Below are 120,990 nucleotides of genomic sequence, written 5' to 3' on the forward strand. Positions count from 1 at the left end.
AATATATATATATATATATATACATAAATATAATATATATATATATATATACATAAATATAATATATATATATATATATACATAAATATAATATATATATATATATATATATATATACATAAATATAATATATATATATATATATATACATAAATATAATATATATATATATATATATACATAAATATAATATATATATATATATATATATACATAAATATAATATATATATATATATATATATACATAAATATAATATATATATATATATATATATATACATAAATATAATATATATATATATATATATATATACATAAATATAATATATATATATATATATATACATAAATATAATATATATATATATATATACATAAATATAATATATATATATATATATATACATAAATATAATATATATATATATATATACATAAATATAATATATATATATATATATATACATAAATATAATATATATATATATATATACATAAATATAATATATATATATATATATATACATAAATATAATATATATATATATATATACATAAATATAATATATATATATATATATATACATAAATATAATATATATATATATATATATACATAAATATAATATATATATATATATATATACATAAATATAATATATATATATATATATATACATAAATATAATATATATATATATATATATACATAAATATAATATATATATATATATATATACATAAATATAATATATATATATATATATATACATAAATATAATATATATATATATATATACATAAATATAATATATATATATATATATATACATAAATATAATATATATATATATATATATACATAAATATAATATATATATATATATATATACATAAATATAATATATATATATATATATATACATAAATATAATATATATATATATATATATATACATAAATATAATATATATATATATATATATACATAAATATAATATATATATATATATATATACATAAATATAATATATATATATATATATACATAAATATAATATATATATATATATATATATACATAAATATAATATATATATATATATATACATAAATATAATATATATATATATATATATACATAAATATAATATATATATATATATATACATAAATATAATATATATATATATATATACATAAATATAATATATATATATATATATATACATAAATATAATATATATATATATATATATACATAAATATAATATATATATATATATATATACATAAATATAATATATATATATATATATATATATATACATAAATATAATATATATATATATATATATACATAAATATAATATATATATATATATATATACATAAATATAATATATATATATATATACATAAATATAATATATATATATATACATACATAAATATAATATATATATATATATATACATAAATATAATATATATATATATACATACATAAATATAATATATATATATATACATAAATATAATATATAAATATATACATAAATATATGTATATGAGATATGAGATATCTGGGGGGGGTAATAAGGCATATCTGGGGAGGACGGAGTGACATATGGGGGTATAAGGCATATACGGTATATAAGGCATATGTGGGGAGGGCAGCGTGGCATGTCTGGGAGGCAGTGTGGCATGTCTGGGGAGGATGGAGTGGTGTATCAGGGGGTATAAGGCGTATAGGGAACAGTGGCATATGTGGGGGGTAGAGTGGAGTGGCATATATGGGAGGCAGCGTGGCATATGTGGGAGGCAGCGTGGCATATGTGGGAGGCAGCGTGAAGCTGTATATGTGGGAGGCAGCGTGGAGTGGCATATGTGGGGGGCAGCGTGGCATATGTGGGAGGCAGCGTGGCATATGTGGGAGGCAGCGTGGAGTGGAATATGTGGGAGGCAGCGTGGAGTGGCCTATGTGGGAGGCAGCGTGGAGTGGCATATGTGGGAGGCAGCGTGGAGTGGCGATTAATCGAAAAAATAATCGGCCAACTTATCGATTATGAAAATAATCGTTAGTTGCAGCCCTACGATAAATAATATATATATATATATATATATATATATATACATACATAAATATAATATATACCGTATTTATCGGCGTATAACACTCACTTTTTTAACTAAAATATGAAGCTGAAACCCTACCTGCGTGTTAAATCCTAGAGCCAGTGGCGGAACTACCGGGGTCGCAGAGGTCGCAACTGCGACCGGGCCCTGGAGTTCTGCCAGTCAGGGGGCAACTCTCCGCTCGGCAACTCTCGGGCCCCCCTGACTGACAGAAATCCAGGAGTCCTCTGCTGGCGGCGGCCGCCGCCGCCTGCTTCAGCGCTTCAACTCCTGTGTTGGAAGCGTGAGGCGTTTGTCTCGGGTGCCGGCGCTTCACGCTGGGCGCCGGCATATGACGTCAGACTCCGGCGCTCAGCAGTGAAGCGCCGGCACCCGAGACAAACGCCTCACGCTTCCAACACAGGAGTTGAAGGTAAGTGACTGGGGGGGGGGGTTTAGGGAGAGAGAGGGGAGATCCTGAGAAGGGGGGTTAGGGAATGAGAGAGGAGATCCTGAGAAGGGGGGTTAGGGAGGAAGAGGGGAGATCCTGAGAAGGGGGGTTAGGGAGGGGAGATCCTGAGAAGGGGGGTTAGGGAGGGGAGATCCTGAGAAGGGGGGTTAGGGAGTGTGTGTTTGTGTGTGTGTCTGAGTGTGTGTGTCTGAGTGTGTGTGTCTTACTGTGTCTTAGCGTGTGTCTTACTGTGTGTGTGTGTGTGGTTTCCCAGATAGCAGTGATTCTGATGAAGTTTTTTTGTTCAAAGAGGTGCTTTTTCTTTCATATTTGCCTTATAAGTGGTATAAATGTTATAATGTAATAAATATTATTCCAACATTAAGTTCATAGCTTCCAAGTTAAAATTATTTTTTCTTACTCAAATTTCCTTGTTAAAATGGGGTTGCGAGTTATACACCAGTGCGTGTTATACGCCGATAAATACGGTATATAGATACATAAATATAATATAATATATATATAAATATAATATATATAATATATATATAAATATAATATATATAATATATATATATATATATATATATATATATATAATATACCGTATTTGCTCGATTATAAGACAAGGTTTTTTTCAGAGCAAATGCTCTGAAAAATACCCCTCGTCTTCTAATCAGACCTCAAATAGAGGTCTGATTAGGAGACTAAGATCCAGATCCCCCGCACCGCTGCAGGGGACCTGGATCCTCCTGTCTCACCTGACCCCCCCCCCCCCCATCATACACACACTTACCAGTGCTTCCTGCTGTATTGCCGGGGCAGCGGGTTGACGTCTAGACAACGTCCGCTGCAGCCGGAAGGAGGTGTGGCTAGCAGCGGGGGTTGTCTGCGTCCTTCGCGTAGACCTTCCCCGACTGTCAGAGACCAGGGTTCCCCGCACCGGTGCGGGGAACTCTGATCTCTGACAGCCGGGGAAAGTATACGCGACGGACGCATACAAACCCCCGCTGCCAACTCCACCTCCTTGCGGCTGCAGCGGAAGGCGACGTCAACCCGCTGCCCCGGCTGGAAGCACCGGTAAGAGAGGGGAGAGGGGGGTGAGAGGGGGGGAAGTGGGGGAGAGAGAGAGAGAGAGTGTGTGTGTGTGTGTGTTAGTTAAATGGGGGTATAAGGTGTGTGTGTGTGTTAAATGGGGGCATAGGGCATTTCTGGAGTGGCGTTAAGGGGGCATTTAATAGAGCACTCTGCCTCCTGAAATGCCTTATACCTCCCTATATGCCATTCTGCCCCATAATATGCCTTTTAACCCCCTAAATGCCAGAGTGGCATATAGGGGTATAAGGCATTTCTGGAGGCAGAGTGCTCTATACAATGCCTTTTAACTCCCTTAATGCCACTCTGCCTCCTGAAATGCCTTATACCTCCCTATATGCCACTCTGCCACATAATATGCATTTTAACCCCCTAAATGCCAGAATGGGATATAGGGGTATAAAGCATTTCTGGAGGCAGAGTGGCACATAGGGGGTCAAAAGACATACCATGGGGCACAGTGGCATATAGAGGGTTAAAAGGCATATCATGGGCCACAGTGCCATATTGGGGTGGCAAGCCTGGGGGCAGATGTGCGTAACTGGGGGACAGGTTGGAAAATACAAGAAATAAAAACAAAAAAAATATTTTTCTCAATCATAGCTTTTATTAAAAAAAATAGTTTACATGAATTAACATTTACTGGTAAAACTTTTTTCCTTTGGGGTCGTCTTATATTCAGGCTTTTTCTTTTTTTCTTAAGTTAATATTCAGATTTTGGGGGGTCGTCTTATAATCAAGCAAATACAGTAATATATATATATATAATATAATATATAATATATATATATATATATATATATATATAATATAATATATATATATAATATAATATATATATATATTTTTTTCTTTCTTAATATACAACCCCAGTTTCTTAAATATAATATAATATATATATATATATATATATATAATATACAATATACATTTCCAAATAAAGTATTCCGGTGTTTATTCAGCATCCGTGTGACGGAAGGGGGGGGGTGAAGATTACATTTATGGTATAAAGGACTGTAATTGCACTTTTTGGCCAGCAGATGACACAGATTAGCTAAAATACATTTTTGTACAGAAATTTTACAGAAGGCATAAAAATAGCTCTTTAAGACATGAAGGGCAGAGGCATCCCCGACGGGCAATCAGACGGGAAAAGAAGTCCCAACAAAAAGACCGTCTTCCCGACCAAACGCGCCTCAACTGAACTCACCTTTTAAGTCCTGATTCCTGACGTTTCTTAACTATTTGCTGTAAAGAGGTGGCAGGAGAAGACTTTTTGTCCAAAGCATAGATTGTTTAATAACAGCTGGTAACAAATTATTATCTTTTACTCATATAGAGCCAACAATTCCCATGGCGCTTCTTTAAGTCCCTACATTCAAATGGACAGAACGATAGAGGGTCCCGCTCTCCCAGCGAGACCCTCTAGGGATCCTTGAGACTGCACAGAATGCCAAGAATCGCCAAGAACAACATTATAACATCATCACCATCACAAAAAATCAACAGAAATCTCGTTTTCTCGTTGAAGGTTTTTATTCTTTCAAAATGTTTCCCGGTTTAGACAGCGAACCGTAATCACGACGCAAAACGTCCGTTTGTAGCGAGCGGGATTATACGCCGGCCTTCCTTAAACATGCCGCATAGAATTCTCAATAAATATAGCTACAGCCGCCCGAGGAAATGTACAAATCTCAGGCAAAAAAATATTATGTTTACAAATTCTATATACAATAAAAACAAAAAAAACAAACAAAATGTAAACATTCATATCACAAAATTCAACGGTAAGAACCAACAGAGAAGGGGGCGAGGAACGAAGGCGTGGATGTTACATTTATATAGATTAAGTGTTAAAATTAAGTGTGCTTTAAAATAATGTGCTGGGAAATTCAAAATTAATGAATTAAAAAAGAAACCGCAAAGTTTTTAGTGGCCTTAAAAAAAAAGATGGTTCACCCTTTGTGTGCCAGAGGGGGGGTAACTGTTTTTGCCCCGGAACACCCAGGGGTAATGGACAGGCAGAAACCGTCAAAGAAACGTTACCGTAGATACCTAGAGAGACGCAGGAACCGTGAACACTGATGAGGACGCTCTATTCGTAGAAGAGACTGATTTTTCTTTTTTTTTTTCAAAAAAAAAAAAAGGGGGGTGTTGGAGGAGGTCGAGGCACGTGAAACGGGGGGGGGGAATCTAGAGAAATGTTCGTACGTAAATAGTCAAAGTACCAAGCGACCGGCCGCAGAGAAGCCCCTGTTTGACACGGCGGAAGTGACATCATCAACACCAATTCCGAAAAAAAACAATTGCTGATGAGAACTCGGCTGCCACCCTGTAAATGAGCTCCATGGGGGGTTCCAGGCCCAGTCTATCCTCCGGTGGGGGGGGGATCCAGGCCCGTTCGGTCCTCTGTGGGGGGATCCAGGCCGGTTCTATCCTCCGATGGGGGGTTCCGTGCTCGTTCTATCCTCCGTGGGGAGGTTCCGTGCCCGTTCTATCCTCCATGGGGTGGGGTTTGCCGGGCCCGTTCTATCCTCCGTGGAGGGGGGGTGCCGGGCCCGTTCTATCCTCCGTGGAGGGGGGGTGCCGGGCCCGTTCTATCCTCCGTGGAGGGGGGGTGCCGGGCCCGTTCTATCCTCCGTGGAGGGGGGGTGCCGGGCCCGTTCTATCCTCCGTGGAGGGGGGGTGCCGGGCCCGTTCTATCCTCCGTGGAGGGGGGGTGGCGTTTCCGTTCCATCCTCCGTGGAGGGGGGGTGGCGGGCCCGTTCCATCCTCCGTGGAGGGGGGGTGGCGGGCCCGTTCCATCCTCCGTGGAGGGGGGGGTGGCGGGCCCGTTCCATCCTCCGTGGAGGGGGGTGCCGGGCCCGTTCTATCCTCCGTGGAGGGGGGTGCTGGGCCCATTACATATCCTTGGCAGGCGAGGTACAGGTTCTCCGTGCCCGCTAGCTCACCCGCTGCGTCGAAGCCTTACCCGGCATTGGAGGAGGAGAAGGGCGAGTGTTGTTGTTGCTACGGCCAGTGGAAGGGATCGGTTTTGTTACTCGACAAACGGTTGCGACTTGATTTCCGCCGCCTCTGACTGGGGGCAATAAGCGGGTCGGGTGCAGAGAGGGGACTCGTAGAAGCAGGTTTCCGAGGTCGGTGTCGGCGGCAGCAGCAGTTATAACGAGCTCTGTCAGCTCCAGGAGATCCGGAGAGCCCCTCTCATCTCTGGTCCCTCTTGATAGCAAAGTATTTATGGTGAAGCATGTTTTTGGTTGTTTGGTGGTTTTTTTTTTCTCCTTTTGTTTTTGGGTTTTTTTAGGTTTTTTTGTTTAGGGTTTTTTGTTTTTCCTCCATTTTTAGCAGAACACCCGTGTTGAATAGTTCAAGTCCCTTCGCGAGCTCCTATATGTTCAAACGCTTAAAGGAAGGAGGCCTGGAGGAGATGGGGGACGGGGACCTAAAACTCCTGGCGGGTCATACCCGTTCACTGCCCTACAGCGGAAAAAAAAAAAAGAAAAACTTTATTTATAAGAACATCACGTACACACAAAACATTCAACGCAACCATTTAGGGGCCAGAATTTCAGATCCGTTTCACACGCAGACCCTGGAGGGCAGCCGCACACGACACCGGCTTTTACCACGCACTATTAACCCTTTTTGCGGCAAAATGCTAGGAATAAACCTCATAAGGTCACTCTCAGTAACCAGAACCAGGAGGAATCATTTTCACAAAGTACGAGAATCAGATGAGAGACGCGGCTCCTTGTCGGCCATTTATAAACCTGGAAAATGCCGCTAATGACACTGACAAGGGGGGAGGCGACATGCGCAGACGCGTGTCATTAACAGCGTGCAAGCGGAGGGACTGTGCTGTGAAGCACAGGGTAGTGGGGCTTTCACTGCCAACATCACAAACAGCTGGATTAGTGTGTGGGGGTACGGGCAAGAAAAACCACCCCGCTCCCCCCAGCTTTACCCAGGGGCACCCAGATCTGACGCACAGAGATATACGTCTGCCCCGTGTGATTAAAGGGTTACAGGGGAAAAGCTGCGCGGACTCCTAGCCAATAAGAAGTAGACCGCTGGGCCCCCGGGTGCCACAGCCTGGCCTCACCTCAAAATCCTATTAAATGGCCGAGGCGGTAAGAGGATAACGTAGAGGAGATGAGGACCTGCTATACGTTTTATACGATGACATCAGCTATACGTTTCATACGATGACATCATAGGACTGCCCCTTTTGCTTTAATTACAAACGCAGCATGTTTTGGTCTCTGCTTTTTGAAGGGCGCCCAGATTCGATCTGATTTCCACAAAACATACGGTGCATTTAGAAGACAATCTCATAAGGCTTACTAGCTATCCCTGCCCTGAAGAGCTTACAATCTACACAGCCCATCCTCTCTTGTCACTTCCTGTCATTGTGGGTTATATCAGGAGGATCCAGGGTTACTCTGGGATTAGTCGGGGGACAAAACGCCCTCCCCGCCAGCCGGCCATAACACTGATGTAAAGACATACCCTTTCCTAAAACTGAGTGTAAGCTCCTCGGCTTTCTGTCTCGTCTAGAGGACACATTAAAGGACTTGGAAAGAGTCCTAAGGACTGCTTCAGGAACGTCATGGCCTCTTGCCTGTAACAATCTACTATACAGAGATATACATAATATACAGATATAAGATTCAACGGGAAACGACACAGAAACGAAAACCTTAACCGGCAAGCAGAACAGCCCCGGCAGACAGAGCGCCACCCGCAGACAGACCAGCCCCAGGGGGCCAAAATGTCACAGGCTTAAAGTAATGCCAATGCGGCCAAGACCAAGCACCATACTGGGGGGGGGAAACATTGGCTAGTTCAACGCCTAATGTGGCCAGTGACGGAAAAACAAGCTACAAGACGTCCTCTAAAACAGTGGACCTGGCAACGACCTCAGCGGCCCTCAAACCGACCTTCACCATGCAGTTAGTCCAGCTGGTAAAAGTGGGGTTAATTTACGGCACCCAAAAGCTTAAAAAACACCAGCATGCAGCCTTATCGCTAAAGTACAATTACCCATAAATAACGTGGGGAAAATGACTTTTTCCTGCCTGGGTGGAGGAAAGAAAAAAAGAACACAGAATTATTTCAGAATTATTATTAAGTATTTGCCGCCGAGACGCTTTCTGGCTTTTATTTTTTGTTGGTTTGTGCTCCTCAGCAAGACCAGATACACAGGCGGGATATGACACCGGGAAGAGTTAAAACAGGGGGCAGGACTGACACAAAATGCTACATATATTATTATTTTATTATTAATATTATTTTATTATTTTATTATTATTAATATTATTTTATTTTATTATTAATATAAATTTATCATTAGGAAAAGGTATGTTGTGTTAAGTTGTTATAAACCGCGATAAGGTTAAGTTTCACAAAGTTTTTTGGGGGGAAAGCTTTGCATGCAGAGATTCTGCTAAATGCGTAACATGTTATGGAGACCATGCGCGACCGACACGAGGAGGGTTCTGAAAGCGGATCAGACAAGCGCTGCGTACATTCCAGCAGACGGGGGGCAGCTTGCGGCGGGAGGTACGGAGCCTCGATCCCCCCGCCGCTCCCGGCTTCTGAACCTACCCTTTGTCGAAGAAGGACGTGTGCCCGGGGTGGACGTATTTGGCGGCACCGTTGTTCAGGACGCCGGGGCTGTTCAGGTTCGAGGGCATGTAGGATTTCCGCGAGGCCTGGTCCTTCGCAAAGTTCCTGCAGGCGGCCAGTTTGGATTCCAAGGCCTGAGCAGAAGAGAAGAAACCACCGATTATAAGCCGCCCTGTACATGAAAGAGCCTTACGAGCCCTTAACGGAGCAGTTCCAATGGCAAATCCCCTAACAAGTATATATATATATATATATATAATATATATAATGTAAGGAAGTCAGGCAGTAGATGAGCGGAACAGCCTTCCAGCAGATGAGGCTTTTACTGCGTAGGAATTTAAACATGAATGAGATAAACATAAAGCATCCTGTATCTACGGCGAGACCAACGCCATTCGCTATGAGGAGTAAAAATGGAAGCAGCCTGGGTTAGCGGGTAAGAAAGATACGTACCCCGACTTTTCTCAACAGGTCCCCCACGATGTTTAGCGCGGATATCCTGGCAGACGGTGTGAGCGGCGAGCTTCCCAGACCGTTGGGGATGCCTGAAAACACAGAATCGTTTAACCTCCCGACAAACTCTAGCAGAACAGGGGGCTGCCGGGGAGGGGGGTGATTCGTCCGGTGATTCTCGCCCACCGTTTTCACTTCAATTGGGAATGAACTCCACGTGTGATGGGGAATCGATTATAACTGTACAGCGCTACGGAATCTGCCGGCGCTATATAACTAAACGGAACGTAATAGATTATATTTCCACAAACCACGGCAGGTCCAATTTACAGAAGCCAAAGAGCCCCCACACTGAAGCCCCCTCTTTGACATGGACCTTTCAGCCAGGTCCCCGACATACACCGACACACGCAAGGTCTGCGACACAAAAGCCACGACTACCTTTGGGGGAAGTAAAGCCGTTTTCTGACATTTTGCCCACGGGGGTGGCAGGCAGGGAGAGCGAGGCCTGCACGGCAGAGTCCATTTTCTCGCAGTCCAGAGTGGGGGAGCTGGGGGCAGACTTTCTTGTCCCATCCGTCTGTCTCTCTCGTACAGCCAATTCCTGCCTTAAATCTGCAAAATAAACATTTTCTATTTACTCCCAAACCCCAGGTATTTGTAGGGTATCGGCGCGCGCACGTACGCACAGCACATGCAATGAGGTTCCGGCTTGCTGAGAGTAATGGGAGTAATCGTACCGGCGGCTGAACTCTAAATGACTCGAAAAGGCTAACACTCTAAAGTTGGCGTATTTGGGGGGGGGGGGTGGACACCCCGAGGGTGCGTGCGGGGAATCTCGGCGGCAGCGATCGGCACTCTACCTCGAGCCTCATCCTTCAGTCTTTGCACGGAGACCAGCAGAGACTCCTTCTCGTCCAGTTCGCTTTCGAGGAAGGCGTTCCTTTCGATCGCCTGATTCAACCGCTGCTCGAAATCCTCCAGAGACACGATCGTCGCCCTGGATACAAAAACAACAACGCTTCAGCCGACAATTTACATTTTTAAAAATGAAGAACGCGTGGAAAGATGTTTGCGAGATGAGGGGCCGTTCAGTGCCCTGAACCGAGAATGAAATAAAATCCATATAAATAATGAGATAGCCTAAAACATAGAGAACACTGAAAAAAAATATAGTTTATGATTTGGGCGAAAACCAGTTAAGTTGCCCAAATAAAATCAAGAATGACATTTAAACATTCCTCCGGCGAGGATAGAGTTAAAGAACAGCACATTGCTATGTATTCAGGTGTCTGGGTACGTCTGAGCGAATCCTGTCCATAGGCGAACACCAAAAGTACATAAACAACGGAAAAAAGCTCCTTCCCAGCTACACCCGGTGTTCAGGAAGCCGGACGCTCAAAGGAAAGGACCTATAAAGCAGGGCAGAGTATCGGCAGCGCGGGGAACGGTTAAGGCGTTGCGGAAGGCGCGCTGCTTAGTAGAAATGTGAACGTGTGCAGCGGAAGCGATCGGCAGACTCCGCAGCCCGCCGGCGACCGCGCGTCGGGACTCACCGCTTGGCTCGCTCCAGGTCGTCGTTGGCCTGTTCGAGCTCCCGCACGTACTTGTGCAGCTGGTCCTTAATGCTCCGGGCTCGGGCCAGCTCGTCCTCCAGGAGCGACACCTGCTTGTAGCTCTGTGAATACTGGTGCTCAAGCTTCTCCTAAGACGGGGAGAAAGGATACGGGGCGTCACGTAAAGCCACCCGGTGGGGAATTTACCGGGTCGGCGATCCGCTGAGAGCGCTCGGTACCTTTAAGGTCTCCACGTCGTATTTAAGTCTTTGGTTGTCGGCTACCAGGTCTCGGTTCCTCTGCTCGGCCTGGACCAGTTGGGTTTCCAGCTCGGCTTCCAGCTCTCGGCTTCCCTCTTGAAATTCCTCCAGCTCCTCGCGAGCTTCTTGGCAACTTTAAGGGATAGAGACGGAGAACTCACTCAACGACCCAACGATGCGGGGGGATACTTACACGGGGCGGAATAATTAAAATTCTGCTGTAAGCGGCAACGCTCTTCACGATGCTTCTAGACTGCATGTGGGCCGACCATGGCAGATACAAACATGGCCGCCATACCGTGCCTCCAAGAGAGCCTAAAATGCTCCGTGCCAGGCCACCTGGGGTAATTAACATGACCACCAGAGAAAACAGGGGGAATATAACCTTTTATTTCTGCATTTTTATCCCCAGCCAAAAGCGGCCCCTGTCACAGATCTGCGGGACGACAGGTCGGCTTTAACCCTTTCAGACACAGAAAGGACAATACACCTCTCTGGCATGGAAAAGGTTAAAGGAAGTTGCTGATAATTACATTTTGAATAATTTCTTGGGGTATTTTGTGCTCATATTTCCCTGTCCCAGCAAAATCCATCGGAAATAAAAACTCCAACAAAATAAAACAAACAAAAAACCCGAACGAACGAACGAACGAACCTTTGCTTTAATTTCTGACAGAGCTCCTTCCAGTAAGCGATTTCTTCTTTAGGGCTCAGAAATTCCGGAACGTCTTCATTGTCCATGTCTGAAAAGATCTGCGGAGAAGAACGGAGAAGAAGACGTCACATCCAGCGGCAGCCAAAAACACGCCAATTCCAGGATTTTACTAATTATAACAAATATTATATCCAATATATATATATTTTATTATACTACATCCATGTCGTGGGCCATAAAGAAAGTTAGGAGCCAGATCTAAAAATCTAGGAGTAGCCCTGGGGGGGTTCATAGAAATTCTATAAAGAAACAAAAGGCAAAAATGATTAATTTTATGAAATTTCAGGCAAATTATACCCGCTTCTCGTTGCTCAAAACGTAATGCGATCTGACAACTGAGAAACGTTTGCCGGCTTCAGAGGGCGGACGCGAGGGCTTCGACAAGTGTTTTATTAGGTCACTAACACTTCGGAAACGTCCGTGGATCCCGTACGTCACACGGAAAACTTTCCCCGGCGATAGGGCTCCGCTGACTCGACGAGGCGCTGGAAGGACTCCTCCTTCCCGTCTCGGGATGACATCAGCCAAATGGCATTCCGGAAAGAAAGTAAACCCGGAGTGACTTCATCCGAGGACTCGCTGAGAACAGCGGCACGACAGTCACAAGTTCGCTTACCCTAGCAATAGAAACTGCCTCTAACTCCCATCACTCGCAGCCAGATGCGCTCGCGCACGAGAGCACCAGCATTTCGTTTTTTCTCCCTAAAATGACACCAGCCCCGATTGTTTGCCCGGCGAGGTTCAGGGTTAGCGTGAAATACCATCGTCTGTTTTGTCTTCAAGGGCCGAGGAATTCTCAGGCGGGGGGGGGGGTTAGGGGGCTGGTGGGAATTGCTCCCATTGTGAAATGAGATACAGATAGGGAGCCGGCCCCCGAGAGCCACAAGAAGCGCGGGAAGAGATCCGGGCTTAGAGAGCCTAAAAAAAGCTTAAATGAATAAAAATACAGGCGACTCCAAGAAACGGAGCCCTAATATAAAGGGGGGGGCCGATACACGCTAACAGAACACGGAGCACAAACGCGGAGCGGCAGGCTTTCTGCCGACATTCAGAAGACCCCCCGTCCATGCCCACCTCATGGTCCCCCCCGGGCAGTTCTCTGTCCCCACGCGGGGTTAACCCCGAACTGGAAAACAAAGGGCTCCTTTCCTATGGCATTTTAGCATCAATGACCCCCTTTGTGGAAGCGCTTAGCGGAGGAGGGCCGTTACAGGGCGACGATGTTTGGGAGACCCTCGAGCCCTGAGGGGGCCACCAGAGTCTGCGTCTGTAACACGGGGAGGAATAACGAGTAGGTGGCTAACAAGTGAAACAGTGACTGATCACTTACAGCCAGGTGGTTATCCGTGATCGCTGAGCGCTCCTTCCTGCTGATCTCTCGTTAGCGGCCCAATAAACCCAAAAAGGAGCTAAAAAAGGGACGAAGCCACAGAAGTCTCCTCCGGGAAGCAGCCGCCTCGCAGCCGGGACTCTCTGACTGACAGCGAAAGCATTAGAAAGTTATTCATAAAAGGGGCCGATATCATAAGATGTCGGGGGCCGACGGCAAACGTCCAGAAAGTTATAAATACAAAATCTTGTGATTCCGATAAAAGTTTCCTGATATCATGAGATGTAATGGCCCCCGAGGGGCCTTTATGAATGGGGGATTATTAAGGGGTATAGGCGTAGGGGGGGCTCTCAGCGTGACGACCTCCACCACCAGGGCGGTGACTCCGACAATCAGCCGATCATCCTGCAGACGGGAACGTTACAGGAGACAAGGATGATGCTCTCTGCCCTCCCGACACCCTAAAAAATTCCCGCCCGGGGGTAATCGCCCCGTCCTACCAACCGCCCCCCCCTCGCATACTCGAGCCGCCAACTCGGAGAACGGCACTCAAGCTTATTAACACTTTAATCACCAACCGGTCTAAGAACGCAAACAGCAGCCTGTGGTGTACGGTGGCCTGCGAGGATTCACACCGTTTATGCTTTTGCCTTTTTTATTTGACACCCCCCCACCAACTGCCTGAAACCCCCCTCTGGCTATAACCGTCCGCTTGTAATTGGATACCGCAGCAAACGCACCACCCGACAGCCCCAGGACTCGGAGCAAGTCTCGGGACTCCCAGGGTTTGTTGCGTTTTGATTTTGGTTGCAAAACGAGAGATTGAAGCGTTTACAAATAAATAAAAGGAGCCGCCGCTGGAAATGTTACGTTTCATTTCTAGGAATACAAATAAAGCGCGCTGGACGCGGGTCACGGGGAGGAAGAGGCCTCAAACGTCCTCCGGTCAGATTGCCAAGGGGGGAGAGATGATTAAAGGAGCCCTCTGTGTAAACAGCATTTGCCGCGGCTCGGCTTCCTCCGGGTAACGGCAGTCGCTGTGAGATCACCGCCCCCCCCCGGCCCTGCAGCAACGGGGAGACCTGTGTCATAAAATGAAACATCGGGTGCCGTCCAGGGGGACCGAGGTGGGGCCGGAACCAGAAACCAGTTCCACGACGTTGCAAACACACTTTAACCCTTCGTGCAGGGAGGTGTTAACTCCCGGCTTATACCCGTTACATAACAGCAACCGGTGGGAATCCCCCGCCACCCCGGGAGCCCAGTAACCGTTCATTTAACCCATTCCTGGCTACCAACTTATTAACCCCTGCGAGTTCGTACCCCGCCGCAAACGAACAACTAAACCTTTAAACATTCGAGGAATTCCGCGTCTGGAGACGTCCAGCCCGAGCCCCGCAGAGAAGCCGGACGGCGAGGGCCGCTTTACGGCACGGCAGGAAAACCGGCTCCTAACGACAAAGCGGAGACGCGAGAGGCATCCCAGGAAAGAGAGCGGCTCGCAGCGGACGGACGGCCACAACTCATCCAATCCTCACACATTAAACATCATACATGTTACAGCATGTAACAACGCAAACGAGACAGCGACACGCGAGACGGTCCCAGGGACAGGGAGCCAGCAAAGAGACCGCAACACACGAGACGGTCCCGGGTCAGCAACACGCGAGACGTACGGTCCCGGGGACGGTCAGCAAAGAGACAGAGACACGCAAGACAGTCCCAGGGACAGCCAGGAAAGAAACTGCATCACGTGAGACGGCGGGGAAGACAGCAAAGAGACAGCAGCACGCGAGACGGTCCCAGGGACAGCCAGCAAAGAGACAGCAACAAACGAGACGGTCCCGGGGACGGCCAGCAAAGAGACAGTGACACGCGAGACGGTCCCAGGGACAGGGAGCCAGCAAAGAGACCACAACACACGAGACGGTCCCGGGGACGGTCAGCAAAGAGACAGAGACACGCAAGACGGTCCCAGGGACAGCCAGGAAAGAGACGGCATCACGTGAGACGGCGGGGAAGACAGCAAAGAGACAGCAACACGCGAGACGGTCCCAGGGACAGCCAGCAAAGAGACAGCAACAAATGAGACGGTCCCAGGGACGGCCAGCAAAGAGACAGCGACACGCGAGACGGTCCCAGAGACAGCCAGCAAAGGGACAGCAACACACAAGACGGCGGGGAAGCCAGCAAAGAGACAGCAACACATGAGACGGTCCCGGGGACGGCGGGGAAACAGCAAAGAAACAGCGACACGAGAGACTGTCACAGGGACAGCCAGCAAAGAGACAGCAACATGCGAGACGGCCCCGGGGACAAAGTTTGTGATCTACAAAGAGACAGCGAAAAGAATCTCTGAGATCTTCAGAGAACCAGACAAGAAGCGAAGCCCCTAATGCAGGTTCCAGGGTGGGCCGGAATCCCCCCCTGTCGATTTGGGGCAGATCTCGGCGCTCACCTACCACGGTATGCCGGCTCACGAGAAACACTCCTCCCCGGCGCCTGCAAGGAAGGGACTATCCGACGTGTCAGCTTACAGCCAAGGCCACAGACACAACACAGGCCGTGAGTGATGTGGGGAACGGCCAATCAGAGAAGAGGCTTGAATTCCCCTATCCACAGCCAGCCAATAGCATGTGGCAGAGGGTGGCACATAGGTGACAGTTGTCCCTCATTTCCTGACAATTCCTAAACACAGAAAGCTGATGGGGGGAATAGAGGGGGGGCAATACAGGGGGGGCAATAGGGCAGGTGACCCGGGTAGTTCTAGAATACCAGGAGAGCTTTAACCCTTTCACTGCAAGTGGGGGGCAAGGATTCTCAGGCTGCTCGCAAAGCAAACAAGGACCCCAACCAGCAGACCCCGATGTCTCGGAGGATGTGGCATCAATGCCAACGGAATGGCGGCCAACAAGCAGTGGGGCTCCTGGCGGAATTCTGACCCGATCACCCTCAGCCAGCAGTCATGAGACGTTTGAGGTTAAAGTTCAACCGCAATAATCACCATTCCGGGTATCGGCTCAGATTCGGGGTCACCTTGGAGGAACCCCCAGACTCTGGCGCTGTCAGAGACGATTGTGATATCACAAGCAATCCTGGCGAAAAGTTCGAGAGGGGGTCTTATCACCATAGCAACTGATTGAATGGCACAGACAGCAGGACAATGCTTTTGGTTGCTATAGTGATATAATAAGACCACCTTTGACATTTTGGATCAGAGGTTCTATGTTAACGCCTCAGCAAATCTAACCATGGAACATGGCTCTCTCTCATAAGAAGTGCATACATGACGGCCGTCACCAGGCAGTAGTGTAAATCACCATAGCAACCAGAGGACTATCATCCAAGTGCTAACACTTTGCCCCTGCGCTGGTCGTTATACCGTACATTATATAAACATGCGCCGCCCAACTGCACAACCACACAAGTCTCCAAAATCTCAGGACACCCCGATCTCTCAGATACCCCATAACCTTATTTCCCAATACCCCGGCCCCTGCATGCCGTATGACAGCCCCTCACAGTGCGCCTCTCCACCTATGGAAGCTTTACTAGTGCTCATCACACCGTCTGAAAGCTTTCCCGGTGCCCTTCTCTCCCGGTGACAGCTACCCACCGTGCCCTTCTCTCCCCGTGACAGCTACCCACCAGTGTCCTTCTCTCCCGGTGACAGCTACCCACCGGTGCCCTTCTCTCCCGGTGACAGCTACCCACCGGTGCCCTTCTCTCCCAGTGACAGCTAACCACTGGTGCCCTTCTCTCCCAGTGACAGCTACCCACCGGTGTCCTTCTCTCCCGGGGACAGCTACCCACCGGTGCCCTTCTCTCCCCGTGACAGCTACCCACCGGTGCCCTTCTCTCCCCGTGACAGCTACCCACCGGTGCCCTTCTCTCCCAGTGGCTACAACCCCTGGTGCCCTTCTCTCCCAGTGACAACTACCCACCGGTGCCCTTCTCTCCCCGTGACACCTACCCACCGGTGCCCTTCTCTCCCCGTGACAGCTACCCACCGGTGCCCTTCTCTCCCCGTGACAGCTACCCACCGGTGCCCTTCTCTCCTCGTGACCGCTACCCACCAGTGCCCTTCTCTCCCAGTGACACCTACCCCCGGTGCCCTTCTCTCCCAGTGACAGCCACACGGGTGCCCTTCTCTCCCAGAGTGACAGCTACCCCCCAGCACCTTCCTCGCCCGGTGACAGGGCTTTCCCCAGGGCCCCTCTCGCCCAGCGACGGCCCTCGTTTCCCAGCCCCTTCTCTCCCAGTCACAGTTACCCCGGTGCCCTACTTTCCCGGTGACAGCCACCATCCCCGGAGGCTTTCCCTGCCCACAGGCCCGCTCTCCCGCTCTCCCGGTTCTCACCTGCCGCCCGGCAGCCGTTTCTCCTTCTCTCGACTGACTCTTTCCGGCCGACAAGCAGCGTCTGACGTCACACCCAGGCGTGGTCTCAAAAGTGACGCGAGCTGTGAAGCGCGTGCTCGCCCAGGGGAGGTTACGTGATTAACACCTTCCTGGCCGGAGCATATTAATACAGCTACATGTAATCCCTGCACATTAACATATATGACAGTTACATGTAATCCAAGCACATTAACATACATGACAGTGACATATTATCCCTACACATTAACATACATGACAGTTACATGTAATCCAAGCACATTAACATACATGACAGTGACATATTATCCCTACACATTAACATACATGACAGTTACATGTAATCCAAGCACATTAACATACATGACAGTTACATGTAATCCAGGCAATTTAACATACATGACAGTGACATGTTATCCCTACACATTAACATACATGACAGTTACATGTAATCCTGCACATTAACATACATGACAGTTACATGCTATCCCTACACATTAACATACAGGAGCCGTATGTCTATCCCATGCATGTTTAATACCCTCACTGTATTACCCCTCTACCACCTCTGCTGGGAGGCTGTTCCACTTATCTACCACCCTCTCAGTAAAGTAAAAACCATCAAAAAATGGATTAAATATTGCAACGCGTCTGTTCGGTTAAAAAGAAAAGATGGTTGAAAGGACTGGCAACTAACCTGTTAATTGTCCCCAGTCCTGACGGAGGACAGACACCCAAAACCTGCCCTCAAACCTCAGAAGCCGGTGACGGAGCAGCGAGGATTTATTTTTGAGGAAGAGACTCAAGTTCCTCTGAATCGCAGGAAACGGGACAGGAAGGATGTGAAACATTATTATTATTTTTTTTTTTACTTTTTTTTGTCTTTCTTCAATAGATTCTCCTTCCTCTGCCTGTAATCCACACCCTGTACTTGTTACTTTTTTATTCTATTTTTTGGGGATGATCGCATTTCCTTTTTTTAATGTTTGGGGTATTTATTCCTCGAGGGCGCCGAGCGCGCATGTAATTAAAACAATTACATTTATATCTAAAAATATTATATTAATACATTTATATAATATATGAGAATATCAATAAAATACAAATTAGATATATCTAAAAATATTCATATTATATAAATTATCTAAAAATATATATATATAAAAATATTCATATTATATCAATAAAATAAAAATTAGATATATCTAAAAATATTCATATTATATAAATTATCTAAAATTATATATATCTAAAAATATTCATATTATATCAATAAAATAAAAATTAGATATATCTAAAAATATTCATTTTATATAAATTATCTAAAATTATATATATCTAAAAATATTCATCTTATATAAATTATCTAAAATTATATATATATATAAACCTTTGTATTATCTATAAGAATATATGTGCATATTTCATATTAATATTATATCCATAAAATAAAAATTGTATATAAAATTGTATATAAAATATTCATATAGAAATTATATAATAATCATATATATAAATATAATAATAATAATAATAATAATATACATATATATTATTATTATTATTATTATTCTTGTTATTATATTAATCTATATTAATATTTATATTATATATGAGAATATATGTGCATATTTAATATTTATATTCTATCCATAAAATAAAAATGATATATCTAAAAATATTTAAATAATAGAAAATAAATAAAAATAATTTATATATTTATATATAAATATTTTTTAGTTTCATCAAGCGAGTCACAAAATGATGGGGGTTCCTGGCCTCTGCCCCCAGCCTCCCGACGCATTTTGCTGCATGGCTTTTAACAGAAAAATGGACATAATGGGAAAATGAAAATGTATTTATGGGGGGATTTACTGTTAACCCCTTAAATATGTAGTTAAGAGGGCACTTTAGGGGGCAGCCACTTCCATACTTACCAAATGGCACTAGTGCTTCGAACGTCATCCCATTGTACAACGCTGCGGTATATGATGGCGCTATAAAAAGAAAATATAATAATTTCTTCTTAAAAAAAACGAAGTATTTATTACAGGGAAATATCGGATATCTCTATTCCGGTCACGTCATCGGCAGACATGCGCGTTTACTCTAAATTTAGTCTGTTACCTGAGGATAAATAGAGATATTTTAACAGCGTAAGAAAACCTGTTCGGGCCAAAAAATTGTGGCAAAAAATAAAGGTCGCTTTCCGGAAGGAATCTGAAGAACGTGACTCACGGGGAAGAGGCCGCCGTAAAAATAGCAGGAGGATTCGCAGAATAATCATTTTTTACGTTGTTAAAAAAAAACAATGGAATTTCCAAATAGAAAGTGTGAGATTTGGGCAGTTTTGGGAGTTTACGTAATATTATGATCATTTTTTTGTGGCTGTAATGGCTTTTACCGATAGACCCTCGGGAGTTAAGCAGATCTGACGCTCGGAAACGTTATGACATCAGCAGGAGTGAACGTGACATCATGATATGTAATGTTACCATATATGGTAAACGCTGGGACTTCTGTACAGGTAAAGTCGTCCTGGCCGACTGTGTGAACGGGAACCCTGGATAAACCCCCCCTTGGGGTAACTGACACCCCAGGACAATGTTTTTTCCCACGGCCGGTCTTTTACCCAGAAGCCTTTCCTTCCCCAGTCTGTTCTCAGGGCAGCAAAACAAAAGCGTGAGATAAAAGCCCCCATTCATCCCGAACCCGGGGTCTTTCTACGGGACAGGCTGACGGGGGGAGAACTCCACAGCGCTCACCCACTTAGCATCTCCGCCAGACAGCAGTCTCTGATCCGTCTAAGAATATAGTGCAAGACCCCCCAAAAATCATCGGGAAATGAATAAAATATGAAATAAATAAATTAAAAAAAAATTACGGGTTTATTTAAAAATCCTCCGCCCCGTTGCCCTTTGTTACCCAAATATTTGGAATGGGGATAATGATTAATGAATGAATAATAATTGTAGAATCAATCAGAGGTCACGACCTCCAAGGCAAATACTGGCGAAGACGATGGTGGAGATTCCTTCGGTTTCGGGTTCCACGGAGGCGAAGAGGTTTCCCGTTAGCTGGTCTCGGCCTTGGGGGGCAACAGCGTCCTTAATGCCCCCTTGAATCCATCCCCCCCCCAGCTGTTGAATGTCCATTTCAAACTAAAGGAACAGAAAAGTCTTTATTATTATGATTTATTCATTTATGTAGCGCCATCGTATTCCGTAGCGCTGTACAGGACATAAGAAGTAGTACATGACGATTTGGGCCCTGCTCAGAAGGAGCTTACAATCTAGAGGGCGTCAGGGTCTGATAATGTTCTGTTTTTTGGAATGAACCCAAAATGCCTTAAAATTCTCCATAATAACAATTTTTTTATTAGCGGAAGCCATTTTTTTTGCTTTTTTTTTGGGAATATGTAAACCGAAGAGGAGGAAGAACCCCTACGGGGGGGGATGGGGGGGCTCTAATCAGACGTCTCATTACGGAATTTAGGAAGCGCGTTAAGTATTATAATTCCAGACACACCAGCTGCCTTCTTGGAAACCATCCCCCCCCCCGCACCCCATCCTGCCTATGGTCCGTGTTTCCATGGAAACTACAGAGATATCCTGAATTGCTTTTTTTTTGTGTCGCCGTGTGAAACAATTCTCACATTCCAGGAACGAAGCCGTCACATCGTATCAATGAAATCTGATTTTGCATAATATTTTAAAATATTCAGTGTAAAAAAAAAAAAAAAGGCAAAGACAAAACTTTGGGGGATTTGCATTTTTTGTTTAGCTCTGATAAATTAAAATATTGAATTGGAGACGTCACATGCAGCGAAGGAGTTGAATGCAATTTATTTTAAATGGCGAGCCAAATGTATGAAATTTATGAAAAAAATTTATTAAAATAATAATAATAAAAATAATAATAACAATACTACTACTACTATTTTTATTATTATATTATTATTACTATATTATTATTATTTTTATTATTATTACTATATTATTATTACTTTTATTATTATTATCACTATATTATTCTTACTATATTATTATGTATTATTATTATATTATTATTATTATTACTATATTATTATGTATTATTATTATATTATTACTATATTATTATTATGTATTATTATTATATTATTATTATTACTATATTATTATGTATTATTATTATATTATTATTATTACTATATTATTATGTATTATTATTATACTATTACTATATTATTATTATGTATTATTATTATATTATTATTATTATTTTGTATTATTATTATATTATTATTATTATGTATTATTACTATATTATTATTATTATGTATTATTACTATATTATTATTATTACTTTTATTATTTTTTTCAGTAGTCAAATTATTTTATATAATAAAAAAATGCGTTCTATAAAACAAAGTGATACATTTTTGCAACAAAATAATGCGATGTTCTAAAATAATATTTTACCCTCAAACTGTTTGTAACAATATTGCCTGTATATAATTATAGCTCATTTCTTGGATACAGTTTAACCTGTTCAGTGCCGGGACGGTGTCGCCCATTCCTCTGATACTTAAAGAGTTAAAGTCTGTGCCGAGCAGATCATGTCCCCAGAAGAAGTGGCCGCAGAATGAAAAGTGGGTTCACGTGCGGAATGTGTCGGCTGAACTGTCTTTTGGAAATGGTAATAACTGTAATTAGATTGTCTGCAGCCCTCTCTGTGCAATAAATTTTCACCCAAAAGAGTCTCCATTTGCGTTTTTTTTTTCCAAAAAATGTAAAATTTCAGGATTCACAACATTCACCAACCTGGTAGAATATCACCCGGAGAATCTCCCCCAGTCACCCCTAATTTTCCTGATAATATGCCCATTCACCCTGTTAGTCTACCCGTGATATATGATGTCATACCTCTCATGGGTCTGGAACCAATCACAAGTCAATAAATCCCACCATAGATCGCAATGCAGAAAAATGATATGAAAATATATATTGCTCTTTATTCATTAACTGGGAGAAACTAAATAAATTGGTTTTCTAGCTAATTTTTCCATTACAATTTATTGCACTGCTATTCAATTACCTGTGATGGATTTATCAGAGGCTTAGATGGAAGAGCATGGTAGATAAGTGGAACAACCTCCCAGCAGAGGTGGTAGAGGGTAATACAGTGAGGGTATTACACATGCATGAGATAGGCATATGGCTCCTGAATCTAAGACGAGGCCAACGACTGATTAAGGTTTGAGTCATTACAGCAGGAGAAACTGGCGACTAGCCGGGGGCCGGATGGGGCCGATCTGCGGGCAGGTTCTAGGTTTCTTTCTCCAGAGTTGAATTCAGGCCATAAAACAGATAATTACAATTTTTAACATGAAAACATCTGGTGGGGGGGGGGCGAGCGACACATTCTATAAAGGTTGATAATGTTGCGTTCAGTTACTGCCACCTGGTGGACATCCTGTGTAAGTGCAACTTAGAGACTACATTCTAAACTGCTCTAGAATGGGGGGGGGGGTCCAAAATGAACACTAATTTTTCTTATCATCTTTTTTTGAAGTATCCTCATTTTTTCCCCTTCTTCCAAATGCAAGACTAACATTAATGCAGCCGTCAACATTCTGGGGCCCACTGGGGGCCATTAACGTGACAAGGGGTCTTATTATAAAAACAGATAAAATAATCATAAAACCATCAAAGCCACCAAAAAACTGCTGCTTTCTGGACCGTTCCATTGGTTGCTATGGCAATAAGTCCACTTTTAGCATTACCGCTCACTTGGGATGGGGCTAGAACCCAGTGCCGTCTAATGTTACCGCTGTTCTAGTTCCCCTCTTCATTTTCTTACTAAATTAAGACCAAAAAGACAGATATCCTGCAATCTGACCCAGGAAGGTGGCTATGAGTGCTTCTAGGTCATGAGAGAGAGGGTGATAGATCAGTGGAACAGCCTCCCAGCAGAAGTGGTAGAGGCAGGGGATAGGCAAAGAAGACCTCCTACTAAATTATGTGACAGTACTTTTGCCAGAATTGACCGGCAATAACACAAGGAAGAAGGAATTTGACCTTAAATCATAAAGTCTGGAATAATCCCAGTCCGACCAGTTTCAGAAGCCGGTTACCAGTCTCCGCATACTGAAGCTTTTATTAGAGCTTTTTTGGCTGAAGGAGACATCTGCATGAATGGCCCCCGGCCAAGCGCCCGATTAAGTCCAGCTTCAGGGTGGGTGAGCCGGACCCGATCGATTAAGGGGTATCTTAGGTGGGGAGCCGGGGTTCTTCCAGAAGATTTGCTACAATTACATTGGTATTGGGCTAGAGTGCTAGCCTTCAAAACTAGCGTGTAACCAAAGCTACGTGACCAGCCGAGGACCTCACAAGCATCCTGCAGACCAGCGGCAAGGGTTTATGTATTTGTGAAAATAATCATTCTTTTTATTCATTGGTTTACATACCGCCATCATATTCTGCAGCGCTGTACAATGGGTACGAGACCTTACAATCCAGAGGATATTCTGGCTGAGCCTTCTGGGGGTTGTAGTTCATTACAGCTGCTTGGGGTCGGCTTCTGAAGGCACCAGGGGCTTGAGATCCGAGCAGCAGGAGCTGCAGCCTGCCGTGACCTCCACCAACTGCCCAGCGTCCTCGCCATGACTTCAGAGGCAAATTCTAAACACAGATAAAAGGGTTTTATTAGGAAAATATTCAGAGCTCGGTGTTTAGTAAACACGTTCTCCACTTCGCTGGCCGTGTGCGTAACGGGCAGAGATTTCATATCATTTCCAGGAATTCTCCGGTCCTCTCACCTCATCTTAGCAGCCACTGCCTCCTGCCGCCTCCAATCAGAAGGGGAGTATTTTCAGGAGTTACCCAATCCCTGTTTTGCCCTCTGAATTTGTTGGGGAACCAACTGTTGCCTTGGTGGAACTTGACTTCTCGATGTCTTCGGCCGGTGAGTCAATCGACCCTCAATGGAGTTCCAGACTCTGCTGTTTGCCTGTGAGATCATCGACGTCTGCCTTACACATTTATAAAGGGCCATTGGAACACAGGAGTGATGGGAGTGATAAAGGGTCATTGGAACACAGGAGTGATGGGAGTGATAAAGGGCCATTGGGACACAGGAGCGATGGGAGTGATGAAGGGTCATTGGAACACAGGAGTGATGAGAGTGATAAAGGGCCATTGGAACACAGGAGCGATGGGAGTGATAAAGGGTCATTGGAACACAGGAGTGATGGGAGTGATAAAGGGCCATTGGAACACAGGAGTGATGGGAGTGATAAAGGGCCATTGGAACACAGGAGTGATGGGAGTGATAAAGGGCCATTGGAACACAGGAGTGATGAGAGTGATAAAGGGCCATTGGAACACAGGAGTGATAGGAGTGATGGGAGTGATAAAGGGCCATTGGAACACAGGAGTGATGGGAGTGATAAAGGGCCATTGGAACACACACATATGTATATATAGAGCCGTGGTTATTGAGCCGTTGCTCAGGCCACACACCCCTCTTTTCGATTTTATTACAATGTAACAAATAAAAATGATGTAACAATGTTATCAGCGCGGAGTTATCTCTCGTTCCATCTGCTGTGTAACCAAACGTAAGAGCTGTTTGCTGATTGGATCCGCACGATATAAAAATAACTAGATCTGTTATTTTGGGTCTTTCAGAGATTAATAATCACAAATAGTTCGACCGGTTTATTGCGGTTTCCATCGAAGGCCGTCCTCGGGTGTCCGATACCTTCTTACATCACCTCCAATCACAGCGCTGCAATGTTCCACTGTCTCTTCCCCATCTTGCCACCCTCGATTTGCCCTCTCTGCTACATTTTGTCACCCGGTCCCTTTCTCTGTCCATCCTTCTGCCCCTGTTCCCCTCCCTTTAACCCCTTCCAATCTCCAGTCTTTCTGTAAAAACTCAAACCTTAATCAGTCGTTGATATCACCCTCACTGTAATACCCTCTACCGCTTCTGCTGGGAGGCTGTTCCATTTATCTACCACCCTCTCGGTAAAGTAAAAAGCATGCATTTAAGAAGCATGTAGAGATGGGTACCTCTCTTATTAATAAATCTTACTATTACAATGTATGCCATTAAAGGTAACAACTTCTCCACGACAATGATGCATATTCTTTAATAAATGACTCCATAAAACATTCACATCCAAATGATGTGATTTTAGTTTTCAAGTCAGACCTGGATCTAGATATATGTTTTAAAACATATATGTATAGCAGATCTAACCCCCCCCAGATACACAAATATATATAAAATATAATATAGAAATATAATATATAGATAGAAAGATGAGTTATATAATACACAACTTATATAATACGGTAGATAGATAAGATATATATAATAGATAGAAATATGTAATAGATAGATACTATATAATACATAGATAGATAACTTATATAATAATATATATATAATAATAAGATAATATATATAATAGATAATATATAATACATGGATAGATAGATATGTATCTATTAGATATATAGTAGATAGCTAATATATATAACAGATAAATAATATATAGATAAATAATATATATATATATTAGATAGATATATATATATATAATAATTAGATAGATATTTATAATATATAGATAGATATAATAGATAATATATATAATAGATAGATGATAGATAGATAGATAATATATAACAGATCAATATATAATAGATAGATAATATATATAATAGATAATATATAATGGATAATATATATAATAGATATAATAGATAGATAATATATAATAGAATAGATAAAATGTATAATACTGTTAATGCTGTTAATGCTGTAAGGGTTAATCTAATAGATTTCCCATTCATGTGTCATACATGAGGGAAGGTGTCCTCCAGGCTCACGTGGAGGAGGTGAGTGAGCTATTGTTGGGTTGTCTAACCAGAAGGGCCGAGAACACCTCCTTTACCGAGGAGGAGAGGTGTGGCAATGAAACTGACAAAACCCCGAGCAGAAGGGCAGACATCTCCAGTTCTGGGCGCATCTTCAGGCTGTCTGCTGCCGGAACCCGGAACGATGTCCCAGTCCGTCCACAGGTAAGCATCCAGTCGCCACTTATTCAGCATGTGCCGGAATTCCGGCTGTTGTGAGTCTTCTGGGCTTTTATGCGCACAACAGCTGGAATCCAGGGGTAGTTTCAACCAACGAAGTGGGCCAACCATTGGAATGATCCCGGAGCAGAACCATTCCACAAGTTGCCGCAGCGACTGCACCACTAAACATAACCCCTGTGTCGTCTAACCCAAATATAACTTTTTCTATCATCATTTCTAACACCTCTTCTGGGAGGCCGCTGCGTAAAGAAATACTTGTCTCAGATTCTTTGTGTCCTCATGATCATCTGGCACGCCTCTCTTTGAACTGTACTATTAGCTTTCCTTAAATTAGGAGTTTCTTGGGAAATGTCCATGTTCTCTCGTCTCCTCGCCCTCCTCCTAGTTGGGACAAGCAGACCAAGCTGACCGCGTCCTGCTCATAGCGGAATGATGTCCCACTGGAATCCAATCCAATTCAGTGTTGGTTGCGATATATCATTGAGTCCGTGTGATACGTTCTACAGATGGAGAGATATAAACTATATTTCCCACTGTGCTCTGTTAGGCGCTCCTGGCCAACCGGTCTGTGATCATATTCCAAAACGCGTTGCCATTTCCATCTGGTTTTATGATTTATGGTGCTCAGCTTAATTTTTGATGAAAATATTACATATCCCCCTATTGCGAGGTTCCGTTCAGAATCTAGAGTTTCTGGTTTGTTTGGGACTCTAGAACCCTTGAGCCAATGGCCACACGCGATTTTCTTGAAGGACCTTCATGGTTGAGAAGTCCATAGACCTCACTAGAACCTCTTCAAATTAGTAGGGTTGAGATGTCCACGACGATTTAAGACCCACCACCTTCCAGAACAATCTGGATCAAGTATCTTTCGGGAATTGTCCCTTCACTGGTAACATCGTAGCTTTTGTTCCATGCGTTGCATGAAGTTAGAGCTCCAGCTGTGGTTGTATCTCTGCTCCTGGGCTTCACCGTCCTGGGTCAACATTATTCTTTACTAATCCCTTTCCGGAATGAATTAGCCTGGATTCTTGGTGTAGCTAAGGATTACGACTTGTTGACTTGGGTGTGTTGTTTTGGTTCACTTGACATAGATCTCCTCTGGAAATCAGCCAGTTTATCTTGTAAAACCGTCTGACGTCTTCTAGATAAAGAGATATTTCTATTATCTGGATGAAGATACCCCATGCGTGGAAAACCCGCAAGGGTCCTTTATAAGTCTAAACACCTGGGTTCTAGAAATGTAAATGAAGCCGCATTGTATTGTGTCGGCTCTCACATGTGCTTTCTTTAACCCTTTCCTATGCTATGTAGTCAGTCTGATGCCCTGTATAATGTATAGTTAAATCAGTGAGCCGGCCCCCTGTATAATGTATAGTTATATCAGTGAGACGCTGTGTATACTTTCAGTATATATTTTTTTCCCCGGGGTTATTTGTACGTCATACATTCTCACAGGAGACAACTGCTTAGGTGACGCGTCCCTTTTAGGTTAAACTTTGCCAAGGCTAATTTTTGGCGTTTGGCGAGCCGTCCCTCCCTGTCCCTCCCTCTATGGAAATATCCGTAACGACATTCCCGAGTCTATCCGGAGCAGCAGCCCATCCCGCCGCTGGGTGTCTGTGTGTAGCGCCAGGCGGTTGTAAGCTCCTTGGCCGCACTTTACTTTCCGCGTCACAGACAATGATTGGCCGCTCGCCACGTTACGGGCGACGTACCTGCATACTAGAACAGCCACGTTACCCCACAGCTGGCGAGTGAGGACATGGACGAGTCCCGCGCTCCTTGCCAAATCCAGCCGCCGGACAGACCCATGAAAGAGGTTTTGATAAGAACGGCCGACGGCATTCAAGGACAAGTCAACCAAACGCGACACGGAACCGACCAAAAAAACCAAACCTCTGCTTTCTAATTTATATGTATTTCTTCATTTTCAGGCTAACCTGACGGAGCTGAAAGATCATTAGAGACTGTTGGCTCTTCTGCGCAGCAACGAGTAAGTCGCCGTCCGACTGTCGGCAAAAAACTAATTCATTATTTAGGAGGGGGGGGGGAAAACCAACCAAGAATCTCGATTTGGCTGCTGAGAATAGGATTTGGGTTAAAATGTTATTTAGTGTTGATGGAAATGATTTACAAGAAGAAGGAGGTCCTCCTGGTAGCTGCTGTGCGAAGGGCAAATCCTTACCGGGTCTAAACACTGTAGGACACAAATAGGGGGGCAAGGTTGAGGGTGTATTCACTGCCAACCCCATCGTCGGGAGACGAGCTAGAAGATTCCACTTACGTCTGCCGGGCCGGCTACTTGATCTTCCCCACTGGGGAGGACCTATTCCTAGTGGCACCTTGGCTATTGTTCTTGAGATGGGAAAATTAGCATAACAATTAGTTTTTTAGCCTTAAGCCATCTGCCTTCTCCCTCCTTCCTCTTATAAAGACTAATAGAAGGAGAGAAGTGTCTCAAAACACATGAATGGGATAATCATGAAGATCCTGAAAACAGGAAGTAAAGATGGCTGCTCCCATGATCTATACATTAGTTGGCTTCCAAGACGTATATATATGTCGCATGTCCCTCGATCTACCTGAATATTATCCTTGTGCATAATTATTTTTGGTGACTTTACAAACAGTCTTGACGATTCTTTCGATTATCGACTCTTTTTTTTCCCCCAGAAGGTTGTCAGAGGTGGTGGCCATGTCTGAAGAAGACACCAACAAGGAAAGTCCGCCGAATGAGTGTCCCGTCTGCTATGAGCGGCTCCAAGCCCCTTCTATTTCAGAGAGGAGGCTGAGCTGCGGTCATTCCTTCTGCCACGATTGTCTGGTGAAGTATCTTCTCACCGCCAAAAAGGAAGGGACCATAAAAAAGAACATAATATGTCCTCTCTGCCGCTATGTGACGTTCCTCAGCAAGAGAGGACTCATTTTGCCTCCAAATCCTGGAGAACTTCACCAGATCTTGGAAGTTCCTCTTAGTCCGTCATGCCCAAGGCATTCCATTGACCTTGGGACACCAGACACATTGGTGATCTCCACCTCGGGGATACCCGAGGCCAACAATCATCAGGACCTTCCCACGTGCACGTGTCACGTGGACCCCGAGGGGATGAGCCACTCTTGCGGCTCTCAGATCTTTATTATCAGCGAGCAAGGGCAACCGTTGGACGCTGAGGAGGTGGTCACTCCTCAAACAGTTCATCATATGGACGCCAGGGTCAGCTGTTGCCGATCACCCTCGTTAGTAATTATCCTCTTATTGATATTCCTGGTGGCCGTCCTAGCTGCTGTTCTTCCATGGATATTATTGGGTAGAAAGACTTGACCAGGACTGGTCCGATGGCCAAAAAAAGGAGCAACAGGTCTTGTTGTTTTGATGTCTTCCCAATAAACTAACAATCGAGGGAGATTCATTCACAAAAAATATCCCTCTCAGGGATGTCTTCAAGCTTTGGCTATCCTACGCTAGATGCCTCCACGCTTTGGAACCCTTGGCACATCTCACAGCGCGGTATCTGACCTCGATAACCCTCGGCTTGACTCATTGGATGGAGATATTTTGTATTAATACTATAAAAATGTATTTTTTCTTATGTTTATTGAGCCACTTTTCATTACATGAGCGAGCATTAAGGTGGAGAGTATGAAGTTGAACCATACAACACGGAAGGAGATAGAACTTTGGAGGCGACCAGAGATGAATGAATATAAAGTAAAAATATATACATAAAAAAACATGAAGGAATCAAAACTGTGAAAAGTATAAATGTATTGGTTAATTTTTTGTTGTTAAGTTGTTACAATAAAGAACCTTTCATGAGCGATGATTCCATTTGATGGCAAAGATAGCAGGTTTGGGACAAGGGTGGTGTAGATGCATCAAAATGCATTGTTTTCAATGGGTTTAGGGACCGCCCATGGTCCTTAAGGGGTTAATTTATGTTCGGCGGGACAGAAGCCAAAGTTATTGGGTAATTATGCAGATCTCTTGGGTAAGTGTGTTCTTGTTCAACGAGACAACATGATTTAAGCTTACAGGTACCCTATCGTGGACAAAAATATTTTGGTGTTCCGTACCTTTAAATACAGAATGATGTCATCGTTAAAGGGACAGTAATCTTTAAATATAAGTATAGGGTAAGACGCGAAGAAGAGACGCGAAGAAGAGAAGCGTTATTTATTTTTTTTCTAACAAAAAAAAAGGAATTATTGAACAAACGTATAGGAATTTCTTTTCTAGGATAATTTTTTCATTTTTAGTATAATTTAATAATGCAATTTGGGAGATTATAGTGGGAAAAAAAGGAGATACAGTTATTATCTGAAATAAGTTGCGCAATAATGCTTTTTTAGTTTATTTTAGAATGGGTAATAAAAACATTAGATGTTACGTTTTGACCTTTTTCCGGAGGTTTTGTTGACAATATTATTATTTTAGAAACATTTTTGTGTTGAGAATACACACTTAAAAAAAAAAATCACCCTTGAGATATTTTTTGGGTGTAATTTCATTGGTATTTTGGGTGTGTTTGCCTTTAACACAGCGCAATAATTTATGGAATGTTGCATAAGTATTAGGTTTAAAAAATAAATAAATACTATACATATATCGTAGATTTTATTAATATATATATATTTGCATATCTTTTCATGTACTAAAAATATAACATGGAATTAAAAAATTAAGAAAAATCTGATTGTGCGTAATATTTGAAAGCCAGAAAATCTATAAAGTGGTATCTCTGGCGAGACCTCATCGAGAGTAGTGGGTACAGTGCTGGAGACCCCGGAAGGGTAAAGATATTCTGGAGCGAGTTCAGAGGAGGTGAACGGAGTGAAGAGAGTGAGAGGTGATGGCAGAGAGACATTTAAATATATAAAGGGATTTAACAAAGTACAGGAGGGGAGTTTATTTCAAAGGAGGAACAAGAGACCGGAATTTAACACTAGAGGGTCAGAGGCTGAGATGGAATGGAAGGAGGTTTTACTTTACTGAGAGGGTGGTAGATACGTGGAACAGCCTCCCAGCAGATGCGGTAGAGGCTAATGCAGCCAGGGGATTTAAACATATATGGGATAGGCATTTAAATAGGAAAGCAGTGGCTTTGATGCCATCGACTGACCCAGATTGCACTGCAAGGAATGCACAAGCCGGGACAGGCTATACTTAGTGAATAAATTACTGCGAGAACAGGTTATTATTAAATGCAAAGAAATACTCATTTTCCAAATGCCGCGTTGGGTAGTAATTACAGCATTTCCAGAAGGTGACTCTGTTTCATTCTATGTTGTAACAATCCTCACCGTTTAATTACATTTAATTTTATTTATAGAGCAGATTCTGCCGCACGGAATATTCCCAGAATTATTTATATGTTTATGTGCTCTGATGCTATTGCGGCAATAGAATTCCGTCATTGATCCATTTAAAGGGACAGTATCACCGAGTATCTATGGTTAAGGCAGTTTTGCATCAGGTGAGCTAGCTGCAGAGTGTCACACTTTTTTTTTGAGATGGCTGCAGAGTGTCGCGCTTTTTTACGTAAGCTGGCTGCAGAGTGTCACACTTTTTTATGTGACCTGGCTGCAGAGTATTGCACTTTTATGTGAACTGGCTGCAGAGTGTCGCACTTTTTTAGGTGACCTGGCTGCAGAGTATTGCACTTTTATATGAGTTGGCAGGAGAACAGTAACAGAGTTAAGGGTAAAGATACACTTTTAAGCAGGATTCCAGCATATACATTAATGCTCTAAATAAATCAAAACAAATAAACCTGGGAAAAATTGCAGCTCTGCAGATCTTATTAAATAAATGAGGATTTCTTTTGGAACTTACATGCCAAAAAATATGGAACGCTTCACGAATTTGCGTGTCATCCTTGCGCAGGGGCCATGCTAATCTTCTCTGTATCGTTCCAATTTTAGTATATGTGCTGCCGAAGCAAGCACAAACTCTCTACGCACTCAATCGGTATATATACTCCACAAAGCGATAAACATTAAGGTTGTGGCTACCACAAAATTTTAGAAACATCCCAGACTATATCCCCTTCACCCAAAAACCTCCTACTCTAGTTTAAGGTGATTCCTGTCAATCTATTAAACTGAAATCTGTCATATATTGCGCACAACACGTAATAGAGTGATTTATGCAAATTAAAAGCCTGGTTGCAAGGCACTGTGGGAGCCTTTACCGCCTCAATAAACAGAGCGCGCTCCCGTGGTCACATGGTCACGTGTTCCCAGACGTGCATAGAAAGGGTTGTAACCACGGACATCACGGTTATGTGAGCACTTTCTATCCGTGCAGCAGAGTGGCGCAGCGGAAGCGTGCTGGGCCCATAACCCAGAGGTCGATGGATCGAAACCATCCTCTGCTAAGTGTTTTGTTATTCCATTTTAAAAATATTTTTAGTATATTTTACTTCGCAATAAATATATAGATAAAGAAATAGAGTGTATTTATACATTTTTATGGTAAATACCGTTTTATATAGTGCTCTATCGGCAAACCTCTAAAGAGTTCATCCCCATGTTATGGTGAGGCAGCACCATGCTAAATTTCTGTAATTTTAAAATTCGATTGTCTATTGAGATTATTTTTGATATTATCATTATATTCATTTTGCTTTTTTTTTTTTTATCAAAGAGCACCAGAAATTGGCCAGCATTTCAATGCTTTGCTCTGTCTTATAAAGAGTTAACGTTCTTTCAACATATAGAGACTTCCGCAGATACAGTGTGACATTTCCAGCTCCCCACGAGCGGTTCCATGGTGTAATGGTTAGCACTCTGGACTCTGAATCCAGCGATCCGAGTTCAAATCTCGGTGGAACCTAAGCTTTTTCTTCCCCTCCTTAAATTATTAATTTAAACTTATTCATCATTACTGTTACCAAAACATTTCACAATAGTTTACCACCACAATGCCCTTCCACAATAAAATACGTTTTATTTCTACATACTTAATAAGTAGGCCTCTATTCTGATGAAAACACGTTTTATTTAATATGAAGTATTTTTGCTAATCAATCAAATAATGAATATTAAAATTAAGTATGGTTGTCACATGAAACAAAAAAGTATAAGAAACCACCCAGTATAAGAATGCTTGATAATATCCAAGGAAACAATTCCAATAATCACAAGGAGTTAAAATAACATATGATAATAATTACATTTGTAGGACTTCTATAAACATCTGTTTACATCGTGTAGAAAATCCACCCCTGGGGGTATTATATTTTTGCCAGCTCTAGCAAAACAGAACAGTTTTAGGCAAAAACGCCAACATTCATATAAAATCTAAAGATAGTATATTGAACAACATATAATAACAAGGTCAGACTCCACATATACACAGACCATGAAGCCCAAACACACTCAATTCAGATTGCCAACGCATTTTACATGGTTTGGCTGTGTGAATCTGGAATTGTAGATTGTTTTACATAACATACAGGTAATAACAGGATGATATGATACATAAACCTAACATATACATATTGAAAAGTAAAACTGAGCTGGGTGCCGGGGTAAAAAAAGCACTTTCAGATCAATTTAATAATTGTTTTAAAATATTATCACAAGTGGGTTATGACCAGTGAAATTTCCTTATTTATCAGCTGGTTCCATGGTGTAATGGTTAGCACTCTGGACTTTGAATCCAGCGATCCGAGTTCAAATCTCGGTGGAACCTTCAGAGTTTTTTACTAATTCTCACAAATATTATGACTCCAGCTCTGCATGGAACATTGTATTTCTATGCCTATTTTAATCCATGCACATAAAACCAACATATTAAAAATATATATTTAATGTGCATTAAAAGGTTTGGGAGTCTGCGGGGGATTTGTGGTTGGGTAGATTTGAATTTTGCCCCCTTGACATTATGAATAAAATAAATAATAAAGTATATTTCAATGGGCCAGTGTCTCTTTTGTATATTCACCTGCTTAATTCTCTTTTTAACTCACCCCCCAAAAAAATATTGTGGATAAACATGGTTTTAGGTCCTTTGCTCATTTCAATAAACACTAGGTTATAGAATAGTAATTTAGAATTTGATGGAAGAGAAGAATAACCTGATCAGTTTTTTGGTTTCTAATCCAACTCCCTATGAACGAAACGCGTTGGGCACATTAGTGTTTGTTTATAATATATATATATTTTTTAAAATAGCATTTTAAAGTAAATAGTTTTAACCTTAAAATTTGAAACAATTTTTTTTTTTAGATGAGGAGAAAGAATCAAATTGGTAGAACTTGTATTTAAGATTTTTAATAGAGAAAAATGTCATCATACAAGAAATACGTAAATTTAAAACGATGAAGTAAAATAATTTTAGGTAGTCACATATAGGTATTTTGTGCTCAGACTATACATTTTCTATGGTTTTATCCCAAAATCGTTCAGCATACTAAGGGATGCTGGGCCATTAAAATATCACTTCCCATAATCCTCTACTTTTTTCCTTCTCAGATTGACGAGAAAAAAAAAATATTTAAAAAGAACGAGGTCAGGTTTTTTGTTGTTGTTGTTTTTTTTAATATATGCAAACACATGATATATGGACAAAGTTACAATTCTGTTAACAAAAATCGACACAATGAGTATCACATCTGCACCTAGTATGTTTTTTGAATTTTTTTTTTTCTTTTTATGCTAAGTTAGCAGCACATTGTCGTAACTTAGTAAAGAATATGTTTCCAGGAATCAACATGCTGTGGCCTCTGACAGCTTTAAGGAAGCATAAGGGTTAAATAATACAGAACCAGCAGCCAAAGATTACTTAAAACCACAAATGAAATAAAACAAATAACTACAGATTTCCCAAGAGCAGATAAAACAAAAAGACATTTTTTTTTATAAATAAGAAAATCCATGCATGCATTTACCCTAAGGGTGATGCTAGGACAGCAGGACTGTGCCCTAGTACCAAGACACTCGGGACACATGCAGAAGGATCTTGAAGCAGTTATGTAGAGCACCATTTATTCTATAGGTAATTGAATGGACGTTAAATAAACCCTGCGACTCTCAGACCAGAGTTCATGTTAATTTAGGTTTTTTTTTTGCTTGGATCATGCATGGCCGATTTAACCCATTCTCTGCTATTTACAGGAATGGACTGGTGGTGAAAAGTGGCCCTGGCACTTTACACGACTGACGGCTGATATGCACGTGGCCATGTGCTAGACACACGGGGCCACACAATACACTCTTACATTGGCTGCCGAGACCAGTTTTACAGAGTGCGGCCCTCAAAAGGACTGGATGAGCCAGATGAGAGGCGCCATAGTAAGCGGGTGGCATACAGGGCACTGTGCCTGACGGCCAGCCCCGACCTGGCTGGGTATACCGAATATACTTCCAGCAAAGGGTTTCTAGCAGCATATTGTTAATATTTTCATATGATCATTCACTCATTCCAGTTGCGCTTCCCGCTCAGTAGAAGACTTTCCCCAACCAGATATTAAAATAGACGCGGCCAACGCAACTTTAACATCACTCAAGCTGGTTAAGGTTGCGTCATCCTAGAAGCAATCCCGCAACATTTCAACGCTGCCAACAACACGGTGGTACAGGACGGCCGAAGATTGTTAAGAAATCCCGAGTGGGAGACGGTACCCGCACCATTGCATAGAAAGGTCCTAATGTTGAGTATGTGGTCGATGTACCGTCACCACTTCATATCCAGTTTAGCTCCGGTATGCGTGGCAGGAACATATTTGGTGTGTAGCGTGTCCCTGGATTTCTGAGACTCGGCTCCCTCCAGCCAGCTCGTGTACAGCTCCTGAACCTGCGGGTTACTTTCAGGGCTCCGCACCGGGACGCGAGTGAAGACTTCTTCCATCTCATGCAGCAGGGCTCGCTCAGGTTTTCCATCTACGGTCTGAGCCTGACCTTTTCCATTCAAACAGCCTGATAGCGGTGAAAGAAAACAATAACCAGCCTGCAGGGAGCTACTATAACTACCACAATGTTATTTACCAAGCTCAGACTGGGAGTAGTATGCGTGTGTGAGTGTGTATGTGGGACTAAAAGTGTAGCTCTAAGCGAACACCAACTGTATTGAGGTCCATGGAACAAAGCTCAGGAGACATTTGGCAAAAAAATAAATAAAAACAAGTTTCTCCCTAACTTGGGGTAATTCACAATAAAATCCCCATTTCTATTCTTGGGAACCCAAAAAGGGCAAGACAACTACTTCTCAAACACAATCTTTAGTATATCAAACATGATGTATTTTATCATTCAGATGTGCATTTTTAAAAGAATTTAAGATTCTAAAAAAAACCCCCCAAAATTCTTACCTCCCGGACACGCAAGGACCTCCACGAAATGGTAATGAAACTTCCCCTTGCGCAGTTTGAGGACCATGTTCTGAATGTTCCGGAAGCCGTAAGCAGCCGCAAAACGTAACACAGTTTCCCCGTCTTTTTCGAGGCAAACCTCTTGGAAGTCCTTGTTCCTGAGTAACCCAAGAAAATAAAAAAAAATTTGAATACAGATCACATCGGAATCCCATGTCAGCCCACACAGGAAGCTATAGCCCAACTTCCTGTTCTCTCCATGCGTTGTTTTAGCAGACCCTCCATGAGCCTCTAGCGGTAGAGATTGTTCTCAGGTCCCTCTGTAAAGCTATTATCACAAATATCTCCGGGCGAGGCAGCCATTTATTTTAAACCATGCGATGGGGCAACAAGATGGCGGCTCCCCCACACAGGGATGTGACCTTTTTATAATCCGGGGATTTCTCGCCCCGTTCCCATGAAGTTTGTTCACTCACTTTAAGGTTTTGTATGTTATCTCCTTTACATCCATGTCGAACAGCTCCTTGGCTGCATGCCTGAATACGTGTGCCAGGTACCCGTCGGAGCTGGTGCCCTCATGGCGAACGAACTGACAGGAAGTTCCACCAAACCTACGCAGGAAGCAAAGACGGAGCTTGATTCCAGAACATCGCGGGAGACAGACGGCCTACGGCATGAATCAATCAGCTGATCGACACACGACACAAAGAATGACAGTGACATCCGTGACACCAGCGCTCAAGGTGATACAATCACATGGGCCTTTTTTTTTTTTTTTTTAACCCATTGACAGCCTGAGGGGGTTAAAAAAAGGCCCATGTGATTGTATCAATACATCGCTCTATCCTCCGTTGCGGAGGTAACGGGTAGAGGATTCAACCTGTGCTTATTAGGCTAGTATTCCATTAGCTTTTTTGGTATAAATAGACATAAAAAGCATAAAGAAAGGTAAAAAGCAAAAAAACAAACATTAAACGTGTTTGCTCTTTGGTGGTCTGGCTTCCACGTGGCTAGGATTCGGCACATTGACTATGTTTAGGGTATAAATGCAGGCACCGGGGGTACTTACTGGTAATGAGCCCCGAAACTCTCTTTCTATAATATAAAAGTAATAATACAAATAATAAAACATAGAAGAGAGCCCCCTCTACAGAAATGGTTTGCCCCATAAATTCCCGCAGCAAACACCCTGCGATTTAGCAGTTGAACCGGTCCGCGCATGTTTGGAATTCCTGCTGCTTTCACTGAGCAGATTAACGTGGAGGCTGCGAGTATTTTCCATAGCAGCAAAATCCCCTTCAGCCTGAACTTTACTAAAATATCTCACGAACCAGACGCAGCCAGACCTCCCCAAGAGGGTTTCTACCATCAGTACCCCCAAAGGATGAAAAGGCACCCCAAAACACGCAAGCCGCTCACGAACATGTTACATGTGCCTGTGGGAATCACTCACACATTTTCCAAGGGGGATTCTTCTACCTCCTTCACAGATGTATTCTGCTGCTCCATAATCTGGATGACCTCTCCTAAAACATGGAAAGCAAATTAATAACGTTCCTCAAGAATGCAGCGACTTCAGCTCCCAAATCGTCCGCCCAGAGCCCGTCGGGAGGCGGATGGTGCTCCTAATCAGGAAGAGGTGTACGAAAAGGCGGCAGATGATCCTCAGAAGCTCAACGTATCAGATATCGCTTTGTCTCTACTCTTGGGGAAAGTCAAAGGAAGCCAATGTGTCATTTTATGATGTCATAACTCAGGTACCAAAGTCTCTACAGAGCAGGGTGCTCAAAATGTATTGTAACACGGGATACCTCATGGCATTGCTTTGCTCTATGGTTCATTTAAGAAGCTATAAAAAGGTACCCACCTGACGTCAACACGCAGTCCACATCACGGCACTTATAAAGAGCGGTATAATAATCTTCTCTCAAGGCTTCCATCTTTCTGTCGTAGCAGGGGGCCACCGTCAAGTGGAATATTTTATCAGGAGATAAATTCTGGTTATAAAAAATAAAAAAAGGGCTATTCAGATTTTCAAACATTTAAAGGCAGATGGAATACTAATTCTCAGCATCACCAATGAACACTCACAGACATTTGACCTCTTGACTGTTTTCTAAGGGGGAACCAGTTTTCTGGTGCACGCTTTACTTCCTGTTACTTGTCATGTCAACTTCCTGCTCACAAATACTTCAAAAGCTAAGCCAAAACCAAGCAGGGATTTTATATGTTTTTCTATTTAAGGAGTAACCCCCGGGAGAAGTCCAGACCATGATTATTTCTTATCAGATTTTTTACTCTTGTGTTCTTTTACGTTGGCCGACGGCTACATGTTTCCCCCGACTAACCTTGTGGGACGCAAAGTATCCTTTGACCAGAGATCCCATTATTTGTTGAGGGGACTTGGCCGTGCAGATGTGAGGAGTCACTGAATCTCCTAAAACCCTCTCTGCGTATTGCACCCAACCTGGGAGAAATAAAATAAAATACAAAAAAAAAAAAAAATTATAATTAAAAAAATTTGTTTTTAAAAAAATAATAAAATAAAATGATGGATGGAGTCACAACAAAAGTCACAGCAGGTTACAGAAGCAACGACAGGGAAAAGGAACATTTTCACGAGGAATAACCGCCTGCACCTCCATACCGCGATCAGAATAAACAGACGTAATTAGTATTCAAATGGCTAAAGGGGAGATTCCTTAACGCATTTGAGTACAGAATAAATATTGGGAGCGAGTCATATAAGTTACACAATAAATAGAAAAAAAAAATGAACTTATCAGCCTTGCGCATTCACTACAGAAGAGTGCATTAAAAGGGCTTTGGTTTAAGAGCTTACAATCTAAACCCCCCACGTTGTTTTTCTGGAGCTCTCACAGCTGCCGGTGCCAGCAGATTTCAGCTGTGTCACTATTTGCTCAGGAATGGGACTCTCCAAGCCCGGTCTCACATGACGTTTATAGCGGTAAATGTACACACAATGAAAGCAGAATCTAGCTCACATCGGCAGTTTGGCTGCCCGGGAACGAGCGGCCGCGGCTCCGACAACAACATATTCCAGAGCCAAGTTTCACAATGCGAAATGTCATACTGTACCCTATGACCCAGAGTGCCCATTCCAAGCAAAAAAAACATAACAAAACATAAAAACATCAACGTAACGAGTACAATGTGTACCTCACCGGCACCTAACGTAAAGACGCTTAGGGTCAGATCTGTCGTTTTACCCCAACAGGAGAAACTTTCTTATAGAGCCAAAACTTCATGGTCTAACCAGTGTCCTCTCCTCGTGTCATATAAATAAAACTACAGCCTACAGTTCCCCGGTGATAAAAATAAAAAAAAATAGTTTTTATTGATTTAATAATGTTGGATAAGATATAGGTAACCGGATTGATGGGAACGCGGTGGGTCTTTCTAGTTTGAGAGCTTAATAAGTTGGTGGCTAAAAAGTCTACTAATAACCAACCACTGATTGGAAGGCAGTCTGGAAATAAACATTTTCCCCGTCAGGTTTCCTTAATCCAAACAGAGACCCCCCCCAAAACGCAAACCCCCAAAACACAAACAACCCCCCCCCAATCCTGCCCCAGTGCCACAGGTTGCCGGTGTGTACACAGCCAAACCTTTATTCCATGTCAAACCTGCCAACCCCCAACAATTAGTTACGGCCATAAACCATTGGCAGAAACACCTAATTAACAACGCATGTCAAAGCTTTCCGAGGCACTTGGACAATGAAGTCGCTGAACCCGTATATTTTTGCCAAGGCTGCGGACAATTAAAAAGGACGATGAATAACAAAAAACAATTTCTTATCACGCAACGTGTTTCTCATTTTACGTCTTTTTTCAATATTTACTTATTTTTGTATGACCGACATGGACATAGTAGTAAAAAAAACCCAAAAATACATGTAACCCAATCAGGTCATGGAGAACATAGAGAACGTCTCACCTGGACATGCAGAAGCGAACATGGGAAAGGCGTGTTCGTCATGCGTCTGACGTCTAAACCGCTGTATGAAATCCCTCTGAGTTTCCAAGATGCTGAAATCTGCGGCAATTGTGGTATCTAGAACATGATGGACGCCTGAGGACGGGGGGGGGGGGAGAAATATTGAGAGAGTTACATTTCCTTTAGTATCTGAATTTATAATTGAGGACTTGGAGTCATGAAAGACCCAATCAGCAGTGACCATCCAAGTTTACTGGTTAGAAGGTCATGAAACATCTAGAACATTTGCGTTGAGTTCAATAAAGCAGAGTTCCAGGTGGACATCTCACTTTATGGACCATTGACTTCACTTATGGCCTGTGTTACATTTTATGTATCTGACCTCTAGGATGAGCTTTAGATACCAATTCATAGAGTTCCATTAGGATCTCGAACAGAGAATATGGACTACAGATGTTCTACTTTGTAAAGCTGGCCACCGGAGTGATCAGTTAATGAGTTCCAGGTCTTCATCATAGTAATGGTGGGACAGAGAACGGACAAGAAGATGGAAACCGAGCCGTGGTCTGCAACTTCACAGAAAACAAAGTCATTTCAGAGACCGGCCTCAAGGCAGAGGTGACTAATGCCATCTAGAAATTAATTCAGCGTGGTTTTGGAGATTTAATCCTTTCATAGGCTTACCGAGGCTCTTTAGGAAACCGCAAAGCTTCCTGGACGCTTCACAGACAGACAGTCGGAACTTCACAGCGAAGTAAGGCACGGACTGCGGACTTACGGACGCTACCACCAGCCTGTGCAGCGACGTGTCGCATTTCTGTGGGGATAAAACGAGTTAGCGGAAGGGTCTCCACCCAGGGGTTTCTGTCTTTTAAAGGAGAAGAACTCAGCATTTCTTGCCTTATTAAGATTTAATATCCGGAAAAGCTCCTTCTGGTTCTGGGCGAAGATTTGAGCCCCTTCTTCCGATGTTACGCAGTTTCCGCACGCCAGGCAATCGCTCAGAAAGATCCGCGTTTCAGCCAGACGGTGGAACTCACTTTTCTGGTTGAGAAGATAAGGAGATGTTCCATCAGTTCTGCCGACTATCGCTACTAAACAACACTAGAAGGACCAAACCACGAGCAGATACAATCATGTCACAGTTTCAGTCAAGATTGATCTATTCTTGCCGGTAGGGGCTTGAAACAAAAATAGACACGTAGGTTGGATGTCCATGTTGCCATTGCAGCAGAAAAAAACCTAAATGTTCCTGTGAGTTTAATTCATGAAAAAAAATATTAAAATGACCGGGAATGGATGAAAACCCTACAATAGATTTACTTTAAGGCATCTTATATGTAAATAAAGAGAACCACTTTCAGGACAACTTAGAAGAAACAGAGCTAAGGAGGTCTACCAGGAAGATCAGACGATCAGGGTCGTTATATGGATGACCCTCTTCCTTAAATGTATCTTTCACCCATTGTACCCAACGCCCCACACACTGGATTCTGCAGTCCCACAGAAATAAATAGCTGTAGACCTCAGATGTTCCACAATCAGCTGATATGACCGTCTACCATTCTGCCGAGACACAGGGTTATATCTGAAGCGATGTCTCCAGCTTCCAAGGGCTGGGGGAGCAGCAAGGCTTGGTCATGGGTGGCAAGCTCAGATAAGTCAGGGATGGGTGTGTGTCCTAGAAGAACACACGGAAGGTCACAGATAAGGGGGCAATCAATGGACTAAGTCAATCCAACTCTCACCTCCTCTCCTTCGGCAAAGGCGGCCGACAACGGGTCGGAAACCTCAGGATCCTCATTCTTCTTCTTCTTTTTACTGCATTCCTGGGGAAAGAAGCAAGTTAGGGAAAGCGCTTAACCACGCAACCACTTCTCTACCATCCAGAACAGCTTTTAGGCTCTAGGAACTCTCTTTCTCCAACTGATATTCACCAAATTGTCAAAAGTTCCTGATTTTTGTTTAAAACCCAACACAGATCAAAGACAGCAGAAGGGACCAGCCATTACTTTACAGAAGACCCATCCTTACCCCTGAGTGCTCTGGAATGTTTTTCTTCCAGCTCTGGAATCCAATGGGTTAAAATTTAGCATCCAGTAGGATGGAGACAGAACGTTTCTGCATAATTTATGCAATTGCTTCTAGACCAATAGTATATATATATATATATATATATATATATACACATACACCGATACTATATAGTTCAATTTATTAAATACGGGGAATATTTATTGTAGAAAATGTAGCTATAAACTAAAAGGGCATAAAATTAATTAACCTACGGATAATAATAATAATATATTTAAACAAAAATGGCAGAGAATTAATTAAAAAACAGCAATTCTGAGAAAAGGCTTTTAACAATTGTTGCCATTCTAGAATCTTAAAGTATTTCCAAGAGTTAAAGAAAACTTGTGAGTCTTGACCTAAAACCCAGATATTTGCAACAGAGTTTCACATCTGTAAAAAAAGACTGACTCCTGCATTCAAAACAAATATTTTTTATTTAAAAACACATTAAAACAAACAAATATATCCACACGATACGTTTTATTTGCTGTCGAAAAATATTTTGTTGTCCAACCAGCCTGCATTCGAACCTTTTATAAAATACTTCTATTTCTAAGTTAAAATACAATCATAACCTAAAACTAGAGGATCTGGGACTTCGATGTATTGTATGGAGGTTTTACTTTACTGGGAGGGTGGTGGATAAGTGGAACAGCTTCCCAGCAGAGGTGGTAGAGGGTAATACAGTGAGGGGATTAAACATGCATGGGATAGACATACGGCTCCTGAATCTAAGACGAGACCAACGACTGATTAAGGTTTGAGTCTTTACAGCAGGAGAAACGGGCGACTAGACGGGGGCCAAATGGGGCCGATCTGCCGGCAGGTTAAATGTAACGTTGGTTAAACATCACACCGCGTCGTACAGAGCTTTTATTACACACAATAAACTAAAAGCGCCTCCCCTGGGTTTATAAATTACAAAAATGATCAAAAATCATCGAAACAGGCGATAAAAATAAGCAATCTTGTTGGTAAATTCAGCATAAACTTCTAGAAGGGGCATATCAAAGCTGTGAGTGCGGGAAAGGGTTAACCGGTCTCACTCAATGAATAATCCCCAAAATGAGCTCGATACATACGGTTTTGGTGCAGTTTTCGCACTTCATGGTGGCGGCTGGGCCCGGGGTCGCCTCCGTCCCCTCTCTGTTGCCCCAGGGAGGTTATTTCGGTGGGGATCAGACTGAAACACTTCCCCCTGTGCTGTCAGCTCGGCCTTTGTTACACTATCTGCCTCTCCCCCTCCTCTTTCTGCCCCAGCCTGCTGGCCAATGGGAGGCGGAGGAGGCAGGGCGCTGCGCTCCAACCCAGCTGCTTTAACTTCCACTCCATGCATGACTTACACAACACGTCACGTGACACAGCTTTAAAGCCACAGCACACACGCACATTCCACTTCACTCATACCTCCCCTGTGTCCCTGTTTACTTTGGCCAGTCCCTCTTTGAGCCTCAAACCTCGCCACAACTCTCTCCTTCTCAGATGTCTCTCTTTTCTAGGAATGCTTGCTGAGTATGAGTACCGTAGAGCCCTAAAAGTGAGCTGACCCCGGATTTTAAGCAAAACTCAGAGACATATTGTTTCCATGCAATTAGCTCTGTAACATATTAGCGGCAGCTCGGACCCATCTAGACTCAAACCTTAATCAGTGGTTGGTCTCGTCTTAGATTCAGGAGCCACATGCCCATCCCGTGCATGTTTAATACCCTTACTGTATTACCCTCTACCACTTCTGCTGGGAAGCTTTTCCACTTATCTACCACCCTCAGTGAAATGTGACCGACTTTAGCATGCGACCCATCCTAGCTTCACGTTATTGCCACATAAAGTGCGACCCCTGGCGGTCAGATGTTGCAGTGCAAGATGCGCCTGGGTGAGTCATCCACTATCCCAGCATGCCTTTGGCTTTTTGTCTCTATGATCAGGAAGTACAGCCCCTCAGTCTAGGCAGACCATAGAGAAGAGGCAGGTATGTATCTATGTATCTGTGTTTGTGTGTGCGCGCGGTTGTGTTTGTGTGTGCGCATGAATGTCTTGCCACCTGACAGCCTGGGCTGGAATAACAGAGTCAGAAACATTGTGACTGTTGGGATAGAAGTTACTTTTGTTCCAAATTCCATTGATGTTTTCTGTATCAGTTCTTGAAAAGAAGAGGCGACCTCATCCGACTCTTATCTGTTGTTGATGAATGAAAACCAGATAATGTAACAACCGATCGAAAGTACGGCTAGAGTCCTGAAACGGATACATTTTAACGGCCGTACATCTGGGGAGATTAAACTGGATCTAAAGGTCTAGGTGAAACCAGAAAAAAATAGAATAATTTGTACAGTAATGACGATTATGCTTCTAGAAAGATAAACCGCGTTCCATTTTTAAGGGATGAACACTTTAATCTGGAATGATGAGGTCTCTAAAACGTGTTAATTGTTACACGTAGCGTATTCCAGTTCGATGCTTCCCCTTTTTCAATTTCACAATAGGCTCGCCCATTAACCCTCGCCCGGTTTACAAAAGATTGCATTATCTTTGTGATCCATTGCGCAACCCGCTGCAGCCCCCCTCTCCGCAGTGGGCAATTTCATTACTCCTAAGAGACTTTTGTGGTGCTATAAGGGGTTAATAGTAGTGAAGAACCCAAACATACAAAATTGAAATGATACACGAGTCCTTGATTTTTCTTTAATTGTCCCCTCTTTCTCTTATTTACCACGTTCTTCCTCGTGTTTCTTCTACGTTCTTCCATGTTACTTTTTTTCTAGCTTTTCTCCTCATCGAACTACTTTCTTCACCCCTCTCCTGTTTTCTGTTCCTACCTCCAGCTGTATCTCCCCCTGAGGTCTATTCAGAAATGTTTTAAGGTGAATCGAGTTGACTCCATCTATTCTCTAATCTCGAATGTCAACTAGAGCACAGTTCGGGCTGACTTGACTCAATTCAACTTGACTGCCAACTCAAGAAATCCCTTTAGAACCAAGCTGGTCATAGAGTTGAGTTCCAAACAGCTCGATTCCATATGAGTGGGCAAGTTGACCTAGAACCCAAACCCAACAAGACTCCCAAGCTCAAGAACAAACTCAACTACCGACTCAAGAAACCCAAGTCAACTTTGAGACTCAGTGATCGTTTCGACGGCTACTCAACCCAACTCAAGACTCTGTGGGACTCGACTTTTTGTGAATAGACGAGTATTGTATTAGTATTGCCTCAAAGCTTCTGTTTTTCTCTCAGCTCCAGATCCATCATGTATATGCAAGTGGAGAATCGGACGGGGACCCTTTTGCACTTAAAAAGGAGTCCGAGCATACGCTCCTGGTCTCTCCTAGTTGGTGAGTTATCCTATCATTTCTGTATCATTGGATTTTTAAATTAAAAACCTGCCGTTTTATGTGTTTTTTTTGTCCTATATTTAAATTGAATTCTCTCTTGTAGGCATCGGGTCTGTAGGTTTGGCTGCAGCTTATTTTAGCACGGGTAAGGTTCCTTTAAACTTACTTTCGTTCCAGAACAGGGACACTTTATAACGACGATAATCATAAAAAATGGCCAACTCGTTTTGGATATTTTGAACAAAATGACTCCTGCAACCCAAATAATTTGTCCTCCTCTACAAAAGACATATAGGAAAGGCACTTATCTGCTAAATGTTGCCAAAGGGCCTCGTGGAAGCTTAAAATTGTATCACATCAGCAACGTTCGATCGTTGTCATGTGTTTGGTGCAAAAAAAAGAGGAATCGAAACAGTATTCGTTTCCTGCGCTCACGGCACATTCTAGAATTCTAGAATTACTGAAAAGTAAAAACTGTACTTTTTCTGGAGCTCTCTCTGTAGTAAAAAAAAAAAAATAATAATAATAATAATAAAAAATAATAATAATAAAAAAAATATAATCCACCAGCTGATCGAGCTTTTACTTTACCCGTTTTTTGTCAGATACTTGGGCGTGGAAGCTGTTCTATGTGGCCGGCTGTGTATTTGTCGCTATACAGAACATGGAGGATTGGGAGGTAAAAGCTCTTGCTTGCGTATTCTATACAGATGCACTTTGGAACGACTGGGTGAGGGAGAAGAAGTCTTCTCCATGGGTCCATCGCTGGACATGCATACATGGTTTTGGATGGGGGGGGTCTGGTATGACATCATATCCCATGTAAACCAAGGGTTTAGGCACAAGTTCTTGGGATGAGGGCCCCCCAGGGATCTTACATGGGTCATTATGCCTTTGTGTTGTAACCTGATGGTTCCCCCCTCTCCTTCCCGCTCCAGGAAGCCATATTCGATAAAAAGTCGGGGAAGCTCATTCTGAAAACATTCAACGTGTATAAAAAGTTACTTACATTATGGAGAGGAGGTCAGGAGCAAGGTAAGGAGGAAGATTCCTATAGGCTGTGCCCGGAACACAATATATTTTAATTAAGATTGAAGAGATTTGTGACCGGTGGGTCATTCATAAAGAGCAATTGAGCCGTGAGGAAGGTTAAGACGGAATCCGGCGCGGCGTCCATTAGTTTTCTTTCTTTTTATAGTTGTGGTGAGTCTCAGTGAGATCCGAGCTGTGAACGTGGAGGAGGAAAAAGTCCGATATTTTGGAAAGGGATATCTGATCATTCTGCGATTTGCCACTGGGATCTCACACCCGCTGACGCAGAGCGCCGTGCTGGGAGGCAGGAGGTAAGGGAGCCGACGTCCATTTATTGCCGACGTCCCAGGGCTGCCATGTGAGCATCGTCCGATTCTCCCTTCTGAACTCTCTTCCAGCGACGTAGAAGCTGTGGCCAAACTGCTGACGACGTTCCTGGAGCTGGACCTAGCAGAACTGAGAACATTGGCCGCGGAGGAGAGCAGCGACAGCGAGGGCAGCCTGGACAAAGATGAAGAGTAAGAGGTCCCAACACGATGGGGAACACCAGTCCATTCCACCAGTCCATTCCAGCACACGACCAATGCATTCTCGCAACTCTAACCCGGTTCCTGATAACCATAAGGACACCGATTTTCTTACGCAGCGTCCCAGTGACATCACAAGTCCTTGTGACTCCTTTCATCTACATTCCTGACACCAAAGACGAGCGAGACGTCTTAAAGGCAGCTTAGCATTGTGATCCGGTTAAGCCCTCTCAATGAAACCGAAGAACATCCCCCTGTTTTACACACAACACAAGTTTTCTTTATTAAGTAGCAAAATCCAAAATACTACTTTTTCCCAAAACACAAAATATTCAAATGATTCAAATATTCAAGTTATTCTGCAAAACACGGAAAACATAGACCTGGCCTCGGAGGAGAGACGATCATGATGGCATCGTTTCGATCCTACCAAAGACCAGATCTGACCAAGCGCCATGGCTCCGGGATCCTTTTGAAGAACGATACACGTTTGCCAACAGCCCTCAGAATATTCAAAATTCAGAATTCTATGGAATTTTAACCTTTCTTTTTTCCCCCTTTTCTCTTTACTTTTGTATTATTGTGAGCCTTATTGCTGGATTGGTGGGGGGGGGGTCTGTATGGTACTTGAAGCTCCATGTGCATCCAGCGCATCTCCCTGGTACTATAATAATAATATATACTGGTACTTTGCCAATAACCCTGTGCTTTTATATACGCTGAGCGGTACAATATTTATTTCAGCCCAAAAAGCAAATATTTGGGGAAATATGCTTTCTTTTTTTTTTTGCAGGATCCTTGGTCGTTAATGAATACGCAACGTATGAGTGCGGATATCTCTTCGTTACTTCGTTTTTAAGTCATAATATTTATTAAGCTTAATTACACTGTAGGTGTATTTATCTTAGTGTTATATATACGGGGCCTTATTATAAAATATTAGATGCAGGTGACCAGTGCCTTCTCTCGGTAGAATGATTTAAAACGGTTACACATTCTAGGTTGAATTAACCTAAATTGTCATTTTTCAACCACATTTTCCCAGAAAAGTATAAGTAAAAGATATTTCTAAGGAATGAGATCATAAGCAAGGGGTCACAGGTAGCAGCCCCCTGCGCTTCCACCTGAATAGTGCGTTCAGCAAACAGAATATACATTCCCATTGATATAAAAATCTGAAGATGTAGTTAAATAGTACTACTTGCGTCCCGAAGTATCCAAACTGTAACCTACCAAATGTTTTTATGTATATTTATAACTTGCTTCACTATTTGTATTACTTGAAACAATGCACACAAGTGGTGTAGCTGTGGCTTTTTAATGTTCTTGTGGTTTTATACAGTGAATAAAGTATTATACAATGCCTGCTTTGTTCCCTGTTGTATACTCACGTTGTTATTGTCCGTCCCGATCGTTTTAGATTTGCTTTGCCCTCTCCGGCACTTTTTCTTCCTCTTTGTAACAAAATTATTACGGTGGAATCAGATCACGAATACACTTCAAGCAAGCTTTTGGTTGTCATAATGTTTTTTAGTCATTTAGTCCCCCAAAAAATAACATTATTACAGGAGACAGAAAATCAAAGTATTGTATTTTTTAACTATAAAGTAGATTGGACTTTTAAAACCAAACTCTTGGGTCAAAATAAATACTTTTGGAAGTAAGACATTCACTTAGAAGAGGGAAAAAAAAGACAGGATGCTCCAGGCAGCCTTCCGGATGTCCAAACACAACAAATTCTGTATTTCATTGATGGGTCTTGCTAGAACCCTTCAAATTATCTGAAGAAAGAGAGAAGCCCTACTGTTCCTCCTCTTTCTTCAGTCCTCCTTTTCCTCCACTTTCTTCAGTCCTCCTGTTCCTCCTCTTTCTTCAGCCCTACTGCTCCTCCTCTTTCTTCAGTCCTCCTGTTGCTCCTCTTTCTTCAGTCCTCCTGTTCCTCCTCTTTCTTCAGTCCTCCTGTTGCCCGTCTTTTCTTCAGATTATTTGAAGAGGAGGAGGAACAGCAAGACTTCTCCTAAAGTAAAAATCCACAGTTTTGTTGAAGAAGTAGGTACTCAGGACATCACCAATACTGCCTGATGCTTTGGGAAAATCCTATGTTGGTGGAAGTGACGATTGTCCAATAAAATTGTGGATTTATACTTCGGGAGAAGTCCTCTTAAGGCTCTCCGCAGGTCTTTCTGATTAAAAAGCGAGTGTTATATTGGAGGAAATAATCTAATCTCTCGGTTATGTTCAAGGAGGACTCGGGGGCAGCAGTCTTATGTTAGGTTCTCCAACGCAGAGTTCAGGTCGCTGACCAGTTCGCGGAGTTTCATGAAGCATGGCAGGACATTCTCTTCCATCCATTCCTCCGCAGCGTTTGGGGGATATACCTGAAGCAACGCTTTGTGGAGTTCTTCCAAAACTGGTGTCCATCTCGACACGAGGCTGGGGAAAAGTAACAAATGAAATAGACTGAATTCAACTTAACGATGGCTGCGTTGCAACATACTATCTTCTTTAAAAGTGTTATAGAACGAGGCGGCAAAGTAACTTCTTTGTAAAGATTTCATAATGTGTCTCACGATTACGGTTATAACCACCTGAGTGCCTCTGGCTGGATCTGCTGCACCATAATAGGATGGATCATTTTCCTTTTCCTGTGATAGGGACTGAACCAGCCTGTGAGGATCCTAAAATCCCAAACAGAGGGAGACTTGGGTACGAGATTCCATCAACACGACATTCTATAAACACTGTATTTATTACTAATTATTTACACACAAGTTCAGATACGGCTACAAACATTCAAGGTTTAAATAGTATAGATTTGTGGGCCTTATACCACTAAAAACTCTTTGATTATGAAGCGGTGGTGCCAATAAAGAAACATTCTATAGTGTCCCTTCCACCGCCGTTGGTACTGACCTGTGGCCCTCCAGAAACTCCTTCACCGATGGCTTCAAGAAAAAATAGATTTGTGTCACGAGTCCAAAAACCTCACTGCCAGGAAAATTACCGGAGAGATCGCTGTTACGATAGAAAAACTCTTGTTAATGACCATTGAAGCTTTATAAATATAAAAAAAGTCTTTCCCCGCTGCTTCAGCCTTCCGCAGCTAGGTCCATGGATAACGAAACCACAGCAACGCTCAGATCAACTGAAAAAGCTATATTTCCCAGTGGTTTAGTAATACGCTTGGTTTCTCAACAGTGGACATCTCTCAATTCCAAGTAAATGTATCCTGAATGTCTTTAGCTGTCAGCGTTCTAAAGTGGAACACTGTGTGTCTTGTGTAGCCACTACAAGTCTGCCTTACTTAACTTGCCCCAAACATACGGACAATTGGGAAGCACCCAGCACGAGGTCATTGAATATGAGAAGGTCACCTTGCAAAGCTTTCGATATCCAACTCTGACATTCCCAGGATGCTCTTCACCCAAGCGATCGCCTGCTCAGAACAAGAACCTGAGTTGGGAGACAAACAAGATTAGAAGATGGATATTCACAAGGGGGATCCCTGATCTATTCCAATAAAGGGCAAGAAAGGGATAAGGAACCACCATATTTGTTTTGGAATGCAGGGACACTGCCCAGAAGACACCAAACCACAATCGATGGAACGTGTCTTACGTGCTACGGCGTCTATCAGAGGGGAAATCAATTCCTGTTAAAATGAACACGGACAAATGTCATTACCGTTCTTCAGAGTCTGCAGACACACGGCAAGGGACGGGATTCCCACCGGCAGAAGCTCGCACAGCACAGAGAAGTGGTCGTACCTGCAAGGTGGAAAGAACAGACGGGTCCGCAGGCATTGGCGATGTATTTGGCCAAGATAGTTAGTATTAAACATTATTTTGTATGATAGAGTGCAGAATACACTGCGAGGTCAGTTACACCTGGGGAGGAGGGATCACTTGGGACTTCTCTTACCTCTGCCATCCCGTCAGTGCTATCCCTTGCAGGGCTCCATACGGCACTGCCGCTGCCACTTGTAGCCATCGCCTGTGGTTCTCCAGGTGATGCCCGATATGGGTCAGCTGCTGGTTGGCCCCCGTGGCTCCTTTAAATGCACTGGCCAACCAAACCTTGTGAAAGCCACATTGCCTGTATTTCTCCACAAGAGCGACTACGAGAACGAAAGGATGGGTTAAAGTCCTCAAATCTCGACGGTTACATTTTCCGCTCAAAACGGTCAAACTGACGTACTTCTGTTTTCGACATCCAGGTTCGAGGTGTAGTCCCAGATCATTGGCTGCAGCAGAGACGGCACTCCAGAATCTGAAAGTTACAGCTTTTATTAAATAAAGGATGCTTGAATTGCCAAAGATCCCATCCCCCGATGTGTCTCCAACGATCAAATAACAGATATACATTTTTATATTTTAGGAATGGAAACACATTTCTAAGTTCACTAAAGTGGTTCAACTTTACCACCTGTCAGGGTGTGGACACTGGCTCCACGAAACATATCATCCCATGCGATAGGTGTGACGCCCGTGAATGTGGACGTTATATACGTAGCCACGGCCTTCAGGTGGGACAGGAAGAGCTCTTCCATTGTAAGGGATCCATTGGAAAGTTTCAGTTTGGATTCCTCGCCCTCACCAAGGAAATAGACCTATAGACGGGAGGAGGGAACATGACTACTCACAGCCGACAACACACGTGCTATTAACCGCACCGAAGGTTTTACAGTAATTAGGGAAATGCGTGGGTCAACCGAGTCATGTCTGCCGCTTCCTCCTCATACCTCATCGGAGCCGATATGGAGCCACTGGACGTCTGGATGAAGTTCCATCACCTGTCGGATCATGGCTTGGATCAAGTGCCGAGATTCTGCTTTGTGAGGGTTCAAGCTGTTTGGGTAAATCTGGACCTCTCTCAGGTGAGAGAACTTGCTGTGCTTCAGGACGAACTGGAGATGAGAGAAACCCCCAAACTTAGCGTAGACATCAACCCACCGAGACCACTCGAAGGCGCTCTGTACAAACCCTTCACCTACCTCCATGTGTCCAAATGTCTGCACCAGCGGAATGACTTCCAAATTGTGCAGCTCAGCCAACCTCAGTATCTCTCTGATCTCCTGAGGGCTGGGAGGGGAACGGGGAGATTTCATTATCAAGCTTCCCATCCGAGCAAAAAGTTATAGACAGAGCTAAAGTTAATGGATTATTATCTTATAATGAACAGGAATGGAAGATAGAACTTTGTATCTTTTTGACATAAATCAGTCTTTACACAGAAACATCCCTCTTGTTGTTAATATTTTTTTTTTTCCAATTCTCCGTTTATTGAAAAAGTAACAGTACATAAGTAGGTGAACAGTGCATCAAGCAGCGAGACACAATTGTACACGTCGGGCGAGCGTTACACTAGAGGGTACCAGTTCGCAAAGGCACGTCGGGCGGCAAATATACGCCAAACATGACAAAGGACAAAATAAAACCATACACAGTGAGCATAATATCAGAGGCACAATGTCACAGGATATGGCGGCAAAGAAGCTTGTACCGGAGAGTTGTAGAGATAAAACAAGCAAGAAAATAAGAAAACAAAAACAATAACAGCAACAATTACAATACCGCACGTGAAAGTTGTTAATATTTTTAACCCTGCGAGTTTGGCAAGACCAAATATCATAGTATCAGACCAGGCGTTACCTGTATGCATGTGCAGCCCTGAGAGGGAGCAGCTCCCCGAAATATGGAAAGGTATCTTCATATTCTATGAGCAAACCATTTGCTCCGAGAGCAGAGAACAGAGGAAAAACCTAGAGGACAGACACGGTCAAGAATAAGGCAAATTAAATATGAGTATTTGCATAGGAGACCCCCAAAAGGACTAAGAAAACTCTGGGCTTTCGCCCCCAGTCAATCCACTTCCATGTCCCACTGATGTTCCCTCGCCTCCAGCGTGCTACTATGTTACAAGAAGACAATGAGCGGCTCTGAAGGTTCTAGAGTGCAGGAATGCTTGGGATAAATTATCGTCCAGCTGGTGGACTGGTTCTAAAGCATTGCGTCCAGATCCCTCGAGGAAAGCGGCTTTCCATATTACGAAGTTGGACCACTGCCGTCACTCTCAGTGTTACCTCTGCCAGATAAGCCACTTTTGGCGGGGCTCCCTTTAGATCCAGATGAACCAAAGTCAGATCAAAATTCACTTTTTTGGTTTCTGACGACTCGCCGCCGTCTACGGGGAACTTCTGCCTACAGTTGGATAAGAAAGCATTTTATCAATGACGTTTATTCTATATATTCTTATGGTGACCGTAAGCAGCACGCTGTCTGCAGGAGCTGATCTACTTTTCCTATCTCTCTCTCCACATGAAGGTGTCATTTTAATAAGCGGCAGTCCGACGGCCGGCGACCGGACCGCCTGTCGTAATATGACCTGCGCTGACACTAGTACCGGCAACTAGACATCCTCACCGCTCGCGTTGTTGGTCCTTACTGGGAATAGAATGTGTAACTGGGAGAAGTGGGCGCAATGGGACGTGTGGATGTTTATTTAACCTCTGCTATACTGGAATGTGCGTACAAATACATACGATTGCACTTTATGAGTGTAAATGGTTATACTGGGAACTAGAAGAGGGATACTGGAACCTCTAGCAGTCATGCGGTGCTGGGGACGCGAAGCTCACTGCATGCAGTTGTGGTTTGGAATGGATTTACCAGGGGGGTGTACTGGTTATAATGGGAAGTATACACAGGGGACATAGCATGCAACATGAGGGGCCTAGGAGAATTTAAAACGATACTGGTTTATACTGGCCCGCTGTAGGAGTCCAACACACGTACTGGGACTGTACTGGGACATAGGGGGTGAACTGAACACAGGGGACTGAGCTCTGCTCTCACCCATCCATGCCGCCGGCTGCTCCGCCCTCGATTGCTTCTGCCTGACAGAGGCCTGAGCCAATGCGCGAAGCCCACGTGTGAGCCCTGAGCGAGGAGAACTCGTCACCATGGCAACCAAGCACCGACGGCGGACCCGAGCACCGGGAGAGGCCGGGGATGGTGGACCCAGGCCGGGGGATAAGGCCGGGTGAGAACAGGGAGTGAGGGGGAGATCGGGAGGGTTCACAGAGGTGACGGGGCAGATAAGAGTACATGGGGGTAATGCAATGCCCAGGGCTGGGGTGATGCTGGACACATAGGGCATCGCTGGGGTGAGTGAATGAAGAAGAACAGCCATTGGGGGTAAATGAATGAAATTAGGAGGTAGCAGGAGGCTTGTGATGGAATTAAAGCCCCTATCAATCATCCCACGTGCTTTACCCCATTGAAAAAATCACCAATAAAGATTTAGCAGCAAAATAGATTTTTTTGCCCCAAATTATATGATGTATCTTTTTTAAGAATGTTAGATGCGCAAACTGGCTTTTACCAATATTGCTCCATCATTCTGTCCGGCGCTCGATGCGTCGTTTCTATGGGACGAAGCCCCCTAAGCGTGTTTTAGGTGGTTACATGTTGGATTGCTGTCTAACTGGGCTTTTATCCAATCCAGCTTGCGGTCTGGCTGTGGTTATGGAGCCCGTTGGGTAAAAGGCATAAAAGCGCCAGCCCACCATACCAACGAGACGGGCCGAACGGGGCAGATAACGTACAAAACTCAACTTTTTTATTGTTTTCCCCTCCACAGCATTAAAAAGAAGCGGAGCCAGGGCACGCCATGGAGACAGATCCTCGTCCAGAGTTCCCTGTGCCTTGTCGCGGGGCTCGTAGCCGGATTCTTTGCATGGGGTTACCTGCGCGGCGATGGTTCCGCGACGGAGGTCTTAGCGGCACAAAGCGAGACGCTGAATCGGCGGTTCTTCCAGGTTCCCTGCTCTGAAGATTACAATAACCACAAGAGGTTTCCAGGTAATGCTTGAACATCATACTAGCCAACTGTCTCGTGACAACAAACGGGCTCCTTTAAGCAACCAATAGCAAGTTTCTTGGCTTGCGGAGCAGGTCTGCGCGAGGAGCTCCCTTTTGATCACATCTTGAGGGCGACTTTCATCCGTTGAATCCTCGTTGTCGAGCTGAGTGACAGGAGGCACGGAAATAAATCCCCCGATACTTTGAAATTGTCCCAAAAGGCTGCCAGCACGGCATTGTAATGGTTAATAGTCATGGCAGAACTTTAATCAGCGCGTTTGTTAATCCCCCTGTGCACGGCTCCTCTTATTCCTGATTCCTCCGTGTCTCCAGCTGTTTAAAAACACTTAAAATTGTTCTCTTGTAGTTCATCTCCACCCCCTCCGACATTAAGTCACATGGAGTTCTCATAATCAGCAGGACTGGCTCCTGAGTATCGGGGTGATTGATACCGAAATAAGAGGCCTCGCTGGGAACGTTGAGAGGATTGACGTGTTTGAGAGCCTATGTACAATGTCAAAAGAACCTGAGAGAAGGTGGAGGTGGGGTAATCATCTCGCCATTGTACGCTTCTCTAAAAGCCGGGTAAACCGTTACCTAAACTGCCCCAAGAGGGCCTTGTGGGGTATAAAAAATGACCAATAAAGTGTATTGCACAGAAAAAAAAGAATATGCGTGTGACATTGGAACGCCACCTGAAATGCTAATGAATTATTTTCTTCTGAAATTTGCATACACGGCTGCGTGATGATGTCATAGCCATCTTTCATTTGCATACACGGCTGCATGATGATGTCATAGCCTTTGCAGTGACAACCACCTTTTTTTTTTTTCCATTTAGTATCAGTGAGTTTCGGGTCATCCGTTTCTGGATAAAGCCGATTAGGAGTCAAGGAACCCGACTCTCTGCCATTTCGTGTTGTAATTGACACGTTTTATATTCTTGTTTATATAGTCGGAATATATAATTAAAAAAAAATCCCATTTGTTTTGCATAAATTACCCATAAAACGGTTATTAATCTGCCAGCGTTTCTGGAGACAGATCAGTAACAAATCATTATTCTTTTGGGAAATGTTAAGAAAAAAAAATGAATTTTTAACATTCTCAGCCCGGTTCCGACCTCGGTGACTTTCAAACATTCCATTATAAATGTTCAAAAGTTTGAGGTCACTTAGAAGTGTCTGTTTTCTAAAGGAACGCACATTTTGTCCGTTAAAATAACCTGAAAAGGATCAGAAATCCAGCGCAGACGGGGTTTCTGCTGTAAATGACTAATGTAGCTGGAAACGGCTGATTTTTAATGGAATCTCATAGACGCTCATCACTCCTTGTCACTCTCATCACTCCTGTGTTCCTATGGCAGGTTGTGTTAGCTGATCCAAGATCGGGTTTAAAAGGCTCATTGATGGTTCCTCATCAGGTAGAATTGCAGGACAGTTTGTCCCGAGGTCCTAGGGTGGGAATAAGTTATCACATGGGAGAATAGGAATTTAAATGGACATATTTTTGGATACGAGTGGAACTGATGATCAAAGGATCACTCTGGGAGATCTTATTAGTGGACAGGGAGCTCTCGGATCTTCATCATGGGGTAATATTCCAAACCATCCGGGCGTTCATGGAAAGCCGTCGGAGGCTCAGCTGCCGGTATGAATGCTCGTAATTCTAATTCTTCTTGCATTATTTTCCTCCCCTCTCGCCTTTCATTGTCACGCAGTGAAGAGCACACCTGTGCCACCGCAGACAAGCGGCTAAAGCGGAGGAGCCGCCGAACTGGAAGAGTGTCACCCCACATCCTTCGGGGAAGATCTAATGAGCTCTTCAGATAAGAGGCAGATGTATGGGAGTTAATGGGAATAATGGCTTTATCTGCCATCTGTAGAAAAGCGGCTCTGCTCCCCCCCAGGTGCCTTTGTGCAGAGGCTGGATATGGCCCTTGTGAGGTCCCGTACAGCCTTGCACGTTGCACACCTGTTCCAAGGAGAATGTTGCGCAGATGTTTTTGGGGCCAAATATCGCAATTTTGTCTCAATATGTACCGTTTATACTTTCGGAAGTATGCGTCTAAGCACATGTAATAGACGGTCGCAGCTAGGTGATGCTCCACTAGGTGGCGCAGTTGCAGCATTTGTAGAAAACCCTGCAGTGCTGGAACTCTGCAGATCATCGCGTCTGTAACCCTTTCAGTGTGATTTGTTCAGAAGGTGTTTAAAACAAACATGTTTGCATATATAAAATGCTTCATTATGACATCAGGAAATCCTATTTCCAAATAAAACGCGCACCACGGCAGTGGCCCGAAATCTGACGCTTTACTGAGATCGGCGTCTACACATCACACCCTCCGTCCCGGCAGACGATAAATGACAATGATAAAGGATCAAAAGGGCTTTTGTGAGAGGGGATATAGAATTGGCTCCGGATAACTTAAAGGGGTTAGACCTGTGGATACTATAGGGTTCAAGTAGAGATCTAGGAGGAACGGGATAGAGAACGAGGAGGTTGTGGAACCCGGCGAATACCTGGAAAATCAGCCAAGAACTGGATAAAAGGGAGCTACGGAGACAGTGCATTTTTAATTATATACGGTTAAAACAGAGTAAGTAGCAGCGTCAGAGCTGATTCTTCTCTTCTGTGTGAATGGCCAAACTTTATAATTCAATTATATGTAACGATTGATTGCTGCGGCCTTAAGAGGCTCAAGTGACCCAGATAATGTTCCGAATGGCGAACGTACCAAGTGTTCTAGATCATATGATACCAAACATCTGCTCCTCGGAATTAACCATTTAGTGACTTTCATAGCCAAGTCAGGCTTGCTGCGGCTTATCGAGAGAAAAAAAAAGAAACACTTTTGTCGCTCAGAGGTCTTTACAATTATTCAACCAAAGCATTTTTAAAGAGAACGCTAAAAGAGTCCTTAGAGTAACGTATCAGACGGTTCATATGTCAGCGAAACCCAGAAAACATATTCTAAGCTGTGAATTAGCACACACGACAAATCTTCCCTATCAAACATTCGGGATTTCTTTACGTCCTCGTTATGACATAGAGCAATATGTGTTTGCTTTATAAATCAAGAATATTGGTAATATTATTCATCACGCGGGGAGCGAGGCAGAGCTGCGTAGTGGGACAGCAGCCTCGCCAGAACAGCTGCCGGAGGCATATGTACTACATTAGTCAATTTGATCCAGAAAACGTTCGCCTTTGGCATGGCAAGAAGGAGAGGGAGATTGCAGAAATAATTATTTTGCAGCAGGATAAGACGCTTGCGTGGATTCTTCACACTGCTAAGGCAATACCAAGTTTGCTTTTTAGATTGTAAGCTCAGTGGGAGAAGCGTCGGATTGCCGTCTGCACCTGTTGGGTTCCATAAACCCAACAGGTACGATGGTTTGCTTTACATATACATATAATATATAAAAAAAGAAAACTAAGTGCACTTAATATACACATACATTCACACACATAAGCATACATTCACACACACATACATTCACACACACATACATTCACACACACATTAATCCGCAGCATAATGTTGGAAATTACTATTGTAGATGGAAATGGCTGGTTGTTAATGGAATCTCTTATAGGCGTGCGGAGGCCCTTTATCACTCCCATCACTCCTGTGTTCCAATGGCACGTTGAGATCGCTGATCAAAGCTTCGGTTTAAAAGGCTAATGTAACGTTTTTTGCAATTATGTTACAGGGAGAAATGTCCTTGTTTTCCATTAAAGCGCTAAGTGACCCCAAGCCGTTAAACGGTAGTGGAATAAAAGCATTGAAAAACAGTAATTTGCAGAACCCCCCCCCCGCTAGAACCGAGAGTAGAAAAACAGCAAATTCCACCTGTTTTTCTCACTAAGAATGATCTAGCGAGCCCGTGGGTTTAGCGGCGCTGCGCAGAGACGTACGAGCGCCCTTTATCAGCAGTCACGTTGGGCGCGATGGGAAAGTGTCAGACAAGCAGAAACGCAGCCGCCGTATCTGCCGATCGGTGTCCCTCCGGACCGCCGTCTGCGAAGCCGGGGAATCAAAGGGCCGGCAAAAAATAATCATTTCACCCGTTATCCGCTGTATGCGCCCCGCAGGGATCTCGCTTCTCCCCATCTCAACGTTCTTGGCAAACGGCACAAAGATCTCGTGCCGGCTTCAAATTAATTACAGCTGCTTGGATTTAATGGGAATTTTCATCCCGTCCCACCGGGTGGTCATTAACCTTTAATATTCCGCAAAAGCCCCAGCCCCCCCCAGGTCACGGCTGTGGAATGTGTTGCGTGTTTAGGACAGGCAACGGTTAAATACGATACCATCAGTTTTTGGATCCCTCTGTATTCTGTATCATCCTCTTCCCACCCACATACCGTTTCTAAAAATGTATATTTTCAAGAAATGGATAAATGCCAGAAAAGCGAAATTATGCCAAGATGTAAAAGCTTAGGAGAGAAATAGGATCCTTGTGGCGTCCCCCGGGGAGTTTTTTTCTGTTTTCCTTTTATAAGATTGAATTTGGGGTTATTTTCATCTATTATAAGTCTTCATAACCAATCGCGCTGGATTTCTTCCCGTTACGGCCGCGGCTGACTCTAGTTATTGAATAATTGTTTTCAAAGCTCATTCATTTTCTTTTTCAGGCTGCACTCCAAGGACATGCGGCCGAGCGGTGACCGATTCTGTTATAACACTCCAGGAGGCAGAGAAGATGCTAAGGTAGGTGAACGCCTGCCTACGATACCCGCCTCTAACATAGAAGCTGCGCCGTTCGGCCCCATTTAGTCGTTGGTCTCGTCTTAGATTCAGGAGTCGTATGTCTATCCCATGCATGTTTAATACCCTCACTGTATTACCCTCTACCGCCTCTGCTGGGAGGCCATTCCACTCATCTACCACCCTCTCAGTAAAGTAAACCTTCCTTCCATCCCATCTCAGCCTCTGACCCTCTAATGTTAGATTCCGGCCTCTTGTTGTAACTTTTCTCCTCCCGTTCTGTGTTAAATCACTTTGTGTATTTAAATGTCCCTCTCATCACCTCTGCCTCGCTTCACTCCTCCAAGCCGGACATATTCAGATCCGTTAGTCTTTCCCGATAATTTTTATTCTGCAAAGCTGTACAAATAATGTGAAATAACGTTAACGATGAGTCCTTGTCTCTGTACATAGCACCAGTACGTATCGTTTTGATTTCTATTGCCCCGGAGACCTGGCTTTTAAATCCAGGCAGAGGTTTCGTGTTTGATTGACATCTGATTGTAATATTGTTTTCTAAAGAGACGCTCTGGCTAATTGTTTGTCTTTAGTGCGATCCAGAAGGCTGTTTGCTAATTACGCATTCTCTTGCAGAATAGCTGAAGCCGGTTTCTCCCTAGGAGGCTCTGAAGGAGGGGTAAGTACGGCAGATTAGCGCCCTGCGAGTCTTGCACTGGTGGCAGAAACAGGATACTTTTTGTATTCCTGTTGCCATGGACACCAATTGACACAACGTGGGGTTCGGGATTGCCTCCTCTTTGGAGGTGGTCTTTTTTCGCTAATTTGAACCCGATGTATTTTACCTCCTAGAGTTGTTACTTTAAAGCGGTCGGGTTTCATTTGAAATAAAACATTTTACAGTAAAGTATCCTCCATAAACCCAATTACTTGTGTTTACAGAATAAAGTAATCAATATGTGGTGTTGGAAGTCCACCTGCCAGCGCCGGCAGCCGTCTTAACTCACATCACATCTTTATGAGTATTTGCGCTCCAACCTTTTTTGGTAAAGAAAGTGGTAAAGAGGGGGAAATCGTTATTTATGCACATGCCAATTAACATATATTGTTAAGAAATGAAGCTGTCCCAAGGAGGCGTCTGAAGGTCTTTCTGAAGGTCCTGGTGGATTTATTGGATTCTTCTACACTATAAATAACCGGCGTTCCTCGAATGCCCTGGACGGTTTCCGTACTTCCCGATCCAGGGATTTTTAATTAACGTGGTCTTAGACACTGATCACACCGCATCATGGAACAAAACTCTGGGTAAACGCACTCGCTCGGAACGGAGGCTTTGAAAAGTCCTGCGCAGAATAATAACGCCCGCTAATATACACGCTACACGTCAGATAACATTTATAGCATGTGTGCTATGCTATAACATTGCGGTGGTGGTCGGCTGGATCCTTCCCCTCTTGCCCCATATGCAGGTTCACGTTGTTGTCAGTGCCGTCGCAGCACTTTAGAAAGCCCCGTCGGATGATTGAGTGTCGGTGCAGCTGATCAGAGGGAGGGGTTATATGGAGTCATGGGAGGGGTTATATGGAGTAATGGGAGGGGTTACAGGGAGGGGTATATGGAGTAATTAGGGGTTATAGGGAGGGGTACATGGAGTAATAGGAGGGGTTATAGAGAGGGGTATATGGAGTAAAATGGATGTCATAGGGAGGGTTATATGGAGTAATAGGATGGGTTATAGGAAGGGGTATATGGAGTAATAAGGGGGTTATAGGAAACAAATACTTGGAGTATTTTTTTTCCTCCAAATGTCTGACCCTGACACCAAGATTTTTGTTCCACATTTCGCTCAAAACAACAGCATTTCTGAGCTCTTTGGGCCGCACTTCCTTCCTGCACCGGCTCCGTTCCCCTGGCGCAGATGGCCGTTCGTGCGCGCGTCAGATTTTCCCTTAATTTCATTTCTTTCGGTAACACTTCTGTTCCCGCTTCCGTCTCGCTCCCTGCCGAGGCTTTGCAGAAACCCCTGGCTAACTTCTGAGATGGAAAAGATTTAACCAGCTGTGAAATTTTCTCCTTTCGTTTTCCAGCCTCCCCGCTCTGATTAGCAAATGGAAGTGTTTCCCCGCTGAGCCCGAAGAGTTTAGTCTGTTCCGTTAAAGATTTCTCTGTTGTTACTCCGTAACCCCGTTGCTTCTTTCCGTCAAACCTCACTCCTGGACCTGGAGCCGGTGTAAATGCTCATTTTGGGGTTTTTTTTTCTCTCTTTTATTTTATTTTTAGACCTTTCAACTCAAAATAGTAATTTCCTCTATAAATTTACAGTTATTAAGGCAAACAACTGCCTCGAGGCTGGATGCTGCACAGTTAGAACAAGAATATCCAAAAAAAAACACAATGTACCAAAGTTTCCGTCTCCGGGGCAGAAAACACAAAGCTCACCCGTAGCTGGGTATGTTTCGGCACCTGGTGCAATGGAGACCTGCTGTGATTGCATCTAATATTTGGAGAATATATTTATTTAGAAGAGATTCTCCTTTTCTTAGTAGCCAGAGAAAGCTGCTCTTTGGGCGTTCACGATACTCAAAACACGAGCGCACAGAACCAAAAGGAGCACTTTTAAAAATGGTATTTTTTTAAAAAACAAAAAGAGGGTCCTCAGTATTCCTCCTCAAATTTATGGCAAAATAGGAGCTTTTAGTAGAGAGATATTTCTTTATTTTTTGGTGCATGGATTTCTTTTGTTATTTCCATTTTAATTGTAAAATTAGAGGCTTTTACTGCAAATAACCACTTATGAAACATGTTCAGCTGTTCCCTTTTATTTCGCATAATTCACAGATGCTGAACGTCGGATATTTCGGGCTGCATTATATTCTTTATCTCGTTCAGGTTTACTTTGTGAGGCTGCCCAGCATCGTCTTTTTTGTCGGTGACCGTCACATGAAATACCAGTCGGCGCTGTAATGAAGAATGAGGAAAATAACAGGTTTTCTTTTCTTTCTCCCTCCGGCAGGCATCGATTCTGGATCTGCACTCCGGAGCACTGTCCATGGGGAAGCATTTTGTAAACATGTACAGGTGAGAGACCGATTATCTCAACAAAGATTTTCTGTTTGTAAACAAAATATTACCTTGCGGTATATTAAATTAGAATCATGCAGTATGATGTCATAGCCCAATGTTCTGCTTCAATACATCACATGGTGGCCACCTCTAACCAATGAAGGTGTCCCCGCTTTGAACACCTGGAATATTGGGCGTTTCTGCCTTCCGCCCGGGTATCCAATTGCTTTCCCAACTCCCTGGCCACTCAAAGTATAGGTTCTTCACACCGCTGAGTGATTTATCACCAATTATGCCGCGTAATAGCCTATTTAATGCATGTCATGGAGTCCCGGAAGATGAATTGTGCTGTTCCCTTAGAAAATGGTATTTCTAACTATCAAAATCATTCATTTTCTGATTACCAAAACAGACTCACTTTTACTCCCCCGTGTCTCTCGGTTTCTGACCGGCCGCATTATCTTAGGCGCAGTTCTGTTCTCGTTGTCTATGTCCAGGGTTATCTGAATAGCCCTTTTTTCCTAGAATGTGCTGGAATGGGGATTTCATTCGCTGTTTTTCTATAAACGTATTTGCATTTAACCTCTAGCACCAACAATCTCGGAACATGCCCTTCTTATCGTTTCCGCAGGTATTTTGGACCAAAAGTCAGAGATATCTTGACCGAGGATGATTTACGGCTCTACCGGTAACATTTTGCTTCCAATTTGAATATTGTAGTGTGTTCTCTGTATGAGAAATTATCAGAGATGAATTTATATTCAGAGCTCATCCTTCCAGTTACTAAAGACCAGTTACTATGTATCATAATTAATCTGTAATTAAAAAAAAAAATCCCCAAATGCAGAACCTTATATTTCCATGTTGAACCTCATCGCCTAGTTATCAGCTCAGCAGACCAGTGTGTTCTCCCGGCACAGAAACATTATATATTTTTTAATTTATTACAATAGCTGTTTAAATGCCCTATTCAAGGTTGATCTTATTTAAATTTATTTAAAAAATCAGACAAATAACAGACTCTTGACGTAGTCCACTTTTTTTTGTCCGAGTGGAAATTGTTCCTTTTATGACAGCCTTCTTTATGTCTTTTTTTTTTTTGTGTAACAGCCGCCCGATCGGCGTCTTTGAATACAAATCGTTGCCCTTTGAAATGAAATCTTTCAAACGCGTTAAAACTCGAAATGGTCGCACCGGCAGCTCGATGAGAAGCCGCGAGAGCCTCCATATTCATTCGGAGTGATTGTAACGTCCTTTCCATTAATCAATAACGTCTGGACTTCAGGCAAATCGTCGGAAAAAGATTAGGCGGAAATTAATATATTTTTTTAATCGGATAACATAAATTGTACGTTTTGTTCCCAAAAATCTATTTCTAGCATTTAGTAACATTTATATTTGTGATGGAAATTTGAGATTCGTTCCTAAATAAAACCCAATAGCTGGTGCTTATTCTAGCTGTTGATGTCGAACCCAACTGCAACCCCCCCCCCCCGTGGCACTGACGTTAAGGGAATTAATCACCATATTTCACAGTAAATTCATCCACCGTCTTCATCGCCTACAGACTGATTTTCTTTAGTTCATAAGTCTTTGGTTAATGACCTTTTAAGTTGAAGAGCTTTCAACAAATAGCTTTTGGTTTTCAAACATTGTTTCCTTATTTCAGTTACATTCTATCTCTTTAGCATTCCATGAAGAGTTTCTGTACTCGGGGTAGTCGACGTCCAACGTCGGTTTCAGGAGATCAGAGCGCCCTGTGATGTTACTTTTCCTTTACTAGGACACGGATACAAATACTTTTTTGATTATTACGGGCAAAGCGTATCCTTTTCACCGTCCGCTCGGTTTGTATCCATGTCGTGGTAAAGGAAGACGAGGAGGGTTGGAGCTTCTGTTGGTTAATGTGTCCTCTTTAATACAAGGTATTATTTTCGGTATTTTCCTTGTAAAGAATAATAGAACGTGCTGTCCTCAGACAGCTCTCCTTTATTTGAGGACATTCTTGATAACGTCCCAAAGGAAACCCCATGGAGTCATTCTAGAAAGGTCCATCTCGGGAAGCCAGCTGTGAAGCCATCTGCAGGACTTCACGCCACCGACGCATGGCTTTTCTTGTACGTTACTTCGGAGATGAGCTTTTCTTCTTAGCGGTAATCTATGTCTTGCCAGCGGGGTCTTAACTCAGCCTGCTGGGGTTGTTCTTCTCTGATCAAGGTACAATTGATCGACAAGAACATTTAGGAATCCGTCGAGGCTACAGATCATTGCACGATGGGGTACCAGAGGTCGCCTGTCCATCTGAGTTATTGTACAGCTATAACACAGCCTTACAGCACTAAATAAGTCCTTTATTTTATCTGCCGTTGCTATCAGACCCTCATAATATGTAATGGAAGCCAACATATTTAACCCCTAGCGTGACCTGATAATGTTAGATTTGGGTTCAACCAGCCTAGGGTAGAACTCGCAAATAACTTAAATACTACTAGTTGATATCTACATAGATTTTCTCTATTTTTAGGAAAATTAAACCATAAGTATGTTGATTGTATTGAATTACAAAGCGTGCGTTCAAAGGGTTAATCAGCCTTTGCCGTCGTTAAATTACCCAAAGACTTTTCTATTGACTGAGAGGCATTTGTATTAACTCGCTCTCGAGACTCCTTTAAACGTTATAAACCGTCTATTGCGCCGTAATTACCGTTCAAGCAACTAACCCGTTTAAAAGCTCAATTCCCGTTTAATTAAGTCAATTAGCACCCTGGATTTTGAGTGTTCGGCCATGTTAAGCCGCCGGCGGGGCGCACGTTGATTAACTAGATTAATCACTCGCCTAGTTTAAAGGAAGAAAAAAAGATAACCAGCGTCCTAACGGGCTCGAGATATAAACATTGGCCGAAACGAGGAGAAAAAAAGGCATTCTGGTACAAAATTCACGCGGTTAGCAAGTAGCATAAAGAAGGTCCATCGCACGAGAGGGACTAAGTGCTCTGCTCGCGCGTGGATTTACAGTCTGGACTGGAGAAGGTGGAGAGGAGATAAAGAAAATAGAAATTTGGTAGCAATTGAGGCCATAAGGAGGGATTTTAGTGTCCCTAAAGGACGCCGAGAACCGGACGGAATTACGGCGCCGGGGGCTTGGAGCGGCGTTATGATAAAATATTTCTTAAGCAAAGGATTCTACAAATTACAAGCCGGGAGCGCGTTTCAGATTAAGTGCGAAGGATCGTGCTCGGAATTACTTAAGGAACCAATATTTAAGTGGCCGGGAAGCGCTGTCATTGAGAACACCGTGTTCTACGCAGGAAAGTTCTTACTTTTACTAAAAATAACGCCATTTTTTAGGCAATTATACTGAAAGTACGGGTTTCGGAGCAAACGAGACAAGTCCTGTGGACAGTATAGGCCTGGTGCTTATGGTTTGTCCCAGGAACCTTATAGTCTAATAGAATGAAGAAGACGCTATCCCAAGGAGCTGGCAGCCTCGTTCTATACCCCTAGATTGTTCCGGTCCTGGAAACGGACAACCTAATGGTCTAATGATACAATGTGAGGTCTCATCGGATGGCCTGGAGGCTCCATGTGCAATGGGGCATCTCTAATAAGCCTACAATTATGTTTCATCAATGACGTACAGACCAAGCAGGGAATAAGGAGACCTCACATTGATGATGGAAGAAGTGGTTAGATTTATTGTTTGTCTCTCGTCCATTCCCCCGATTCTCACTTATTTCTGTTCACTCTGCAGGGAGGTGAGGCTGAGGATCCAGGAGGAGATCGCCAGGACCTTCGGCATTAACGCAACTTCTCTGTACCTGACCAAGCCCACCTTCTTCTCCCGCATGAACAGCTCCGAAGCCAAGACTGCGCATGACGAGTACTGGCACCCCCACGTCGATAAGGTGAGAAGCGCTTCCCCAACCCCCCCCACGCATACATTTCAATATATTTGCGGGCTAAGGACGGTGACGATGCTCTCTGATAATTAATTTGGAATTTAAGCAAGGGCTGGTGGGAAAGAAACAGATTAACGAGAGAGGAGGCAGCTCCTTGCCCGTGTGTTTGGCGAGTATAACGCGGTCCTGCGGGGAAAAATAATTGAAACTTCTCCCCAGGCATATTTCTCCAGGGGGGGTCCCGTAGATTCACCCAGTAATGGAGGGCATAGGTGAGCGCCTCCGTGATGGAAAGCAGTGTACACAGAGCCACCGGTTAATTATTTTTTGTCTTCCCCGGCCTTCTAACAAAGTGCGGCTGTCAGATCGCTTAAGCTGTTGACTTTTGCTAGTTAGCGGAGTCTAGAGGCAGATATGTCGCCGAGGGAGTTTGCCCTCTAATTATTGCCCCATGACCTCATGTGTCTGTGTATGAGTATACTGTCCAGCCTCATCACCCTGACCATCTGTAATTCCTAATGCCTTCAGATTAAAGGATAGCTGCCGAGCGGCAGAAAAAAAAAAGACACTTTTTAAAAAATAAATAAAAAAAATACTGGTTCCCCAACAACAAGTGGCGCTATAGCCATCGATTTTTGGGAGATTAATCACTTTCTTAGCTGTTTAGCTGCCGCCTGCCCACCTTAGAAGAACAATTTGTGGGACTGTGCAATTAGATTTTTCTAGATACCGTACTTTTGACCCAAACCTATAGATTTTTGAAGCGCGCATTGAAACCCAGCAAACCCAGGTTTAATCAGTCATGTGAAGAAGACACGCGGACACGGGACAGGCCGGCTGTTAAAGCGTGTAAATATATAAGGAAGGCAGTAAACCATTACTCAGTGTCAGAGCCGGCTCTGAAACGCCGCGCGCGAGGGGGGGATCGGTGGCGATTAAATAAATACCAGCTCTTTCCCTGCAACCGTAATCACGACAGAAAGCTCCCCCCGGAGCTACAACGAGCCTTAAAGCTTCCCAGCGGACCTGACTTCCCCACCGCACGGTAAATAAACACTGACAATTCTCTTTGTTTTGGTCGATCTGTTCTGTGAATGTTACTGCCCCCCCCCCAGGGAGCGGTGAAGGAGGGGGGATCAAGAACTTCTAGGGAATGTCAGGCCCCTCGTGTCCGACTTGCCATTTATTATCTTTTTTTTCTTCTTTGGATTCAGGGCATTTATAGAAATAAAATGTTGACTGGACATAAAACATCGCTGGACATTTTCGATAAAAGTCATAAAAAAAGTTAAATAATTCAACACAAAACGCGACTATATTTTAGCATTTTGGAAAGTGCTAAAGAATTTTTTGCGATTTAAAACCCGATATTATAAGGAAAAATAAATGATCAAAAAAAAAACTACACTTGTAAAATACCCCAACACCTGGCTTTTTTTTCCTATTTTTTTTTTTTAGTTTGTTTAGAATTTTAGACACATTATTAATTATTTTAATTATTTTTTTTCCTGTTCATTATTCGGACGGAGGCTCAAAGTTAGATGGCACCTGCGCACCGGTTGCTCGGGACGTTAAGGGTTTCTGGTTGGAGGTTTGAACGTTCATGGTGGCTCGGTGCCATCGAACGCCGGCTGTGTTGGCTCGCCCGCCACGTGTTGGACTGCCAGCCCATCTGGTCCGACCAGGTCCCTTCCGGCTCTGGCATCTCTCTGCACCGGGGAGCGTACGGTGCCAGCCAACGCTAATGTGCGCTCTTCAGACAGTCATCTGCTTAAACTGCTTTGGTGGAAATCCATAAACCGCAGACCCTTTAGAAGATTATCCTGGACACCGAGGCCTGTCTGCCCGGAGCCGAATGTTTATATTCCTGCTAGAAACCAGTCAAAATAACGAAGAGCCTCAAGAGGGATCAGATGAACGTCCAACCCAAAACTTCCTTGCCCTGGAATCGGCAGGAGATACGAGAAATCACTAGTTCATTATTTCAGTAGCAGAAATAAAATACACGCATGTGGAAAACCGAACGACTGTTCCTTTCAGCGAGCGCCAAGGAGGAAAGGAATATTTATTTTAATCCCTGAAATCCAGCCCGTGTGTCGGAGGACGGGAGGAATGGCACGGAAGGCACATGCGCCTAGGGCTTTCTATACGCTGTCTTGGTCTATATCTGCCTGTAACTCGTAGCCGCTGCCGCGATGGCATGAAAGAGAATCTTAATCTGATTTAATCAGAGAATTTCGCCCTGAAATTTTAATCTTGGATTGACATAAAATGTTAACCTTTTAGAATGTAGGATATAGGAGCAGACTACAGGTTGTATCTGTTAACGCATGAAGGACGATCATTACATTTCCACATATCTTTACTATATTGTGGCCAAAGAGGGCCGACGAGCAGCCCCTGTGTGCTTTGCTTCTTTGGTCACGTCTCATTAGCAGAGTGGATACAAAGTGTCGGGCAGCTAGTAACGCACCTGGCCAGAAAAGGCTAGTTCAGCCCGTGTGTCGGTATTGATACGGGCTTCCTCGTTTTTAAGAGCCGAAGTCTCCTATGTTCCATCGGAAGTGACCCATAGGTGGTCATTTTAAAGTTGAAGATGTAACTCTTAACCTCCTATAAACCGGAAAGAATTGGTTTTTCTTGGGTGTTTATATGGAACGGTGTATAAGGGTGTGTAACGGTGTATAAGGGTGTGTAACAGGGTGTTATGGTGTATAACGGTGTATAAGGGTGTGTAACGGTGTATAACGGTGTATAAGGGTGTGTAACAGGGTGTAACGGTGTATAAGGGTGTGTAACAGGGTGTAACGGTGTGTAAGGGTGTATAAGGGTGTATAACGGTGTATAAGGGTGTGTAACGGGGTGTATAATGGTGTGTGCGCATAAATGTCCATCCAGCTACTACTCGGCGAAGAAACTTATCCATGGGTCCTCAGCCCGACGTACTTGTTCAGGGGGCTGTCTACAGAAATGACTTTACGTTTAACCCTTGGATCGTCGCTGGATTGGCCAATGAAACGCCTGGCCGCAAAAGGCTTCGCTTTAAACCGGTGCCAAAGGGTTAAACCAAAAGGTGAAAAGAGAAACACATTTATGGATCGCTGGCTTTAATATAATGAGTAGACCCGTTGAGGCGTTTATATATATATATATAAATATATACTCCTGAATGTAGAGCAATTGACCGTGAATCACAGTAATCAATGCTTTGCACCGTTTCCTACCCCTGCAAGGGGCATGCGGATAAAGTAGCGTTATCCAAAGATGTCTTAACCCCTTTTTATCCAGATTGGGGAGAAGCGTGTCCGCCGTCACCCCGTGAGCGTTATTCGGTGATTACATTCCCTGGAAGGTCAGCAGCCGTCTGCTTTTGAGCCTCGGAAAATAAGGCTTTTGACGTCCCGTAAATGAAATTCTAATCATTTTCACAGCAATCCTTGTCCGGCGACCCGTAAGATTAGACAATCGATCAAGTCCTACCCCGGCGACCATACTTAGCAATAGATCGAGGCGGGTTAATTACTATTTACGGGATCCACGGCTTCAAAAAAACAAGACAGTTCAATGTCACGCTGTCAATCATTTGACCCCCAAAGATTGTGTCTCTGTGGAGGTGGAGGAAGGGACCACCTTTCAGAAACACGGAACGTGAGGTTCCTCGTTGTCATCACAACGCGGTTACAAGAAAACTGATTGGTCATCACCTAACCTTAGTGATCCACACATAGCCGGCGCCGGGGTGTAGAACTGGGAAAGGCGCCAAACCGGGGATAATAACTTGAGGTTTTTGTGCAGTTGGACAAAATATCATTTCTTTTGCTCGAAGCTACAGCAACCACAACCGCTGGATTTATTCACGTGAAAATGTCAAAATCTCCATTAAAATAGACCTGTCCCCCTAGGGGGAACGTTAAAAAAAGTGGATATTTTTTAAAACAATGCAATGGTTCTGCTTTTCATACCAAGAAGATCCAGGACTCGCTTGGTTTAGGCCAGGAAGGGTCTAGATATCCTTTCAGGAGGTTGTGGCTCCAGGAGAAGAAGACCGAGGACCCGTTGACCATCTGTGGCCTTACAATGGCACAGGCACCTTCCACCATAAGTCACGCCGTAGAGCCGTTAACCCTTTTGTTCCAGTCGACACCTTGATACACGTGCTAGATTATTATTATTCATATTTCATGTTTTGCTGGTGTTTCGTTCTGGTGTTAGGGGGCTGGGGAGAAGAAAACAAGCGATCTCAAATAAATGCTTTCCGCTCGGCATTGAACGTTCCGGTGAATAGAAGGCGCTTTGTGCACGGAAGCCGCGCGCACGCATTAGGCGTATGTAACATTTCGAGGGCATTAAGAGCGGGGAGTGTGAATGGAGGATGGATGTTTTACCTCTTAGCTATTCAAACGATCCGAAGGCACGTGGGTCGGAGAGGAGTCACGCAAGGTTCTCTTCCTTAGCAAGTTACCGATGCATGAATATTTCAGCGGTTTGATTAATCCCTTCGTGCCTGAGAGGTGCAAAAGAGAAATTCACTAAAAAGAAGGAGAAAAGGGCAGTTTGCCAGCCATAAAACACATTCGGTTTTTAGAGGTTAACCCTTTCTCAGCTTTTCTTTTTCTGGTCTAACAGAGAGGTCCTTCAATATTTTGCGAGGATCGTATAGTCTCCTAACGGGGCGTTAGACCGATTCGTATCTATGTATTTTAATATGTATGTTTATACCGCGCAGGGAGGCATCGCTGGAGCGTTATAAATGGATGATAATATTAATAATTAAATAATAATATCCTCCAGGCTGCGCGGAATAGCGAGAAGCTAGAGGATCTGTGGGGATTTGGCAGCAGATGGGAGAAGGTCAGGTCTATGTGAAATCATGGAATCATTAAACGTGTCGGAGGAGTGACGCATGCACAATCCTCAGGATTTCGGAGGAGCAAGCACATAAAAAGTTTCCTAAAACCGCTTCTCGATTTCACGTTCCGAGGAAGAAACCCGTGCCTCGTCGCTGTGTCCGGGGGTAAACGGGGCAGATGTCACCTCTCGCCGCCTGAAGCACGCTCAAGCAGTAATTAGCAATCGATCTTTGTTAGAGCGGCTGTGCATTTTATCCGTAGAGTAGATGTGTCTGTAATTTACTCGAGTGCTCACATCTGGCTGAGGACCATCGAGATTGTCAGAGATGACAAACGCCTCCTCTCACCAATGATTACTGTGTTAACCTAGGAGCTCGAGGTCGGTTGGGTTTAACCCTGTCACAATGTTTCGTACTGATGTATAGCGGGGTATCAGGCTTCAAAATATGCCATTGAGTTTGCCCGGGCGAGAGCGAGTATTCTTGGGCATCCTGGGAGTTGAGGTTTCCCAGCATCAGGACACTAACCTGTTTTTTTACCCTTGCCACGCGCTGCCACCTAGAAATCCCATTCTTAAAACCCCTAACCGTGGTTACCAACTCATCCTTGACCCTGTTTAACATGCCATGTAGTTCTCTACCTCTGTTTATTTAATTCACTTGCTGTATTAACTTCTCCTGCCTCCGCTCGTAGGCTATTTAATTAAACCATCAGCCTCCGAAATCGGCCGTGCCTGCGCTTTCCAAAAAGTCAGAGCGACGATTCAAAGCACTAACGACCCCGATTTATTCGAATCCTTTTGAAGTGGACGGCGTCGGGTAACCTGTTCCTCTCTGCCCCCAGGTGACGTACGGATCATTCGATTACACTTCGTTGCTCTACTTATCCGATTACTCCAGAGATTTTGGCGGGGGGAGATTCGTATTCATCGACAAAAGCTCAAACAGCACGGTGGAGCCCAAAGCCGGTGAGTAGTCCTCGGGGATATTTATATTGCCCACCCGGCGTAAAGGTTCTACACGATGGACTCCCAACGCTTGAGGAAAATCCCACTTCTGCCACCAATTCTTACACGTTTATGACCTATGACACACGTAATATTTGAAAGCTTAATGTCAAAAGTATTGGCAGCTTCCAAATTCAAAGCTTAATGTGTGTTTGCAATCATTGAGCAAATATACATTAATGTTTTCCACCATAAACCTTATTATGCCAATTTTAGACTTAAAATGTTCTCTTAATGTTACAAATTGTGATTATAATACGGCTTTTGTTTTATTCATACTTCATTTTTTCAACTCACGCCAGGGCTGCAAATCCCGGTGAAATATTTGAATACGATTTTTGCATTATTATTATTTTCCCAATTCATTTGTTTTTCTCACTGCTTTGCGAGGCAAAGGTACTTCGGTGCTCATTCCAGAAAAACCTCTGAAAGAATCGCAGGATTCTGGAATACAGACCACAGATCACCCGCGGACGAGGCTTGCCGGGTGATGCATCTCGGACCTTTGTAATTTATTGACCTTGTTAGAGTCCTTTGCCGTTAAATTGTACCGGGGATGAGAGTGACGTTTCCATAGAAACTGATACATTTGTAAATACGGGTATTTAGGATTGCCTTTTGAATGATCCAGAGGGAACATTCGATGAGACTCTTCTGGAAACTTACATAGTACAAAAAGTTGTTTTCCTAGTTATAAAGAGAGGATTATTGAATCCAAATTTCAGCATTTTCAGATGCATTCACCCTGTGCCAATACGTCAAATAATTTCTGCCTAAATAGCCCAAAATATGGTGCATTTTACCAAAGTTCATGTTTTTTTCCTCATTAATATTACACAACTGTTTCCAAAACTGCTCACAATATATATATATTTTTTTCTTATTATATATATCATTTTTAAAAAGCACTGATTCTTTTTTGAGAGGAATTTAAACATAACTTTAAACACGCATTATCAGATGCGTGTTTTAACCCTTTAATGTTGAGGGCAAGCACCCTGTTTACTCTCACTTAAAAACCTGTATGCGGCCCTTCTTTGGATAAAATGTTGATTTATGTTCCCCTCCCTTTCGCTCTTGTCCGGCATGTCAGTCTTTTCTTTTTTTCTTTTTGGCATATAATCACCAACGCTGGAAGCAGAAGTCTCCACGGTAATAATTGCGGAACTTTTCGATAAACCCGGCCGCCTGGCAGCCGCTAGCTTGACGTGTGTTCTAGAGCAGACGTTTCTTGGCAGGTACAGAGAGTCCTGCTCCCGTTCCTCCGTGGCCGCTCGATACGCTAGCTGTTCATTAGCAAAAAGTAATCATTTCATAAAGTTAAAAGGCACGGCAGGCCTTAGGAATCTCCTATTACAGCCGGAGCAGACAGTCGTGAAACATGGCTCGTTGCCCTCTGGAGCCATTATGGGTGTATGGACTGGGATTGTCATCTGCGTCAGGGGGTGTTAAACGCAGAATGAGCCGTTACATCGTACATAACTCAGGAACGTCTTAACTAAATGGAGTCCTCCTCGATTAGTCTGAATGATGTCATAGTTTGGTAACTGCAGTTACCTTTACTGGTTAGCGGTGCACAGAAGGATGGGAAGAGGGAACGGTGCCATTAGGCACATAAATCAGTGCTAGGCGTCCAGGAAGATGGGTGCCGAGCCTTATGGGATGAAACCTTCCCCCCTATGAAGCCCATCTATTATATAAAACTTCAATATATATCATCAATGGGCTATATTCACGCAAACTACAGCTAGAATACCAGCTTTCCTGAAAAAACAGGATTTAAAACAAAATTATTTATGTAGACAGCTCTCCAATGTTATCGGTTGAATTAAAGTTTCTATTGGGCCGGAGGAAGCAGTTTTGCTTTGCACTTTTTGAGCATTTCCTCCAGGAAATGAGGCGTGCGAAGGGAAATTCCTTCCCCCAGCCAACTTAAAAAAAAAAAAAAAATGCTACCAAAGTAAGACAATTCATTCCAGCTTGTTGCACATTTCATTTTTTATGGAAAGGTATTTTATATTTTGGCCTCGGTTTCCTTGAAGACATTAATCTCTGCTCTGTTTACTGGCTGTAATTACACGTTTAATAGCTTAAACCCTCCGAGGATCAATATGTATTAAGAAGCGCGAGGTCTCATTGAGAGGCAGATGGAGTAAAACCAAATTTATCACCCTCGCACAGAACGGGCATGTTGATTGTTACAAAAGGGCTCGGATCACAGTAAATTAAGTATTGCGCAATTAATATGTAAGTAGAATTTGGGTTGGGATTCTCATGCGCGGAATAACAGAAGTTCAGACACCGTCGAAGCATTTTGTCCACAATGACATTCTCATTAAGCCAAACAAATCCCATATCACTTCCTCCATTCACACTCGCCCCATTCTTATTAATGTTTCTAAATTAAGTCAATCAGAAGCCACCCAGGGGAGATGAGTACCGTTAGCCGCTGCGGCCAAGTGCACTTTGAAGGCAGACGGGGGGGGGGGGGGAGAAAGCTTTAGTATAATGGGAGGGAACATTACTAGGATTATAAAGAGTCCTTTAGGGAGAGACGTGTCACGCTCTAATAACAATCCTGTCTTATTATGAGAGGTTTATACAAAGCTGGAGCATTTTATAACTGGGGAGGAGAGGCCTCCAGCAACCACCCGGATTCATCATCCAAAAGACTCGGAGACTATTAGCAGAAGAGGACCTCTTTACCGGCGATGCTCGCTCTTCAGCTTGCCCGGCAGAATCCTCAGATGCCTTTGTCTGCACTCTTTTAACGTATCCTAAGTCTAGACAGCCTCACCCACAGATCCAAAACAATTGCACGACATTACATTTATTTGTGTAGCGCCGATAAGATACATTTTGACAATAAGATGAACACGTACTAAAACATACAGGTCCAGAAGGTACAGAAGAGGGCGATGCTCTTGGAGGTAAATGGGGCAGCTCTTTATGTTTTAAGTACAAGGAGAGGAGTATCCTTGTTGACACCGAGGCGGCCATTTGTAATAGCTGGTACTGACCCATTGAAGAAGAAAGAGACCCAACTACTTAAACTGGAATGGACGGACATACCCAGCAAAAGCCTATTGGGGAGAGAGTCCAAGTTAAGGGTATTCGGGCTCGGATAAGGCTTAGGCTAATGGTATTAGAGAGCAGCAGGCGTTAGGACGTGGGATTGAGTATTTGGACTTGGTTTTGGTAACAATAATTGGGGTATGAATGTGATATTTGTGATCTTAGATTTTTGTCAGCGTTTGTCAGTGTTGTCGGGGTGCGATCTGACGTGTAGAAACCCTGTGATGAACGCTGCCGAGCGTTCTAGCGCTCACCGAGTTAAAAACACAAAGATGGCCGTAAGCAGCTCCCCCCCGTTGCGCCTTAATCTGTCAGCAAAAGTCTGATTTCATTTCTCATTCCCGGGGTGCCCGAGAACCAACAAGAAGAAAAGGGGGTGTCCTCCGAAACCAGATGGAGCGCTTCAGGGATAAGCGACGGCAGGAAAGAAAAGATCAAACAGAGACAGAACATAAACACAGCGTGCGCTGCGGCTCGGTGCGGAGACGCCTAATTGAGCCATTCCTGAAAGCTGCGAAAAACTTGCCGGCGTCTCCCCGCGCCGACGTCTTTATGCTCTTAAAAGCTCTGCCTGTTTTCCTCTAACTGGTTTGACGGATAGAGCGACGCGGAAAAGGCTCGGATACCTGTCGTCGCGGGACACGAGTTTCCGTACCTTAATTTCGCATACAAATTACGGGATCATTTTTCATTTTCAATTTTAGACCGGGGGGGGCCAGACAGACGCATATACCGTATTGGCTCGAATATAGGCCGCACTTTTTTCCCCCACTTTAAGTTTTTAAAGTGGGGGTGCGGCCTATATTCGGGCTCTAGCGCCCGACGCCCGGGACATGCAGTCCCGGGCGCCGGGCAGGCAGCGGGGTTAAGATACAGATCCCCCGCAGCGGTGCAGGGGACCTGCATCCTTCTCCCCGATACGCTCAGACAGCCTCCCCTGCCAGCACTTCCCACGGGGGGGGGTGCCGGCACGGGAGGTTATCTAAGCGTTTTACCTCTGCCCCCCCCTCCTCGACTTACCGGAGCAGACTCCCGGGTGTCTTGCGGGGCCGGCGGGAGACATTTACGCAATACGCGCATGCAACTTCCGGTACCGGAAGTTGCATACGCGTATTGCGTACATGTCCCTCGCCGGCCCCGCAAGACACCCGGGAGTCTGCTCCGGTAAGTCGAGGAGGGGGGGGGCAGAGGAGGACAGCGGCAGCGGATCGCGGCGAGGGAGGACAGCGGATCGCGGGGAGGGAGGACAGCGGATCGCGGGGAGGGAGGACAGCGGATCGCGGGGAGGGAGGACAGCGGCAGCGGATCGCGGGGAGGGAGGACAGCGGCAGCGGATCGCGGGGAGGGAGGACAGCGGCAGCGGATCGCGGGGAGGGAGGACAGCGGCAGCGGATCGCGGGGAGGGAGGACAGCGGCAGCGGATCTCGGGGAGGGAGGACAGCGGCAGCGGATCTCGGGGAGGGAGGACAGTGGCAGCGGATCTCGGGGAGGGAGGACAGTGGCAGCATATCTCGGGGAGGGAGGACAGAGTGGCAGCATGTTTTTTTTGGTGCTTTTTTAAAGAAAAAAAACTTTTTCTTTAAAAAAGCACCAAACTTTTAGGGTGCGGCCTATATACGGGGGCGGCCTATATCCGAGCCAATACGGTACATGCGCGACAACATTAAAAACTTCGCCACAGGGCCGGCACGTGGGTGGATTTCCTGCAATTATATTTCTACGTTCGCCTGCCATTACCCTATAAATATATAACACTTCTCTGTACGACGCTTCCTTAATGTATCTAAAAGGTTCCCCAGCAATAAATCGTATCTTTTCATCTTACACAAAAGAAGAAAAAAATCACAAATTATATTTGTGCCCAATCAAATATCCACAGTTCTCGAATCTATTAGTATGATATATAATAATAAAGCTTAAAACTGGCCTTTTGGCCAACGCTCCAACCCCCGGGAAGATTTCAGTGGGGTCCAGCGCTCCTGTTTGGTGTTCCGGTTGGCCAAAGAAAGCATGGAGGGTCCCATGAAGGTCTATAGGTCGCAATGGTCCATACCTCTTTCTGAGGAGTGGGGAGTGCAGAAGATCTAAGACCCAGTGGTCCAATATGCTTTACGTTAAGGACTAGAACCCCCCCTGGTGCACCTATAAAAGATAGGTAACTATAAATATAGAGACCTCTTTTGTCTCTTAGAGATGAGCACTCATGGCTTCTTCTAGGACGCTCCACTAGGATTGATGGACTTTATGCTTCCTACAGAAAGGTCTTGACCCAAATAGCTTCACGGATCCTTATGTTCTCGAGTGTAGGCATTAACGGTAGTATACACATGTGTTTGACTGTACTGCCGTGGATGTGGTACACAGGGCAGTGGGCCTACTGACCATTCTAGCTCTCACCGTAGTGTACTCATCAGGGGCATCCCACCATATTCAAGACCATGGAGCAGGTCCCAGTTAGCTCTCCTGTGATCCTCGTCTACCCCCCCTACTCATTCAGTAACATTCTGGAACCTCATTCAGTCACATCCCGGTGTTCTGTGCAGACATCTGCTGGTGCATATTAAGGCTTCTCACGTCTCTGCTTCTCACGGTCTACATTGTAACCCTATCACTGCTAGACCGGCTCGCCATCACCATGTAACCCTAACACTGCCAGCCCGGCATCACCATGCCATCTCACAATGGAGCCCCATCACTGCTACGCTCCTAATCTTTGTATAAGGAGCCCTTCATCATGTGACTCTCCCATCAGCACTGGCACCGCCATGCAAACTTTGTTATTTTTTGTAAATGTGTAACAGTTTGTTGTTGCAAAAATACTGTTATTGTTTATTTTCTTTATAATACAAAAAGAGGTTCTTCTGGGTTTTTTTTCGGCAGAATGCAGCCGGCCATATTCTCACCTGTGATCTGTCCTTTCCTCGCAGGCCGCCTGTCCTTCTTCACATCTGGATCAGAAAATCTCCATCATGTGGAAAAAGTCAACTGGGGAACCCGATACGCCATTACTATCTCTTTCACTTGCGATCCCGACAAAAGAATTGAAGACCCGACGTGGACGTGATACCACATCTCCAGAACTTTCGAATCCAATCACGGAACTGACAATTCAGGCGATATCTGATGGAAATAATAATAAAAAAAAAAACACGAAATCAGTGTCTACCATGTATTTCTGTTTCTTCTGTGGGTCATGTAACCGGCTTTAGAGGTTTCTGCTCGAGGTTAGAAGTCAAAATTGTCAGCAGGACTATTCTAGATGGCACAAAGCCAAAGGAACTTGGAATGTAATACGATAGGTTTGGTTGTATATATATTGTGTACCAATATAAAGCTGCACTTAGAAGTTCTGACCCACACTTCCTGTGTTTGGGTTTTTAGAGACGGGTTCAAAAGGGAACTTTCAGGGTTCAAAACACTCTCCGCATTCATAGTTTTCCACGGAAAAACCAAAAACAAAATAGGGATGCAGTGCGAGGTTTTTATTATAGCTGAGTACTGGAATTCCGGTGGTCGTTGCTGTATTAAGACTCCTTGGTCTATCCTGGATCAAAAACCAGACCAAGGAATGATTAAGGTTTGAGTCTTAACACAGACCAGTAGAACCATTTCCAGCACATCTCCTTCCGAATTATTTCATTTTGCTTTTAAATATTTTGAATTCCTTGATTTTGGCTTCTTCCGGACCTGAAATTGTGTTTTTTTTTAAACTTTTTCCCCTGGAGATATTCTAACTCCCCGCTTCTCCTCCTCACTGCTTATCTCTGTTCTGCATTCGTGTGAGCCTCCGGCCGGCTGTCCTTTTGATATGGCCGCTCTCTACCTGTCGAGACCCTGCTCTGTCCTCTTTCTCTCCTGACATCGCCTGTTCAGTAGCAGACCTCCCGAGAAGCCTTCGCCATTTGCTATTCCTGCAGGAGACCTCTGATGGAAATCGATGTTTATACATTATTCATGATATATTTTTGTTGCTTGTGGACGGCGTGATATCTGTCTCGCGTTTGTGGCTAAACCAAAAAATATGCATGAATGCAATTACCTTGAAGAGACTGAAGCCGCCAGAAAATTGTCTCTAATGAATGCCTTTAACTGCCAATGAGCTTTGCTCTATTCTGCTGGTTAGGCCGATAATGTAAACGTGCGCTGGCCTGATTGTTTCTGAAGAGCCCACAGTTTTCACAGCTGGTGGATTGTTTAATTTTGAGAAAATGGTTCATTTTCAGATGTAATTCCACATTTGGCCACAGGGGTGGACTGGGATAACATGCAACCGGTTTTCAGCATTGGTTGCAACCGGCTTGATTTCTGCCCCTCTTTCCTCCTCTGATGCCCCTCTTTCCTCCCTTGCTGCCTCTTTCCTCTCCTGCTGCCTCTCTTTCCTGCCTTGCTGTCTCTTTCCTCACCTGCTGCCTCTCTCTTCTCTCCTGCTGCCTCTCTTTCCTCCCTTGCTGCCTCTTTCCTCTCCTGCTACCTCTCTTTCCTCCCTTGCTACCTCTCTTTCCTCTCCTGCTACCTCTCTTTCCTCTCCTGCTACCTCTCTTTCCTGCTGCCTCTCTTTCCTCTCCTGCTGCCTCTCTCTCCTCTCCTGCTGCCTCTCTTTCCTCTTCTGCTGCCTCTCTCTCCTCACCTGCTGGCTCTCTTTCCTTTCCTGCTGCCTCTCTTTCCTCTCCTGCTGCCTCCTTTTCCTCCCCTGATGCCCCTGTTTTCTAAGAGCTCGGACTGTTTGCTGGGTACGAGGGTATCACAGGGTTGTACAGCCCTAAAAGCCACAACAATGTGTATAAAATGGGTTTATAAATTAAAATATGTAAATAAAATACTGTCCTGCTTGTCTTCCATTGGCTCCACAATGTTCTGATTGGAGCGCTGCCCCCAGCCACACCCCTAAACCATTATATTATATGGCTATGGATCTCTTTCATGTCGTTCCGGTTCTCTTTCTGAATGATCTAGATGCCCCGATGGACGCCGGTCGCTGAATCACTCACCATTTCTATAAAATAACACTTCACTTTCCCAATTTTCCGACATCAAACCCTTTTTTTTGGGTACTTGTCTCTCCATCGTCTGATAACATTAAAGGCAATCAAATTTGTTGAAGTACTCGACATGGTCTAATGCATGTGAGCTCACAAAAAGTCATTTTAAAAAGTACATTTTCTATATCTTTGTAACTTAACGAGACCCGCTAAGCTCTTGAGTGCCAAACGGCTTCTGTTTTTTCCCAGTATGGGGAATAGCGATTTCGGGGGTGCTCCTCAGAATATCCTTTTGTGTTAAGGTCCGAATATATCCCTTTTGGATAAAATGTTCCTTTTATGTATGATGCGTCGTTCGTTCACATCCATCTAAAGGGAAAAGCCACGTTTAAAATAATTTTAAATTCCGAAATGATTTTTTTTGTTTAGACAGATGGAAGCTTTGACACACTTGATAAAACGTTTCCGCTTGCCTAGGGGGAAGGCCATTGTTGTTACTCTCCTTACTTCCTGTTGAGTATAACAGCTTCCTGCTTGTGATAACCCCCTTTCTGGTGACGTTACAGAATCAGAATTAAGTGTAGCCATTTTGGGGACATTTTCCATATTTGGATACAATGTATGGCAATAAATTGATCTTAATGAGTGTGTTATCCTGATGCTGATTGGCTGCTACAAGCACGGAAGTCGTGTTTTGCTGCAGCTTCTACCCAAGGTCAGTAATTAACACCGGAGCTCTAGGAAAACCCTGTTAAGCATGATATCTTGGGGAAAAGAAGCCGAGAGGGGCTATAAGGAGCGCCCCCTCTGGCCACCGTTGTAGCGACGCTCCGCCATGGCTTTATAAATGACACGGCTCTGTTACAAATCCTTGTGCTTAGAAAGTAAGCAGACTTGGCATTTGTCTTTTTCCGAATCCCTCGCCTGGGAATTCTGATTTTCTAGTCACACCTGCCACCTCCGGTAAACAGCCGCATTAAGTAAGATAAAGCACTCGGCCTTATCTTATACGGAGTCTCGGCCGTCTCATTTAGTTCACTTAAGCCAATCGATTCTCCTGGGGCTTTCGCTTTGTCACATTACTCTGTGTTTGTATTTCCAGGAAGAATCCATGAATCAGAAGCAAAACCTACCAATAATTATTTTGGTTTGGCTACCGTCACCCTGGACCTTGCAAAGAGTGTTAGATGGGCTGTGAAGGGCAGAGAGAACCTTTTCCTTCTTCCTCCATGCCTTCTCCGTCGCCACGTCCGACTCACGATCATAAATCCTGTTCTTGCACCTGTACAATGTGCGCTCCGTCCCTCGCCAGCTCCACACATCAGAAAGCAGCCCATGTGTATAATTAACATAGTCTAGAAATAGTACACGCTGAAGAATTCATTACTTCTGTTGACTTGAATTCGTGTGATATTATTAATAAAAGCTCGAAACGTTTTAACTCGCGTTGGAAGGACTAGCCGTCGGATCCAGCCGGTTTAAAAAGAAGATTCCATCTGAAGACCGGTCGTTGACTCGCCATGACCTCGTCTTCGTCCAAATGTGGAGCTGCAGCTAGAATTCCAAGTTTTAAGGAAGTTTTGCTTTACCGAAAGGATGGAAAAGCCTCCTAGTAGAAATGGTAGAGGGTAATACAGCGAGGGTATTAAACATCCTTGGGATAGGGATATGGCTGCTGAATCTAAGACAAGGCCAACAACTGATTAAGGTTTGAGTCTTTACAGCAGGAGAAACGGGCGACTAGACGGGGGCCGAATGGGGCCGATCTGGCAGCAGATTCTGTCTCTGAGTTCTTCCAGCCCAAACGTGCAAAGACGCGACCACCCTTTGCACCCAACTAAGTCCACTTGACCATAAACCAATACTCTATCCACCTTTCCTACCAAGCTCCATTCAATATGGCCGTTCGCGTTGACAATGAATAACTGCCAACCCAAAGAGTTAATCTCTTCTCTTTAGGTCTTCCCGTCTTTCCATGAATCACCACCCTCCCCCCCCCACTCCAATCCCACTGGCTCTTTCTCGCTTCCTTCAAACAGGTATCAGAAAAGACTTCTCCGCGGGGCGACACGAGCACAAAGCCTTCGTATAAATCGGTAAAACGCAAGGATTTCGAGATCCTTTACAAGTCTCATTATTCCCCCCGCGGAGTACGCAGCTGGAAATTCGGTTGTGATGATCTAACGGCAAATAATAATTTGCATCGGGGGGGGGTTCCCTAGATGGCTTAAAATATTGCCACCGGCAGCGTCCCACTGGGAATAATATCTTTAGAGATGGACCTTTTGATAGACTCATCTTACAGGATATCTTGGAACGGCCAAGTGTTATAGGAACAGCAACGTCAGGATTTTCTAGAACATTATTAAAATGAATTAAATTATTAAATAAGGGAAGCCGGTTGCCACGTTCCTCCTTGCTGACGTCACCATCCCAACCAAGGTGGGATCTTACCTAGGAAGTGGACAAGATGCTCTTCACCGATCCAATAGAAAATAAATGAGTCGCTGTCCCTTTAAATCTATAATTTACGTTCCGAAAGAGCGTTTGAAGCCGAGCTATAAATATTTCTAGATACATTCGTCCTTTCTTGCTGTAAGACATATCAATCACTTCAAAGGCGGAGAAATATTTCTTATTCCTGTTTCTAGACGTTGGGTGGTTGAGGCTGAGTTGTTACGTTCAGTCCAGCTAGATTGTTCCTCGTCTGCGGTGATTGATAGACGTTCGCGTAAACACGTGTGCTTTATTAGATTTTTAAAGCAGGAAACACGTTTTTAATTTAAAAGAGAGATCTATCAAGAATTGGGCAAAGCCGGCGTGAAACGCCACAGCAGGATCCCCTTCCCATACCTCCCCACGTAGTCTACATTGCCTGCTATTCTATTCAGGCACATTCAAGAGGTCAACGGTTTGCCCCTTTGGTCTTCAATTCCATGATGTCATACTCTACACAGATTTCCATGGATTTGCACGTGCCGTCTGGGTCTATGTGCCTTTTAAAAGAGTGGATTTGAATAAGATGATGTCATAAAGCTATCATTTTACATGAAATATCGATAATGTGGGACTACAAGTGGCAGCCTCTTGAAGACCATTAGGTGGTCATCTTGTCGATTATTATGTGTTCTCAGTTGAGCGTCTCTCATCTCCCTTTGTATTTGAGTTCTGGACTCAAGACGTGATACCAGCTACACAGGACCTGTGAGGACCAGAGAGTTCTAGAACTTATGTTTGAGTTAGTTCTATTTCTTGCTCAGAGGAACATGGTTTGGAATTTTGGCCATAGTGCCACGTTGATAAATGACAGGGCCTTCTTCCCTTCTTGACAGTTTACGTCAACTAAACTGGTCTACATCTTAGGTAGGTGACCATGCCGTGATCCCATTGTCCATTTGTCCATCAAGAGAGTCCTGAGGGATACATTTGGACCATTTGCCAGCCAGCTAAACATCAGAGGTTTCTTGAAATAAGTTGTGGTGGTCGTCTTCGAGTTCTGCCACCGACCCTTACTGGACCTTATCCTGAGTACAGCCAGTGAGCTGAGCTGATTCTAGTTGATTCTAGTCTGATTTGGATTTTACCTTTTGTTATTCCCACGTCCAATCCAAGTTAGTAACTACCTTCAGGAGTTTAATGTTCGATAATGATCTTAATATTCTGGAGAAAGACCCACTCATATCTTGAACGTGTCCAGAATCTTCTTTTACTTGCTCATCACATGCTCTCCTCCTATGGATATACCCTTCCCCTCCCAAGTTAGACGTCACCACGCAATATTCTTCTTAGCAGGGTCAGGCGTTTTGCCCTCCTGTGCCTATCGTTGCCTCGCATCTCCCATAATGCCGTGGATCATGACCACGAGTCATCATGCGCCCAGTAATTCCACCCCAGGACTAGGCAGAGGTGAAACAGGTTAAATTCCATCAAGAAAACATGGATATTAAAGATGCAAAACCCTTTTATCCGTTAAGGCTAGACCTTGACAGCTCGAGCTACAATCACACAGCTCTGGATGAGATCTCTGCGGAGGCCGCTTCTCGCCCCATGCGGAAGAGAAATCCCTACGGGGGCAAAATTGCGAAGCCTTGTTATAAACCCTTTAATTGTGAGATTTCAATACAATTTGTCTTTCTTATTGCCTGCTCTGCAGAGCTCACGACAGGTGGGGGAAACACCTGGATGTGGAATGATTTGTTTGCAAATGGAAGGGAGTCTTTCCATCTGCTGTAATATAGGGGGGTTTGTGTGCAAATTTCTCAAGAAGCTGCTAAACGCTTAGTACCCAAAACTGGTGATTTTAACACAAAGGAGGAAATAATGAGGAATAGTTTGTTGGGTCAATATTAATGATTGGAGGTTATATATATACGTAATCATTAAGTTAGATACTTTGTATCAAGACCAAGGTCACCATCTGGGGGTAGAACCAGTACCTGTGTGTGGGACCAGGGCAAGAAGGCTTTCCCAGCCTCCCTAATCTGCCACAGACCCTATAATTGTGGTCTGGAACCTGGGACTGGGCCCTCATGAGCTATGGGACCCAGGTTTTGCATTGTGGTGGCCACATTGGGAGAATTGGACCAGGGACGGCGGGAGGAACATGGAGTAGTTACTACAGCAGGAGGAACATGGAGCAGGGGGGCTTGTCTTTAGATTTGTACTGGACCCCAAGATTTTTGATGATGGACCTGATGAAGGAGGTGACATCAAACTTGGACCCAATGTTTCCATCCAAAGAGTTCCTCCAACCATGCAAAGGTTCTCCAGTCTTTGGCAGAGCAAATTGTGAATAAAGTTTACGGAAATTCTGTAAAACGAAGGGATTCCTCCGTCAGTTAAACTCTCAGATGTGAAAGGGTCAGACCCGCGGCTGCCAACAGAATTACAGATCACAAGGTTTCGTCGTTTAATGATTTATTTGGTTTTACATTTTCACAAGTTCTTTAAAATAAAATTTGACCAAAAATTTCCCTGATTTTGCAAAGAAAACCTAACCGTAGAGTTAATCATGGCTTCCATTAAATGCACCGATTATCAGAAATATACATTTAATAGCACAAAGTCCAGCACAATGGGTTATGGGTATGCGTGAGATGCATTGTGGGTAAACTGTGGTCCCATCACGGGAACAGTGAGACTTTCTTCTCGTGGCTGGTGGCTTATGTGGGTTCTTCAAAGAACTACAATACTTAACGAAGTTTAGGAAATGAAAGCTGTTCAAGGAGACCTGATTTGTTTCCATCAACGTTGGGACTCATCACTTGCAGAACTGAATGCTGGAAAAAACATTCCTTGTAGAAACCGTAACTCATCAAGATGTCTTCAAGAAGAGCACTGAGCTGAGACATAAAAAGAAAACCAACGAGTGGGATTGGTAAGATGGCACCAAATCAGTTGTGAAGGAACCTTGGCAGTCTAGGAGCCATCTAAGAAGATTTGACCCAGATGCTTGATTTAGGGGGTTCTCATGGTGATTGCCAAGGTTCCTTCCGATTCCAAACTGATTCGGTGACATGTTACCGGTCCCACTCATTGGTCTTCATTCTACGTCTTAGTGCTCTTCTTGAAGACATCTTGACGGGTTACGGTTTCCACGAGGAATGGTTTGCTTCCCGACCTCATAACGAGCTGGTAAAAGGTTAGTGTTGTGAAGGGTCAGCCGATTCCGACGGTCGCAAGTAACAGCAAAGAACAAGACCTGTTATGATGTTCTTCCCTGTGCTTCATGCTTCCAAACCTTCAAAAACTTATTGGATAAATGGCGGCAGGAATCAGGAGGTAGCTAACTGGGGGTGGGGGGCTCTCTGAATAACCCTGGCATAATGGCTTCCAGAAAAGAAATGTTGATACATAAGTTCTAAAAATCCTAAACTATCACTGAAGTGGGAACGTTCGATGTCATACGAAGAGGTTCACCCTCAGTAGATCAGTTTCTTTTTTTATTATTTCAGGATCATTGCCAAATGATTCCGGTATCGATTTTTTACTAAAAAATGTTTCTCTCTCTACAAATGGATACGAACATAAACATTTATTCAGCATTGATGTCATAGTTCCAACCCCTCCCGTAACGTTCTCGTCCGCGGAGGAAAGTTTCGCCTGAGATGTTTTGTGCACGGTCCAAGGTCATCTGTATCGATTGCCCAAAATATTATTGTTGCCCCATCTGGTATCTGAAAACAAGACGAGGGAGGCAGATTGTTTTTGGGCGCGAGAGATGTGGAACTGTTTCTTCTGGTCTGTAGGAGATGGCATTGTGGCTTCTTTCTTCTCTGGCGCTGCCATGTTGATGGAGACCCATGGTATGAGGTAGAGCGAGTGGTTCCTCGGAGAAGGTTCCCCCGACGGCAACATTCATAGAGATAGACAAGGGGTGTTTTCTGGAAAATAGACAATGTGGGTTAGCAAGGTGGTCTTACGTTTCTTTATGCAGAGGAAGAAGGGTAAGGATGAGGGCAGAATGGAGGAAAATGGGGGGAAGGACATCAGGTGATTGAGAGGGAGAAGGGCACTCAGAAGGAGTAAGGAGGGCAGGATGAATGGGATGTGGGAAGGGTGAGATATCGGGGCAGAATGGAGGACAGAGAGAAGGGCAGGAGCAGGTTTAGAAGAAAGAGGAATGAGGAACTAGAGCCCTCCACCCGACCCCTCTCCGGACCCCCTTGTGTGTACCCTTCTCTAACATCTCTGTTTAGCAGGCATGGCGAGCCGTTTCCGATGCGTCTGCCTGCTGAATATTTCATGACTCTCCTTCATAGCGCTTTGGATTAACGAGCCTTTGGGGTCAATGTGATAGGTTTGTCCTATCGGTGACAGAAGCCGTGAGCTGTCCTTCTCTCCCCCATCACCCCCTTCTAACTCATCGAGCACCTGCAGAAATTAACCCTTTTTTAAATGGCCACCGAGACAGCGTCGCCTCTATCAGGCTCTCAGCGGGGTCTCGGGAGACTCGGTGCCGTCACTGTCCGGTTCTTTCATCGTCGGATCTATTTTGGGAACCGTCCGTCTGCGGAATGCGGCATTAGCCGGTCCTGCCTCTTCGGGCCGGTGGTCAATGCATCAAAATATCTGCATCCGACGTAATAAACAAGACGACGGGAGAGATGGCACCTCTGTGTGTCCTGCAGCAGAGCTGATCTATAGGTGATATATATATATACTCATAATGTAAGGATCTACGAGCTCCGGGCCGACCGTGGCTTCCACTGCAATGCAGCGATTCCCAGACAACAGAGACGGAACGCGTTCTACAAATCCTATGACAGCCAGCCAGCCAGCCGTCAAACATTAAGGATGAGCCATCACCCTCAGCTATAGGGCAAGGTCTGGCTCGGATTTCTATACATTGCAATAAAATATCGCTGGGAAATGTATAGATCAACAGCATACAGAGGTCTTTTGCACAGCTGCCCCCCCTCCCATTGCATTATGGGAAGAGCACTCGGGTTTTATTCTAATATCACATTGTATCTCTACCTTCGTCAGTAAATTAGCTGTAAAATAGCCATAATTTAGATATAAAGTGCAGATTTGTAGGGAAAAATATTTACATTGTGACATCACAATACACCCTCATATGCTAATTGCAGCAGATCATTTGCATATTGGGCTTCATATGAAAAAATGTATAGATTTGTTTGGAATTCTGATAAATAATCATTTAGATTTGGGAACGAGCCAATCAAAAGACGCCTAGCATATTCCGATGGGGTATTTGAGAATATGAAAAACAAGATGTTTTTTTGGCGTCCTCAAAATAAAAATACAAAAAAACAAACCAAATTTTGGGTTATTTCAGAAGCGTTGGGGCCGTTCCAATCCCAATTAATAATTATGGTGATTGACCCTGTTTAATGGGCTAATTACGTTAATTGAGGCTGGAGCAGCCGTCGGGCAATTTCCCCGCTGTCATTAAATTATACAGAATGAGTGTTTTTGAAAAATTATTTCTTAAAAGAACGCCGTTCCGGGGTTCTTAATTCTCTTTAATGCGATGCGATTTCCTCCGCGATGTTTTTTTTGAGGAATTAAAGTGCTACAGCGGGTAGAAAGTAACGTCTCTGCTGGGCTGCCACCCCCAGCGACATAAACTCTAAAAGCTCGCTGGGGGGGGGGGATAAGATGCATAAAATCCCTTTAGATTTATTATCGATCGAAAAAGGACGCGAAGCGAGTGAGAAAAAAGCCGAGGCGATTATTTACCGCCCTATAAAAATCCTTTTTAACTGATTTGACAACCTTGAGGAAAAAAACAGCGCTTCTCAGAACTAATGCATGAAGCGAGGTGTAGTGGGCTCTGAATGATATAGCGCCGTCATATTCCACAGCGCTGTACAGCGGGACATTTATTAACCCAAGAACCTCGATACATTCAGAGGAAAGAACAAAGTATCAATTTCTGCCGCATTCCAATCACAGGGACTGCTTTATGGGGGTGTGGTCATGGGCGTGGCCGGGAGGCGTGGCTTTACAAAGCCTATATATAGCTGTGACTTTTTGCCCTATCGATCTGATTAAAAGCCGAATGAAAACAATGTATTTTATTTACACAATTTTGTTATAAACAAATTATTGTGAAACACAATAAAAAATATTTATATTTACATCGAAATTAACCTGGGCTGCCAATCTGGCTGATATCGCCCTATAGATTGCGTCCTGCAGCAGCCTCCCAGCAGAGGTGGTAGAGGGTAATACAGTGAGGGTATTAAACACGCATGGTATAGGCATACGGCTCCTGAATCTAAGACGAGACCAACCACTGATTAAGGTTTGAGTCTTTACAGCAGGAGAAACGGGCGACTAGACAGGGGGCCGGATAGGGGCCGATCTGCCGGCACTTTCATAATGATACATAAACTCGCATATGAAACGTTCTCTGTTGCCGTGGCGATACCCTGTGTTTATGTCATAGAAGTAGGTGATTTAATTTGCTCCCTCTGCCGTTGCGAGCATCGTTAGGGCCGCACGGCTAACGGACGCAAACATAGCAACGAGGACTTGCTCGTTACACCAGAGCTATTTATAGGACTACAGGGGAGGAAAGGGTTAATGGAAAGGCGCAGCGCCGCGGTGGGAACCTCCGGCAGGGGAAAGGAGTTTCAGCTCGAAATAAGACCCTCGGCGGAGATACAATAGAGATACGTAGAAGGAGCCCAGAAAGGATCCCGCTGTTTAACGCTAGCATTTTATTTACATAATTTAACTTAAAAACGAGTTCATGAAACCCAGCAACAGGATCGGCCAAAACAAGTTCAATTATATAAGTAAGGAGGTTTTACTGTACTGAGAGGGTAGTAGATAAGTGGAGCAGCCTCCCAGCAGAAGTGGTAGAGGGTAATACAGTGAGGGGTATTAAACACGCATGGGATAGACATACGGCTCCTGAATCTAAGACGAGACCAACGACTGATTAAGGTTTAAGTCTTTAAAGCAGGAGAAACGGCCGACTAGACGGGGGCCGAATGGGGCCGATCTGCCGGCAAACCTTGGATAGACTCTCATTACCGGTATAGGAAGCAAACTTAGGGTTCGTGTATAATTTTCTCTCTGTAGACAGCACGTCGTGGGCGCGGATATTCACGCTGCCCACACACCGGCATCCGAGCGCCGACAGCGCGCAGACAGATGTAACATTTAACCCTTACGTTTCCCTGCAGCATGTATAGGTGAAAAGCTCGCCATTTCCTTTTATAACCAGGACACCAGGAAGATAATCGTCGCTTTAAGAGGGGGGGCTAGATTTGGTGGATAAGTGGAACAGCCTCCCAGCAGAAGTGGTAGAGGGTAATACAGAGGGTAATACAGTGAGGGTATTAAACACGCATGGGATAGGCATCCGGCTCCTGAATCTAATTTCTGCCCAAAAACCCTTCCCGGAAATAAACTCGAAAAGTTTGACTCATTTATTATTTTTGTCTGGAATTCTTAATTATCACGTGTCACAGTAGCAGATGCGGATAGGTTGTTGCCATAGAAACTGATAAAAGCTTCTTATAATGTGTTTAACCGTTCAGAGTAAAGACTAAAATCACCGATCTCCTAAGGTGTTTTTTTTTTCTTCTTAACATACCAAAAAAAGAGCAATTAATATTTTGTCTTAGTGGAACAGCAACCTTTAAAGCGCCGAATCGGGCGCAGCATGGAATTCACCTTTCGAGCTGAACATACAGAATATACACGGCCTTACCCAGAAGCCTGCTCTTCACCCCAAACTAGATCATGCTCAGTGCAGTCCCTTCTGGAAAGCAAGGGGTTAACACATTTCGATACTGAAAACAACAAAAAACAAAACAAAAAACAATAAAAAAAAAGCAATTAAAAGGGTAAAAAAACAAACAAAGCCTGGGAGGGTATTTCTTCACCCAGCCCCAAAAGGACCTAAATCCACTTTTTTTCTGCTCAGTTTTGCGGAGGTGATGGGCAGCCCAGGGTCAGGTGTGTGGACCCCCCCCCCTTACCTGTTCTGGGTGTCCTGTTCTGGCAGTGGCAGGGCAGCTGCTGGTGCAGATCGCTCCCAGATGCCCCTCATTTAATCTCCCTGACACCTGTCATGATAATCGACTCCGAGGCAAAGTCATAGTGGTTGCTGGAGGACATTGAGCGACCCCACGAGGAGCACTGCAAGGTGGCCCCTCTCTTCTTGAAGGCAGAGGTGAACCTGTAAAACTTCTTGTGCCTGTTTCTCAAGTACTCTCTGTAGTTCTTGGTGAGTAAGGTGTACAGGAAGGGGTTAATGCAGCTGTTGCTGTACGTCAGGCAGGTGACCAGGTAATTAATGCACTTTTGGGTCTGGGAAGAGAGCTGGGGGGTCACATCATAAAGTCTGACCAGCTGCCAGATCCAGAAGGGTAGGAAGCAAGCCCAGAAGACCAGGACAATGCTGAAGATCATGATGAGGACCTTCTGCTTGGGAGATCTCTTGTTCTCCTTTTTGTTCACTGGGTTCCTCTGGGACTCCAGGTAAGTCCTGGCCAACCTGGTGTACAGGTAGCCAATGATCAATCCTGGGGCCATGATGCTGGTGCTGAACAGGACAGTCAGGTAGATCCTGTAGGCTGCAAGGCTCCAAGTTGGGGCACACATCCTCTTTACACCTTTACCCTTTCCCTCTGTTAAGGTCACCATGATCATCATGGGCAGAGTCAGGAGGAAGGACAAGGACCACACAGCCACAGCCATGCCCTTCCTGTAGCTCTTGGACCTCCTAATTGTGTCCAGGGGTTTGGTGACCGCCATGTACCTCTCGGTGCACATGACAGTGAGGGTGAAGATGCTGGCATGCATGGTGAGAAGGTCCAGGCTGAGGAGAATCCTGCACCCAATGTCCCCAAAATACCAGTCCTTGACAAAGTAGGTGCACACAATGAAGGGGATGCTGGACAGGTAGAGGAGGTCTGCCAGGGCCAGGTTGATGATGGAAATGTACATATTGGCCGCATACCTCATTGAGTGGCACATGACCACCAGGGTGTAGACATTCCCTGCCACCCCAGCCACGTACATCAGAGACAGGAGAGTCCCAAAGGTGCCGGTGATGATCAGCTCGTCCATGCTGGAGCCTGTGGGGTCCACGTGGGACAGGTTCCCCGGGCCGGAGGACTTGTTCTCCATGTGAGTGGCAGAGGAGCCGGCCCGGGGAGGGGACCTTCTTCAGGAGGAGATCGAGGTTTCTCATCAGCCTGAAAGAGCTAAGGAGTGCAGGGGGGGGGGCAATGTGACGTCAACTCCTTTCTGTCTGTCTTCTATCTCCTTCTATCTGTGTCTGTCTGTACCATTTTCTTCTGTCCCGTATCCCCTTCTTTCTTTCATTCTCTTCTCATTCGTCCTATCATTTCTCTTTACTATCTGACGTCCCTTATTATCTGCTACTTCGTTCCCTCTCTTCTTTTTCTCTTACTCTCATTTTTCTATTTCATTCTTTTCCTCTTCTTCTTTTCCTCTTCCCTTTTTCCTCTCCCAGCTCTCAATTATCTTTCTGGCTTTGTCTTTTCTTCTTCTCTTTAACCATATTTCTCTCGCTCTCTCTTTGACCCTTTGAGTACCAGAATGTATATACTCATTCATTCATTCATTCACCCTCTCTGCCTCTTTCTCTCTCGCGCTCTCTTTCTCTCCCTCTCTCTCAGACTTAACCCCTTGAGAACCAGGTCCCAATTTACTCTCCACATCCTAGGATACAGAACCAAGGTTTATAACAGCATAAGTGTTTCTGGTTACTGTGTATGAGAGTCTGCTGGTCTGCACCACAAATGGTTAATCCTAGCTGCATTATATAAGAGAAAGCACTGGCTCTGCTGTAATTAATTTGACCAAAATGTATTTTATTTTATTAATGGATTATGTAATAATACCAGGTACTGACCAAAACTGTATTAAAGTGGCTGAGCTGTTATATAGAGTAATGGGAGGAGTTATAGGGATCTGTTATATAGAGTAATGGGAGGAGTTATAGGGATCTGTTATATAGAGTAATGGGAGGAGTTATAGGGATCTGTTATATAGAGTAATGGGAGGAGTTCTAGGGAGCTGTTTTATAGATTAATAAGTGGAGTTATAGGGAGCTGTTATATAGAGTAATGGGAGGAGTTATAGGGAGCTGTTATATAGAGTAATGAGATGAGTTATAGGGATCTGTTATATAGAGCAATAGGAGGAGTTCTAGGGAGCTGTTATATAGAGTAATGGGAGGAGTTATAGGGATCTGTTATATAGAGTAATGGGAGGAGTTATAGGGATCCGTTATATAGAGTAATGGGAGGAGTTATAGGGATCTGTTATATAGAGTAATGGGAGGGGTTATAGCGAGCTGGTATATAGAGTAATGAGATGAGTTATAGGGATCTGTTATACAGAGTAATGGGAGGAGTAAAAGGGAGCTGTTATACAGAGTAATGGGAGGAGTTACAGGGAGATGTTATATGGAATTATAGGAGGGTTTGTAAAGCTCAAACAAGGATTTATAGGGAGGACTAAATTTATATTTTCTAGCTGAATTTTTTTGAACGTTGATCCCTTTGTTTGGCAGGAATGCATGTCGACTATATATATATTATATTATATAATAATATATATTATATATATTATTATTATATTATTATTATATATTTATACACAGTATATAATCTCACTCCACGATATATATTCTCTTCCCATTGTTGGCGCAGCACAGGTAACAATACATGTAAAGCTGAGCGGAACTGCTGGCCCCTTAAAATTCTGAAATACAAGCCCTCTGGATTTACAGGGAAGCTATTTAGGCAGAAAATCATTCATATTGCATGAAATGATACAATTTATTTGCCGTCTGGTTGCGTATCTCTTCCATCCCGCAGGAAATCAAAGCATTGTAATAGTTCTAGAACAATTCCAAACTGCATCTCAGGGAGCGTTTCATCCTAAAAGCTGGGGCTTCTCCTTTCATCCCATGACGTGTAGATGCGTCCGATTCCTCAGCTCCGTCACCTCTGTTGCATTTCGCGTGTCCTCTCCGCGTAGGAAAATAATGCAGGCAAAAGTCTCTTTGAAAGGCAAAAAAACCCTCGCCAGGCTTCAGAAAATATTTTCTCATTCTCTGTCTGATGATAAATCTCTCTGTCCAGGAGAACTGCATTTTCGCTACAAAGTCATGCTGGTCTTTGATGCTCTTCTAGCGGCTTTTGATGAACATGAAACGTATGTATTCCCGCCGCAGGCCAGGCTTCTGAACGCGATTTGGGGTTGTGATAGAGCGTTTGAGGTGAGCCTTCTGTGGCATGATGGATTGGAAGCTCCTACGAGAACTGGAGGATGAGGAATCCGGAACAGAGAGGACGGTGAAATCACTCATCGCCCTCCCAGCAGCGAAGCTAGAGTTTAAGGTTATCGTATAATATCAAGAAGCACATTGGCCGTTAGTTTAAAGTTCATGGATTCATTAGGTTTTGTAATGGAAAGAAATTGGGTTGATTTGTTGGATCTCGGTTCTAGGTGTATCTTTGGTGTCCAGCTCTACAAGTTCTAAACTATCCTTGATCTCCAGCTTTAGCTTCAGTACTGAGAATGATTTCCATAAGAAGTTACTGGTGGGGTGATGTCCAAAAGATCTAGAATATTTTTGAGATTTCCATAAGGAAGTCCCTGGTTGGGTGATGCCCAACGATCTAGAATATTTTTGTGGTTTCCATAAGCAATTCTCTGGTCAAGTGATGTCCAAGCATCTAGAATATTTTTGTGAACACCCAAGTTGGTCCTTCCCTTAGATAATTGTCAAAAAATAAAAAAAAGGTACAAATTCACCCGATTTTGGGTCATCAGGCTCTGGTTCTCCCCTACCTCACTGATGTCCCATGTGCACTAAGGTCTGGGAATCTCTAAACAGGTCACAGGAATAGACAATCATGTCCTTCAACTGCTACCCTTTCCAGAGCATGGAAGAGAAGCTGATGATGGAAGGGATGGACCTTGCTGGAAAGCAGACATTTTTCCTCCTAGGTCAACCTCCTCGAGCTGTCATAGTCTATTTCAAAATATCATCAAGAGACTGGGATATTAATCCAAAGCAATAATCCGCGCATTCCAATGACGTTCCCGGTAATAGCGGAAAGTTTGGACTTTTATCCCAGCGTTTATTTCCAGTGGTTGCAGACAAATTGACGTCTTGTAATGTTGGGAGGAAGAAGCAGCTCATAAGGAGGATGTTTTTGTCATTAGAAAGTGATCTGTATAGCAGAGGTTGGCTACGAGAGAGCAGAATTCCTGTGGCCGAGGCTGGCATCGCTTGCACCGGGTCAATAGGAAGGAGCAGCCGCCCCTGGCAGATACGGACCTTAAAGGGATATTGCGCAACAATAATAAATGAGGTGTAATAAATGTATAGAACACATGGTGCCCTGTGCCACAAGGACAAGGAACTGTCAGCGACATTAGAGAAGAGGATTAGCAGGGGAGCATGATGCAGGGATGATGGGAATGGAGGTTTGGGGAATAGAAGGGCAGAGGAAAGGTTAGTATAATAGAGGAGGAAGCCGTGGGTTTTGGATGACATGGTGAAATGCTTCCCTTCTACCCCTGTGTACTCCACAGCCAGTCTTTTACCCCACATCGGGGCATTTACGACACCCCTGGCACTCCTAGGAAGGTAGCCATTCGCACTCCAATAAGTGCACAGCATTATATTTATTTAGGTGAAAACAAATGCCACTGTTTCGACCTTAGTGAGGGCTTCATCAGGCAAACACAGTATCTGCTCCCGCCTGTGCCACCTGGCACTTTATCACAGGTATTAGCAGCAGGGACAATAGAACTTTCTAGAATGTTGTCTATAGTATTCAAAGTCACATAATAATAGAGGTATATTTGTATCATTTCCAAATTGGTATAATGGCTGATTCTCTACTTTTCACCCCAAAATGCAATCCCCGGGCATCATAAGATGTTCATTGCAACCTTGCAAGGAATGCTCATTAACCACCGGCACTCAAAGAGTTAATTAGAGCGAACGTGTTTCAGGAGACACTCGTGGAAAAACCACCGGCCTTAACCCTTTGCGTGCTGTGGACTCCTGCAGCGCACCAGGTCTGTTTCAGGAGTTAGGCGATAGGGGGCGCCCTAGAGCTGCAGAACGGAAGAGAATATTTTCCTTCTTTTCTCGTTATTGAGTCCAGATACCAAAAGGTGGCTGAGCATTTTGTGAGTTGTAGTCCTCAGAGGCGAATAAGCGCATTTTTTTTCTTTTTCAGAATAACGCCGTTCAATGATTTACATGATAGGGAAACATTTAAAAAAACTAGGAATCCGGGCAGCCGCTCATCGTACAGATCTTAAAGAAGGAGCTTAAATGAGTATTTGAGTCAATGAAAGTAGCTGTTTCTTAGGTCTTAAGAACATATTTGGGTTCACATTCTGATCCTGAGAATCTACCCCCCCATGGATCTGCCCCCTCCTCTTCACATTTACCTGTCTACGCTAGGAACCTGCCCTTTCACCTTGAGAATCTACCCCCGTTCACCCTGAGTATCTCACCTTTCTCCATGCCAATCTGTCCATTTACCCTGAGGACCCCCCCCAATAAATGGGAATCTGCCCCATTCACCTTGAGAACTTGCCCATTCGCTCTGAGGATCTACCCTTCTCCCCTGCAAACCTACCCATTCACCTTCACGATCTGCCCCTCCCTCCCTGCAAATCTGCCCATCTACCCTGAGGATCTGCCCCCCCCGTGAACCTACCCATTCACCCAGGGCATCTGCCCATTCCAACCGAGACTCCGAGACTATTGCACTGACCTTGAACCGAAATGCCCAGTACCTGGGGACATGGACAGATCCCAGTGTTGGTGGTAATGGACACGTACTGTGCAAGCCCCTTAATATAGTGAAGGATATGGGAATGGCGGATATTTTGCCGGCTTGGCCGTGATATCTCTCACTCCCACACGCTCCACGCAGCTCTTCATTAAAGAGACCTGTTTGTCTTCACCGGGTCCTGCATGAAGCTCGACTTCCCAATTAGTGGAGTTAAAGTTATCAGAACTGTTGATGGAAAGATATATCTTTGTCATGACCATTAAATGGATGAACCAGAGGTCAAGGCAATAGATCTAATAGATTGTAAGCTCACATGACCAGAGCCCTCTTTGCTCTCCTCTCCCACTGGACCAGTAGGACTTCTGTTAGTTTTTTCCTAAATCATTTGGAATGTTGTTCATTTTAATGTTACTGGTGATTTTGTATTCTCCCCACGTTGTAATAAAGCTGTGGAGTCCGTTGACGCTCTATAAATAAAATGTAGTCATTAAGTAAATGTAGATCCGATAAAGGGTTGAATGTAAAAAAAAAATAAGATGGTGATAAAATTTAATTTTTATTAAAAGGAAGAAGGTTCAGCGTCACAAGCGCTGTCACGTTCTGCTCTTCACCATGGTAGGACAACCAGTTTGATGTCAGGGAAGGTCGCAGCCGACACCGTGAGTGACCAGGAATATGGAATATGACAATGACAACTGAGGGCTTTTCCCACCCATGCACGAAGCGTCTCTCAACAAAAATAACATCCACTTTCTGGCCTTCAGTGCCAAAAGAAACACATTTGGGGATAAAATGCTGTCACGTTTTTGTGGTTCTGTCCCAATTATTCAAATCGTGTCGAGGCTGGTGACATTTCTTGGCGCTCCTTGTGGTTTCTTCTTGTTCTTGAATGTGAAATCTACATTTCAGAGGGAAAAATGCGTACGTGTTTCATGCGTTGCCAAATTGTCAAACTATTTTATGCCTGACGAGATTGGATTCACATTGTGCTTGCAGGAGAGCATATGCGTAGACAGAACTTCCTCATCACCTCCCGCGCCTTCTGAAGATGGCGTAGGAGGAATGGAGGTCGGCCATGCATGGGACTGCAGAAAGGAAAACCAGTCCCTACATATTAATAACATAATAAAGATACATTTCACATTGTACGGGATCAGGTCCCCTCACGCTCAATGATGTCCCAAGCGTTGGTCTGATGATGTTGAGGAGCACATGGGAACGGAAGTGGGAGACTAGGAAAGAAGCAGTAACTGCAACCCTTGCGTTATCCTACAGAAAATGACCAGGGGTCCTCACAAATTCAATTTTATTGACCGTAACTAGGTCCCTCGGGTTCTGTTTCAAAGTCCTGGGTCAACCGCCCTGCTCGGACGTCACATCAACTTCTAGAAGTAGAAGGAGGCCTTGAGCTTTACCACAGGACACCTCCAGCTTCCCCTTTGCAGTGTCTGGGGCAGATGCGACTTTTGCCCCGTGAAAGTCTTGGCCCTGACAGGAGACTAGGTGAAAAATCTAATAATTCATGTATTCCCCAGCGTTCGACGATGTTCTCCACCATCTACACGACGGTCTCCTCGGCCATCGTAAGCTAACTAGAACGTCTTAGAGATGCCGTACACAGTGTCCTCAGAAGAAGATACTTTATTATCTATTAACTGAGCGCAAGGGATGCTTTTTCTGTTAATAAAATTTATATACACAATGAAAACAACAACAACATGGCATGACACCACCATATCCAACCGTAATATTAAAACTTTTTGTAGCGCATTAGATGGCGCCTGCTGTTTTTATTATAAGGGGCCGGTTACACCAAAGCTGGCCCTATTGAAATTAGATTTTATTTTTTTATAATGTATTTTTTTTTAAATTAACTTTTATATTTCTCTTCCACTCGGTATCATTTTTAATATCCTCCAGCATTCTGTTTTACGATCCCCTTGTCTTGCGTCTCTCGATTCCCCTCTTCCCCGAGCTTCATGTACTTTTAATAACATCAATAATTCTTGGCGCTCCGTAAACATTCGCAGTAAATCTCGTTTTGCGCGGTTCCGTCTGGGGGGCGATCTGGGCCGCCATATTATATTGAGTTTTTCTAGGGGATAGCTCTTGGTAATGAGCTCTTATTCCGAGCTGGAGAAGACCATCGAGGGATGGTAATCAGGGGCCGATTCTCCATCTGGAAAGGATGAGGACGGAAGATTAGAAGGTCATCTGTACAGATTAGATAACGTGCATATTGGCAAAAAAAAGGACTTGGATCAATAGATGTATGGAGGGAGTTCTGTGAAGGATGATACAGGCGGATTGGAAGGGTTTATATATAATATACAGGGTGAGGGACGGCTGGTTCTTTATAAGGTTCCATGAGGTTCACAAACTAGATACTTTTTAGGAACATCCTTGTAAGGGTCACAGTTGAAGGACACATAGGGGCCTGGTGGGCTGGTGGCTTGATAGGCCCGGCCCGTGCAGCCTTGTCTCCAGCCAGAGGCTGCGCTGACATCATTTAGTGGCCACCGGCCTTAAAGCGCCAGGGTCGCCTTGTCACCCCCCCAGTCTGGCAACTGTGTTAATGGAAAGATATATCTTTGTAATGACCATTAAATGGATGAACCAGAGGTTAATCCAGTAGATCGAGTAGATTGTAAGCTCACAAGACCAGAGCCCTCTTTGCCCTCTTCTCCCGTGGACCAGTAGGACTTCTGTTTGTTCACGTTAGAAATAATTTGGAATGTTGTTCTTTATGTTACTGGTAATTTTGTATTCTCCGCATGTTGCAATAAAGCTTCAGGTTCAGGAAGAGACCAAAATCACAAAACTGATTATTTATTTAGTCTGTAGTGCAGACAGTCGGGGTGAGGAGCAGCTTCCATAGAAATGTAAATCCTGCGCAGGTTCCGTTGCCCTTTAATATTATTTTTGTCTGCGATTCCTCGGCGCAGATACCGATTCTGATGAGAAGCGGAGAGTTCCGGCAGCTTAAGTTATCAAATGACACGATTTGTCCCCTTTAGCAAAGATATTGCCGCCTCGGCATCGTCACAGTGTGTAAATGTTACAGGCAGAAGCAGACCTCTGAAATGACACCGCGGATAATCCCACCGAGGATGCGGCGAATTTCACGGCCCTGAGACAACACTGATAGCGGAATGGATGATTGGCCGGGCTCCATCTCTCCTCAGTCCGCTGGGTTTCGCCTGCCGTGTCTGATACGTACGGCAGTAATCATTCTTATGAAGGCTAACCGCGGTGGCGGGGATCTCTGTCCAAGTTCTCGTCTGGCTCCAACCTTTCCTACGTGGAAGACCGTGGACAGCCTGCCAGAAACACAATACGATCCTTCTCCGACAGCCTTAACCCTGTGGTGCTGGACTCATCTTTCAAGGGATGAATCTAGTGAAAACCTGTAACATTTATCACTGATATGATTTTCCACAGCAGGGGCAGGGGCCAGGGGAAGGGGCAGGGGCAACGGGCAAGATGCCTGAGAGATGAAGACAGTGGCCAAAACCTCCGCTTCACAAGAATGGTTTAAAAGGAATTGCATAGAAAGAAGGCACAAGCGATTCATCTAGAGAAGATGCCACCCCAACATCTGGTGGGTCATCCCATAAGACGTTGGCCACCAAACCCAATAGAACAAGATTTGCCTCCCTCAAAGCCTGCTCGTGTTCCTCGTCTTGGATTCAGCTTGTGGTTTCCTACTCAGGTCCACAACCTCTGACCCCCCCATCTCATTAACTATGGCTGGAGACCCTGCTTTAGAAGATACTCATGGCCACCCAACAATAAAGACTCCAGCAAGACGATGAGAGTACGTGGCCATGACTCGGGTTCGCTTCCCCAAGACAGTAAGACTCACGGAAAAGAGCTGATGAAGCCTAAAAGCTGAGGCTATCATCAAACTGATAAACCGAAGACCACGGAATTCCATTTACAGCAACAAAGTGTCTACGCAGCACTAACGATAATCAAATTACTGTGAAAAAAAAAACGTACGTTTTTGATCTACTTTCTGAATTAAACAGAAACCAGAAACTTTTCCCTTGACTGTATCCATAGCAAGAGCAGATTTCACCTATCCGGCGACCTCGGAAGGATGCCGTGTCGCTTTAAACGCTCGCTTTGTGCACAGGTGATGCCACGCTTTCCAAAATCGCACTCTCTGCTGCGTTAAGCGAATAATCCCTAGCAGAGCTGTGATTCTATTATCTCCTGCGGAGGTTTAACTCAAACAATAAAAAACAAATACAGATCGTTTAAGAACCTTTTTTGGTTCCTATGGCAACAGTGCCTGCTTTTGTGTCACGTGACAATTAAAAAGGAGACAAAAATTGGGCGTAATTAGAGATTTCTTTCGCGGAAGGACTAGAAAGGATGTTTCCGATGCGGAATTTAATTACAATAAGCAGAGGTGGGACAGCACCTTTAATGGGAAACCGTCACATTCCAAATGATCGGTAATTCTCAACAAAACCATTTGCGATTGGCCATTCACGATCAATGTCCTTGATCGTGGCTGAAGCCGCCTAAAACCAAAAGGCTGGCAATTACCTCCGTTAAGTGCATTTCGCGATATTGAATCATTCATGAGATATTTCATAAAATCTTTATTTAAATTGTCGACGTGACCCATAATTCATTCACAATGCACAATAATGAAATGACTCTTCTTTCTTGCCAACATTGCTTTATTGTAACGATACATGAGTCGTGGTTTTAGAACAAATTTTCCATAATAAAGCAATGATATTGTTATTAAAAAAAATAAAAAAACTCCAAAATGTGAAGGATGGAAAGATTAAGAACGATGCAGGCAGGATACATATTTTATGGAATATCTCATGAGCCGGTCAATATTTTGGGTAAATGCAGGCAAAGAAACAAACAATGTAACAATCTTGCAAGCGTTAACTAAAAAAAAATAAATGTTTCACTTAGGTCTGCAACATGGAAGAGAGAAAGGGGATGTTAACCCCTTAATGACAAAGCCCGTACATGTACGGGCTCAAAATGCATTGTTTTCAATGGGTTTCGGGACTGCCTATTGTCCTTAAGGGGTTAAATACACAAAGGAAAGGAGAAAAGAGGAAAGGAGAAAGAGAAAAGAAGGGAATATGTAAATATATAATGGAATTAATCAAAGGCCGAGAGGGACGTTTACTTCAAAGGAGGAGGAGGAGGAATGTTAGAACAAGAGGCCGTGATCTAAAACTAGAGGCTCGGAGGCTGAGATGGAACGGAAGGAAGTTTTACTCTACTGAGAAGGTGGGAGATAAGTGGAACAGCCTCCCGGCAGATAGGTTTCTATGTTTTTATCATGACCAGAGCAAGTGTTCTTCACTGAGCTCAGGGTTCTCCAAACTTCTCCATCCAGAATCACTGAGCTCAGGGTTCTCTACACTTCTCCGTCCAGAATCACTGAGCTCAGGGTTCTCCAGAGTTCTCCGTCCAGAATCACTGAGCTCAGGGTTCTCCAGAGTTCTCCGTCCAGAATCACTGAGCTCAGGGTTCTCTACACTTCTCTGTCCAGAATCACTGAGCTCAGGGTTCTCTACACTTCTCCGTCCAGAATCACTGAGCTCAGGGTTCTCCAGAGTTCTCCGTCCAGAATCACTGAGCTCAGGGTTCTCCAGAGTTCTCCGTCCAGAATCACTGAGCTCAGGGTTCTCCAGAGTTCTCCGTCCAGAATCACTGAGCTCAGGGTTCTCTACACTTCTCTGTCCAGAATCACTGAGCTCAGGGTTCTCTACACTTCTCCGTCCAGAATCACTGAGCTCAGGGTTCTCCAGAGTTCTCCGTCCAGAATCACTGAGCTCAGGGTTCTCCAGAGTTCTCCGTCCAGAACCTCGGGGCAGTAAGAATGTCCGGGAAAGTAATGATATCTGTCTCGGGTATTTATTGAGTGTCGCTAAATTATGGCCAATCTACTGAAAACATCTGAATCAACAACGCAACGGCCTCTGTGCTGCGGCCCCGACGGACTCAGTGACTCATGTGAAGAAGAAATTCATTTTTGTTTCTTAATGAGCGAAAACTCCGATAATGAGCAGTTTCTGCCCCCTCTGACTGTCACCATCTGTGTCACAAAGCAGAATGACGCCAAGATCACCCCCCTCCGGAGATAATGATGAACCCCGCGGGGGGGTTATCTCAAACCAGATATTACCCTCTGCCCCTGGAGAGATGAATGAGCGATGGCTCAGAGAACCTGAGAAACACTCCGGCCAAACTCAACGAGAAGCCAATCAGCGGGAAAATGGTGAGACGGGCTAGAGATGGAGCATTCTGCTTTAGGAGGAGTTATAAGGAGCTGTTATATAGAGTAATAGGAGGGGTAATAGGGAGTAATAGGAGGGGTTATTGGGAGTAATAGGAGGGGTTATAGGGAGGGAGATGTGGGAAAATATGAGTTATATGGAGTAATAGGAGGAGGTTATAGGGAGAGGTATATGGAGTAATAGATGGGGTTATAGGGAGGGTTATATGGAGTAATAGGAGGGGTTATTGGGAGGGTTATATGAAGTAATAGATGGGGTTATATGGAGTAATAGGAGGGGTTATTGGGAGGGTTATATGGAATAACTAGGGGTTATATGAAGTAATATAGGAACTCTGTATGGAATGCTATATTCTTTATTACATGAATATCCCTTCTCCTGGAATCCAATTGTTAAATAAAGACGGAGATAATTAACCGGCTTCTCGGCGGATTATGAGCAGAGCCGTCAGGATCTATTAGCAGATTGTCTTTAGTCCAAAAATAAAACATTTAATCTCATTTCGCACGTCAGTCTTCTTCAGGCTGCCATTATTAACAGACCTTTCTTCTGAGATCCGCAGAGAGGGGTCGGCGCGATGCCCCTTAACCCCCCGAGCGCAGACTGGTGCCAGGCCGGTGAATTATCGCTTCCAATCAGCCTTTCATTACACATCCAGGAGTTTGTTACTCTGTTATTTCACGTGCTGCCGGTCGGCGGCTCTCGGGGGCGATTGGCCAGGGGGCTTTTTTTTTTTTTTTTTAGACTTATTTAGAATATATATATATATAGCAAAGGAATAGCAAAAGGAAACCCCCCACAATGGAAATCTATGCTATTGGATTAAAAATAATGACGCGAGGACGGATCACACAGTTGTTTTGTGATGTCACTCGACGGTCACCAGCCAGTCCTTTGCATGCCTCCCGGGGGGGGGGTCATTTCTTCTAACCCCCCCTTTTTTATCAATCAGATACCTTCTTTCCTTTTCTCTATTACATTTCCCCCTTTAAAAAGTCTGTTTTATTGCTTTCCGCAGGACGCCAGCGATCTTGGCCGCCAATGATACCTAGAATGTCCTTAAAGCCCTAAAAACGGTCTAAAATCCCTGCTTCTCAAGCAGCGAAAGGATTAAAAGGCGAGGAACTTTCCGCCGATCACCGACGCCTCGTTTCCTGAGCCCTTTACCTAATTATACGCAGAACGCATCTGTCTGGAAATCCCAGAAGCGAAAGTCATTTAATCACAAGCTTTATTTAATTTATAGACAAATTTTCATGTAAATAACGGCAAATTGGACGGCATAATTTACTGGCTTAGATAAAGCCCGGCGTCGTTTCGTAGAATCCTGCTAGGCCGCCTTCGAGAATTAATGCGCGGCTTTTCTGGAGGAAACAAAAGAAAGATGAATGGCTTGTGGAGGCCGATGGAGATTCTGCATGCGCTGATGGGAAAGGGTTAATTTTATTGTGCTATAAAAATCTAAAGCCAGAAAAAGAAAAATGCTGTCTTTGCGTTTTAATAACTGCTGCTTAGAGGCGCGATAATGTAAGGCGGTGAACAAAGCAATGTTTTTGTTACGTTATTTAATGTGAGTTAGATAATTACTGGCATTCTAGCCCGAATCAGGGAGTTCAGGGTTCTCTAGGGTTCTCTGTCCAGAATCACAGAGCTCAAGGTTCTCCATCTAAAACCATGGAGTGCAGGGGTTTCCAGGGTTCTCTGTACAGAATCATGGAGTTCTGGGTGGTCCAGGGTTCTCCATCCAGAATTACAGAGCTTGGGTTCTTCAAGGTTTTCCACCCAGAATAATGGAGTTCAGGGTTCTCCTGGTTCTCCGTCCAGAATCATGGAGTTAAGGGTTCTCCTGGTTTTCCGTCCAGAATCATGGAGTTAAGGGTTCTCCAGGTTCTCTGTCCAGAATCATGGAGTTAAGGGTTCCCCAGGGTTCTCTGTCCAGAATCACAGAGCTTGGGGTTCTCCAGGGTTCTCTGTCCAGAATCACAGAGCTTGGGGTTCTCCAGGGTTCTCTGTCCAGAATCACAGAGCTTGGGGTTCTCCAGGGTTCTCTGTCCAGAATCACAGAGTTCGGGGTTCTCCAGGGTTCTCTGTCCAGAATCAAAGAGCTTGGGGTTCTCCAGGGTTCTCTGTCCAGAATCACAGAGTTCAGGGTTCTCCAGGGTTCTTCATCCAGAGACCTTCTTTTGCATATGTTCTTTAATTGTCCAAAACAAGGAATTTCCCTTAAAGGACTTTGGAACGTACCTTGCTCTCTCGCCCATTGTAAGGTTACTCAGGTGAAACCTTTGCCACCCGGTCCATAATGGTGCACGATCCTACGAACACCCCTGCCCTACTCGCAGATCAGTGTTGGGATATTAACAGCAGGGCTGGTTGCGCACGCATTATGCAGCAAAGATCTTAGTATTGATTGATACAAACGAGTCCGTGACATTGTAACTCTCCAGATCACAACGTGACAATCACTCAGTGTCCTCGTACAACACAGTCCGTAATAAACTACACCGGTGGATTGCTGGATGGCTTTAGAAGATCAGTTAGGGCCGACGTGCCCTGTCCTTTCACAAATGGTCAAAGTGGCCACATTGGTTTTAGGTTTTACTTTGGGTGACTTTGCGACCTGTTGGCATCTATTTGTATAATTGAGGGGGGCATTTAGAAGAATAATGGGGGGTTTATTTACACCGTTTAATTTATAAAGCCGTTCCCTGCTGTTTCTATACACATTATCGGGGCTTTTAGGGCTGTAGAACCCTGCGATCCCCTCATACCCAGCAAACATTCCGACCTCCTAGAAAAGAGGGGGCATCAGGGGAGGAAAGAGGGACATATGGAAGGGATGTATCATACCCAAGGAAGTAGAACTTCAGGAACGGGGGGGGGTGATTAGGATATCAAAATGAGAGATAATTCCCCGTACACCATAGATCTGCTTGGAGCTGAGAGAGATCAGAGGAGGCCAGCGAACGATCGATGTCACGGTATGCAAACCTTTCTGCAGAACACGCACTTATTCCTTATGTATAAACCACCAGCCGGCCCCGTGCAGCGTGATCTCAAAACACTCAGCACAAGGTTGTTCTGGACATCTGAGCTTGCACTCTAGAGAGGTAATTTGCGAGTGCGCACTATTACTGCAGTGCAGACAATTTGCAGACTCCCGGCAAGGCGGAAACCTCTAGGAACAGCCGGAATGGGATTCTCGACTCTGTATAATCTGCTTATTTCGCAGAATACGCTGATAAGAGGAACAACGCGCGTCTTTTTTATTGATCTGTATTGAAAAGACCCTGCAGCAAAGTTTAATTGAAAAGTACAGTTTTGTCCCCAGACACGCTATTCATTTCTTTTATTTTCTGAATATTAATATAAGAAAAGACCGACGACCTAGAAATACACAGCGGGTTTAATGAGCCGCGTGGCTAGCGGGAATTCATGGGCAACCAGACAAGAGGTGGGTGGGATGGGTAAGGTACGGGGGATATCGGGGCTGTTATCCTGTTATTATAAAAAACAATAAATAATAATAATATCTATTTTGGTGGAGTTTCCGGTATAAGTGGCATTCTGTGCTGTTTTTGGTTAAAATGTATCATATTTAGTGAAACTGCTTCAAAAACACGAAAATATCTAAAGGGCCAAGTTACCCCCTAAGCGGTACAGAGGAACCTGCTGGGAGATTGTTAATGAGGCTGAAAATAAAACCAGAAGGTGCCGCATAGAAACATAGACCCTGCTGGCAGATCGGCCCCATTCGGCCCCCGTCTAGTCACCCATTTCTCCTGCTGTAAAGAATCAAACCTTAATCTCGTCTTAGATTCAGGAGCCGTATGTCTATCCCATGCGTGTTTAATCCCCTCACTGTATTACCCTCTACCACCTCTGCTGGGAGGCTGTTCCACTTATCTACCGCCCTCTTAGCATAATCAGATCCTGGTATGTCCATTCTAGATCAGAAACAGCGAATCTGACATTACCCCCCATTGCAGTGGAGTCAAATATATATTATATGAACCTCTAACGGAACCATCCGGACTCCAACCATAACCCAAGAGAGGTGCGGCGACCGTCGCTTCTCTTTACCAACTGATCTTATCAACGATCGACCCCCTTCTCCCTGTAACATCCCTCGGCTTAACGTTCCACTCAATGTTATACCCAACGGCGCCAAGACCTCAGCTCTTCAAAGCCCCCTTCCAAATCTTACCCCCCCCTGGGCTCCCGCTGAGCTAATGAACCCGTCAATCAATGACCAGAACCACTACCCAGAGTATCCCTGAGATAACAACCCGGACTCGTTACAAAGTCTCCTTCGTTATATCATACAGCTTCCGGGCAAAATCCTAATGGGGAAACCTCCTGGATCTACATTCTGTTCCCATTGAGTGCCGTTTAGTGGACCTGTCCCTAAAAAGATTGGTAAACGAAGAGCTGATCAGAAAGTCTTTAAATCTTTATATATATATAAAAAAAGGAGCTTTCTCCAGAAATATCCAGGAAGCTGGATCAGGATTGGACGGATAGATTTTATATTTTTTAACCCTTAGCAGCCTAAGACCCCAAACCAGAAAATTCCTGATTTATTAATCATCTGCTTTTTAGTCTCCAGAATTACATTTTTTTTTCTGGATTCTGGAAATTGACGCCGCTGGAGAACCTTTCCGTCTAACGCGGACGCTTAATAAACGTGCGTTCCCATGATAACCGCGCGTGTCACAGCCTACGATATACATATTCCGTGGCGTGACCAGGGCATTAAAGCTACGAAGCGTTTCTCTTCGGCTTCCAGATACCCCCCACCAGGGCATTAAAGCCGCTGTTCCACATTAATCAACCCCCCCTCTAGTATCTAGAATTTTCACTTAATTCTTAAAGCTGTCACATGACAATTCAGCATTCCCCCAAAAATAATGAATGAAGCTAAATTTTACAAAGCCCATCCCTGTATCTACTACTACAGGACGGCTGTCCATCAGAAAGCTCCCCAGTTGCCACTGAACTATCACTCTTATCATTCTAAAGCATGCCGCCACAATCTAGATGGGATTAGAGAGCCGTGAGAGTTGTAGTTCAGCGATGTCCTAGCGGTAACTGTCTGGCTACCTCTAAGACCAGCTACGATTAGAGCCGCTAACAGCAATCACTTCCAGTCAATTACCCCAAAGCCCAGGAACAAACAGAGGCGGCGCTTGCCTCTCCTCTATAAATAAACCAAACTTCCACCCCCTCCGCCCACTGCAATTAGTCTCAGGGGTATTAACCCCTCGTCAGCTGGAGAACTCCTCCGCTCCGCGAGCAGGCGGGCTAATTCTAACAAATTGTCAGCGAGCGTCGGGCCACCCGGGTCACGCCGGTCACCGGCTACAGTCACCTAATCAACAGGACCTGACGGCTAATGAAAATGAATATTAATTGCTAATTATCGTCATTCAGTGGCTAATGCGGAACCCATTACCTGATCGGATTTTATTATTTTTATTATTATTAGTATTGTTTTTATTATTATTGTTATTATTATTATTATTATTATTATTAACAAATACATAACAACGTACAGATTTGCACAGACTGATCTAACCCGTTCCTTGTTTAATTTCGTTCTCTTCCTCTGTGTATTGCTGGTACTAACCCAGCTGCACTAGCCGTCGCCATCTCTCCTGGACGGCGCTTCCTTGCATCCACTACCTTTCAAAATCCATAAGGAGCTACCAATATATCTCTCTGCATACTTCTGAAAGTCCTGTATAGGAATGATTTTTCATCGTTTACTTGGAAGCATTTACTATACTATTCTAATTTAACCCCATACATGTGTAATAACCCCTGGGTATGATGTCATAGATCCTGCTATGGGGTATGTTGTCTTTACATGATGGGGGTCCTAAGCACTTCTGGCGCGGCAATAAAAACTCTCCTGGAGGCTTGCTGCACAAGGGGTTAAATTCCATCTGAATCCACTTCCGTGGCGCATTTAGCTACTCGCTCCCTATTAACCCTCGCACAATTGTAGTGACAGGCTGACAGCTGGTGTTTATCACGGCACATCTGCATTGTAGATCGTGGAAATTGAGGGCAAATGTACAGAACGTATCCCTGTTTAATCACAACAGACAACCCAACACAGCAATACCGTGAAGCCGCGCAGGGCCGGGGTATTAATCAGAGGGGCGAAGAGAATGCTGAAAGCAAGTAACAAAGAAACATAGAACCTGCCGGAAGATGTATTGTCACTGTATTACCCTCTACCACCCCTGCTGGGAGGCTGTTCCTCTGATCTACCACCCTCTCTTTTCCAATGAATCAGTTACAGAAGCCAGTGCCCCCTTTCCATGTTTCGTGTTTCCAATCAGAGGAAAGTGTTAAGTAATGAAAACCTATAGCTATGGAAGGAAGATATTTCTCATCAAAAGAAAAATATGAATAACTAATTCAGCATTTCCTGTGTTCTGCAGAATTACAGAACGTAAAACATAACCTCCGGGGGGGAAAAACTAAACAAAATATGAAAAAAGAGGAAATTACCTTGTATTGGCAAATTTACATTTTTCACATTTTCTCCGCGTGTTCCCATTTTTACATAAAAAGATAAAATGACGTTCTTCTGAGAAATCCCCGAACTAGCACACATAATAACATGCAAACTCACCCTAACACCATTCACTTACACACACGTATTAACATGCAAACTCACCCTAACACCATTCACACACACACACATTAACATGCAAACTCACTCTAACACCATTCACACACACACATTAACATGCAAACTCACCCTAACACCATTCACTCACACACACACATTAACATGCAAACTCACCCTAACACCATTCACTCATTCACATGCAAACTCACCCTAACACTATTCACTCACACACGCTCAATAACATGCAAACTCACTCTAACACCATTCACACACACACACATTAACATGCAAACTCACCCTAACACCATTCACTCACACACATTAACATGCAAACTCGCAAACTCACCCTAACACCATTCACTCATTCACATGCAAACTCACCCTAACACCATTCACTCACACACGCTCAATAACATGCACACTCACTCTAACACCATTCACTAACACACACATATTAACATGCAAACTCACCCTAACACCATTCACTCACACACACGTATTAACATGCAAACTTACCCTAACACCATTCACACACACACCATAACATGCAAACTCACCCTAACACCATTCACTCACACACACACATAATAACATGCAAAGTTGCAAACTCACTCTAACGCCATTCACTCACACACACACTAACATCAAGGTTTTCTTACCAATTTTCATTAGAAATGTAAAAATCATCATTGTTACTGTGAAAGAAAATTGTGAAGGGAATACGTTGCCCCCCCCCATCACCACTACTTATACATGTTCCTGATTTCCAGGTTAGTTGGATCCTGTGGAATCTTGTTCACTTCTTTGCTCATGGAGAGTTCATTCTGTGGGCTCCTGACACGGTTTCTATGAAGTGAGATCCCTTTCATCTCATCTTTAAGGTAACTTATGGGTTAAAGAAGTCGCTTGTCCTGTGTTACAATGTATTTGTGTCCCATGCAGTAGAAGACACTTTGCTAAACACTATCTGGTGCCAACGCACAGAAGAGCTCCAGTTCCTTAATTAATTGAGTGCGGTATTTACACAATGAAGTCACTTCTCTGGGCAGCGTGACAATTCTCCTTGTCCTCATCTCCTGAGCTGCAGAGGACTATGGGAATTCTTAGCCAATATTTCTTTTTGTTGGAGATCTTTGTTGAATCCCTAAATTCCACTCCAGGGTCATCTCAATGCCTGGCATGGGGTTTGGGGGAGATGCCGGTGGTAACCTTGTTAGTGAAACCCCGACAACAAAATAATCTTAGACCACCCTGCTACCTCTTGGTGATGAACCAAGAATTAGTGATGCCTGGGTGCAGTTTTTTTTTGGGCCTCCCTCGAACTAACACACACACACATACTAACATGCAAACTCACTCTAACACCATTCAATAACACACGCTAACATCAAATACTAATACACACACTCATGCTAACATGCAAACTCACTCTAACACCGTTCAATAACACACGCTAACATCAAATACTAATACACACACTCATGCTAACATGCACACACTGTAACATCATATGCTTATACACACTAACACCATGGAGTGACACACATACTAAAATCATATGCTCACACACCCACATACTAACACCAAACAGGAACACACACTAACATCATATACTGATACACATGCACACACTCACTCTAACACCATACAGGGACACACACTAACATCATATACTGATACACATGCACACACTCACTCTAACACCATACAGGGACACACACTAACATCATATACTAATACACATGCACACACTCACTCTAACACCGTACAAATACACTCCCTCTCTCCCTCTACTCCTCTCACCCAAGCCCCTTCTTCCCCTCTCCCATGCCCAGTGCAGCTCTCACAGCTCCCTCTTATCCATCGTGGAGCCCCAATACTTTCTGTGTCAGCTGCCCCGCTACTACCATGGGGCGATATAATGCGCTATACATCACCCCGCTGGGTGCCTTGGTTACCCGATACCTCCTGGTGCCCCCCTGGTCTTTGTTTAACTGCCCCCCTTTATTCTGTTTGTCATGTAAAGTGTATTGGATAATAAAGTTGCCATTTTTAGCTGATGGATGGCGAGTTCAGGAAATAGAAATATTGTATCCGTGTAATGATCAGCGAGCGGGGATCGCGGCGTCCGATAGACATTACCATAGTTACATTCCCCTATCTACTGAAACGTCGATCAACAGATGGGGATGAGCTTACAGGGATTAATGCCTTACCGCTGATGGGTCCAATGCGCCAGATGCATGGGGGCCATGATGTCTGCCGGGGGCAACAAGGAACCCCCCATCTTCAATAGAAGATGCCCCACCACAAAGGACAAGGGCGTGCATGGAATCTGACCGTAACTAGATAAATGCACATTAAAGGGGTTAAAAGACAGATGCTGGATTTATCGTGTCGCTTCGTATCATTTATGCAGAAATGCGCAATGTTGCCAGAATCATCACTTTTTAAGTTTAAAACATTCTATTTTAGTGAATTAGCGTTGAGATTCATTTTGTCTGAAACCCTCCTTTCCTCTCCCTGGAGGAAGAAATATCTTATTGCAATGAATGTTTGATGTGAAAGACATATTGACGTTTCATTTTAATTTGTAAAATCGCACTAAAATCTTGGGTTTTTTAAGCAAAATCAGAGTCGCTTTGTTGTTCAATTACAATTTATATTTAATATGTTCTGTTAAGGGTTTCTAATGATACTGTTGTTTTTCAAACAAAAACCCAGCGTTAGCTTGTTGGCTCAGACGGCCAGCTCTGTTGGAGGCACATTGAGGGCCGGTCTTCTGGTTTTGGGAGTTTTTGAGCTCTGGCAGGGAGGGGGGGGGTGCATTAATGTCTTCTATTTAATAATGGTGACAGGTGTAGAACTTACATCAGCTTTCAAGACATTGGAGGTTCCTGCTTTAGACATCAAGCAAAATACGGATAAAGAAAGACACTTGAAGATGGCACTTCTGATATCTTGATAGGCCTTCAAAGCCTCAGACGGTTCTTCATCAGAAGTCAGATAAAGACACCTGAAGGTGACTCTACACTTTTGTAGACCCAAAAATCTTGGACCCATGGAGGTAACTGGTTATGTTGGCCAACTGGATGAAGGTTAAAGAATGGACAGACTGGCAGCCGATGGGACGGGGTCAAGGAGGCCCCATAAATTGGACGGGATGCAGGTGACGGAATAGAATTCAGAAGAGGGAAGGCGAGACCCACAGGAGAAGCTACTATGGGAATCACGTTTCTATTAAGGATGAACACATGATGGGCTCACGGCCATAAGAAATGACACCCCCAGGGGTAGGAAGTCAGGGCTAATCCTCAACCAAACAGTGAAGAAGCCGCTTGTCTGTCCCAACACGCACACCATGACTTTTTTATGCATTTGGAAAGTCAATGTAGCCATCGATCTCTCGTGCAGATGTCCTACTCATTGACTTGAGCTTCCGTTGGACTCCAGTCAGATATCAGATCGGCTTCTACGCATTGGCGTCACTTCTGCCTGACAGCCCTGGGATTAGCGACTCAGAGGCGACACTTGGGTCTTCATAATTTGCTGAATTATAATGTATCCATTAGAACATTCTAGGACTTGTGTTCCATAAAAGTTCACCACTAAGATATCCCACAATCACATAACCAACATAGGCCTTGTTATCGCAACATGCGCAGGCCGTCACGCACCGTGTCACCCCTCCCCATCACGCTGTATTCATTTACTCCACAAACGACGCTTGGAAACACGGCCGCTCGCAAGCCTGGCTTTCAAATCATTTTCATTATTGCTGTCAATATTTCATTTAAAAGACCTGCCTCGATTTCATTATTCGATGGCACAAAATATACGTTTTCGTTGTATTTTTATATAAATATCGGAAAGCTACTCGTTTTACTTCTCCTCTGTATACACGGGAGCGGACACATTTACTTTTAGTTACAATGTTGCACCTAATTCTTTAGAAATTGAATGAATTACTTGACGCTCTGTGGATGTTATATATGAAGAACGGTTCTCGTGCAAACTGGTAAGAGGTCGCTATGGCGATTACACCAGTTTTACCACCGTGCTCAAGATCTAATATTTAGTATTTAAGTAAAAGGGGAGTATTATCCCTTTCCGATATTGATGTATTGACTCAAATCCCATTTTTTCTTTGTTCTGTGTTTCCCACGCTCTGAAATTAAGCGGTGGGTTTTCTGAAAGGTGTTTAAATTGTGATATAATTGTTTAAAGGCAACTTTTTTTCCATTTTTAACTCGGTGTGTGCCAAATGGTACAAGCCAAACATTCCAACAGCATTGAATGTGTGGCTGAATGTGTGTGCATGCGTGCGTGTTTATGTGCGTGTATGAATGTGTGTGTATGCGTGTGTGTATGCGTGTGTGTATGTGTGTGTGTATGAATGTGTGTGTGTATGTGTGTGTATGTGTGTGTGTATGAATGTGTGTGTGTATGAATGTGTGTATGTATAAATGTGTGTGTGTATGTGTGTGTGTAGGCATGCGTGTGTGTATGAATGTGTATGTATAAATGTGTGTGTGTGTGAATGTGTGTGTATAAATGTGTGTGTATGAATGTGTGTGTATGAATGTGTGTGTATAAATGTGTGTATGTGAATGTGTGTGTGTATGCATGCATTTCTACAAATCTGTCCCTTCCCGTTCCTATGAAAAAAATCACAATGAAAGCTCTGTGCAAATAAATGTCAAATGTTCCAGTTCTAAGACGAGACCAACCACCGATTAAGGTTTGAGTCTTTACAGCAGGTGTAACGGGAGACTAGACGGGGGCCGGATGTTTAGGTAACATGTTTAGCCTTGCTGCATATAAACAGAATATAGGTTTGGGCAGGAAAGGGGTTAAATGTTTATGTAATAGCAGCAAACACCTCTTCTTGGCTGTGTCTCATGTGATGTGAGGAAGGACTCGTTGTATGAACTCTCTGGATGACCTGGAACAGGGTCTTCTTGACCACAGGGAATGGGCTTGTGTTGGACTGTGTTATCTGTCTGGGAAGGGCAGCTGAAGTGCATTTTTTTTACGTTCCGACAGAGATGGAACCAGTCCCTCGAGGCCAGTTTTGGAAAAAGTAAGAGCTTTTAGATCCAACCTGTCAACCTTGGGTGTGAAGGAAAGTGTTCCTCTACGTGACGGGCTGCACTCCTCATCGTCTCTCCTGGGTGATCCTATGAGTCAGCTCTTCTCACTTCTGGACTCTTTGCCTCCTGTCAGATTAATAAAGTATTTTAAGTACTTAAGGAGTTTTTAGTTTTCTGTGAACATCATGGATAGACACCCGGAAACCAAGCAGACTTTGAGGGGTTCATTTCTCCCTTCGTGTTTCATTGTTTGGCTTCCCAACACACCTTTCTCCTGCGTATCTTCTCTCCTGGCTTTGGCGCGACCCCCTACGTAGAAACCATCCCAGGCTATGGATATTTATATAGACCGATTCTGGTGCTAAGTGGAAAAGTGAAGCAGTAACCATAGCAACAAATGGAATGTCCTACTGGTTTTTCATGTTTTACCCAAACTGCTGTTTGCCCCTCTACAGCTCTGCAAACAGATGTTTATGGCTTAACTCTGTCTTTCCATGGTGGACCTATACACACATATCAGGTAGATCCAAATGCGCATTATAGTTGTACACATGGAGCACATGCGCAGATACATATCTGAGACGCAGCCAAACCAAACACTCCCCGGGCATGTGGAGTCACTGTTGACAAGAGACATCTGCTAGCTCGATGGGAAGTGACCCGCGACCTTAGACACATAATCCCTTCACCGCAGTCACGAGCAGAGCTTCTGTCCCCGATTCCCAGCAGGCACGCGTTCACTCATCAGCAGAGCGGCTAATTATATCATGTCATGTTGGGATGGAGATCTACACGTGTGATTCCGAGTCAATTCAACTCGTATGGAAAAGCGGAGGTTGGAAGTCGATAATTGATTAAACCCACCTCGGTTCCCAAGGTTCTAAATCAAGAATCTTCAAACAGAACTTTCAAAAATCAGGTATCATTTAAGACATTACTTCATGTTGGTCTTCTGGATTCTCTGATCTACTGGGGTGACCACAAGCGTTGGGGTGGCTTTACCTAGAGATATAAATGGCTCTTCCCAGGACTGGAAACTGATCTACTGGATCTATCATCTAATTGGTATCCACAAAAGATGTGTAACAAGATCGTTCGAGAACCACACTCCAAGATGTCCAACTAATGAACTTGGACATCTTGGAGTGTGGTTCTCGAGATGTCCAAGTTCATTAGTTGGACATCTTGGAGTGTGGTTCAAGATGTCCAAGATGTCCAACTAATGAACTTGGCTGCAGGTGACATCTCAAAGGACTTCAACCTCGCTTTCCCGGAACTAGAGCCCCTCTGCTCCAGTCTGCTCCAAAGTGACTTTGACCAGACGATCAACAGGTCCACGGGCCAGGCGGACGTTCCACATCTTCACGCTCTTCAAATGTTGACGTTCTCCAAGCTGGAAGAACCCCCGAAAACACCAAAGATGACGGAATCTTGTTTATCGGTCATAAAATGCACACGTTAAATACAACAGCTTGTGGTCTAAGATACGTGATTGATTTACATTCAACAGCGCAACTCGTGCGACTGAAATATACTACCGGCAGATGTTGGGTTGAAGTCAATATTTTTTTTTTTAGCAATAGCCAGCAATAACGGTGAAAAAAAACCAAAAAAACGACGGCTTTAATCTGATTTTCTCACACTGGGAACTTCTGTCTGTTGACATAAATATTTAATCCCGTGCTATCAAATATTAATTGACTAATTACGTGTTGTGTAGCTGAAGTGATATCTTTTTTTTTTTTTTTCGTGGCTCGTTGTAACAATCCTGCTGCGACCGCATGTAATACATAAAAATTCAGAAGCGGGCTATAAATATATCACTTATAGCCCGGAATCATTTTGGATGCAAAGCATCCGAGTGGATTGCGCCGGTATAAATGTGTCAAGGAAATATATACTAATTGCAGAAAAGTCGTTTACGGAATGCGGAATTACACGTCGGCAAGGTGCTGAAAGTTAACCGTTTGCTCTCCGGTGACTCCTTGGTGTTTGGAGCCACAGTTCTAGATAAAGACTCGATCCTTTTATTTTTTTTGTTGAAATTCTAGACATTTTTTGCCAAATAAAATTATAAATTTTAAAAAAAAATGTCTTAAAAAATAAATAAATTCAGAATAGGCAGATCGGCGGCTTTTTATGCTCTGATAATTCCTGCTCTCCTATTTGTCTGCCGCTCGACACATTGTTTTCGTTACCATCCGCGATGTCTGGAATTATTAACCAAACTTTAATAAAAGAAGAATGAAAGTTAAAGTTTGACTATTACAGCAAAAAAAAAATGACTTTTTTCGTCTAAATATATTCACTTGCTCAGTTCTATGTTTTTTTTTATCTTGTCCCAAGAGCTTACAGTCAAGAAGCATTATTGAAATATTTTAGGTTTGGGGGTACATCATATCATTAAAAGTAACAGCTGTTTGTAACAAAGTGATGTTTTTTAGGCATTACTTTAGGGTCAAATGTGTAGAAAATAAAATTAACGGATTAACAGAGAATAAGATGGCAGGTCGGCCCCATTCGGCCCCCATCTCTGCTCACAGACTGGTTTATGGTGGCAGTGAAATAGTGAAGCCGTGTTGCTGGCACGGTCGGCCGGCTCGGTGTAACGTGTTAATGTTCTTTATGGTACAGTAGAGACAGTCGCATTGTACTCCCTCCAGGGACCCCGTATCGAGCGCTGTCATTTATAAACCAACCACGTGGGGACTGGGACATCATTCCAGGCCGGTTACCCAGCACATCGGGCCCTTCCAGCTCTGCTCTCGTCTCTGGATGGATAAGAGCGATGGGAATAGCAGTGCAGCAGCAGCTGGAAGTTTGCCGTCGAGCTCCCTCCTGCCGGAGTTGTAGTCCGCGCCTCGCCGGTGTCTTGCGGCGTAATTACCCAGCAGCTGGTTTATTAATTGTAATTCTGGCCGATTAATTTAATCGTAAAAGTGTCTCTGCTGGGCTGTTATTTTATACGGCGAGGGATCGCGGAATCGGTTTCAATTACCCCCTATGACTCCTTTACATTTTAAGTTCATGTGCGCGGCCCTCAAAAGCCCCCCATTCCCACCAGGAACTATGCATAAATCTACCATAAGGCTAGAATTTGTTGGTGCTTAATAAATAAATGGTTATAATAATAATAATAATAATAATAATAAAAATATTTGGATGAATTGTTAAGTAAAAACTTGTAGCAAAGATCTGGTAATGTGAGCGCAACCTAAACCTCTCCCTATAACTCCTCCCATTACGCTTTTTAACCCCTCCCATTAAGCATTAAACCCTTCATAAACCCCTCCTACTACTCCCTATAACCCTATGTATAACCCCTTCCTATTACTCCCCATCACTACCTATAATTCCTCCCATTAACCATAAAACCTTCACATAACCCCTCACACTACTCCATATAACCCTCTCTATAACTCCTCCTATTACTCCCTATAACCCTTCCTACTACTCCATGTAACCCCTCCCGATAACCCATCCCACATTTCCATATAACTCTTCCTACTTTTCCATATAACCCCTCCCTATAATTTCTGGTATTACTCCATATAACCCCTCTCACTTTTCCATATAACCCCTCCCAATACCCTCTCGCATTACTCCCTTTTTACCTCCCTTTGCAGGCAGCCGCCTGACATTGAGATGTTATAATTAACATTGAGCTGCGAGTCTCTGGCTGCAGGGAGAGCGGATCTCATTACCTCTTCCATCCGTCAAGATCGCTCCCCATCGAAGAGTTCCCAGGTTCTCGGCACATTCTAAACTGCTCTGTCATGTTCATTTACATTCCGTGACGGGGAGACCCGCGAGCCCATACGCACTCACACATAACAAGCAGTCCGTCTGTAAAGGGTTTAATGTCTTATTGACTCGGTTAACCTTCGGCCTCGAGATGAGATGCTCTGCGTTAGGGGAGGATAGGAAGCATCAGAAGAACCCCAAAGGGTACACTTACAGACATCAGAAACATTATTCCTCAAACCATTCCATCTGAGTGAGAGACCTCCGAGCTCCTGAAAGCTTATAGAACATGACATCTTTCTCTACGTTGGTCTAACTCATTGGCTGCTGCCGTAGAATCTGAAAAAAGCTTCTTAAAAAACGGTGTTTTTTTTTTAATGACTAAACGCTCAGATGAAAGAATAAATGATAATTCTGCTACGATTCTAGGAAACGTCATTAAAATTTTGTCTAAGTGGAACAGCAGCTTTAATGTGAAAAAGTTACAATTCTGTCCTGTAGTTAACCTGGATTTTCTCCTTCAAGAAATACATTTTTTTTTCCATTAACTCTCTCCTGACCTCACCATCCCCTTAATTCCATCATCAAACGCCGTCATGGATTCAGTGACTTTAGTGGAAGGTTAATGTCATAGGGCTTTGGTGACAGATCTGACATTGAAGGGTTAAATGGAAGATATTGCAGACCGTTTTCCTGGGGCAGCGAGTCTGAAAATATTGTATTTGTTTCATGTTATTGTTTCCCAAACCCAAAGGAGCACGCCGACAAAGAGAGCTATATTTAAAGCTGTCCGGAGGGCCGAGGAGGCGGAGTATTCTCTCCTGTGAGTTCTGTGGCTCATTGTGTTTGAGGCCGGAGGCTGCAAAAATATCAATGTTCCGTAGCGTAAATGTAAGGTCTTCACGGCCATCTGTCCTGCGGTATCCAGCAATAAGAGAGCGTCGGGGGCTTCCATTACACCCTCACTAGGCAGAGGAATTTTTAAACCCTCGAGTCAGTGAGGCCGGCATTTAAAGGGTATAACAAATAATGAGCGTGTGCTTTGGGGTCAAGAGCATCTTGTTTTAAGACAAGACTGAGGACCGGTGGGCCAACCGGGCCCAAATCTGCCGGCAGAGCCAATGTATCAATGTCGAGCCTCGCCATACCTACAAATTCATAGATCC

General features: G+C 43.9%; 7 protein-coding genes and 3 non-coding genes across 15 annotated transcripts; 5 read left to right on the forward strand and 5 right to left on the reverse strand.

Annotated features, from left to right (window-relative positions):
- Positions 1-6,947: 6,947 nt before the first annotated feature.
- Positions 6,948-18,038, reverse strand: NDEL1 (nudE neurodevelopment protein 1 like 1). 5 transcript variants are annotated; one of them, XM_053454150.1, is made up of 10 exons: positions 17,968-18,038; positions 12,218-12,315; positions 11,542-11,695; positions 11,303-11,451; positions 10,610-10,746; positions 10,188-10,361; positions 9,747-9,838; positions 9,273-9,427; positions 8,709-8,743; positions 6,948-7,142 (listed from the first exon to the last, which is right to left on the reverse strand). In XM_053454150.1, exons 2-10 carry the CDS (start codon positions 12,301-12,303, stop codon positions 7,135-7,137), a joined length of 990 nt encoding a protein of 329 aa, XP_053310125.1. In that variant the 5' UTR covers positions 12,304-12,315; positions 17,968-18,038; the 3' UTR covers positions 6,948-7,134. The 5 variants fall into 5 exon arrangements, with proteins under 5 accessions (XP_053310125.1, XP_053310121.1, XP_053310122.1 ...); XM_053454146.1 differs by lacking the exon at positions 8,709-8,743; XM_053454147.1 differs by lacking the exons at positions 8,709-8,743; positions 17,968-18,038 and adding an exon at positions 16,070-16,102.
- An 8,911-nt stretch (positions 18,039-26,949) lies between these two features.
- RNF222 (ring finger protein 222) lies at positions 26,950-30,479 on the forward strand. 2 transcript variants are annotated; one of them, XM_053453816.1, is made up of 3 exons: positions 26,950-27,062; positions 29,018-29,076; positions 29,757-30,479. In XM_053453816.1, exon 3 carries the CDS (start codon positions 29,779-29,781, stop codon positions 30,403-30,405), a length of 627 nt encoding a protein of 208 aa, XP_053309791.1. In that variant the 5' UTR covers positions 26,950-27,062; positions 29,018-29,076; positions 29,757-29,778; the 3' UTR covers positions 30,406-30,479. The 2 variants fall into 2 exon arrangements, with proteins under 2 accessions (XP_053309791.1, XP_053309792.1); XM_053453817.1 differs by having other exon boundaries at positions 29,770-30,479.
- A 2,443-nt stretch (positions 30,480-32,922) lies between these two features.
- On the reverse strand, positions 32,923-33,029 carry LOC128472164 (U6 spliceosomal RNA). The gene has a single exon (XR_008346166.1). It is a non-coding gene; the product is annotated as a U6 spliceosomal RNA (small nuclear RNA).
- Positions 33,030-33,846: 817 nt separating this feature from the next.
- On the forward strand, positions 33,847-33,918 carry TRNAQ-CUG (transfer RNA glutamine (anticodon CUG)). The gene has a single exon. It is a non-coding gene; the product is annotated as a tRNA-Gln (tRNA).
- A 789-nt stretch (positions 33,919-34,707) lies between these two features.
- TRNAQ-UUG (transfer RNA glutamine (anticodon UUG)) lies at positions 34,708-34,779 on the forward strand. The gene has a single exon. It is a non-coding gene; the product is annotated as a tRNA-Gln (tRNA).
- Positions 34,780-36,172: 1,393 nt separating this feature from the next.
- NARF (nuclear prelamin A recognition factor) lies at positions 36,173-44,724 on the reverse strand. Its single transcript, XM_053452890.1, has 11 exons — positions 44,515-44,724; positions 43,105-43,185; positions 42,257-42,400; positions 42,041-42,173; positions 41,357-41,491; positions 39,745-39,863; positions 39,264-39,393; positions 38,850-38,922; positions 37,873-38,007; positions 37,397-37,554; positions 36,173-37,004 (listed from the first exon to the last, which is right to left on the reverse strand). The coding sequence occupies exons 1-11, from the start codon at positions 44,539-44,541 to the stop codon at positions 36,763-36,765; spliced, it is 1,377 nt and encodes a 458-aa protein (XP_053308865.1). The 5' UTR covers positions 44,542-44,724; the 3' UTR covers positions 36,173-36,762.
- Positions 44,725-45,309: 585 nt separating this feature from the next.
- LOC128471047 (cytochrome b-245 chaperone 1 homolog) lies at positions 45,310-48,349 on the forward strand. The gene is made up of 7 exons (XM_053452889.1): positions 45,310-45,401; positions 46,664-46,761; positions 46,865-46,906; positions 47,367-47,440; positions 47,700-47,796; positions 47,960-48,104; positions 48,192-48,349. The coding sequence occupies exons 2-7, from the start codon at positions 46,677-46,679 to the stop codon at positions 48,313-48,315; spliced, it is 567 nt and encodes a 188-aa protein (XP_053308864.1). The 5' UTR covers positions 45,310-45,401; positions 46,664-46,676; the 3' UTR covers positions 48,316-48,349.
- Positions 48,350-50,213: 1,864 nt separating this feature from the next.
- HEXD (hexosaminidase D) lies at positions 50,214-55,211 on the reverse strand. Its single transcript, XM_053452887.1, has 13 exons — positions 55,175-55,211; positions 54,403-54,520; positions 53,972-54,081; positions 53,314-53,401; positions 53,062-53,226; positions 52,746-52,929; positions 52,518-52,589; positions 52,242-52,437; positions 52,005-52,087; positions 51,695-51,773; positions 51,234-51,335; positions 50,909-50,998; positions 50,214-50,753 (listed from the first exon to the last, which is right to left on the reverse strand). The coding sequence occupies exons 1-13, from the start codon at positions 55,180-55,182 to the stop codon at positions 50,585-50,587; spliced, it is 1,464 nt and encodes a 487-aa protein (XP_053308862.1). The 5' UTR covers positions 55,183-55,211; the 3' UTR covers positions 50,214-50,584.
- A 1-nt stretch (position 55,212) lies between these two features.
- Positions 55,213-79,913, forward strand: OGFOD3 (2-oxoglutarate and iron dependent oxygenase domain containing 3). Its single transcript, XM_053452888.1, has 9 exons — positions 55,213-55,361; positions 55,962-56,182; positions 60,827-60,902; positions 61,533-61,575; positions 63,910-63,974; positions 64,591-64,647; positions 67,711-67,864; positions 73,552-73,675; positions 79,717-79,913. Exons 1-9 carry the CDS (start codon positions 55,282-55,284, stop codon positions 79,851-79,853), a joined length of 957 nt encoding a protein of 318 aa, XP_053308863.1. The 5' UTR covers positions 55,213-55,281; the 3' UTR covers positions 79,854-79,913.
- A 12,385-nt stretch (positions 79,914-92,298) lies between these two features.
- LOC128472014 (urotensin-2 receptor-like) lies at positions 92,299-93,384 on the reverse strand. The gene has a single exon (XM_053454002.1). It carries the CDS (start codon positions 93,382-93,384, stop codon positions 92,299-92,301), a length of 1,086 nt encoding a protein of 361 aa, XP_053309977.1.
- Positions 93,385-120,990: the final 27,606 nt, after the last annotated feature.

Source organism: Spea bombifrons, chromosome 13 (assembly GCF_027358695.1).
Source record: "Spea bombifrons isolate aSpeBom1 chromosome 13, aSpeBom1.2.pri, whole genome shotgun sequence".
In the NCBI taxonomy this organism is placed as follows: domain Eukaryota; kingdom Metazoa; phylum Chordata; class Amphibia; order Anura; family Pelobatidae; genus Spea; species Spea bombifrons.

What these genes read in the sequence shown, in the direction of transcription:
- NARF (XM_053452890.1), bottom strand. Translation starts at nt 44,541, where the DNA reads ATGAAGTGCGAAAACTGCACCAAAACC. An exon ending in CCTTTGCCGAAGGAGAGGAG is followed by an intron (nt 42,401 to 43,104) that starts GTGAGAGTTGGA and finishes CTTCTCAACCAG; the next exon opens with AAAAGTGAGTTCCACCGTCT. An exon ending in GATACTTTGCGTCCCACAAG is followed by an intron (nt 39,394 to 39,744) that starts GTTAGTCGGGGG and finishes TTTTATAACCAG; the next exon opens with AATTTATCTCCTGATAAAAT.
- NDEL1 (XM_053454146.1), bottom strand. Translation starts at nt 12,303, where the DNA reads ATGGACAATGAAGACGTTCCGGAATTTCTGAGCCCTAAAGAAGAAATC. An exon ending in ACTGAAGGATGAGGCTCGAG is followed by an intron (nt 10,362 to 10,609) that starts GTAGAGTGCCGA and finishes TTTATTTTGCAG; the next exon opens with ATTTAAGGCAGGAATTGGCT. An exon ending in ACCTGTTGAGAAAAGTCGGG is followed by an intron (nt 9,428 to 9,746) that starts GTACGTATCTTT and finishes TCTTCTGCTCAG; the next exon opens with GCCTTGGAATCCAAACTGGC.
- RNF222 (XM_053453816.1), top strand. Translation starts at nt 29,779, where the DNA reads ATGTCTGAAGAAGACACCAACAAGGAAAGTCCGCCGAATGAGTGTCCC.
- OGFOD3 (XM_053452888.1), top strand. Translation starts at nt 55,282, where the DNA reads ATGGCAACCAAGCACCGACGGCGGACCCGAGCACCGGGAGAGGCCGGG. An exon ending in GATGATTTACGGCTCTACCG is followed by an intron (nt 64,648 to 67,710) that starts GTAACATTTTGC and finishes TTCACTCTGCAG; the next exon opens with GGAGGTGAGGCTGAGGATCC. An exon ending in GGCACCCCCACGTCGATAAG is followed by an intron (nt 67,865 to 73,551) that starts GTGAGAAGCGCT and finishes CTCTGCCCCCAG; the next exon opens with GTGACGTACGGATCATTCGA.
- LOC128471047 (XM_053452889.1), top strand. Translation starts at nt 46,677, where the DNA reads ATGTATATGCAAGTGGAGAATCGGACGGGGACCCTTTTGCACTTAAAA. An exon ending in CTCCTGGTCTCTCCTAGTTG is followed by an intron (nt 46,762 to 46,864) that starts GTGAGTTATCCT and finishes TCTCTCTTGTAG; the next exon opens with GCATCGGGTCTGTAGGTTTG. An exon ending in GAGAGGAGGTCAGGAGCAAG is followed by an intron (nt 47,797 to 47,959) that starts GTAAGGAGGAAG and finishes TTCTTTTTATAG; the next exon opens with TTGTGGTGAGTCTCAGTGAG.
- HEXD (XM_053452887.1), bottom strand. An exon ending in TCTGCAGACTCTGAAGAACG is followed by an intron (nt 51,774 to 52,004) that starts GTAATGACATTT and finishes CTCCCAACTCAG; the next exon opens with GTTCTTGTTCTGAGCAGGCG. An exon ending in GATATCGAAAGCTTTGCAAG is followed by an intron (nt 51,336 to 51,694) that starts GTGACCTTCTCA and finishes CTATCGTAACAG; the next exon opens with CGATCTCTCCGGTAATTTTC.
- LOC128472014 (XM_053454002.1), bottom strand. Translation starts at nt 93,384, where the DNA reads ATGGAGAACAAGTCCTCCGGCCCGGGGAACCTGTCCCACGTGGACCCC.